Here is a 144179-nt window from a genome sequence, read left to right on the forward strand (position 1 = left end):
TCCACTTCCAGTTTTCTGCCCTGTGTTGCCCCTCCATGTAGGGCTGGAAAAATTAACGCAAAATATAGTTCATTTTATTTTCGTTCAGTACGCCTATTCCGGATTATTTTGCACATATAAAGGAAAAATAGACATTTGCTTGCGGTATACATACATATCGCCTTTGAAAATGTTAGGTCTAAACTAAAGCGCACGCTGATGACGCCGGCTAAATAGACTGTCTACCGCTTGAAACATCTATTTAGAATGTGGTAAGCATGAGAAAATTGTTGGTCATATAGGCGGAAATGAGTATACTTGTATCCAGCAATGAACTATATGTGTTTCGAAAAAGTTCACTAATGCTCCTCGTGTCGCGAAAAATGTGATGTGAGCTTCGCTCGGCGAAAAAAAATGATTCCGAACCGCAACCACGCAGGCCTTCCGCATGACGCAGATGCGTTACTGAACGAATTGAATTCCTCAAGGCAAAGTGTGTAAGAAAAGTCGTAAAGTATGACCTAAACGCCACCTACAAACGCGATAGCGTCGGAGTTTAATTTCAATATACCAGAAAACATAATTCTATTACGCAGAAACTCAAACACAAGCCCCCTTTCGGAGTGGCTCGGCCCACTCGGTTCCTTGCAACACCACCGCTCTCACTTCTGCGCATCCGCAAGAAAGCTGCGCTTGCCGGGAAGCGTAACAAGTTGTCAGGAATCATTGAAATCTATCGCGTTCCACTCCTAAAGGCGAAGCTCAGGGGTCTTCCAATTTTTAAAATTTCGGCTTTGAAAGAAGTGCAAGAATGACTTCTTGAAATAGTGCAACTTATCCGTATACCGCGACTTAATCTAAAAGCCACGCAGGGAAAGTATTTGTTTGCTTGTATACATTATTGCGGGAAATTGTGTTTTATGCGCTTCTTCAAGATTTTGTGTGTGTGTGTGTGTGTGAGAGAGAGAGAGAGAGAGGAATTTCTTTCTGGTTGCCAGCTAGCTCATGTCGAAAAGCGGCGCCGCCTGTCGCAAAGAGAGTCACGCTGAACGGCCTCCGATATTGCCATTGCATCCAGGCATCAGGGTTGTTGGTACCCGTGCAGACTTTTAACAAGGGGCCGCGTAGATAAACGAATTCTGTTTAAGAAGCCAAAACTACCGGACCCTTCTTTTCAATAAAGTCTTATCTACTTCTTCTTTAAAAAAAATTCTACTCGCTTTCTATAGAAACTCCGCACGTTTAAACATTTCGAATGGTAAGCTTTCTGGTGCACTACAAAATAGAAGGATATCGAAAAACGATAGACAGTCCCTTTAAGGAACAACTTAGTACAATAAAGGTGAGCGAAGTCGCAGCTTTTAAAATGAGCTTTTTCAAGAGAATCAATATCTCTTTGTAAGTTACCCTTCGCTTACAAATTGTTCCCCAGATTACGAACAATGTCTAAGCGCGTTCATGTTCTGATGCACAGACTTGTGTAGAGAAGAAGCGTGCCTTCTGGTCAAGTTAGACAGCTTTGCTTGCTCTGATAAATCAGCAATTAGTATTTTATTTCAAGCATGATGCCACACCACAGGCTTTTATTTTAGTAAAGAAAATTTTCATTGCTTAGGCTTCGTGCTAGGCTGATGATTTCGCGGAGTTGTAGATGAGCAAAATTTTTTATATTTCATACAATGTCTTAGAAAAATGTTCACAGTGCCTCTAACGTCAAAGGTCATATTTTACTAAGAAATTACTCTCTCGCATCAAATTTTGGCATTTATTAAGCCTACTGTAGTGCGGTATAATGAACTAGAATAAAGTATATCTGATATGTGTGTAGATAATTGCCCTTGAAAGGGAGAAAACACAGTTTACATTTTCGCAAGGCTGATCCGAGATGATAAGCGACAGTAGTAATGGAAAGAGTAGCGGTTTGCCCATATATCATGTTTGCACCCTGTATATGTTAGTCATATCTGCCTAGAATTCTCCGCAACGTTATCTCGATTGAGTTCAGTTTTAGTCAGGTTGACCCGCCACGGTAGTTTAGCGGCTATGGCATTGCTTTGCATAGCGCGAGGTTGCGGGTTCGATCCTTTCCGACGTTGGCCGCGTTCCTATGGCGCCGTAATGAATGAAACGCTCGTGTGCCTTTCAAATCCTTCCGCATGTGGCCAGTAAACTATTTCTGCAGCCGCTTTTATCGTCCTGAACTGTTCCATTGGGCTGTAAGTGCGACAAAAGTATTTTAATTTACGAGCTCATAGGCCATGCATGCTATGAAAAGCCAGGCGACACTTCACAACGTTATGGAGCAGAACAAATGTGAACTCATCGGGTTTCGGTGTTGCCACCTTGTGAAAATTTAGAGCTCATCTGTATCGCAATATTGCGCGTCCGAAAACATAGCATTAATCTGAGCAAAAAAACACACATAATAAATTGATACATCCGTACATTCATCAATAAACTCCTACGTGTCCATTTCAAACAGCGAAGGCTGCAAATTATTTTCTAACTTTTTAATGGCGCAAGCTACCGAAGCATATTTCTTTTTACAATAGTTACAGGAGAGCATAGGGTGATCTTCACAAATGCAAGTGAATTGTTACTTTTTGAATAAAATATGTTTTTTCAAACCTGACATCATTAGCTAAATAAGCACAGTGAATTTTTCTTCCACACAATAAAATGCTTTCGTTTTTTTTTTTTCAGTTACTATATTCGTAGGCAATGACGATACAACTTTAAAGAAAGACAGCAGTTGGCAACTAAGGCGCACTGACCGCGCAGGGTTGTTACTCCGCCAGCCAATCAGGGAAGCAAAAAAAAAAAAAGATCGTCATCATGCAACCATTTCAAAATGGCACCGCACTTGATACCTCCGGAGCGTTTGCTATTCTTGAAGAGCCTTTTCCTAGGTGGAAGCGATGAGGTGTGCAACAGGTATGGAAAAAGTGTATGGAGTCTGAACGTTTGACTTTGCTGACTCCGTTGTACTCGTGAAACTTCCGTGCCAACTAAAGGGAAACTAGACAATAAATAGTTGCAGCAAAGCAAGCGCTTTATTTCAGTTTATTAAAGAATTTGGCTTTCACCGTTGCCTTATAACAGACGAGTGAAAAAGAACAAAATTACGCGCTCATCATTTTATTTTTGTGGTTGCCGCCTCATTCACGTGATAAGGAAAGTTTGAAGTACGAACTATTTGCAGCCTCTCGGAGGAACAGTGGCTGCCGGTTATGAGGGCGTGGGCGGGGATTCATTGCAGAGTTGAGTTATATCCGACTGTCGGGTTTTATGATATAGCCATGCTGAAGTGTACAGTTGGTCGTTCATTCCGCAGTGAATATTGGTGCCGGTTTGTGTGCTACACCATTTGGTAAGCGAAGTGGTCACATTTAGTCATACTCCCAGAGATTTGTGTGCGTTCCGAAGGGACAATATATATATATATATATATATATATATATATATATATATATATATATATATATATATATATATATATATGTATATATATTTTAGTAGGTAAACTATATGAGCTACATACTTGCCGTCTTCAGTAGACTGTTCTTTAAGATTACTTTTGCGTTGTTTGTCAATATCGGTGCTTCCAAGCTTTACATATTTGGCGTTTGTAACTATAATTTCTTCCAGCCTAGACTTTTATGATTTCATACTGTACCTCTCTACCTGATAGCCTTCCTAAGAAACTTTCTATCCTTTGTCGAAAATTCGTCGTCAGTCACCACTACCTCAATCGCTCAAGCCATTCCGCCGGAAATGAAGCACTGGACGCACCCTGCTCTATTAGAACCAATACATCAGCCGGTTTTTTATCTTTAAAGTGTCTCTCCTCACCAACGTTTTAGTGGTTCCTGTGCCCCTTTCTAAACAGCGCATCCAAATTAAGATAATGTTGTAGTGCTTATCCTATGTGCTTGTTTCACCGTGCAAATGGAGTAGACAGTCATTAGCTGGCTTGTTTGTTTATTATGCTACCTACAATTGAAATAAGGCGGCCGAGACGCCTTATACCTAGCCGGGTTCTCGGCGTGCTAACCGGGTTCTCGACCAAACGCCTGCTGACGCAGACGCCCCTGCGGGGTCCTATATTGAGTCACCCATCACGATCAGGTAAAGGCATCTATCTCGGACAAATCAAGGAAATTTTTAGGCACGTAAGATTCACGAAATAGACAGCAGAAACTCCTGAAAAGCGCCGCCGATGCGTGTCAACTGAGATGCATGCGCCCCTTTTGTGGTGAAAGCGAGCGCATAGTGGATGTTATTGCTGTTGTTATCATTTTTAAATGAGAGTAGCGCGTCATGAGCTCAGTGCCGTAGAAAAATTCGGGTTCGCAGTCTTCTGATTCACCCGTCAGCGAAAGTTTTCGTGTAAGTGCATATACGCGTGTGTCCGTACAACTGAGCAGCTTATCCATTCTCCTGGGCTCGGCCTTCAAAGGAGCGCAAGATGGAAGTGCCCCGTGTCTAGCCGCCTTTCCCGTGAGAGAAGCGACCAGTTTTCCACCGTTATCTTACCCCTCCATGTTCTAAGCGCTGTCAAAGGCGGCCGAGACGCCTTATACCTAGCCGGGTTCTTGGCCTGCTACGCACGTGCGATTCCGGAACTACGAGAGGCCCGAACCGTTCAGAAATCGTTCTATATTGAGTTGATGATGATGAAGATGATGATGATGATGATGATGATGATGATGATGATGATGATGATGGTGGTGGTGGTGGTGGTGGTGGTGGTGGTGGTGGTGGTGGTGGTGGTGGTGGTGGTGGTGGTCGTGGTAATGGTGGTGGTGGTGGTGTTTTATGGCGCAAGGGCCAGGTTTTGCCAAAGAGCGCCATGGCAAGTGGTTATGTTAATGATTTATTATGGATGACATGCACAATGAATTCCTCATGGTAGTTGTGATATGGCTGTAAAGGGCCTAAAACTGTCGCTGTAAGTGGCGTAGAATATGTAGCTGCTAAAATAATGAGGCTGATTGGGTAGTGATGTGGGCTATGACAATGGGCTTTCGTTAAAAACGTGATGCAACAAAACATAACAATGACACCAGAGTTGCAAGAGAGCCCTTGAATGCAGGCCTCTTAGTCATGTGCTGAAAGCTGCCTGGCTAAATGATTTTCAGGGTGTCGTTTTCGGCTCAGAAATCTAAAACTATTTGCAGATTAAAAACCGGTTCATTGCTAAGAAAAAAAAGCAGGATGAAGAGGTAAATTTGCGCGATATGCAGAAGGGAAATATTTTTCCTCTCAGTTTCTATTACAGGGCACTGAATAGGACATGGAGCACAGCGACACTATTGCCGCACTTAATACAAGTTGGAGGATCGCCCCCAGTCAAGATATAAGAGTGAGTACCGTATGTGTGGCCTATCCTTATTCGGCAAAGAAGTACTTCCTTATACCGTGCTGTTTTACCATTTATCTAGTTCCCCAGTTTTGTCTTTATTATGTGAACCTTATTCATTGCTTGTGTATCCCAATCGCCTTGCCAATGATTCCCCAATTTACGGCGTATAAAAGGCTTTAGGTCTGTGGCAGGGATGGGGACATTTCCATCTGCGTCGCTAAAAGTTACTGACCTAGTGATTTCCTCAGCAGCTTAGTTGCCTTTTATACCTTTGTGACAAGGAACCCAGCATATGATAATCACTTGATTGCACATATATAGGGAGCACAACAGACTGTACAGCTCACTAAAAACTGAGTTCTGATATTTTCTGGGACTAAGTAGGGCTCTGACTACACCTAATGAATCTGTGAACACAATAGCCCTAGCAAGGTTTTTGAGCCTTATGTCTTGAATAGCGGATAGTATAGCGTAGGCTTCCGCTGTAAAGATACTTGTGTGCGGATTTAGTGCTCCGAATACTGAACATAAAGGTCCCAGAGCTGCGTAGGAAACTTCTTAGAGGATTTCGAAGCTTCTGTATAGTATTCTGTACAGCAGTACTTCTCCTGAGGTTCACGAAAATGGAATTGTATATGGGCTTCTGGCGCCCTCTTAGATATTTCTACGAAAGAGATGTCGCATTCAATGATCTCCCGTTCCCACGGCGGGGGCAGGAGAGTGGGTGCCATTAGGACGTTCTCTGGGACTAAGACACCTGTTTCTTCTGCCAGTGTTATCAAACGAAGGTTCAACGAAGCTCTGATAGCTAGGCGGTTACGAAATAGCCTGGCAGTAGACACTTCACGAATAGATGTGTGACGTGGATGCTGCACATCTGATTTAACCTTGAGAGCATAGGAAAAAAGTTAAATATGTCCTTTGGAGATGTCACGACCATTCATTACACTCCACATACAAGCTTTCTACGGGACTTGCCCTAAAAGCGCCTGTAGCCAGGCGTATACCCAAGTGGTGAATGGGGTCTAGCATCTTCAAAGCACTAGGCGCAGCAGAGATATACACTATAGCTCCATAGTCAAGACGGGACCTTATAAGGCTTTTGTAGAGGCTCAAAAGGCATCTCCTGTCAATTTCCCAAGATGTTCGGGACAAGAGCTTCAGTAAATTCATTGTCTTCAGACATCTCGCTCTCAGATACTTAAGGTGAGGGACAAATGTTAGTTTCGAGTCTAAGATGTTTCCTCAAAATTTATGTTCGTGGCTTACAGATAGTGGCTGGTCATTAAAATGGACAGCAGGGTCAGTTAATATACCTTTCTTCTTAGAGAATAGAACTCACGTGCTTTTGGGGGGCTTAACCCTAAATCCATTCTCGCCAGCCCACTTAGATATTTTGTTTAGGCGAAGGTGTACATGTCGCTCACAAATAGAAATATCCCATGATTTAAATCCTTTCTGTACGTCATCCACATACACTGAATACAACATTGTTCGTGGTATGACCGTACAGAGACAGACAGACAGACAATGAACTTTTATTCAGGTCCTGAGGGACTAGCCGGTGGAGACCCGTTGGAGAAACCATTTTTACGATGAATAGGGTGCAGCTCAGCACACCACCTTGTGGCACACCTGTTTCGTGCGTAAATGGACGAGATAGCACATTACCAACCCTCACACGGAACGTACGATTAGAGGCAATCTCTTGAACCTGATTCAAAGCTACCTCTCTAACACCCATACCAGCCACATCACGAAGAATTCCAAACTGCCAAGTTGTGTCGCATGCCTTCTTCATATCTAAAAATACCGCTAATAAAAACTGCTTGTGGACGAAGGCATCTCGGATATTCGCCTCCATGCGGACAAGGTGATCTGTCGTAGGTCTGCCCTCCCTAAAACCACACTGCAAGGGGTCTAGTATTTTGCTGCTTTCAAGATAATGAATTAGGCGCCTGTTTACCATTTTCTCGAAGAGTTTGCACAGGCAGCTTGCCAGGGTTATAGGCCTGTAGCTGCTGGCCGAAGTCGGATCCTTGCCCGCTTTGAGAATAGCGATTACGACTGCTTGCTTCCAGGCAGATGGAATATAACTGGCAGAGAATATGGCATTACAAAGTGATAGTAGTGTTTGGTGTGTTTCGGCGTGTAGGTATTCGATCGTCTCCAGGAGCCGAGTTATTGCAACAGTTAATGGTCGGTTGTGAGGCTCATTTTCATTTCCTTTCTGATCCAGAGGCTCTCGATCCGCTTGTCGCTGATATCTTAGGAATGTATCAAAGTAATGGGATGAACTGGAAATGTACAGAAAATGTGCCCCTAGAGAATCAGTTTGGTCCTCGATAGGGTCAGCTTGTGTGTACTAAAGATAGAGCATGGGTTTCGCGGCCTTTAATTTTGTTCACCCGATTCCAGGCTTTCCGTTCGTCTTTATATGAATTGATGCTGCTGATGTATTTTCTCCAACTTTCCCGCTTAGCACGGCGGCGTGTTCTTTTACCTAGTGACTTTATTTTCTTGAAATTGATCAGGTTCTCGGCTGTTGGAGATTCGCGAAGGTGACTCCAAGCCTTATTTTGGTTTCTACGAGCTTCCTTACACTCCGGATTCCACCAGGCAACACGTCGTTTGGAGGGCGGTCCATTTGATTCAGAGATTCATATTGACGCGGCATGAAGAATAAATGCTGTCAGATATGCCACTGCATCATCAATAGGAAGAGTAGAGATGTCTTCCCAGGTCTTGCGGGTGAGTTGTTTATAACGTTTCCAGTCGGCTGACTCGACTTTCCAGTGCGGTACGCATGAAGCACATTCATCAGATTTTGTTGATCTTATGATAATCGGAAAATGACCGCTCCCTTATCGATATTTAATCACGTTGCACTCTAGATGCCGTACGGGTGTACCAGATGCAATGCCTAAATCAATCGATGAAAATGTTTTGTTTGCACCGCTATAGAATGTAGGTTCTTTATTATCAAGTAAGCATGCACCTGTAGTGAAGGGGAAGCTTTCTGCTAAGCGTTCCCTGGCATCACAACGACAACCTCCCCAAAGGGTTTTGTGTGCATTAATATCTCCCACGACAGTATAAGGTTCCGGCAGTTCTTTAAGAAAGCTTTGAAAATCTGTTTTTGAAAGTTGGTAGTTCGGGGGGATGCACAGTGAGGAAATTGTTACTAGCTTATTAAACAGCATCGCACGGACTGCAGCTGTCTCTAGGGGGGTTTTCAACTGTAATTGCCGGCAAGCAACACCCTCATCTACAGTTATTGTCACACCACCAGACGAGGCAAGGGCGTCGTTGCGGTCTTTTCGATACATGGCATACTGCCGGAGAATGTTCGTGCGTGAAGGATTAAGATGCGTTTCTTGGACACACAGCACGTTTGGATTGTACATGATTAAGAATTCCTTAATGTCGTCTGGGATGTGGAGTAAACCCCTGATATTCCATTTTATTATCTGTGTATCCATAATGTATGTGTTTTGTGCTGTGTGTCTAAGAGATATAGATTAGATTAACTCACGATACCTTTCCAGGCCCGGTGATACGGGATTTTTCTCCCTTCGCGGCGCGCTCGAGGGAGCTGCGCCGTTCATTCGGTGTCTGAGACGCCGGAGTTGTGCTCGTATCCATTACCTCGTCTGAGGCGGTGGATACTGCGCGCGCAGCGGGCACTTTCCGGGAGTGTTGGGCCGATCTGCACGGGCGGTGGTCCAGGGTCCAACATGCCCGAGGGTCTGCTGGCTCTCCTTTGCGGGGGCCAGAACAGCGCTGGCTGTTCCAACCGGGGGCTGTTGGCGTGACCACCGTCACACTGCGCGTGACTTGGGTGACTGCCGAATGATGTAGCGCTGCCCCCGGCGCGCCACATAGGTCTAGGAAGGACTGGACTGATTGGGTAGATAGAAGCGCTTACCTGCCTCTGGTAAACAAAGATTTAGTTTTACCTTAAGCTCTATAATTTGTTTTTCTTTTTGCCACGAGGGGCAGTACCGCGAGTAAGCAGGGTGGTCTCCTTCACAGTTGGCACAGTGGTATGCTGAACTGCAAAGGTCAGAAGAGCGTGCAATAGAGCTACACTTAGCACAAGCAGCACGCCCTCTGAAGGTCTGTGACCCATGCCCAAAACACTGGCGCTTAAAACATCGACGCGGGCTTAGAATGTATAGTCTGACACGTAGCTTCAAGTAACCGGTGTCAATTGACTGAGGAAGAACGCTGGTTCCAAAAGTAATGATTATATTGCCTGCTTGGTATTTCTTTGTTATGTCGTCTTATTTTAATCCTTTGAACCTTGACAACGCTCTGTACTTGTAATCCTTCTACTAATTCACTTTCACTAAGTTCGAGAAGGCCATCTTCCGAGTTGATCCCGCGCATTGTATTCCTCGTCCTGTGTGGGCCTACTGAGACGGAAATGTCTCCAAATGTTACAAGTTTCTAGAGTCAGTCGTATTGTGGCTTGTCGCGAACTTCGCGAAGCAGATCACCGCTTACCATCATTGTTAGTTTATAACCTGGGCCTATTGCTTCAGTGAGAGATCTGGCTAAAATAAATGGTGATATCATTCAGAATGTCTTAGTTTCGTGTTGACTGTGAACAACGCGGTATTTCGGAAAAGATTCTTTCAGTTGTATAAAAACGCTCAATGTTTCATCGGTGCGCCCGCTCTTCAGGGAACGATCAGGCAATGGGGGAAAAGCGCCTGCCATACAAAGTTTGAAAATTCGGCGGCGATGGTGGCCACCCACCACAGAGCCCAACAAGGGGACGCTACAATGTCGAGAGAATAGCTGCAGACGACAGCCATACGTCGCCGCTATAACCTATTATAATATAAACAAGGTTGAATAATCACGCGTACACCAGGTTAACCCTTGCCGTCCAGAATACGGAAGTGAGAAGTGATAAGGAGACAGGAAAGAATAAACAGCGAGAGAGAAAGGAAAAAATTGAAGAGGGGGACAGGAAAAGGGGACTGCCGATTTCCTCAAGGTGGGTTATTCTCGAGGTGCCTTCTATGTGATGCAGAGGCCAAAGAGGTATGTTGTCTCCGCCGGGGGGCCTTAAAGGTCCAAACACCCGGCATTGGCTCAATCCCCAGGATCCCCTTTCCCCAGACACAGCTATGCCGGGCATGATAACACGCGGGTGGGTCCGACCCCCGTGTGCTCACCGCACGGGGGATTAGCTGACTGAGCTATGTCGAATGCTGGGTTTCCATAGTCGGAAGCTTGAATCCGGTTATAAGAGGAGGGTTTTTTACGATGGTGAGCTTGAAATTCACTTCCTCCAGTGCATAACATCTGCAGGCTTGGAGTGATGCCTGCCACCTGCAAAAGGTGCCGAGAGAGAGTGGGGTTATACTAATCCAGGTACAACAAAACTAGGAAGGCCCACTAAGCTTTAACAAGACACTCCCTCACCAGAACAGAAATTGGCCTCCCTGGTGCAGCATTCGGCCAGCCCCTTCCACATGGCTCACTCAATTAACCAATGGCCCTCAGTACCCAGCAGCTGCAGAGCATCTGACCATGGCGGCGGTCAGACATGTAACGCAGCAGAGGGTGCTAAGGATCCCTGGGTCCGGACAGGCAGCTAATGGAAACTGACCCTAGCAACGTTTAACACCCGAAAACCTCTCGAGTGAGGCTAGCTTAGCCGGACTCTGAGGAACTATCAGACGTTGTTTGGGATATCATCGGCCTTAGTGAGATTAGAAGAACTGGTGAGGCTTATACATTGCTGAATAACCGACATGTCCTCTGCTATAGTGATCTCCTAGATAAGACGCAACACGGGGTAGGATTCCTAATCCATAAGGACATAGCGGGCAACATTGACGAATTCTCCAGCATTAATGAGAGGGTAGCTGTAGTCGTAATCAACCTTAATAAGAGGTATACATTAAAGGTAGTAGAAGCCTACGCTCCAACATCCAGTCACGGCGATGAGGAAGTAGATCAGGTTTATGAAGATATTGAATTAGCGATGAGACAAGTGCAAACTCAGTATACTACAGTAATGGGCGACTTCAATGCAAAAGTGTGGAAAATGCAGTCTTGGGAAGAAGCAATTGGCAACTACGGCATCGATTCTAGGAACGCTAGAGGAGAGATGCTGGTAGAATTCGCAGAAAGGAATAACCTTCGAATATTGAACACCTTTTTCAAGAAGCCTAGCAACAGAAAGTGGACCTGGAAGACCGCTAATGGTGAAACAAGAAATGAAATTGGCTTCATACTTTCTGCTGATCCCAGCATAGTGCAGGATGTAGAAGTGATAGGTAGGGTAAAGTGCAGTGATCATAGGTTAGTGAGGGCTAGGTCTCACCTGAATTTGAACCGAGAAAGAGTAAAATTGGTCAAGAAGAAACAGGTCAACGTAGAGCAAGTAACGGTAAAAGCGGACAAATTCAGGCTGGTACTTGCAAACAAGTATCCAGCTTTAGAACAGAGAGATGATGATGGTGACATAGAGGTAATGAATGAAACCGTAATGAGGCTGGCTTCACAGGCAGCAATTGTAGTGGGAGGGAAGGCACCAAGGCAACCTGTAGCCAAGTTCTCCCAAGTAACAAAGCGGCTAATGAAGAAACGACAAAGAATGAAAGTGTCCAACTCAAGAGATAAGATAGAATTCGCGGAATTGTCAAAACTGATCAAAAAGGCGAAAATAAGTGATATTCGAAGTTATAATGTGAGAAAGACTGAAGAAGCCATAAGAAATGGACGCAACCTGAAATCAGTGAGAAAGAAACTTTGCATAGGACAAACCAACATCTATGCTCTAAAAGATAAGCAGGGTAATATCATCAGCAATCTCGAATATGTAGTAAAAGCAGCGGAAGAATTCTATACTGACCTGTACAGTACCCAGAGGAGTAAGAATACCTCAATTACAAATTGTAATGAACAGGTTGCAGAAACTCCTCCTATAGCTAGAGATGAGGTAAGAATGGCCCTGCAAGACATGAAACAAGGAAGAGCGGCAGGAGAAGATGGAATAACAGTCGATTTGATCAAAGATGGAGGAGACATATTGCTTGGAAAACTGGCCGCTCTTTATACGAAGTGTCTATCGACGGCAAGGGTCCCAGAAAACTGCAAGAATGCAGACATTGTAGCTATCCACAAAACAGGAGAGGTTAAAGAATTGAAAAATTATAGGCCCATCAGCTTACTCCCAGTAATGTATAAAATATTTACCAAAATAATCTCGAATAGAATAAGGGCAACAGTGTGCTTTAGTCAACCAAGCAAACACGCTGGTTTCAGGAAGGGATACTCTACAATGGATCACGTCCCCGCCATCCATAAGGTTATCGAGAAATGCACAGAGTACAATGAGCCTCTCTATGTGGCTTCCATAGATTACGAAAACGTATTTGATTCAGTAGAGATACCAGCAATCATGGAGGCATTGCATAATCAAGGAGTACAGAACGCTTACGAGAATACCTTGGAAAATATCTACAGAGGTTCTACAGCTACCTTATTTCTACATAAGCAGGAAGATATCTGTAAAGGTAGGGGTCAGACAAGGAGACTCAATCTCTCCAATACTATTCCCTGCGTCCTTGGAAGAAGTATTCAAGCATTTAAACTGGGAAGGCATATGAGTAAGGATCGACGGCGAATATATCACTAACCTTCGGTTTGCCGATGACATTGTTCTATTCAGCGATACTGCAGACAAGTTACAACAAATGTTTGAGAACCTTAACAGAGAGTGCAAGAGTGGGATTGAAGATTGATATGCAGAACACAAAGATATTGATGAAAAGCCGGGCGTGGGATCACGAGTTCAGGATCGCCGGTCATCCTCTAGAGTGCGTGAAGGGGTACGCTTACCTAGATCAAATAATCGCAGGGAACCCTGATCAGGAGAAGAAAATTCATAGAAGAATAAAAAGGGGTTGGATCGCATACGGCAGTCATTGTTAGCTCCCGACTGGAAGCTTACCACAATCATTGAAAAGGAAGGTGTACAATCAGTCCATTTTATCAATGCTGACGTGTGAGGCAGAGACTTGGAGACCGACAGAGAAGCTTGAGAACAAGTTAAGGACCGCGCAAGGAGCGATGGAACGAAGATTGCTAGGCATAGCGTTAAGAGACACAAAGAGAGCGGGATGAGAGAGCGAACGGGTATAGACGATATCCTAATTGACATCAAGAGGAAAAAATGGAGTTAGGCAGGTCATGTAATACGCCGGTTAATTAACCGTTGGACCATTAGGGTTACAGAATGGGTACCAAGAGAAGGAAAGCGCAATCGAGGGCGACGAAAGACTAGGTGCAGCGATGAAATAAGGAAATTCGCGGGCTATAGTTGGAATCGATTGGCGCAGAACAGGGGTAATTGGAGATCGCAGGGAGAGGCCTCGCCTGCAGTTGACACAAAACAGGCTGATGATGATGATGATGATAAATGCAATATATTGCATAAAACTAATCAAAATGTTGCTTTGTTAAAAATTAAAGGCGAAGAGGCCGGTATTGACGCAACGTCGTAAACTGCAACTCCATTTTTATTTGAAATCGAGGCTACTAAATAGTATACGTTTAAGTTGCTGTTTTTATTTTTCATACTTATCCTTTTTTTCTATTCATTCTTTGTCTTACTATACTCACAGATATTCATTTCTTTTTTTCTCTCTATATCTCTCTGTCGTTATGCCTGCTCTGTGCCGATCCCGTAGTGGGCAAGTGTCATTGATTCGAAAGAAGAACAAGGAGTGCGTCCCTCACGGAAGCAACCATGCAATTGATTCGCAAATACTTTTTCTCAGCTAGCAGCGTTCAAGAACCGTAAGTTATGCCACATGTCTGCTATTGTCTTGTTTGTTCAGACCAAAGGTGTCAAACGCGTTACCTGCGAACCAGGTCACCGCCGTTATCCAACATGCCATGACGTCTCCATCATTCGGCGACCAGCAGCTGTTTTGATAACAAAGACAATTACTGCGCGGTTCCTGTCCGAATTCGTGATTATATTGTAGTGCGTAAATTCATAAAGAGAAGAACCAGTGAAATGAAAGAGCAGGCAGAAAAACAGGCGTTACTTTTGTTTTTCAGCGTTAACAAATAGACGCGAAGTGCAGGAGGCGCCATCAATGGCAAGAACTCATCAATCGCGTTTCGGCATCATATAAAGAAATTGAGATTTGGCTGACACATTCTTGACCATTCTTGCGAATGTGAAAAGCTTCTAACAATTCCCGGGCGGTTTTATCTTTGCTTTTGCCCAGGATCTTCACTTCATTTAATCACTGTGCTCTGCTTTTTCCCTTCCCTGGATTTTCCTTTTCTGAATGTTCGCACTACAAAATTATGTCTTGCAGCAAACACCAAGTCACCCAGAAAGAATTTATGTCGCAGTACTTTATTTCTTGGTCGTTGCTTTCAATGGTTCCCGATGTAACGGTGTTCAAGTTCATTTTGCCAATCTTTTCAATGAAGAGACGCTCAACCAATAGCTTGCAGATCCCATCTCTCTAGTTTGCAGCTGCGTGGGTGCTGCCGTTCATTGTTTAAAGGTTTTACCCGCACCTAAGTTACAGCTTTATTACGAAGCGGCAATGCCAGAGGCCGAAATGCGCTCAGATTCAAAGAAGAAGGCCTGAACCGCAGCCTACTGAGTTTTTGCAATGCCTATGCATTCGCTTAGCAATGCACCAGAGTCAGTGGTCCACTCCAGCAGCACCTCATTTTCAGCCATTCCCTGTATGTTTTTGCTGTAGCATGGACAAAGTTTGCTGCGCGCTCCTGCAACTCAGAGACTGCTGCTCCGGATTCACATAACGTATGATGAAATAGAGTTCATGTGACCATAACCATGGCCCATACACAGTGGTTTACTACCCCCGGTTTCGATGTCACTGAGACAGCGCAGGAAAAAAAACACGGGTGGCTGTCTATGCCTGAGCGCCCACCTTCAACCACTTGTACCAGTGTGACAGGCGTGCGTGAGCGGTTTGCGATGCCACGTGAAACCCACCTCCACCTTCTATCAAGCGTCCAGTAATCCACATCAAGGCCGAAGCATTGGTGCTGCACTCACTGCACGTTTTTAGCCTGTCGTAATAAAATGTGACAGGCGTCAAAGACTAAAACAATTACCCAACTTTCGAAAACGGGTAGCGTCTACACAAAACAGTGCATTTCATTGTCTACACTGATGAACGGTGCTTAGATTGTAGCAACGCAAACGAGCATCTGGAACATACGTAGCACTGAATTCCACACAGGCTTTGAACCGAGGAGACAATGGATATCTCAATTGTTTAGCTTTGTTCAACTTAGACGCGCACGTAAGAAGAAGAACATAGGCAGATTTAACAAACAAGCGCTGAATTCAAAACTTAGTTTCCTTTTGTAGGCTAGATACGCAGGGTGTTTCAGCTAACTTCAGCCAGAGTTGAAATATTTGCCGATGCGCTCTAACACACGCGACCAAATGCATGGTGCTCACTTTTGTATTTAGTGCATCACACTATTTTGTATTCTGCCTAATTAGACAATCAGTCAAGATTAATTAACCAACTTCCGATGCAACGAAGTTATGCGAAATATTGCAATTAGAATGTTGTAGAGAACTTTCCAATCTTTATATCTATTAGGTATTAGTGTTTTTCAGCTTACTGCGGATGCCCGCGAAATACAAAAAGAAAAATGCCACTTGACATACCCGCTTGCGCGCCGTGATTGCTGTGCTCCCAAACTGTCCGCGTACACACGAACATAGCATCTATCAGGGCGTGCTGCCGCTTGAAAGACGGCATGGCAGTGACGAAGGTGTTGGCTGTGCGATTTTCGCCAGCGATGTGCTTCCACCAAGGCGGTTCATGAGAGCGATAAGCAGACGCAGCGGCCACATACCCGGCTAAAGGCTTTGTTCATTTGTGCGCGGAACGCTTTGGAGCAGTGCAATCACGACATGCTCGCGGGTATGTCACGCGGTGCTTTTTTTGTATTCTGGGGCATCAGCAGTAAGCTGAAAAACACTGATATCTAATCGATGGAAACTCAGAAAGTGTTTCTTCGGACGTTTTGGAAACCGCTCTGCAACTTCCTAATTGCAATTCTTACCTTAACTATGTTGCTTCAGAAGTTGGTTAATTATTCTTGACTAATTCTCTAATTAAGCAAAATACAAAAAATAGCTTGACACAACGTACGAAAGTGAGCAGCGTACATTTGGTCGCGTCGTCTTAGAGGGCATCAGCATATTTTAACTTTGGCTAAATTTAGCTTAAACACCGTGAATACATCAGCCGAATAAAAGGAGTATGTGCAGATCAATGATTTATCTTTCTATGAAAGTTAAAAAAGCAGCAATCAATAAATGTTACCAGGCGACGTAGCGTGTAAGAAACCAAATTCTTTTAGATGTGTGAAACAAAAGCTCACCAATTTTCGTGCTTTCTGATAACGAAAGCTTAAATTGTTTTGCCTGTTATATTATTTCTGCGTAAAGACTGAACTTCTCTATCAGAAAAAAAAATCAGATTTACAATGATAGCCTATACGACGGTTAAGCAATTGTGAATGTTAGCCTTTGCCAAGTTAAGAAGATATTCTATTATGCCTGTGTAACCTTTGCTGCAAGTTAAACAGGAAGCGTGCACGTATGTGCATGCACGTTAGAGATGCTCCTGCCAGCAGCAAGTGCCAGAATGCTGTTCTTCATCTCGCAATTCCGGCTTGATGGAGCGTGTTGGCGCACCCATTCTGCCTTGTCATATTTGTAATCAAATGCACACCACCACTCTGGAGGCCTTCCGACCCTCCACGCGCGGTCCGCGCATGCGTTGTCGTTGCCAAGACAGAACTACGGCAGCGGGGTCGCGAATGCGCCTCCTTTGCTTTTATAATTCAAATAGTAATAATACAAACGGTACAAAGAGCGGGGGTTTATGAATACTACTGGCACCTTGACAATAACGCGAACGAAATTAACTTCACTCGGCGCGGTAGTGTAAGTCAATTTCTGAAATTGTCGATTCACTTGCTTTTCCTTGCCCTCCTGGCACAGGGCCTCAGCCAGCAAGAGCCGTTCGGAGGGAACAACGTACGAGGAAACGAACGATTCCACCGAGAGGCTGGATGCGTACCGCACCAAGATTCTTCATCTCACGCTGCCGAGGCTACTCGCACTGATGGCCGCTGCCTTGCTTCTGGCCACAGCGGCGGCCGCTTTCGCTTTCTTCAAGCTCAAGCGCCTAGAGACGAATGAACAAGGGGTCGTGAGTTGTTTATCACTGTGTGTTTTTATATTAGTGCATATGTTCGTCAGCCTATCATCCTTATGTTCTTCAGTACGTTTGTCATTCTAGGATGTTTCTGTAATAGCAACCTCAGTTGTCCAGCAGCCGGCAACCTGGAGAACGTCGAGGAAAGCAAAACTTCCATCCACCCACTGTCGATTATTTGCCCTGTATAAATTTGAACACCGCGTTGGCGATTATTTTGTCCTTGCGCTGCCCTCTGCTTGCCACCTGGTTAGCTCAATTGTTAGAGCGACCACGCCACTAAGGCATTTATCCTAGGCTTGATCCCAGAAGAAGCCGATTAAGGAGTTAGCGGTAAGAGGGAAAATAGAGAAATTTGGAATCGAGCTGCAGAACAGGTATTCGGCTTTAACTCAGGAAGAGGACCTTATTGTTGAAGCAATGAACGAAAATCTTATGGGCATCATTAAAGTTTGCAATAGAAGTCGGTGGTAACTCCGTTAGACAAGATACCAGCATGCTATAGCAGGAGACGAAAGATCTTATCTAGATACACCAACGTATGAAAGCCTCTAACCCTACAGCTACAACAGAACTGACAGAACTTTCCAAGTTAATCAACAAGCGTAAGACAGCTGACATTAGGAAGTATAATATGGATGCAATTGAAGATGTTATTAGGAACGGAGGGAGCCTAAAAGAATCAGATGTGTGCGTTAAGAGACAAAGCCGGCAATGTCATTCCTAATATGGATGAGATAGTTCAAGTCGCTGAGGAGTTCCATAGAGATTTATACAGCACCAGTGGCACGCACGAAGATAATGCAAGAGAGAATAGCCTAGAGGAATTGGAAATCCCACAAGTAACGCCGGAAAAAGTAAAGAAAACCTTGGAAGCTATGCGAAGTGGAAAGGCACCTGGGGAGGATCAGGTAACAGCAGATTTGTGTAAGAGTGGTGGGCAGATTGTTCAAGAAAAATTGGACACCTTGTATACGCAATGGCTCATCACCTCGAGCGTACCGAAATATTGGAAGAACGCTAACATAATCCTAATCCGTAAGAATGGGGCCGCCAAAGACTTGAAAAATTATAGACCGATCAGCTTACTGCCCGTTACCTACAAAGTATTTACTAAGGTAATCGCAAATAGAATCACTAACACCTTAGACTTCTGTCAACCAAAGGACCAGGCAGGATTCCGCAAAGGCTACTCAACAATGGACCATATTCACAATCTCAATCAGGTGATAGAGAAATGTGCGGAATATAACCAACCCTTATATATAGCTTTTAGTGATTACGAGAAAGCGTTTGATTCAGTCGAAACCTCAGCAGTCATGCAGTGATTACGGAATCAGCGTGTAGACGCGCCGTGTGTAAAAATACTGAAAGATATCTATAGCAGCTCCACAGTCACCGTAGTCCTCCACAAAGAAAGCAACAAAATTCCAATGAAGGAAGTCGTCAGGCAGGGAGATACGATCTCTCCAATGCTATTCACAGCGTTTTTACAGGAGTTATTCAGAGACCTGGTTTGGGAAGAATTGGGGATAAGAGTTAATGGAGAATACCTTAGTAACTTGCGATTCGCTGATGATATTGCCTTGTTTAGTAACTCAAAGGACCAATTGCAATGCATGTTGACTGACCTGGAGAGGCAAAGCAGTAGGAGGTGTCTAAAAATTAATCTGCAGAAACCTAAATTAATGTTTAACAGTCTCGGAAGAGAAGAGCACATTACGATACGTAGCGAGATAGTGGAAGTGGTAAAGGAACACGTCTACTTAGGGCAGGTAGTGACCGCGGATCCGTTTAATCAGGCTGAAATAATTAGATTAATAAGAATGGACTGGGGGCGTTTGGAAGGCATTCTCAGATCATGAACAGCAGGTTGCCATTATCCCTCAAGAGAAAAGTGTATAACAGCTGTGTCTTACCAGTACTCACCTACGGGGCCGAAACCTGGAGGCTTACGAAAAGGATTCTACTCAAATTGAGGACGACGCAACGACCTATGGAAGAAGATTGATGGGTGTAACGTTAAGGGATAACAGCAGATTGGGTGAGGGAACAAACGCGAGTTAATGACATCTTAGTTGAAATTAAGAAAAAGAAATGGACATGGGCAGGACATGTAATGAGGAGGGAAGAGAGAGAGAGAGAGAAAGGCAAAGGAAAGACAGGGAGGTTAACCAGAGATTATCTCCGGTTGGCTACGCTGAAATGGGGGAGGGGAAAGGGGATGCAATAGGTGAGAAAGTAAGAAGGTAAAAAAGGAAAAAAAGAAACCTAAGCACACATACGCACGTATACACGAACTGTTTCTGTGGGCACTGTCACGCAGCCCGCAAAGGCGTTCCTAGTCTTACGCAGTGCACCGTGCAGTCCTACGTCACACAGTGTACAGTCATAATTTGTCAGAAAGTCCCGTGTCTTTCAAGTATCGCAGCAGCGCCTTCATAGCGGATCGCGCTGATGTTCGCGTAGGCCAGGTTCCAAGGATCTTGTTTTCTGTCATTGGGCGCTTGTCCAGTTTGTCTAAGGTGGCTGAGAGGACTCCTCTTTGTGGGTTAAAACTAGAACATTGACAAAGAAGATGCTCGATCGTTTCGTTGTACCCGCAGAAGTCACACAGTGGGCTGTTGGCCATTCCGATAAGGAAATAGTAGGCATAATAACCGATGATCCCCCCCCCCCCCATTAAGGGTTAAGTACTGGATTCTACGGGAACGGAAGCGTAGCAGGGGGCAGCAGAAAGTTAGGTCGGCGGATGAGATTAATTAATTTGCAGGGACAACATGGCCACAATTAGTACATCACCGGGGTAGTTGGAGAAATATGGGAGGGGCCTTTGCCTTTCAGTGAGCGTAACCAGGCAGATGATGATCCCAGGACGATTTTTTTAACTGCGAAGCTTTCTTTCTGTGGAAACCGTCTGTGTTTCGCCTGTTCAGCTTTGCGCTACAGTCAGTCGGATGACAATTTTTCCTTTCATCTAAGTTTTTCTAGAACCTCCTTTTCTATCTATCTATCTATCTATCTATCTATCTATCTATCTATCTATCTATCTATCTATCTATCTATCTATCTATCTATCTATCTATCTATCTATCTATCTGTCTGTCTGTCTGTCTGTCTGTCTGTCTGTCTGTCTGTCTGTCTGTCTGTCTGTCTGTCTGTCTGTCTGTCTGTATGTCTGTCTGTCGCTCTGTCTGTCTGTCTAGCTGCCTTATATCAATATATCTGTCTACTTGACTGATGTGTTGGTAAGTTTGGCAGTGCTTAATAATTTAATGACATTATGGAAGCCACAGGCCCATATATTTACTTGTATTCTTATTTGTATTTATCGGGTGACCACGTTTATCCGTTTAACAAATGTTATCGCTCAGTGCAGCGCCCACCTGCATGTATCGGAAGTTTCTCGAATGCTATCAACGGTTCTATCCACTGCTGTCCCCATCGAACTTTGTATAATCTGATTGCATGTATGCGCGACACGAATTGTGTGGTACTTTCCGGAAGGCACGCGGGCACCACCAATTATTTTGAAACGTTCGATGAGACGTATAAAACCGACGCGCTTTCCCCGCACATCAGATTTCGACGATCGCTGACTGAGTTCGCCACTATCGTTGTGCATTCGGTGTAACTTACTTTTGTGGACACAGGTTCACGCAATAAAGTTAGCTTCATCATTCGCAGTTTTGCGATTCTTCTTCCTGACCGTCACTACCACGTGACATGTGGTGGAGGTGCTACTGCTTTCATGTACAGAAGGGCCCCAAGAGCCGCCATCTAAGCCCGAAATCCGAGGACAACAGCAACGTCGCCAAGGGACAGCCAGCTAGCCGTAGGCAGCAAGGAGTGCTACTGGAGTGTGGACCTCACCCCGAGAGTACCATAGGGAGCAAGGCCAAGTCAATGACCTCAATGGCAGCCCCAGCGTCCCCCACCCTGCTGAAACAACATCGGGAGCCACCAAACTTCCGCAGATCACCCACTGAAGACCCATAAAGCTGGCTGGAGACCTATGAAAGAATTGCGACTTTCAACAATTTCAACTCCGAAGATAAGCTGCAGCGTGTATGTATACTTCGCTTTGAAAGACGCCGCCAGAACGTGGTTTGAGAACAGGGAGCCGATCCTGACAACACGGGACCTGTTCCACAACGGCTTCCTCCAAACCGTTACGAGCGTCCTGCCTAAGGAAAGGGCCGGAGCTGTGCTAGAAGCCCGAGTGCAGCTATCCAACGAGACCATCGCGATTTTCGTGGAAGAGAAGGCTCGCCTGTTCAGACACGGCGACCCTGACGGGCCAGAAGAGAAAAACGTACGCTTCTTGATGAGGGGTGTCAAGCAAGAGCTCCCCATCACATTTATATGTCCCCCCACCCAAGACCGTTGCTTACTTCCTTTCCGAGGCTACAACCATTGACAAGGCGATGAAAATGCGGACAAGGCAATATAACCACCGATCGCTGACCACAAACTGCACCCATGTTCAAGCACTCGGCAGCGACAACAGTCGACACAGTTATGGTTTCTTCGTCCGGCCAATTGCATACAATTTTGTAAACCCTGGGTAGCGGATAAAAGGAATACAAAAGGTCACCACTGGACTGTAAACTGTCTGATTTTAAGATATGCGTTCACCAGATAGTTGAGCTCATAGTTTAGCGCGTTCATTTCCTGCCTTGACTTATTTGGCTCTTGTCCGAAGTACAGCTCTTCGGGTAACTTCAGGTAAGGAAGATGTCGATTGGAGACCCCCTGTCACTGAGACACGAGACAAAGCTGACAGCCAAATTAAGCACCATTTTTGTTAGCCAAATGGCAAGCTCTGTCATGGCTATAATGCTACTTTGTCTTTTCGTGCGACTATCGTGACAGACGAAAAGCTGACACCTATTACCTTTTAGTCCGTTGTTGCCGTTGCCGTTTCCCATCTTCTCTTCTGTGTATATGATTAAGTGTCTGAGATTTTAAGATGTCGAATGTACGTCGTGTAGGCAAGAGAACGAATTAGCACTCTAACGTAACACCTATGTCCTAGTGTGAATTTCAGTCAGCTGCTGGTGTAGAAAGCTGTTACATGTGCTGCACTTCAATCAAATGCAGCCTGTTAACTGCTTTTTCTTGCAAGCCGTTTCACATTTTGCTGTATAGCGTCTCCGATTAGCACGCTCACCTGTTTGGGGGATTTCGTGCTGAAGATATTGAACTATTAGGAAAACAAATACGGCAAGAAGACACGCAGCACAGTCGTAGCCATGTCAGTCAACAATGTAGAATTTTGCTGAGGTTCGCCTTTGACTTCTTCAATGCGAATGACCTTCAAATCAGAAGACCTGCGAACCTCTCTCTCTCTCACTGTCTCTGCAGCTGCCGGTTGTCGAAGAAGGCGGGTCGCATCTGCCTGATCTTTCCCTGCACCCTCCAAAGGTCTCGGCGGATGCGCGGGGCAGGCTCAAGAAGGAGACGATGAACTTCGCGGCCCCCATGGTTCAGCGTCTACGGTCTAGCATCGATAGCATGCTAGCAGAACTGGATGCGCAAGGCATAGCGGAGTATTTTCGGTAAAAAGAATGCAGCCTCCCTTCCCTGCGTGCATGCAGTGATTCCCCCAAAGCAGGCTGTAAATATGAATATTTGCGCATGGTGAGGCTTAGTTGCAGGGATACTAATCTGCAACGCTACGTACGTTTACGTTAATCTAGTACTTTTTCAATGCTTTTCTTTAATTCGTTGAAAGAGGATGATTGCTGCTGTAGGAAATGCATAGTCAAACATTGCGGTTCTTGAATTTCGCCCAGAAAGTTTGGATGCAGTACGCCAATGTGCCGCTGCCGAATTTGAGGTATTAGTTCCCATATTTTTTATTCATACCGTTCTTTTTTTGTATATGTGGCGCATCGGAATGCGATAGCAGTGGCCGGCAATCAAACCCGTCACCTCGTTCTCAGCAGCAGAACGCCATGGCCCCCGCGTCCCCCACGGCGGGAATCCACGAAAACTCATTTCAGTTTGAAGGAAAATACAACTCTTCTAAAATAATCATCTAAGACATGGAGTGATGCCAGCAGAAATGTGGATCCAAGAGGATGCAAATAAAAGCACAGCGCTAAGTTTCAGCATCTGTGTATTTGTATCTCGTTTGCCCGCGTTTCTGCTTGCGCTACTAGAAGAAGATGTCATAACGGACCCACATTGCAACCGTCATCTATTTAAGAAAGAGGTAACCATCAAATATTTCGTCGGAAGTGAAGTTCTGAATGTGTTTGGGCACCCATTTCTAAAATTACGACTGATCCATGAAACAAATGTGCGTAGTAATACCCGACTCCCTGGCGTCAAGGCCGAACACATTTGGTCTCACTCACTTGAATCTGCGTAAGCGTAAAATGTTATCGTGATGAAAGGACAGCCCTGTCGTGACGATGGCAATCTTTGTCTTCACGTCAGTTGATTAGCTTACGATACATTTTTGTCGCACACTGGGCCATCTTTTACAGTCCCTTTTGAGCAGTTGAATTAGCGCGAAAAGATGCACTCTTACAAAAGATCCAAGCTCTTCCTCTTGCATGTATTACCTGCCTTGCACTGTTTTCTTTGATATGTTCGTTCTGTTTGCATCTTACTTGTCTACATTATAGTAATTACCGCATTTCATTGCTTTCTCCTGTTTTGGCCCATAATGGCTTGTTTTGTTTTGCTTGTGACCCACTCCTGTATGAGTCTGTAAAGGCTTACGGTATTGGTAAGTAATAAATAAATAAATGAACACTACGCCCAGCTATTTCTTGTTCTAGTTACTCGCAAGCATATCCCCTCATTTATCCGCCTAATATTTTTCTTCAGCTAGCTTAAAGCTGTTGTTGTCATTTTGTGTCATATTACTAATAGTAGTGTATTTATTTCAGGGGTCATATTTTAGGATTACTATACCTCCCCTAAACATTGCTTTTCGTCAAGTAGGACATTTCTGGTGACAGCTACAATGAGCCTATTGGGGCATCCACTCAAACGCTAATAGAACAGCAGGTGGTTGACTCAGCCGTATCAGCTTTGATTGCCTTGTAGTTTCAACTGTGAATACGCCACACAATTTTTTCCTTCGTTACGGAGCAATTCTCCATACCACCCTTCTTATAAAACTGCAGGTATATTTGAAATTTTCCATGACCAGCGCTGAGATTACGCGGCAGATATGAGGGCACTCAAAGCGTTTTTACTCGAGCTTCATCGAAGCACATGGTCATCCCTAATGTGAAGTTAGGTACGCTCTCTGGCGCATGTTTTCACGTTGTTGAAGTGCAAAAACTATATTGCATATTTACAGTCAGCGGCCGCCTCAGGCCCATTCGCCTCGAACTCCAAATTCGCAACATGCAGACAGATACCAAGACATGTAACTTACTACACAAATTCTGCTTATGTGCAAATGGCACATTAGATCTTTTCGCTGCATTTGCCAAGCCGAACTTATCGTGTCTTTGCCTCCCAACGTGTCCGTACTTTTCAAAAACTCTTAACGCCTACCGTTGCCCCTCTGCATTCGCAGGTCCCTGACAGCGGAGACTCATCTGTCGGGTGAGATTGGCGGCCAGCATGCGGCAGAGTACGTGGCCGCGGAGCTACGACGCAGTGGACTCCACCAGGTCATCGAGGTGCCCCACCGCATCACGCACGCGTGAGTCCGCACCTGTGCCTGCTTATTGGAGACTGTTTACGCGGGGAACTGTTCAAGACGCCCCTCACGCGAGTGGCCCTGTGAGCTTGCAGACGAATTCTCCAGTGCTACGAGAAACATTCCGGTAGTACAAGGCAGTCATACTTTTCTTACGCCCGGAAAAGCCTGCACTCGTTTTTATACGTCAACACAGGACAAATATTTTCATCAAATGCCCGTTTTTACCTTAAATACAAAACATCGCATGGTACGATTTGGCTGACCAATCGAAAGTACCTCAATTTTCCGTGTACTTCTACAGGAGGCTGCCGAAAAAAGAAAGCTGTTGCAGCTTAATGAGTTGAGTTGGGTTGAGTTGAGTGGTTGTAGGCTACTGGTGGGATTAGCCTTGCAGTTGCTGCAGGCAGCAGCTTAATGAGGCAGAGCCCAAGTGTTGGAATTGAACATGAAATTATTGAAGGGAACCCCATCCTGACGCGGGAAACATCGATGGAATGAGAGATACACATGACGTCATGTGAGACTAAATACACATAAGTTTAACAGAAAAGAGCCGTAATTATTTCCACTATTGAGCGTCAATAAAGGTTCCATTTCATCCTCCTTAGATAACCTCATGTATACTACAGCCAAGCTTTCTAAAGCCTTACTTGCTTCTGCAAGTTTAAAATCGCCAGACCATCTCGTGAAAATGGCCCTGCAATACTTTTGATCAAAACCTAGAAATGCATTTCACATTAAAATGCGTTATATAATACATCATTTGAACCAAAAAGTACGACATTTCGCTCTGCAGAAGCGGAGTTATTCATAAAAAAAGTGTCATTGAGCCCTTTCGCGAAGATACTGCTCCCTCTTCAATGCCTTTAACTGCGAAGGCTACAGCAGAGCTTTGCCTACTGAACGTCACCATGGCGCGCATTTGCATTTTGATTTTGGATGTTTACGCAGACGCCACTACTTCCGATTTCGGCGCCTACGACGGGCAACACTCCAGGCTAACCCTTAATTTCCAGTTGAGTTCATGATGTCTCATGCAGTAGCTGCGCTACAATGCATTAGACAGCTACGCGCGGTTCTGTTTTGTCTCCACGACTGGCATGAGTAGCACATTTGCTTTCGCGCTTACTCGATAGCACTAACACTGTTTAGGAGTATCGAACAAAACATCGTCTTTTTGTTCACTCGGGCGAGTGCGTCTGCTGTGCGCTCGTAGGGTAAGCCGTAGCTGTCACTCTCTGGACTTGCGTTGAAATGATTCTTCACGTAATGAGCTTCGACCATAATCGCGACACACCTGGGAGGTGCGCAAATCGCGAAGCCACAGACGGCCAGTTCCAGCCAGGTGTTGGTGGTCGGACCGGCCCGCCTCACGCCTGGACCCACGTCACCCAGAGAAACTAATCAGAGCACGCTGCTGTCCCCAGCGGGCTGCAGTGAGGTCAGCGAGCACGCTCGTCGCGGCATTCGGTTGCGAACGCTGCATGTGCGTTACACAGCAGATGTAGCTACGTGCAACTGCAGTGGCTAACTCTAGTATAACTGTGATAAAGAGCAGCCTTTGCTATGTACACAACAGGGTTGGAGTGCGCGCTTGCGCTCATGTGCTCCAGTCTGGCCATGCTAGGTTGGGTTGACCGGCTTTGTCTTGCACCACCTTCGCAGACGTATAATAGCCACGTCCCAATTGCATATTTTAAGGGCTGTTAACAACTCACTACCTAGCGACATCTGCCAAGGCGCCTAGCCAGGAGATGTGAGGCCCGACGGTTACGACATTGATAAACGTTGTGGCCCCGTTTCATTCCTACATAGTCGGGCGCGGCGGAGTCGGCTTATTCGGGAAGTTCTTATTCATTAGAGAAATTTGAAACACTCATTTTTTTTGTTGCTTTAGCCTGTTTAGTAATTTTGCCTCAATAAATACACACAGTAACAGCTAGGAAATACCGCAGTGATCCAAACACCCTTCTTGATTGACGACACTTATCGCCTAATAGCAGCCTCCTATGGGAACCTTGCATATAACGACGTATTCAGAGCGCCGGCCGCTTTCAATCGGGTGAGAAGGCCAAGGGTCACTTCACGCTCCACTGATTTGTGGTTTCTGAACCACTTAAACATTAGAGGTACTTGCAGCAGAATATATGATTATGATAATTTTTTCCTGGGATGGAGGACGCAAAATCAATGTCCTTCAAGCTGTCCGAGGCTGTTTCTCCAAGTAAGGACTGACCCACTCCAATACCGCCTAACGCTCCTTACAATGTGCCTCCCGGATCCGCGCGGCATGAAATATATATATATATATATATATATAGCAGCCGTAGCAGCTCTTGCAGCCGTAGGCTGCAATGCGCCAGTCGTCCCGAAGGATCTTTAAGGTTGGTCAACCAACACAGTGAATGATGGTCGCTGATAACTGGGAAGTGGCGGCCACACAAATATGGGCGAAGTTTCATAACCGCCCATACTACGGCGAGGCATTCTTTCTCAGTTGTGGAGTAATTAGCCTCTGTGCGTGAGAGTGTTCTATTTGGATAGGCAAGTACTCTTTCTGTGCCCTCTTGCCGCTGCACAAGAACAGCTCCCAAGCCAACGTTGCTGGCGTCAGTGTGGAGCAGTGTAGGAGCGGTCTCATCAAAGTAAGCAAGCACGGGAGGCGTCTGGGGACGTGTCCGCAAGTCGCTGAATGCACCTCGCTTCTTACAAAAGCAACCTCGTCTCTCCTCAGGCGAGTTAACGTCGACGCAATGCGAGCAAACCCCGCAATAAACCGTCGGTAATAGGCACAGAAGACCAGGAAGCGGCTGACAGCCTTTTTATCGGATGGTACGGGAAACTGTGCTACGGTGGCAATTTTCTCAGGATCTGGGCGAACACATGCATGGCTGAAGACCTGACTGAGAAAGTGTAGTTCCGCGAAGCCAAAGTGGCACTTCTCCGGCTTCAGGGTGAGGCCGGCGGACCGTATTGGCTGCAGAACCGCTTCAAGCCGCTCGAGGTGTTCTTCAAACGTTGCGGAGAGCACGATGACGTCGCCCAGGTATACTAAACAGGTTTTCCATTTCAGACACGAAAGCACAGTATCTATGAGGCATTGGAACGTAGCAGGGGCAGAGCACAAGCCGAAAGGCAAGACTTTAAATTTGTATAGGCCGTCTGGCGTCACAAAAGCAGTTTTTTCACGGTCTCTCGGGTCTACCTCGATTAGCCAATACCTGCTTTTTAAGTCCATGCAAGAGAAGTAACACGCGTGACGAAACCTGTCGAGTGAATCAACTATATGGGACAGCGGGTACACGTCTTTCTTTGTCACCTGATTCAGTTTTCGGTAGTCCACGCAGAAACGCAAGCTGCCGTCTTTTTTCTTGACTAGAACTACAGGAGATGCCCGGGGACTCGCTGATGGTTGGATCACGTCGTCTTCCAGCATTTTTGTCACTTGTATGGCTTCACGTTCTCTGGGAGCCACATGATAAGATGATACGAATTTTGGTGAATTGGTCTTGTCGTATCCTGTATAATTATCCGATGCTTCGTTAGAGGCGTCCGTTCAGCGCTGGACGTTGACGCAAAGCAGTCATTGAACTTCAACAATAGCGTGAGAAGCCGCTGTCTTTCGTGCTACGACAAAGCAGTGTTGACGTCAAGTGCAGTAGCTGGGTCTTGTGCAGGCGCTTATTCGAGTAGATAACAGCAGTCGCGAACATCCGCAACACCATCAAAATAAGCCACAGTGGTGCCCTCTGGATGGTACCGTCGCTCTGTGCTAAAATTGGTTAGTAACAGGTTCGGGCGCCTATTGGTGACATTTACGATTCCTCGTGCGACCGAGATACCCTCAGTAAGCAACAACATGGTTATTTGGTCGACAACTCCCTGGCAATGAAACGGTGCGTCACATGCTACCGAAACAAGGGTAATGATCGAGGTGGGATGAAGACGTCGTCTTCTGCTAGACGAAAGGAGTTGCGTAGCAGCGATAAGCAATGGACTAAACCAGCGTTTTTTTTTAAAACGTCACCATGCGGTCCGGGATGTTAATTACGGCGCCATATTCTTTCAGGGAATCCATTCCAATAATCAAATATTTACAAGGCACGGGAACAACCATGAAAGCGGCCACGAAAGTAGAATCCCGGATGCTAATTCTTGCAGTACATCTTCCAGTAGGCATCAGTAATTGCCCGCCTGCCGTCCTTATGTGAGGTCCCGTCCATGGCGTCTTTATTTTCTTCAGGGAGTGGACGAGTTCCTGACTCATTATAGAGAAGTGGGCACCAGTGTCGACTAACGCTCTCACCGGCTGTCCATCCACCAAAACATCAATGTCGGCGCTCACAATTTCTTCAGTGTCGGGGTTTATTGTGCGGCGAGAGTTTTGGGGGCTTTTTATTGTCTTGCGGTGGGCCTGCAACCTTACCCCCAGAGGTCATCTCCTTCAGTTGCGCCGGCGTGGGCGGGACGACCTTCATCGTCGGAGGTCATCAAAAGTACGTCCAGAAGGGGAAAGCATCTGACGTGGAGGGGTTGGAGAGCGCGACCAACGGCCGAAATCGGACTGAACATACGGCACGGATTCGTCATTCGGGTGTGCTATTGGAGGTCCCTGACAAGCAGTTTCGTCACGGCGTAGCATGGAGTCGTCGTTTGCACGTCGGCCATAGGACCACGGACCAAAAGGTCGAAATGATGTGTCGCGATGCCAGCAATGACGCGAAATGAGGCCGGCACCTCCGCAGTGAAAACAGAGTGGGCGCCTATCGACGCTGCGCCATGCGTCGGTTCTCCGAAATAGCGGCCGTCCCGTGGTGTCATGTTGTGGCGTTGACGAAGGCGCTGTGAACGGCGGCTAGTGGTGTGACTGCAGCTGCGTAACGGGTTGCGCACCTCAAGGCTCCTCTAGCGGCGGCGACCAAGTTGCGACTGTCGGAGGCTGGTGGTATGGTGGCGTGGTTGTAACGGGCGGTGGACATGGGATAGCGGCTGCGTGAGTCATGGGACGCAGGTGCCCTTGAAGATCGGCTACCGGTAATGTCTGCCTGATTTCGTCACACACCACTCCGGCGATTGGCGCTACGGGTCTATCCACTGTCGGTGTCAGAATCTTTTGCATTTCCTCTCTGACGAGTTCTCTGATCAGTTTTCGCAAAGTGTTCTGTCACTCGTAAGTCACTGCGGTGGCATTGATTGTGGTGCTGGTGGACACTCGATCGTACTGCCTGCGACTCTGATGAAGGGCCCGCTCAATAGCTGTAGCCTCTTTGATAAAGCCAACTACGGTAACTGGTGAATTCCACACAATGCCCGCGGAATACTGCTCTTTTACACCTCGCATGAGGTAGCGCAACTTTCTTCAGTCATGTTCGGGTCGGCTCTACGAAAGAGGCGGGCCATGTCCTCGGCGACTATTGTGACCGACTCATTAGGTTCTTGTACCCATAGCTCCATCATCTGCTGGGCGCGGTCGCGTCGATCGGCACTCGCAAAATTATCCGTAATTTTCTGACGAAAGTCATTCCATGTCGTTAGGTTAGCTTCGCGGTTCTCGTACCAAGTACGGCCACTGTCGTCAAGGGCGAAATAGACATGCGAGAGCTTTTGCTGCTTAGTCCGCTGATTAATCTGTGCGACGCGTTCGTACTTGTCAAGCCAGTCTTCAATGTCTTCGAAGACTGCACCGCGATAGCGATCGGGAATCAGAGAATGCAGAATGGTTACTTGCTGTGGACTCGGTTGGTTTGGGGCGCTTGCCGTGGGCTGGTTTCAGCCATTGCGAGGTGTGGATCTCATATATATATATATATATTATGGTAGCAGACATGCTTAATGTAACATGGAATATGGTCAAATAATTGCCGCAACTATTTAGCAGTATGTTGCATGCATTTGGCAGTGACCACCTGGACCATTGTCCAGCTCTCATCACCAAAAGTATGTAACCTGTTCTGGCTCTGTATTCTAAGTCTCATTTGCTTTCAATATGTTTGCGTAGCTTCAGCAATACAATAATGAAGACTTCGCATTGTGCCACAATTCATTCCGTTAGTACGACAGCTTGAATGAAACACTTTTTTCTTATATTGACACATGTACTTATCTTTATCGGCCGACCACATTTCGCCACCTAACAAATGTAATCGCACAGCGCGGGACGCGCCTGCATGTATCCGAAGTTTCTGGAAAGGTATAGATACTTCTACCCGGCTATCTGTTGTCGCCGAACGTTGTGTTATCTGATTTCATCGTGTGGCGCGAATGGTGTAGAACTTTGTGGAAGGTACGCGGGTCCGAACGATTAGTCTGCAACATTCGACGACTGCTGTATAAAAGCCGACGCGCTTGACTCGCTGATCAGATTTTACGACGATCGCCGACTGTGTTCGCCGCTCTCGTTGTGCTTTAAGTGTAGCTTGTTTTGTGGGCACAGGTTCACCCAATAAAAGCTAGTTTTTGCCTTTCACAGTTTGCTACTGTGTTCTTTGACGTCACGACCACGTGACATCTGGTGGAGGTGCTTTGCGTTCATGTACCGGACGCCCCCACAAAGCCGTGACCCAAGCCGGCACTCGGAAGACACCAACGCCGCCAAGAACCAGCGAGGTGGCCGCAGGCTGCAAGGACTGCCCCCGGAGCACGGACTTTTGCCTGATACGACTAGGAAGATGGCCACCAAGTCCACCCCAATGGCAGCCCCAGCGTCACCCGTCGTGCTGCAGCAGCCCAGGGAGCCTCCGACGTTCCGCGGTTCAACTTTCGAGGACCCGGAAAGCTGGCTTGAGACGTACGAGAGAGTCGCTACCTTTAACAACTGGAACAGCGACGACAAACTGCGATATGTCTTCTTCGCTTTGGATGACGCGGCCAGGACGTGGTTTGAGAACCGAGAAGCCACCTTAACGACCTGGGAACTTTTCCGAAGTGGCTTCCTGCAGACATTCGCAAGCGTCGTACGCCGAGAACGAGCCCAAGCGCTATTAGAAACCCGGGTGCAGCTACCTAATGAGACGACCGCGATCTACACGGAAGAAATGAGCCGTCTCTTCCGCCACGCCGACCCTGAAATGCCCGAGGAGAAGAAAGTCCGCCTACTGATGCGTGGTGTGAAGGAGGAACTTTTTGCCGGAATGGTACGAAGCCCACCGAAGACCGTCGACGAGTTTCTTCGCGAGGCCACCAGCATCGAGAAGACACTCGAGATGCGAAACCGGCAATTTGACCGCCGCACAAACTCGACAAACTACGCCGGAGTTCAATCACTGGCCACCGACGACCTGCGCGAGACTATCCGAGCGGTCGTGCGGGAGGAGCTACAAAAGTTGTTCCCACCATCACAGCCTCAAGTGGCTTCGATTGCCGACGCCGTGCGTGAGGAGCTCCAACAACAACTTGGAGTAGCCCCTGTATCGCCCCAGCCTGAGCCGCAAGCGATGACCTACGCCGCCGTCGCACGCCGTCAAGGTCCCCCTCCGCGACCGCGCCAGGGCCCTGTCACGCCGCAGTTCCGTCGTCCGCCGCCGCCAGCGCCAGCACGACCACCCGTCGCCCAGCGCACCTACGCGAGGAAGACGGACATTTGGCGCGCTCCTGACCACCGCCCGCTCTGCTTCCACTGCGGAGAAGCGGGGCACATCTACCGCCGATGCCCATACCGCGACTTGGGACTGAGAGGGTTCGCCGTCAACGCGCCGCGTCCACAGCTTGGAGAGCGCCCACGTGACATCGCCGACTACCTCGCCGCTACTCAGTGGAGCCCTCGACGGCCGTCCCGTTCGCCATCACCAGGCCGCTACCTGTCGCCGCAGCGCCGACCATACACTGGCCCAGTCCGGGGCCGGTCAGCGAGCCCATATCCGGAAAACTAAAAGCAGCAACCGATGGACGTGCGGTTGCTGTTCGTCGAACTGACGAAGATCCTCCGCCGCCGACGAAGACACCGACGAAACTACCTCGACTACATAACGACACGCCGCCGTCCCGACGAAATCAGGAAGCCAAGACTACACCGACGAAAGAAGACTTAACGTCGCGACGTACCAGCTTCAGTTCAACACGACGCAGCCGTGATCCGACGCCAAGACCCAACTGCAACGCAAGAAAAAGAACCACCGACCTCGACGTGCTCCTAGACGGCCACGCAGTCACCGCCTTAGTCGACACAGGCGCCGATTACTCAGTCATGAGTGGACACATCGCCGTCCAGTTGAAGAAGGTTAAGACTGCATGGGAAGGCCCTCAAATTCGGACCGCTGGAGCACACCTGATTACGCCGACAGGAATGTGCACGGCAAGAATTACCATCCACGACCGGACTTACCCTGTCACCTTCGTTACCCTCCAACAGTGTTCACGAGACGTCATTCTCGGCATGGACTTCCTCAACCAACACGGCGCAGTCATCGACCTGAAGTCGAAGTCAATAACGCTGTCGGAAGATCATGCGATACCGCCGGAGAGCCCTCGTAGTCACCACGCCTTGAGTGTGCTCGAACATCACGTGAGCATCCCGCCTCGCTCCAGCATTTTTATTTCGGTCGGCACCGAAACACCCGCTGACGTAGAAGGCGTCATCGAAGGCGACCAACGTCTACTACTAGACCGTGAAATTTGCGTCGCAAGAGGGATCGCTCGACTGCACGGAGGACACACGAAAGTGTTCCTGAGAAACTTCAGCCAGGAGTTCAAGCACATCAACAAGGGCACGACGATCGCATACATCGAGGAAATTCTGGAAAACCGCAATGCGCTTGTCCTCTCTGATTCTGCCGCATCTACCCCGACGAGCGTAGTTCCCGAGCCAAACTTCGACATAAATCCAAGTCTCCCCACGGTTAAGCAACAACAGCTCAGAAGTCTACTTCAACAATACAAAGAGTGCTTTTCGACGTCATCAAGGATTCCACGAACCCCAGTCGCAAAGCATCGCATAATAACCGAAGAGGGCGCTCGACCTCTCCGCCAGAGCCCATACCGAGTTTCGACGCGAGAACGTGAAGCTATAAGGCACCAAGTCGACGAAATGCTGCGCGACGACATCATCCAGCCGTCCAAAAGCCCGTGGGCATCTCCTGTAGTCTTGGTGAAAAAAAAGGACGGAACCCTGCGTTTCTGCGTCGATTATCGTCGTCTGAACAAGATCACGAAGAAGGACGTCTACCCCCTCCCACGGATAGACGACGCACTGGATCGGCTCTGCAACGCTAAATACTTCTCGTCAATGGACCTCAAGTCTGGCTATTGGCAAATAGAAGTCGACGAAAGAGATCGCGAAAAGACGGCCTTCGTCACCCCAGACGGCCTCTACGAGTTCAAGGTTATGCCATTCGGACTGTGCTCGGCACCTGCAACGTTCCAGCGCGTGATGGACACAGTTTTAGCAGGATTGAAGTGGCAGACCTGTCTCGTTTACTTGGATGACGTCGTCGTCTTCGCCGGAAATTTCGACGATCACCTGAGGCGGCTTGCGACAGTACTAGAGGCCATCAAGTCATCAGGGCTCACTCTGAAGCCGGAAAAGTGTCGATTCGCTAACGATGAGCTTTTGTTCCTAGGCCAAGTCATCAGCAAATCAGCAGTACGCCCCGACCCACAGAAGACAGCTGCCATCGCAAAATTCCCGCAGCCAACCGACAAGAAGGCAGTGCGCAGATTCCTTGGCATGTGTGCCTACTATAGGCGCTTTGTCAAGGACTTTTCACGCATCGCGGAGCCGCTAACACATCTAACCAAATGTGATGTCGAGTTCAAGTGGGAAACGCCGCAGGCCAAGGCATTTCAAGAACTCAAACGACGGATGCAGTCGCCGCCGGTACTTGCACACTTCGACGAGGACGCCGATACCGAAATTCACACTGACGCCAGTAGCCTAGGCCTCGGTGCCGTTTTAGTCCAGAGGAAAGAAGGACTTGAACGGGTTATATCGTATGCTAGCCGGTCGCTGTCAAAAGCGGAAAGCAATTATTCTACGACTGAAAAGGAATGCCTCGCCATCATTTGGGCTACAGCTAAATTCCGCCTTTACCTCTATGGCAGGCCATTCAAAGTCGTCAGCGACCACCATGCGTTGTGTTGGCTAGCTAACTTAAAGGACCCTTCAGGACGGCTGGCGCGGTGGAGCCTCAGACTACAAGAATATGACGTCACGGTAATATACAAGTCCGGAAGAAAACACTCCGACGCCGACTGCTTATCACGCGCCCCCATCGATCCCCCGCCGCAAGACGACGAGGACGACGACGCCTTCCTTGGGATAATAAGCGCGGAAGACTTCACTAAACAGCAACGAGCAGACCCGGAGCTAAAAGGCCTCGTCGATTATTTGGAAGGGAACACCGACGTTGTCCCTAGGGCATTTAAGCGCGGGTTGTCTTCGTTCACGCTACAAAACAACCTGCTCGTGAAGAAGAACTTCTCACCAGTCCGCGCCAGCTACCTTCTTGTTGTACCGTCAGCGCTGCGTCCAGAAATACTGCACGCCCTACACGACGATCCAACCGCTGGGCACCTCGGGTTCTCCCGGACGCTGTCGCGAATACAGGAAAGGTATTACTGGCCGCGTCTGACCGCCGACGTCGCCCGTTACGTCAAGACATGCCGAGACTGTCAACGACGCAAGGCACCACCGAGAAGGCCAGCAGGATTACTACAGCCGATCGAACCTCCTCGCCGACCATTCCAGCAGATTGGGATGGATTTGTTGGGGCCGTTTCCGATGTCAACATCCGGGAATAAGTGGATCGTCGTGGCGACGGACTATCTCACCCGCTTTGCTGAAACTAAAGCTCTACCAAAAGGCAGCGCAGCCGAAGTGGCGAAATTTTTCGTCGAGAACATCCTGCTGCGACATGGTGCTCCTGAAGTCCTCATCACCGACAGAGGAACGGCTTTTACAGCAGAGCTCACCCAGGCCATTCTGCAGTACAGCCAGACAAGCCACAGGAGGACAACTGCCTACCATCCGCAGACGAATGGTCTCACGGAGCGCCTGAACAAGACCCTCGCCGACATGCTAGCAATGTATGTCGACGTCGAGCACAAGACTTGGGACGCGGTCCTGCCGTATGTAACCTTCGCTTACAACACGGCGGTGCAAGAAACAACACAGATCACGCCGTTTAAGCTGGTTTACGGCAGGAATCCGACGACGACGCTCGACGCCATGCTGCCCCACGTCACTGACGAAGAGAATGTTGACGTCGCTAGCTATCTCCAGCGCGCCGAAGAAGCCCGACAGCTCGCCCGCCTGCGGATCAAGAACCAACAGAGGACCGACAGCCGACACTACAACCTCCGACGACGCTTCGTCGAGTACCAGCCCGGCGACCGAGTTTGGGTTTGGACACCGATACGCCGACGAGGACTGAGTGAGAAACTATTGCGCCGCTATTTCGGACCCTACAAGGTCATTCGACCGACGTATTGGCGCACTGGACTATGAGGTCGTGCCAGACGGAATTTCGCATTCACAGCGGCGCCGCGCACGATCTGAAGTGGTCCACGTGGTGCGTCTGAAACCCTTTTACGGACGCTGACTAACTTCCTTATTTTGTTGTTTTCTTTGCTACGGGTGTTTTTCTTATTTCGTTTGTATGCAGCATCGGGTCGATGCTTTTTTAAGAGGGGGGGGGGGGGTATTGACACGTGTACTTATCTTTATCGGCCGACCACATTTCGCCACCTAACAAATGTAATCGCACAGCGCGGGACGCGCCTGCATGTATCCGAAGTTTCTGGAAAGTTATAGATACTTCTACCCGGCTATCTGTTGTCGCCGAACGTTGTGTTATCTGATTTCATCGTGTGGCGCGAATGGTGTAGAACTTTGTGGAAGGTACGCGGGTCCGAACGATTAGTCTGGAACATTCGACGACTGCTGTATAAAAGCCGACGCGCTTGACTCGCTGATCAGATTTTACGACGATCGCCGACTGTGTTCGCCGCTCTCGTTGTGCTTTAAGTGTAGCCTGTTTTGTGGGCACAGGTTCGCCCAATAAAAGCTAGTTTTTGCCTTTCACAGTTTTGCTACTGTGTTCTTTGACGTCACGACCACGTGACAATATCATATAATTATTATAATTATCATCATATATTATTCAGTATCATATAATTATTCAGCTAGAATATTGAGCAGAACGTGATTAAGGGGAAGCTTTAGCTCGGGCCCAACTTTGACGCGGCCTATTCAAATATATGTAAAACGCAAAAACGTTTTTCTGAGATAACTCCTTAACCAATTTTAATGAAAGTTGTTGCATTTGAGAGAGAAAGGTAAATTCTAGTGACTGTAGGAAGCGGAATTTCGATTTAGGGCTTGCGTTTCGTTAAAAAGATTTTCAAATGTTTGAGAGACTGAGAAAAATAGAAGCACGAAGTTCACAAATTCATAGCTCTGCATCAAGAAAAGTTATCTCGCTTCTGTAAACAGCATCCATTAGACCATTCAAAGCGGACAAATTTGGTATATCATTTTACATCTTTTGTGAATTTGTTGCGCTGGTTACACGGGTTCTGCAAAAGCTATATTTCCGTATTATTAAATTTTTTGATATTCATGTGTAATATATCAATTTTGTCCGCTGTAGATGTACTATTCTATGCGACTTACAGAATTGCATTATCATATTTCGTTGCCGAGTTGCCGAGTTGTAAACTTGATAGTTTCGTTTTTTGAAAATGTTCGATTTTTGCCAATTATTTATAAAAAATTGACGACCTCACTCGAAAATTCGAAACGGACAGTCACTAGACTTTAAGTTTTTCTTTTAAATTCAACAAATCTCGTCAAGTTTGGTGCAGCGGTTGCCGAGAAAAGCGAATTCTCCTTTTACATGTATTTAGATAGGAGCACCCGAGCTAAAGCTTCCTCTTATGGGTGAACTTGTGCAAGAATTGAGTTTGAAAAACACACGAAGCAATAAACCATGCAACGTTCATTCAGGTCAATAAGAAAGCATCCCATGCTAAGCAAGTCCAGAAAAGTAACTCTAATAATTCAGAAACAGCCCTAGGAAAGTTGGGTGTTTCACCTGAAAAAGGTATAAATTTACAGCGGGTGTGCAAGGATTATGAGCTCTCTGCATGCATCAAATTTTCGCGCGCTTTTTGAAAAAAAAAAGAAACTGTAACGTGGGAAACAAGGTGGTAAACTGGCCCTGATTATTTCTTGAAACATCCTATTGCACCAAGCTGTTGTGGTGATAACTTTCGGCTCAGTGCTAATTGTCATTTCCTACTCGGCATCTAAATGAATGCACCCACCCTCCCCTAGTTGAAATCTTTGTGTAGCAAGACTACAAGAATAAATGCAGAATAAATGATGCCCAACTGACGCTTCCCTGGATACCTTTACCAAAGAAGCACACCAGGGCACACTAGATGGTAGAAGATCTGTGAGGCACCTTGCATAGGTCTAGTAGGCGTGCCCGAAAAGAAACCGTTTGCTCCACATGAGGCACCGAGCTAAATCAAGCAAGCATTAGTGAGATCACCAGAAATCAAGTGGTTCAATGAGCTTTAAAAGCTGAAATCCATCAGGAAAGGAAAGACCATATGAAGCAGTTTTGTAGCGAAGTAATAAAAAATGGTGATATAACGCGATGTTTCAATCTAAATGACGGGAAGCCTATTTGAGTCGGCCAAGTAGTAGCAGTGAAGTGCATGAAAAGTCTACAGCCCCGTCGCTTGCAGCTGTTAGATATCTGTTTCATAAGCAAGTATATTGCATGACCAGGCAAGAATATTGGTGTGAGATGTATGCGCAGAAAAGTACGACAGATACCTGAATACATGTAGGTCTTCTATACCCATTGTGCATGCTTTCTAGGACATTGTACATGTCCATTCTAGGAAATTGATCACGAATGGAAACAGGCCCAGTAGTACATGCCGAGTGGCTCAAATGGTCTACTCAGCAGGACAACAGTAGCTACGCAAGGTGAAAACAAGAGACGCAGAAAGTTTCGCGTTATTAATACCACGTGTCTAACACTTTAGGAAGGACAAAACAACGAGAAAGGCAAGGGCAGAAACAAAGAAAGAAAATGAGAAATAACTGTGGACACACGAAAACTGTTTTACCATTCCTTATGTCTGATTAGCAAGGATAGGCTCCAGCATGTCCTGGTCTTACACTTGTACGATACTCCTCCGGAGCTTGAATGATCGAGCGACGGAACGTTTCAAGATTTATAAGTGTGGGATACTAAACAAACGCAGTCGTTTACACCAAATAAGAATAACTTTCCGTTTTTCTTCCAGACTTTCTTTCTTTTTCAATTCTCTTTATAGCTTACCTCAATTGTGTTTTAACTGCTTAATTTCTACTTTGCGTTGTAAATGTTCCTCGCATATACTTCACTTTATTCTTATTTTTCATGGATGCCCTACGCATTGTTTAGCAAATGCAAAAACAAGCAAGACGGGTTTTACGTGATAATATCACCGTGGCATAAAGTTATAGGTGGAGAAGGCAGTCATTTTTTTTAACAGAAATAGCACCACAACCTCCAGATTTTGTAGGAAGCAGAAAGAAAAATAACGTAGAGGGCCGTAAATCTCGATAGGCAAAAATAGATATATCTAGCGCAAATGAAGTATACTTATGTTTTATTGTTTTGTTCTCTCTATCATCAGGTACCCAGACACAAGCAACGCTAACAAAGTGAGTACTCATTGGATTCTTCCACAACTTTTGTGATCCTTTCATTCGCATATTTTTCGCTTCGCACGAGCCTCTCTTGACGTAGCGCGTGCTTCAGTGTGCCTGTAAAATAGCAACCCTCTGGTGCTGTGCGAAACTACTTGACCAATATGTTGTGACACGAGTACCATCGAGTGACAACGCTATTTTCTTACGATGGTTAAGAGGAAGCTTTAGCTCAGGCCCAACGCCGATGCCGCCTATTAAAATGCATCTAAACTGCAGAGACTTATTTCTGGAATAACCACTAGGGTGATTTTATATAAATTTGTTGCATTTGAGAGAAAAAGTTAAATTCTAGTGACCATTTCAAGCGGGAGTTTCATTTCAGGCCCGAATTTTTAGCAGAAGCTTTTACAATTTGGTGAGTTCGAAAAAATAGAAGAAAGAAGTTTACAAATTCGTAGTTCTGCACTAAGAACAGATATCGCAGTTCTGTAAACTGCATCCGTTAGAGCATTCTAAGTGGGCCATTTTGCTATACTAATTGCTGTCCTACGTGTATTTGTCGTATGGTTCACAAAGGTTTTGCAAAAAGTCCTACTCACATATTACTATGTATTTGAGAGTCATGTATAATACGCCAATACGGTCCGCTTTAGATGTACTTTTAGATTCAATTCATAGAATTGGGATATCAGTTTTTGTTGCTCGGTTACAACGTTCTAAACTTCGTAGTCTTCTGAAAATTTGTGATATTCAGCAACATTTCTCAGAAAATTGCCGACCTAAATCGAGAATTCGCTGCCAAGAATCACTAGATCTTAATTTTTCCATTAAATGCAACACACCTAATGAAATTTGGTGCACTGGTTGCTAAAGAAACCATTTCTCCTTTCCCATGTATTTGTACATCAGCCGTCTAGATGAAGTTTTCTCATAAAGAAAGCACACTTACTCCACCACAAAATCTGAACGATTCCGTGTCCTGGGTCCGTATGTTCCAGATACTTCGTACCATGGATATTGAATTCTTCAGTTTAATAATGTTTCTCACAGAATGCTGGTGAATTACCGGTACTTGTTCAAGTGCATAGCTCGGGCACTTACGCTTATCAGTGGGGCCAAGTGAAGGGATGGACCCCCACACTCGGAAGAGCATCGCTGTAAGCAATGAGAGCTAAAGCATTCATTTGTAGTAGTTGTTTTAGAGAGCGAAAATCAATGAAAAAGCCCAAAAATGCCACCAGTACCAATCCTATAAACGGCTTTGTGCAGTTTTTAGTAATTACGTGTGCTCAAGGATGCGAGTTACTTCGTTCTAATACTTGCCAATACAGCTTTCTATATAAGAAATGAACCACTATCCCCAACAACTACTTAAGGCAGAGAAGGGTAGGTGCTCCAGCTAGAATCCACTGCAGTACATTGCGACACGGCTCTAGCCGTTTCCATCTCTTCCAGATCTCTCTCATCTAGTGCAGCAATTTTGCACTCGGGAACGCCTATAGCTTGCACTTTAGAGCCTAAATATGCGACTTCACGCCTTGGTCACTCCGCACCAGACGTCCCAGACACTGCTCTCGAACCTCTCCGATTATATTATAAAAAAAATTCTCGTTAACTGTTTTGGTGCACTATTTGACATCATGAACTATTTTTGACAGAATTCTTTTTATTTCTGTCTCTTACAGCGATGTGAATGCTCCCGTGGTGGGCGAAGCCTAAGTTGCGAAAACACAGCCGCAAAAATTCAGTACTGCACAGAATGCCATAAAATGTTGCTGGTTGCAAGAAATAATTCCGCTTTAATATTATGTGCTATTGGTGGCCACTGCGTTGTCTCATGATCTGCTTTGTGGTGAAGCAATTCTGCGATTCTGCGCCCATTTTGACTATCTTTACAAAATCCTATAATACTCACAGACACAACACAACTGCATCGTGGGGCTGGAGAGTTGGCAATGAGTGCGTGAAAAAAAAAAGAACATTGAAGTCAATGGCCGAGCATTTTCGAAGTGGACGAGGCCCAAACTCACACAAAGAAAGACATGCGAAATGCATAATGTTGAGGCGCATGCAGACATGCCATGCCGTCATGTAAAAAAAGGCATGCCTAAATTATTTGGAAGAGAGTATAAAAAATGTATTTTCCCAAAAGTTTGATGAGAGTCATTTAGGGAATATATATTTTTTTTATGTTGAACGGCCATCGCGTCCCCGCGTGCCGGCCCTGTCGCGCCTGTCGCTTCTCATGCAGCGGAGAGATGCGGCGTTGTGTTTTCCCGTTTTTGGCAACCTTGAAATAGTGTGTCTGGCTGGCACAAAGTTTCGCAAGGGCATAAAAGGCCCTCAATGAGTACTGGGAGTGGGTATTTCACCGCAATGTTTTTGCATTGGTGCAGGTACCACCGACGCAGTAGAATGTAGATTCTGTGCATGGTTTTGGTGTATTCGGGAGGTTCCGGTCTTTACTGCAATCGCTGACGGAGGGTTCTTGACATTTGAAACACCTGTGGGCTGTCGGGTCTTTCTTTATTACCACGCTTTCTTTTCATATGACTCACCCCTAGGGTGCCCAGCGTCTCCCACTTACGCCATCAACCTCAATTTTCGGCTCCCTCCGATCTGAACGAGATCCACTTTCCTGCAGGACACCTTCGGAGCTTGTAGCTTTGGGCGTACTGTAGCGCATGCGCCATAACGTCTAGCACAACCTCTCCCCAGGAATGAGTGTCAGCCTAGGTTGGCGGCAAGCCGAAGTGTTGGTAGTAATGCATGTCCCACGCACATTTTTCACGCGCCCCTCAAATAGTGCAGCAGCATGATTGATCACAATTTTCAGAATAAAATGGGAGAGGGTCGATGGCAATGTCTGGGACGGTAGTCGTGGAATGGCACCTTACCTCGATCATTATAACGTTCCATTGGGCTAACTGTTTAGTCACAGGTGCTGAGTAAAAATTATTTGCAGTTTAGATTTAAATTAACAGATAAGGCAGAATTAGTCGCCGAACGCGCATTTGTTGCTCCAGTTATTCTGGTATTGCTTTATCTTGCTCCAGCTGCAACTGTTGGAAGCCAACGGCACCGTTCTCCACGAGGCCACATTCATCGAGAAGAAAGAGACTGGCAAGATGAGTGTGGTGACCGGCTACCTGGCCTTCTCGCCGAACGGCTCAGTCGAGGTTCGTCTGATAAGAAAGATTTTGCGCTTCCTCTAGTAAGGTGTGGTCCCGTCGCTGTTTTGTATAGGAAACGTGCACCAGGTTTACAGCGTAGTGGCATTCATTTTTTCTCTGATACCGGAAAATAGTCCCTTGGCAGGTGCAGGACGGCATATGAGCGCATTCACGATTCGGAGTTAACGGAGAAAATTAATAGCAGATTTCGAAGCCTTCAATGTTTTGGTGCGCAGCAAATATGTATTGCTTTATGGCCGTAGGCCACCGCAGCAACCAAAGTTGGACAAGTAAAGCTGGCGCTCGACTGTGTTCTTTCCTTTCTTTTCGTTTTCATGAAATGTATTTCGCTTCACAATCAAGTATAGCTAGGGAATCTAAGCACCAAGTTGCACGAGGAGTCCTTTTGAAGCAAAATCACTCAACTTCCAGTTGGTTTTTAATGGCCGTCTGATTAGAAGTAACTGACTATATACATTCAGAAAATATGTTGAGAGCTGTTAGGAAACTTGACCCGTGCTTAGGTTATGATGTTTCTCAGACCTTCTCTGTCAAGCTGTTTCTCAAAGATGTGACTGGTCGAATTAGCAACGACATGCGGCGCTCGTTTTAGCTGTGCACGGTTATGAGTGTTCTGCAGGCTCGGCCACTGCAAGCAGGAACAGGGGAGCCTGTGGCATGGTTCCGTGTGCCGCCACGTACGGTGTCTCGAGAAGACTTGCTGCGCAGGCCCTACCCAAGTGAAAATCAGGCGCGTCGTGTGCTACGGTTCCTCTTAAATGTTGTGTGATAACTCGGAAGCGTGAGTGCGCGTGGTCTTGATACCAACACGTGGCGAAGAAGGGGAGGAACGATAGACCATAGCGGAGGGCGCGCCGGGCTCTTCGCCAATCAATGTGATCGCGACTTCGTTGCTAGACAAGCACCGGTGGTGGCGCTCTGCGGAGCAAAGTGAAGTAAGCACAGATTGGAAGATTGCCGGAAGTAGGGAAACGACAAACAACAGAGGCGTTCAAAAAGCAATTTCACTGTAGGGGTTAAGAAAGTTTGTTTATGGAAATTTATCGCGAGTTTCTTCTCCCATCCTTTCTTTTTAGCTTTTTGAACATAGGTAGGACATTAGGCAATATAAAAGCCAGACCGTGGTGACGCCACCCACGGCACCGTTCTAAAGGGGCCGCTCATAGCATCCATCCATCCATTAATCCATCCATCGATCCACGGGTTGTCTAGTTCCTGCTTACCGTGGCTGCGCCGGCACACCCTGCTCCTAACAATTTAGCCACAGAATGAATATTCTAAGTTCTGCAGCCCCCATGCGATTGCCTACGGTGCAGGAATGGTGTGCTCAGAAGTGAGTGTACTCTGTCGGACGCAAACCACTGCTTGCTTTGAGACAACTTCCTTTCAGCTCTGCACCTTGGATGCACTTCCATGGTTCGCTCGGCGCCCAATGCTTATGTTCTTCGCACTGCGACTAGTGAAGACCTTGCAGCCAACGAAAGCTTATTTAGAAGGACATCATGATCACCTAGTCATCTTTCTCTAGAGCACACCATTCCAGCCACCGAACCAAAAATTCATAATGCATTGGCTTCGTTTACTTACGCGTGCTTAGAACCATTTTCTGGCACACACTCAATCGCGCAGGCCGACTTGGTGTTCGTCAACTATGGCCGGCGCGAAGATATGGACCAGCTTGAAGGGAATGGCGTCGTGGTCAAGGGGCGCATCTGCCTGGCCCGCTTTGGAGGCTCTCATCCCGTCGACAAGGTGACGCTTGTTTCTGAAGCTCAAAGACGTTGGTATGTTGCGTCCGTCCTTTCCATGACTCCACCGTAAGCCCGCATCCACATTGTCAACTTCACCACCGCCATAGTGCCAGAAAAAAATAAAATCTCAACAACCACCGCGACTCAGACTCGAATTGTTGCCCTTGCGGCAAGCTGCATTTCAAAGCCGGGCACATGGCGCCCTGCAGTTTAGGCACCGGAGCCATGTTGTCCTGAATGAAAGAACGATAGCCAGTTGTCTCGCGGCGACGTCCTCTGGCTGCCTGGCGGACAGCAAATGTAATAAAATAAGCCTGTAATAGTGTAGGGTGAAAGACTTTTGAGCAGCCGATACAATGTCGAGCTTTTTCACGGCCGTTTACCTCGTGGTTACGTGTACGTATTAACGTTAAAGCAAATCGCCGAACCGTCATCAATTTCAGTTGTTGAATTTGTGATACCCCTTTTTCGAAAACAGCTGCAGCTCGCATTCCAAGCCTCATCTTCGTTTCACAGTTTAAGAGGCCCAGAAATATTACAATTGTCATAAATGAAAAATAGCTTTTGAACCAACGGAAAACGCGTTGATGTGCAGACAGTGACCTACTGCGACTGGGTCACTGGCGGTAACCGCGCCCAAGTCGCATGGTGAAACAAGCGAGGCCTTCCTAGCTGACAGGCTGGCTGCGCGAGTGCGCGTGTGTTTGCGTGTTTCTTGGTGCGACGTCCGTTTACCACCGTAGACGCTAACACCACGTCCTCAGAGGATCGCGCTTGAATCTTGGCGTACAAGGTTTCAGCAGGCGTGACTTTCTTTAACAACATCTTCCGTTCTTATGTATGCACGTGTTTAGTTAATAATCATAAAAGAAATGTGTTCGGACAAGGGCGTGTAGAACCAAATTTCATATTTCAGAGATAAGAAACGCGCTTTTCTTGAAAGTCGTTCTTTTTTACCGTAATGCTTCCGCTACACCAGATATTAGAAATCTGACACCTTGAAAGACACCCACTGAATTCGGCATGCAGGGACTGTTGGCGCGTGAGGCCGGGAATCGCCACGGCTTGTTTTTAACATCGAAGGAGAAAAAAGAAATAGATAGCATCGTGCATAAATTATTTTACACATTAAGCCCAGCATGCTGCTATAATAAGGCATTTGTAAATGTGGGCTGAGCCCAGAGTCAGTCTATTACGTGGTCGTGGGGGCGACGGGATGGGGTTTTCCGTTTCCTGCTGACTTGCCGGGCAGGCAAATAAGCTACAAAACGCGGTACACAAGACGAACGAACACTCGTACAGCATTTCATTAAACGCTTCAAAAAAAGAAGGCTTTGCTTTGGAGAGACTCCAATTTGTGCCCTGTAATTATATAATTTTTTTTTCCACACATAAGCGAGTGATTGACAGCTCTGTAAGAAATAACGTGCGCTGCCCATTCAAACTCGGCCACGTGCTTCTCCTCTGTGACAGGGTCGCAGCTGCCACGAGCGCGGCGGGGTAGGCCTGCTCGTGTTCGCCGACCCGGAGGACGTGGCACCGCTGGGCCCGGAAAAGGTTTACCCGAAAACCGCTTTCGTGGACGGCTCGGCGCTGCAGAGGGGCTCGCTCTACCACTACGGCGACCCTGAGACACCCGGATACCCGTCCGTCGGTCGGTTCACTTGACACCCTGCAGTTAAAAAAAAATCTGAGATTCAGCTCCGGGACGACTTCGATTTGTCCGCTCATCGTAACAGCGCGAACAGACAACACCTAAAGATGGAGAAGGCCGCGGGTCAAGCTAACAATGTCAACTATTTTTTATGAATACATGATAACGTATTACACGCGCGATACGAAAGCAACATGCAGAAGTATTAGCCAGCCTTATCTAAGGCATTCACAGAAAGAAATGGGGTACATTGGTAGCTCTATTGTGGAGGGGGGGGTGGTACACGTGGGCATGCGTGTGTTGCCTGCTTATCTTGTTTAGTTTACGTGTATGCGTATATTTATTAGCTTTTTATGTATATGAACAAAACTAAGCGCTTGCTCCGTGGCCTTCTTCGTCTGTAGAGGTTTGTCTGTTTGCGCTGTCACTCCAAACATGCAGTTTTGCTAACATGCTTAATTTTTCATTATATTCCCATGAGCCCTATTGAAAGACATGTGAAATGCAGAAATACTTTCATTGGACCACCGGCGAACCAGTTAAAATCAAGCTGTTTCTTTAGAAACAAATCTTACTTTCACGGCTTTAGGAAGCGAAATTGTGACTCAGCAACTATATTGTTTTGTGGTAGTCACCCAAGATTGTCAACATTAAGCGAAACTGAGGCACAAGGTTCACAAAGACTTAACTTGATATCTAAAACAGATATCGCACTTCTGTAAACTACATCGTTTAGAGCATCCGTAGCGGCCACATGCGACATGTGCTTTCGTGAGATGGTAAAGTGTTTACGATGGTTCTGCAAAAGCCATACTGGCAGATGAGATATACATCATAAGAATGCTGGGTCACCTGTCAATTATTTTCCGTTTTATGTGTCACATTCACATTAGTACTTTGTTCTATAAAATTCTTAGTTTAAACATGAATGAAAGCATAGATATACTAAAGCATATATATATATATATATATATATATATATATATATATACACATATATGGCAATTCATGTACATTACTGCGCTTACCTGTCGTAACCGCAAGACAGCCTTGTTGCGTTCGTAAATGTTTTTCTATTTCTTTATTAACTTTTTTTGGAACTCATAGAAAAATTAACCGGGACTGTTGTGCCAGTTTTCTTATTGCGAAGACTGCATGGAAAAACGCGTGCAACTGTGACTATTGCGCGCATTCTGTTATTGCAAAGACTGCTGATTGTTGTTGTGTTTTTTGTTTTTGTTTGTGCTGTTCCATGCTTGCACTGTACGCTGCTGAAAACATGTCATATTGCATTTCATGTTGGAGGAGGGGGGGGGGGGGCAGGAGCAAGTCAAGCTGTTCGTACAGCTTTCTTTTCTAGCCTCCCTAATCTGAAAGGATGGAAAAATAAAGGAATTATTATTACTATTATTATTATTATTGCATATTCTCAATAAAGCTGGTGCAACCGCGCCTATGTAGACAAAAAAAGCGACATTTTATGACCTACCGTAGACATTCATAACGGTTTCAAAGTTTATTTTTTTAACCTTGAATTCGCCCCAAATGCGTTCACACCTGTATCTTATGCTGACTTCTCGCTGATGCTTTTCTATCTTTTTCTTTCCGACAAACTTGGTGGGTGCATTCATTATTAGCCACTCATTGATAGATTCGTCTGAATTACAGAGATACCTTTTAGTTATGTCCTACAAACCAAGGTATTTCAACGACGCATTCTGTTTCATTTTATACCTGCCGTGGTTGCTCAGTGGCTATGATGTTAGGCTGCTGAGCACGAGGTCGCGGGATCGAATCCCGCTCACGGCGGCCGCATTTCAATGGGGGCGAAAACACCCGTGTACTTAGATGTAGGTGCACGTTAAAGAACCCCAGGTGGTCAAAATTTCCGGAGTCCTCCACTACGGCGTGCCTCATAATCAGAAAGTGGTTTTGGCACGTAAAACCCCATAATTTAATTTTGTTTGCTTCATTTCATTAAGTGTCGCTGTATTTTTAGCACTGTTCATGAAACCAAGCTGCGCTTGAATAGTAATTTCCACCTTTCATTGATTTTTGTTCCTATGCCACAACGTTTGAAACTGCAGACAAAGCTGTCCGAGAGGAAGACACCAGCAACCTTTCGCCGATTCCTGCGCTTGTGATTGGCTACGATGACGCTGCCGTTTTCCTCGAGTAAGCACATGCTGGATCTACATAGATTAGGACACTCGCAGATCAATTCCTTGCGCACTCCTTATTCATTCGCCTGCCTTTGCGGGCAAGTTTAATAAAGGGCCGGGTCGAACTAGTGACGCACATTGGCGAAGTTTCATATCTCGCGATCAAGGTTCACAATGAATAGATGTCGTGTCATGTAAAACACTAGCACCATCACTACTTGCTAGTGACACTTCCTTTATACTCTGCCGACAGGGACGCGCAAACGATCGCCTCGCTCAAAGCGCCGGTTGAGGGGTTGGTAGTTCATTCTTTAGAGCATTTGGCCGCAATTTGCTACGTTGAAGATTTTTGCATCTTTAGCCTTTCTGGAACCAGTTAGGACCGTCTAGAATTGCTGCTTTGAGTTCTGCATTACAATAACCGTAATACTTTGGTTGAATATTGCTACACACGTGTGATATTTGCTTGTTTGAACGAGGGGCGTGTGCACCATCACTCGAGAAAAGAGGAGGAAGAACAATCTGTGCTCGCGCTGGGAATCTAACCGGTCAGCGCTGCAATCGTCGTTGTAAATATAACCTGTAAATAGTTGCTCGTCTTACTGACTCCTCCATCGCCTAACATTGTGGTGGAGGTGGAATGTTCCCCGTCCTCGCCACGGAGCTCCGAAACGGCCGCACCGTCGTCTTCTCAGCCATGGTTTCCGATGGAACCACCCCGTCGCCACCTACACCTGCGGCGCCTACCACAACGTCCGTTACGGTTCCTAGTCTCCGTGATCCTGGGACATTCTCCGCCCAAAATGGCGTCGACGTCGACGACTGGCTGAGCATATATGAGCGTGTTAGCCAGAGCCACCACTGGGACCTTACCATCATGCTTGCCAATGTGATCTTTTATCTGGACGGGACACCATGTGTCTGATTTCACACCCATGAGGTCGAGCTCTCCAGCTGGGACATCTTCAAATAGAGGCTTTGCAACCTACTTGGCAACCCGTCAGGTCGCCAACAGGCTGCGCGAAAAGAGCTTGCCACCCGTGTCCTGTCTTCAACCGAATTGTATGTCTCCTACACACAGGAAGTGCTCGCGCTTTGCCAGAAAGTCGACGAGCACATGACCGAGGTTTACAAGGTGGGCCATATCCTAAAAGGCATCGCGGATGATGCCTTCAATTTGCTCGTCTACAACGACGTTTCTACCATCGAAGCCATCGTCAAAGAATTCCGGCGCTTCGAGGTAGCCAAAAGCCGCCGCGTCGTCCCGCACTTTTCCCGGCTCCCAAACACCCCTGTCACATCCTCTTGCTCCGCTCTTACCGCCACACGACAATTTCAAGAGAACGTCACCCGTGTCGTTCGCCGTGAGATTGAAGCGGCGAGTCCAGCCCCCCTTCGACCACAACCCCCCTGAAGGTACCTTTGACCAAGCGGCCCCCACTATTTCCGTTATCGAAGCAGTTGTGCGGCAAGAAATTGCAAACCTTGGCATCCCTACCACCTGCTCTGTCTGCCGACCTGATTCGGCACTCATTCCCATGTCCACAACCTGTAATAACCAGCACGTCACTCATAGGCCACGCAGTCCTGTCGAATGGCGAACTCTAGACGACAAACCGATCTGCTTCCGCTGCCACCGCGTTGGTCATGTATCCCGCGACTGCCGCACCACCTGGATACTGCCGTACCGGAGCTCATTTTCTGCTCCTCGCCCATACGCCGATTCTCGCCGTTATAAATCTTGCCGTCTGTATCCTACTTCTGTGCCCCTGACAGCCGCTCCTCCGTGCGATCGCCGTCGCCTCAACGCCATCGATTCCCGTCGCCCCAGCCTCCCCACTTTTCCTCGCCACACGGACGGACGAAAAACGAGGCCATGCAACTCTTTCAGCTCGCGCAATATGTCTCTTCAGACCACACTGACTCGGATATCGCTCTACTGTTTGTCACATTTGCTTATAATTCCTCGCGCCACGACACAGCCGGTTATCCCCCATTTTTCCTTCTATTCGGCCGAGAACCAGAGCTGCCCCTCGCCGCAACCCTCCCTGTTCACGCGGCACCGACGAGTGAATGTGCATTTGAGGCCATCGCCCGCTGTGCCCACGCAAGGGAAATTGCCCGTGATCGTCTTCTGAAATCCCAAGACATTCAAAGGCGTTTGTACGAAGAGCGACACCGAGACGCGCACTTGCCGTCTGGTTCTTTGGTGCTTCTACGGTCTCCGTCGCGTCAGGTCGGCCTGTCAGAAAAACTGCTGTCTCGTTACACAGGCCCATACCGAATGTTTCATGCCGTGACTCCCGTCATCTACGAGATCGCACCTGACGCCCCATCTGCTTCCCAGTGCAGTGATACTGGGCACCTTACACGACTGAAGCAGCATCACCCTCCCAGTGATGACATTTAGACGCTCCGGGACGTCGCTTCTGCCGCTGGGGGATTATGCTAGACGGGTGTGATATTTGCTTGTTTGAACGAGGCGGAACAAACGGGAGGAACAAACTGGGTTCGCGCTATGAATCTAACCGGTCAGCTCTTCAACCGCTGTTGTAAATATAACATGTAAATAGTTGCTTGTCTTACTGACTCGTCCTTCGCCTAGCAATATTAATTACTATTAGTTTTATAACAACTTGTATAACCAATGATTATCGTGATGATGATGATGATGATAATCAATGATTCGAGTCATCTCAAAATTTGAGCCTTTTTTTGTGAGAGCACTTCTAAGAAAATCACTTGTTCGATTATTACACCTATTTAAGAAAAAAACTTCGAGGGGATATTCAGAAGCGCCCTGGTTAATGGAAACCCGCTGAGCAAACAAGACCTGACAGCTTAGGGAGAATTCCAACATTTCAATATCTTCATACTTTTGTCATCGCAAACACATCAACGCAAGCCTCTGTTAAGCTTGCGGAGTGCGATAAACTCCTATTTGCATATTAAAGCTAGATGGCCAGGCACCTCTAAAATGCAGTGCCTGACGCACTCAAAAATCTTGGCTATTCCTGAATAGTCCATGCCGGTTTCAACGTGCCGAACACATTAAAACGCTGCTGACGTGAAAACAATGAAAGACAAATAATCTCAACTGATCAGCATCAAGTTGGGAACAGAGACGTCTCCCGAAAACATGGTTCCCGCGGTATTTTAGATTTTGCAGCATATCAAATAACCCGGTCGTAATCTCCATGAAAAACTTTGAAGGTGGAAGGCGAGAATGTGTACTTCAGCACACTAACTTTTGTCAGTGATTGCACCATCAGTTTTCGCTGCAGAACAGTGTTAAGTTCGGACGGCGAGTGTATGTATATTGAGCATAGGAAAAAAAAACGGAACACCGTAAAGCAGAATAATAGCAGACAGCACAAAAGAGCGCTCACTAACAATCAGAATGGGTATTAGCGATCGAAACCTGCATGTATGCCTTCATTCCCGTGCTCGAAAGATAAAAAAAAACATTAAGATGTCTACAGATTGCACAATATAATCTAACTATCTAACTCGTAGTAAACTGTTGTTTCCTAAACTATATATGCAACGAGTGGGAAAAAAAGAAATTGCCGTTGCCGACACTCTATCTATAATAAATAATCGAGCGGGAAAACAACGGAAGACACCGAGTTAGAAGGACACAGGACTAGCGCTGTCTAAATGAAATTCATTGAACAGAACACTTGATAAAGAAAACACGCAAAAAAAAACTACCTGCGTCTGCACGAAATCTAAACCGCGTGGAAATATTTATTGAGCAAGTGCGTTTCAGAAGCCAGCAAAAAGTCAAACGGCTCAGATATACAAACATGACGCCGTCGTTCAATATCAAGTTCAAGTTCAAGTTTATTCATCATCAACGATGTCAGTTTTACAAGAATTGTATGCAAAATTAGCACTAAACAGGGAGTCCCAAAGTTACAAACTGTCAGGAGGACTCCCGTGCATGAGCAAAATGACAAAAAGCGATACAAATCAAGCATTGGTTACGGTTATGGTTACGGTTATGCTTACGGTTATGGAAGACTTTTGCAAGTTCACGAGCCATTCTGTCTTTGTGCCTGGTGATGAGGTCAGTTTTATTGAAGGAAGGTTTGCACCCACAAGATCTGCAGTGCGATGAGAGGTGAAAGGTCGACCTTCCTTTTAAGGTGTTGTTATGCTCGCGCAGGCATTCGTTCATGCACCTGCCCGTCTGCCCAATGCAGGCTTTTCTGCAAGGGAGAGGAATTCGATAAATTGCACCTACGGCGCAGTAAACGAAGGGTTTGCGATGATTCACAGAGCGAAAAAATGACATGTATGCAATGGACAGTGAAGGAAATATGGAGGAATTAGGGCTACGGCAACCGATTCAGGCACAACTGCTTATTCTTTGGGAATGACGATATAGAAAAAGAAGCGGAACAATATTTGCAAGAGGCAGAATACAGCGCGTAACATTTTATGCCAAAGCTGATGCTAAATAAAAAAAACGTAAATGCTTTCATCCCCACGCTCATGCTTCAAAGTGCGATGTGATCAACCGTACTACACTTTCCCACTAGTTGTGCGGCAATATACAGCGAAGGCCTAGGTGAACACTGCCGTACCCACCACTAGCCCCCATTTCATGCTACCTTAGAATCTCATATGATCATTGCGATGTACAGTTATGGAACTTATCGCAATAAACGTGGATCGAATGTAAATATAAATGCGCTTGTTCATTAACTTTCACAAATACCACAATGCGCGACCACTAGAAGCTTTCTTCATTACACAGAAATGGATGATCCGTATCAATAATGCTCATGTGCAATCACATTGTGGCACGGAACGCGCCATTTTGATTGCTTAATTGGGCTTTACTATAAGTGGTGTGGATTTTTCAGTCCCCAATTTCGGCATCCTTGCTTCGCAATCTGAGCTAACTTGGACTCTGCCTAACGTCGTCTTATTGCGCAGAGTGCTAAACAGTTCACGTACAGCGTATGCAACGTAGCCATTTTTAATCAGATTTTGATGTGATGTAACTGTTTCTTAACGTAAAACTTTCGCAGTAAACCCCTCAGGTGCCAGGAAAACATATACAAGGCTGTGACCACGCGGGTTAGTCACCTAATTTAGTGTGAATATAACAGTAAAATAATGCACTGTGAGTAAAATTCTGTTTTCTTTCTCACGTCCTTCTCACCAATGTTGCCACATACTGGGGCATTCGCGTAGGCTTAACGTATGGATCTAAGAACTATTTATATCATAAAGCCTAAAGTTAATTTGTTCGACATAATTGTGCAATGAACCACGGCAGAACATTCAACTCGTTTGAACATGAACAAATAGGGAATAAAGATAACAGAAACCAGTAGCAATTTGCACTATCCCTTAGCACAAAAATATTTCGTTTATGAATATCGCAGATTTTACTTGATACCGCTTTAAAATCACTGCTTTCATAGCTTGCTTAAAATCTTATTTTTTTTCTTTCAGAATGATCACCCATAAGACCAGTGCCAAGAAGCATATCAATGACTACTGCCGAAAATTACACATCTTTATGGGGCAAAAAATATTTTAAACGACTCTGCCTTTAAGAGCGCCTTCTGCTCTGGAAAAATGTGACTAGCTGTACTAAAACTAATGGCAATAATTCCTATTGTGGATGCAATACGAAATATGCTTTCCACAACTGAAAACAATCTAGTAGTAATTTTGGTTTCGGCGAGCATACCACCACTCAAATAGCTTCCACTCTCATCAATGTCATTGCAATACAAATATCCTTCTAACTAATGGTCATTTTCATACGACTATATGATGTCTTGAGAAAAGACGGGGAATGCGGGAGATGCTAATTCAAGACGATGAGCAAAACGTGAAAAAGGTGAATGCAGGAGCCAACGTTTCGACAAGTGGACTTGTCTTCTTCAAGGCGACATATGCTTTCCTCGCCACAGTATATATAGGTGGGGTTCTTATAAAGGGGAGAGGGTCTGAGGCGGGAGGACGCGGAAACGGCGGAAAATCTGTTAGCGTGTCGAATTGAGAGTAAAGGAACGCTGTGTACAAGGTCAAAGCCAGGGCACACCTCCCCCCCTCCCCCCAGCACTCCGGTCTGTCAACACACGCGCGTTAGCCCGCGTGTCAAGGGCGTCTGACATGCCGGATTGCCAAAAAAAAAGAAAAGGAAAGGAAAAAGAAAAAAGGGGGAAAAGGAAAAAAAAGGGGGAGGATACGCCAAGAAATCAAACTAAGTGTTGTTGCCTATAGCTTGAAGTTTAGCATAGCGAATAGATTCTAAAGCTCCCTTTGAAACGTTTATGCCTATTGGTTACAATGTCCGACGTGTCAGGCGTGTCAGACGCCCTTGACACACCGGCTAACGCGCGTGTGTTGACAGACCGGGGGGCGGGGGGGGGGAGTGCCCTGGCTTTGAACTTGTACACAACGTTCCTTTACTCTCAATTCGTCACGCTAACAGATTTCCCCCGTTTCCGCGTCCTCCCGCCTCACACTCTCTCCCCTTTAGAAGAACCCCACCTATATATACTGTGGCGAGAAAAGCACATGTCGCCTTGAAGAAGACAAGTCCACTTGTCGAAACGATCTCTCCTGCATTCACCTTGTTCACGTTTTGCTCATCATATGATGTCTTGCCACTCTTGAAATTCGTCCTTCGCTGTCACTCCCAACCCCCCTAATGCGCTTGAACTTGCTTACAGCCTGGGCAGCTGTTAAATTCAAAGCGCTACCTCTATTCGAACTTCAAGCCGTCCATCTCTCGCCTAACCGCGATCCCCTGTACGAATCTTAGGTCTTAATAACCTCAGAATAATGTTGAGAAGAGTTTTTTTATTCGTAAATGAGTTACAAGTAGAATCCCTCGAAGTGGAGGATTGTTCATGAAAGCAAACATTAATCTATTCAAACGTAGCACTAAGCTGGAAAATGAACACACATCGGTCTCTCTGAAAAAAAGCCGGACATGTGCGCGATTCAGCAATTGTTCACTCAGCCCGAGTTCGGCCCCTTGCCTAGGCCGGACCCGCAGTTTAGGCACATTCCGGGCACGTGCAGTGCTCTAGGCTAAGGTCCTGAACAAAATAGGTGCTTACGTGCTCCCACCATAACACCTCAGTGATTGTTGGAGGCTTTCCGTATTAGTAGGCATGAACTGCCTTAGCGTTACGTCTATTCTTCAAAAATCTCTTCGGAGATGAGTTCCATAGGTTCCACACAATGCTGCGACAATTTCACTGTGGCTGCTCAATGTATGCGCAGGGGTAGTAATCCTGCTAGTTCACTAGAGGAATAAAAAAAATTAATTCTAGCGCTCACTCTGTTCGTTCGTCTCCCTCCTTCTGAATCTTTAGTTCTACGCTGCGCTAATATGTATCCCCTAAATTTTACTCGGTTTGTGTATCGCCATTCAGGTCCCTTGGAGGCAAGGACCTTGGTTGGAAGGGAGGCCTGAATGCCACCTACAAGGCGGGTCCACTGTTCCCCGAGGGAAGGTGGGTAATCTTTTTCAGCTGATACAGTGCAATAACGTCAAAGAGGACATTGTGAATCAGCTTCTCTGCAGCGCCTTGCCAAGGCCGGCGGTTGCTGCCTGGTTTACAGCTCTCATTTTCGCGCTTTGTTCCCTGTTGTCGCCGGTTTTATTAGAACAATCACGTAAACTTATTAGCCAGCAAAAGATCACCCAACGAGCCATTTAATTAGAAGCCTAGCGTTAAGAGGGCCCGGAAATCCTTTCTTTTTTCTTTACACAGGGCACACTGCCGTGAACGCGACACCTTTAAGCGGATGTATGCCTTTCAATGAATTTTCCTGAAGGGGTCCTGAACCAGCACTCGGGCTTGGTGTCAAAACACAGACCGCGGTTAGCATAGGCTATTATGAACATTTCAAACGTGTGCAGTCGCCCGGCGCGCGTGGAGCGCGCAAGTGCAGCGCAAAGTGTTTTTTTTTTCTCAAGCGCTGCCTTTTCAACAGAATTCGGCTCCTCACTTTTTTCCTGGAGCTTTATTTCGTTATATAGCAGATTCCCATACGCAGCCGCTATTGTCGAATAGTTGACATCATTCGAGAAGGGTGTTGGGATCAGTGCTCGTTAATCTCGTTAATAAATATGCGCTTCTGGAAGGAGTCGACTATTGTCTGCTCACACTGGGCTGCGGCTGCCCGTGCCGGAATTAAACATTGTCTGCCCTGCTCACCGATATCGTAGCCGTCGGGTTCCGCTAATTTCGACTAGTTTTGAACACTCAACTTGCCTCGAACCACGCGAAACTTAAGATTAGTCCACACACATGCTTGCGAGCGCGCACCCACTCCAGTCCGGTCCTGGTTAGACGCCTTGGAAGACTTTGCTTCATGTTGAGCTATTGATAGTGCATCAAAATGCGAAAGCTGCACGTGGCTGCTTTCCGTTGGTCAAGCTAGTGCAGAACAAAGCCGGTCCCCACCAAGTAGCACAGCCATACGCGTCGTATGCGCGCGAGCACTCACTTGAGCTCTGTTGCGCACAAAGCAAACGCTGCGTACACGCATGTAGTTGCCGTCTCCTATGTAGCGTAGATTCCGCGGCCGAACGGGGTACCGCGACGAGGCCGCTGGCTGCGCGCACTGTGTGTCGCGCAGGATAACCGCGTATGGCGCGTCGTAGGCGCCGAAACCGCAAGTAGTGGCGTCTACGTGAACATCCAATATCAAGTTTCAATTGCGCACCATGGTAACGTTGAGTAAGCGGCGCGTTGAGGGCACGGCCGCTCCGTCGTCGCATTCGCAGTGCAAGTCATTCAAAAGAGCGGAAGCACTCAGAAGGGGATCAATGACAATTTTTGATTATGAATAGCTCCGCTTCGGCGCAACGCATTGAAGTACGCTTTGCAGCCAAGCGTTTCTGAAATAGTCTATTTTACCTTCAAATGCATTTCTCGACTTCCTTAAAGAGTGATTCAGGGCCCCTTTAAGCGAAAAAGATTGTTTTAAAATCTTCTTGGGGAAAATGCACTGTGTATGTGCGAACGTTAAGTGCACTTCGACTCCAGTTTAACTTATATGAAACATCATGATGCAAAGATATTTATTTCATCATACCTAGAAGCTAGGCGTCATATCGAGATTCCTCAAAAGAAGGTTTCGTATAATAGCTTTGTCCTTATCCAACGTTTTCTTTATGCGCAAAAAGCTGCAGATTTGTTCTCCTATTTGGAACTGTAGGAATGAGACAGTGCGAACAAATATGAATGCATTGCGCTTTGTACATATTCTGCTCGATCAGTCTCTCGGGCGCATTGTTTACTATGACTATAGGCGTGTGCGGCGTACGCTTTCGAAAGGAGACGGAAATTCTGTGACTATTATTTGTGTATAAACTTGTTCATAACTTTTCCTATCGAGCGCTAATGCATACTCGTGTGTTTTATGTTGATCGACGAAACTTGCGTAATTATTTCAATTTTTTACGGACTTCTCGCTCAAAGCAGTAAATAAAGAGATGTAATTAATAAATTAGATGGAATTAACAAAAGTTGCTGGCGGTCCCAGTGTTCGACGGTGAATATTATGCACTTCGTTATCTTCGCGTAGAACGGCCCGTGTTTTTTTAAGAAGTACTGCCTGATAGATGGGACACCATGTAAAAATGTTGAGGCAAAGTCGCTGTACGGCACACTTCGGGAAACGGAGCGACTTTGTTTATACTGAGCACGGCTCGTGCTATGCAATGTTGTCTGGAAAGTGGGTTCAGCGGCGGTAACACGAAGTCAGAATTAGTAGCAGAGTGGGTAGAATTGACGCTGCGGGTATAACTTGCGTCCATATGGTCGAAAATTACCCACATTAAATTGCATCTCTTTAGCAGGTGCGCTGCCATAGATATAGCGATGTTGAGGCAAAACCGCTCTATGGCGTACTTTCGAAAACTGAGCGACTTCACCTATACTGAGCAGGGACCGCGCTAGGCAGTGTTGCCTGGAAAGTGGTTTCATCAGTGTCCACGAAAAGCGAAAATTAGTAGCAGAGTAGGTACAGCTAACGGTAAGGCTATAACTGGCGTCCCTATGGTCGTAAATTGCCTACCTCACACTGCATTTCTGTAAAGGCTGGACTGTCGTAGATATGGCGATGTTCAGGCAAACCCGCCGTACGGCACACTTTCGGAAATGGAGCAACAGCGCTTACAGTGAGCAGGGCTCGTGCAACGCAGTGTTGTCTGAGAAGTGGCTTCACTGGCAGCCATACAAAGCGTGAATTAGTAGCAGAGTAGGAATAACTAATGGGGACAGGTGTAACTAGCGTCCATATGGTAGAAAATTACCTACATGACACTACATCTCTGTAAAGCTTGCACCGACGTAGATAGGACGATGTTGAGGCAAAGCCACTGTATAGCATACTTTGGGCAATGGAGCCACATAACTTATACTGAGCAGGGCACGCGATAGGCAATGTTGTCTAGAAAGTGGCTTCACTGGCGCCCATACAAAGTGAGAATTAGTAGCAGAGCAGGTAGAATTATTCGTACGGGTGCAACTAGGGTCCTTATGGTCGGAAATTACCCACCTGCCACTACATCTCTGTAAAGCGTGCACCGCCGTAGATAAGACGATGCTGAGGCAAAGCCACCGGCCACATCGCTTATAATCAGCAGCGCTCACACTACGCAATGTTGTCTGGAAAGTGGCTTCAACGGTGACCACACAAAGCGAGAACTAGTAGCAGGGTAGGTAGAAATAACGGTAGGGGTATAACTAGCCTCCATATGGTGGTGAATTATCCACCTCACACTGCATCTCTGTAAAGCGTGCACCGCCGTAGATAAGATCATGTTGAGGCAAAGCCACCGTATTACACAGTTTGGGAAATGGAGTCACATCCTTATAATGAGCAGGGCTCGCGCAAGGCAATGTTGCTTGGAAAGAGACTTCAACGGTGCCCACAAAAAGCGAGAATAAGCAGCAGAGCAGGTAGAAATAACGGTACGGGTATAACTAGCATCAATATTGTCGAAATTCCCTACCTCACATTGCATCTCCGTAAAGGGTGCACTACCGTAGATAAAGTGATGTTGAGGCAAAGCCGCCATATGGCGCGCTTTTGGAAACGGAGCGACTTCGCTTATAGTGAGTAGCGCTCGTGCAACGCAATGTTGGTTGGATAGTGGCTTCATTGGCACTCACAGAAAGCAACAATAAGTAGCAGAATTGGTAGAATTATTGGGACGGGTGTAACTAGTGTCCATATGGTCGAAAATTAGGCACCTGACACTAGAGCTCTGTAAAGCGTGCACCGCCGTTTATAGAGCGATGTTGCGGCAAAGCCGCCATACTGCACACTTTTGGAAATGGAGTGACTTCGCTTATAGTAAGCAGGCACCCACACAAAGTGAGAATTTGTAGCAGAGAAGGTAGAAATTATGGGACGGCTATACTAACGTCCATATTGTCGCAAATTATTCACCTGACACTACATCTCTGTAAAGAGTGCACCGCCGTAGATACGACGATGTTGAGGCAAAGCCGCCATACAGCAAATTTCGGAAATGGAGCGACTCGCCTGTAGTAAGCAGGGCTTGTCCGACCCAATGTTGTCCGAAAAGTGGCTTTACTGGCACCCAGACAAAGTGAGAATTAGCAGAAGAGTGGGTAGAAATTATGGGATGGCTATACTAGCGTCCATATGGTCGAAAATTACCCACCTGACGCTACATCTCTGTAAAGAATGCACCGCCGTAGATTGGGCGACGTTGAGGCAAAGCCGTCGTACGGCTCACTTTCGGAAACGGATCGACTTCGCTTATAGTTCGCAGGGCTCGTGCAGCGCAATGTTGTTTGGAAAGTTGCTTTACCGGCGCCCCTACAATGCGAGAATTAGTAGTAGAGTAGATATAATTAATGGTACGGTTATAACTAGCGTCCATATGGTCAAAAATTACCCACATCACACCAACTCTGAAACGGATGCGGAGCCGTAGATATGCCGACGTTGAGGCAAAGCTTCCGTACGGCTCACTATAGGAAATGGAGCGAATTCAATTGAACTCAGCAGGGCTCATGCAAGCCAAGTGTTTCTGGAAGGTGGTTTCGCCAGCACCCACAGGAAACGATAGTTCGTCACAAAGTAGAAAAAAGAGAACAGCTCGGGCGTAATGTGAGACAATATAGTCGAAAATTAGGCACATTTCAATATATCCCTGTAAATGATGCACAGCCGAAGGTAGCGATGCTGAGGCAAAGCCACTATACGGCACAGTTTGGGAAATAGCTGCGCTCGCGAGAAGCAAAGGTGCCTGTAAAGGGGTTTCTCCGGTGCTCGCAAGAAGCCAGAACTAGTCGCAGAGTAGATAAAATTAGAGGTATTACTTGAGGAGAGGTGCCGGTAGGATTCGTGGAAAGGAATAGATTCCGTATCATAAATACCTTCCTCAGGAAGCGCAGTAGCAGGAAGTGGACTTGGAAAAGCCCTAAAGGTAAAAGACGAGGTAAAATGGATTTCATACATTCTGCTGATCACAGCATAGCGCAGGATATCGAAGTGTTAGGTAGGTTTAGGACAGTCACCATAGGTTAGTGACGTGTACGATTTCTCTCAAGTTTAGGAGACAAAGAGCGATATTATTAAAGAAAATACAGGTTAAATTAGGCGCATAAGGATAAAAGCAAGCGAATAACCCTGGTTGTGGCAAACAGATATGCAGCTTTAGAACAGCAAGATGAAGATAACATAAAATTGATGACTGAAACCGTAACTACGCTGAGTTATGAAGAAGCAATTGAAATAGGAACTAAGACACCCAGACAACCAGTAGGTAATCTTTCCCAAGCAACAAAGGGCATAATATGGAAACGAGAAAAGCATAAAAGTGTGTAACCGAAGAAATCAGATAGAACTAACTGACATGTCAAAACTGATCTATGAGAAAATAGTATGGTATATTCACAATGTTAACGTGCGAAGATAATAGCAGTGCGGTAGAGGAAACTCTTCCACTGATTCCATTGGTAATTGTTCAGAAAGAAGTGGCTGAGACTATGTTCTATCATCAATATATCGTCCCATGGTAGTACCAGTGAAGAACGAAAGAGTATTGAACCTGTGGATTACAAAAATTATCTTTTTATTGAGCGAACTTGTGGCCACAAAATATGTAACGCTCAAGCTCAACGATAGCGTCGAGCAGAGTCAGCGATCGTCGGAAATCTGACCTGCAGGACAAGCACATCGGCCTTTATACATTCATACATACTCGTCGAAGGTTCCAATGTAATCGCTGGTGCCCGCGCGCCTTCCAGAAAGTACTAAGCCACTCATGTCGCAGGCGCAAGCACATTACAAAAATAACAAAACATAACAATCGAAGCAAGCGGGAACTATACTAAACCACGCAAACAAGACAAGCGCGAGCGAGAGCAGACGCCATCAGATGATACTACAAAGATAATGGTTGGGCGGGTCCGCTTGACACCACTTTCTCGCATGTGCGACACAGAGGAGTCACTCTCATTGGTCTCTACCGTTCGCAGCTTGCGAGTTTCACGTCCCGCTTCGCGTTCGCTCTTTCATCTTTCGCTGTGCTCGTTCTCTCGGCCACGCCGCCAATGCCGGTGACGCTCGCTGCAGAAACGGGCGCCTAAAAGCTGTGCTCTAAAACCGCAGCACTATGAAATCGGTGGGCTGAAAACTTGGCATAGGACAAGGCAAGGTGTATCCAGTGAAAGTTATGCAGGGCAATTTCATAAGCAATTTAGATGTTACTGTAAAAGCAGTGGAAGAATTCTGTATTGACCTGTACAGTACCCACAGAGCCACGCTACGTTCATTCGAAGTAATGAAGAACAGGATGCAGTGGTTTCTTCTATAAGTAGCGATGAAGTTAAAATCACCTTGCAAAACATGTGCGGGAGCAAAGTGGCAGGAGAACAATGAAAAACAGTCGATTTAATCAAAGCTGGCACAGATAAAATGCTTAAAATGCTTGCGACCCGATCATATTCAATGCCTCACGACTTCATGTGGACTAGAGGGTTGGAAGAATGGTAACGTTATACTAATCCATAGGAAGGGAAAAGCTAAAGAATTGAAGAATTAAAGGCCTCTTAGCTTGCTTTCCGTATTCTATAAAATATTCACCAGGATAATTTTCAATGCAATCAGGCCAACACATGATTAAACCTCTCAAATGGTATTCATGAATTATGAAAAGTATTTGATTCAGCAGAGATACCAGCCGTCATGGAAGCATTGTGTAATCAAGGCGTACTAGAAGCATATGTGAATATCTTGGGAAATATCTACAAAGACTCCACAGCTATCATGGTTCTCCACAAGAGAAGTAAAAATATTTATCAAGAAATGGATCAGGCAAGGAGACAATCTCTTCAATACTATTCACTGCATGCTTAAAAGAAGTATTCATGCTACTAGGCTGGGAAGGCTTAGGAGTGAAGGTCAACGGTGGATATCAGACCAACCTTCGATTTGTAGATGACATTCTGATATTCAGCAACACTACAGATGAACTGCAACAAATGATTGCGGACCTTGCAAGAGAGGCGTTGAAGAATTATGCGCAGAAGACAAAGACAATTCACAATAGGCTCGAAAGACAACAAGAATTCATGAAGGCCAGTCAGCCTGTAGAGTCTGTACAAGAGTAACTACACCTAGGTCAACTACTCACAGGCGACCCTGACCATGAGAAGGAAATATGCAAAAGAGCAAAAAAATGCTGGCTCTCCCGTAATGGAGAGTAAGAGCATGAAACGGCTACAGGCAAAGAAGATGCATTGGAGAAGATACTGGCCACAACCTTAATATGGGTGTAGTGCATGTTTGAAACGGCAAAGCCCGCCACATCACACCGCCCCAGCCGTGCTGCGTACTGGTCTATATGGACGCAATAGTTTCCTGTCACCGACAGAGCATCCTTGCAAGTATCATCTCGGTCAAACGGCCATTCGCGGCCCACCGGACGCGCCGAGGAACGTGGCATTGAAAAGAGCACTCAGCGCCAAAAGATGACAATCAAGTCTACAGTGCCCTGTGTCTGCGTTTTGAGCGTGGATATTGAAAATGACAACTAAAACTTCAGCGTACTTAAAGTTAAAGTAACTAGCGTGTGTAATGCTTGTCCGGATGATCTCGATCTGTTCGCGCAAATTTCCCGGATGTTCTCGTTTGAGTGCTGGGATAACGGCTCTGGCTTTTGGCTTAAGGTCATATGAAGGTGGCCGACGACGGGAGCTTAAAGCATTTCATGCTTAAAATTGATTGGAGTGCACACCTAAGGCAATACCAAGTCTTTACTGAGAGTTGAAAAGAAACTGAGAGTTGAAAGGAAAAGCGCACAATCTTTGCATTGTACCAGTGCTAACATATGGAGCAAAAGAAATTGAAGGTTAGCGAAGGTGCCCTAGAACAAGTTAATAACCGCGCAAAGAGCAATGGAACGAAAAATGTTACGCGTCACGTTAAGGGCCACAAAGACAGCAGTCTAGGTCCAACTGCAAACGTAGATAGCCGATATTCTAGTTGATTATACGGTAAAAAAATTGAACTGAGCAGGCCACGTAATGCGTAAGTCAGGTAACCAATGGACCATTAGAGGTGCAGAATGGACGCCAAATGAAGGGTAACGCATCTGATGATGGTAGAGAATTAGGTGGGGTCATGAAATTAGCAAATATGGAGGCACAAGTTGGAATCAGCGCATCACAGCAGTAATTGGAGATCGTTGGGAGAGGCCTTCGTCTTGCAGTGGACATAAAGATACGATAATTATGATTAGGAGGTACAAATAATGGTACGGGCATAATCGTCAATACGGTCGAAAATTACCCACAGTTCACTGTATCTCTGTAAATGGTGCACCGCCGTGGATAAAGCCATGTTGAGGCAAAGCCCCGTATGGCACAATTTGGGAAATTCAGTCAGTTCATTTGAGCTAAGCAGGGCTCGCGCGAGACAATCTTGTCGGCAAGGGGGCTCCTCAGGTGCCCACGAGAAGCTTAAATTAGTCGCGAAGTGGGTAGAGATTACCCTACGGACACTAATTGGCGTCAAGATGGTAAAAAATTACCCATATTGCACAATATCCCTGTAAAGGGTGCACTGCCGTAGAAAGAGAATTATTGAGGGGAAGTAGTCATGCGGCAAATTTTGGGAAATGGAGCCACTTAACAAAGCACGGCTCATGCAAAACAATCGCTTCTGCAGTGTGGCTTCGCCTGTGCCAACAGGAAGTGAGAATTAGTCGCAGATTAGGTCAAATTAGCGGTACACGCCTAATTAGTGAGGATTTAGTCGAAAATTAGCCACATTGCTCCATAGGCTGCACTCTTTGTGGAATCTGCGCACTTGGCCTTTTCGTGTAAGAAAGAAACGTTCAACGAAGTATAGACACTACAGAAGGCAATGACGACGTATTTGCGCGTTCACAATTTGCAATTGTTTAACAATATTTGTACTACTAATCATGATCATTGTTTTTCCGAACAGGAAGAATAATTAATGGTCATAAGAATACCTTATGTAGGTTTTTAAATTACATTTATATTCTTACACTGCGAGAAGGTTTGTGTCCGTTCCTTCATGCCATGCTAATGTTCACTCCGGTGCAGTGTCACTGTGCTTGTGCTGATGATGTGTGGGCTGCGCTGAACCGGTACAGTTTTCAGGGTCAGTGAACGATGTGCAGCTGCAGAACGGGAGAGAGCTTTGTCCTACTTGGTTTGATCTAAGTAGACGGAGTGTGAAAGCAGTTCTTTTTTTCTTTTTTGAAAAACTGAGCAGAAGACGGTCAGATTGCAGAAGCCCAAACAGAAGCGCCACTCACGATCTGTGATCCTGGCAGAACGTTTCCATCGCTAGTGCCTTCTGAACAGGGCAGAAGTACCGTGCCCTTCATTCATTTGAAATATCTAAACGCGGAGGTTGACAATGCCTATATGGGATGCCCACTTTTTGCCGCTTTAAGACTTCTGTTATCAGCAACTGAGTTGACGGAATTCGAATATCAGAAAACGTGAATTACCGTTCAACATCAAGTGTAATCAACTTCATGTCTTCAGTCATCCAACTATTGTAGTTCTGCTGGTGTATTGTCCGTTTCTCTTCGTTTTTTTCTGCAGGAAAGTTTCAATGTCAGTGAGCAGTAAGAGGGTGACACGGCTTGTGAAGAGCGTGCTTGGAGTCGTCAAAGGAAGTGGGGAAACCGGTGAGTAAATTTCGAGGCTACCCATGTTGCAGGGTCGCTAACGCGATAGAGTGAGCACACGACACGCACTCATTTTTCATAGTTTCATATTTTCGTAGTTTGCCATTGCCAACCCACCGTAAATCGCAAAAGACATGCCGAGGGGCATTGTTGTAGCTAGATTTCTTAAAATAAGCTAGAAGTGTATGTTCACGCTGTATTAGCGTATGTGTGTGTGCAGGCTGAATATATAAGTGCATGCGCGCGCGCGTGTGTGTTCGTGTGTTTGTGTGTGTGTGTTTGTGTTTGGGTACATGTGTGTGCGGGTGTGCGTATTCGTGTGTTTGTGGGTAGAGAGGGTGGAGGGCATGTTAAATGCACAATTGCACTGTCTCACGCGCAAGCGGTATCACGTTTGTCAGCTGAAATATATACGTGTATCTGCACGCACTATGTAAAAAATGTAGAAGCGGTAGCTGATACTATTCTTTAAGTAAGTCATGGTGTGTTTTAGGGCCTGTGTCTAACGTATTTAGACAATCTGTTGTGCTAATGGAATCAAATGAAGCTCTCCACAGCTTCTTCTTTAAGCTTTTCTTCAGAGAGCTATATTTCAGTGCCTGTCGAAGTGCTCTCGGTCGAAGTCCTAACAACAGGTCCTTTGATTTCTTTGCAAGAGTCATTTTTGCAGCGCTTGTTTATGCGAAGCCCAGCAAAATTACTATTCCCGACTTCACATTTAAGTAACTAAATATTCCAGGACAACTTATAGAGAAAAGAAGGATCACTGAGCAAACGCTGCCGTGTTGCAGAAAGGAAAAAAAAATTGTGCTAAAGGTCAACGTACGCGCAGTGCCTGCCTTTCCTCTGTCAGTTTTCTTGAAAGGACGAGAAAGAGAAACACTGCAGCAGCTTACGCGTGTGAAATATGCTATTAAAACAGTATTTTGTTAATTTTACAGTAAGCAGTTAATTACTGCAAGAAAAAATGGACGCCGAAATTCACTTTTAGTAGTTTTCGAAACAACTCGCTACGGTCAGTATGTAGACGTTTTAGAACACAGTGTAGCTCTTTTTATCGATAACCAAATAACCTCGACATACCAGGCACCGTCAAAATCCGTGACGTCATAGTAAGCTGGTGCGGGGATTTCTCGTAGGCGTCGCCACCTGTCTTAGTCTTTCGCGTCTTTTCCGGATCACCAATCCTCTTATCGCTTTAAAGGCGGGTTCTTCGGTATTGAATAATTATAATTTACTAACGCCCAACAACTTCCATCTCTATTCAGCGCTCCTTTTAAATGTGTATTTGCGTAAGGTCTGCAAGGGTAGCGGTACGTTTAAGTACGACCTCGTGTATACCATATTCTAGGCACTCTTAAGTCACGCCCTCATCAGCAGGTGCGAAAGACGGAAAATCCCGTCTGGAACGAGACGAGTTATACGGCCTCTCCAAATGCGCCTCTTCAGCCACGACACGTTGTCGTGCTGAAATGGGCAGGAGTATGAGGAAGGTGCAGCAGAAAAAAAACGAGCAGCAGGAGGTTGTGAGCTATGGGATGAGGTAGGATGGGAGGTCCCGTGCAGGTACTTTTCCTGAACATAAGGCTGCATTAAAGAAGGAGGATACTACGCTAAGCTGCAATAAACTCCAACTACTACTCTAACTACTACTACTACTACTACTACTACTACTACTACCACTACTACTACTACTACTACTCCATCATGTAGCTTTATGCAACTAAAAAAACAACTCATAAAAAATGACGCCGCCACAATGCTGTTTTTGCGCCAGCTCATTGACTGACTGAATAAACTTTATTGAAACCAGCAAGAGATAGTGGGTGGGCCTAGGCCTCCCACGTGGGGACGTCGAGGTGTTGCCTCTTCGCCTCCTCGCAGGCCTGCTGGGTCGCCCAGAGTTGGTCGTCAAGGTTGGGGCTACGCCGGGCAGCGTGCCATCTCGACGAGAGGGTCGTGGGGTTAGTGTCGGGGTATTGGTGTGTACAGTCCCAAAGCATGTGTGGAAGTGTGGCTGGCTGTGTCTTGCAGATATGGCACGTGGGATTGGGGTAAATGTCTGGGTAGATCTTGTTATAAAGTTGTAACGAGGGGTAAGTGTTGGTTTGTAGCAAGCGGAAAGTTGTAGCCTGCACTCGGGATAGTTTGTTGTGTGGGCCGGGGAAGGTTCTACGCTCTAAGTAGAAGGACTTCACAAGATCATTGTAGCGTGTCAGGCGATCCCTACCGGTGGGGGCAGCCTCCCCTTCTCCCGCGCGGTTTACTAGGCCTCGCGCTAGGGAGTGGGTAACCTCGTTGAGGTTGGGGAGGTGCGGGAGGACGGTGCCTACATGAGCCGGGAACCAGACGAGTGTAACCTGATGGTCGGTTGAGCGGGGCGCTTGTTGCAAGATGCGCAAGGCTTGGTGTGAAATACGGCCGTTGATATAGTTGATAACGGCGGAGCGGGAGTCAGAGACGATGGTATGGCATGTTGGGTCTAGTGTAGCTAGCGCGATGGCCACTTCTTCAGCCTCCTCAGCGTGTGGGGCTACTAGGCTGATAGCATGGTGGAGAGAGCCTTCACGCGTGGTGACGGCTGCAAAGCGGGTACCGTGGGGATATTCGGCGGCGTCGACGAAACTCACACCGTCGTGGCGAGTAAGAGATTTGGTGAGAACCGTGGCACGTGCTGTGCGACGTGCGTGGTTGTATTCGGGGTGCATGTTTCTGGGGATAGGATCGGCGTGAATCCAAGCTCGTATGGTGGAGGGGATCTGGTGCTTATGGCCGTGTTGATGGTGGTAGGTGATACCGTGCGAGGTGAGGATATGGCGCCCCGTCGTTGTGAGAGTGAGTCTCTCCAGCTGAGAGCGACGTTGGGCCTCGATGAGCTCGTCCAGTGTGTTGTGGACGCCTAGTTGAAGGAGGAGGTCAGTGCTGGTGCAGCCGGGGAGGCCGAGGGCTTGTTTATAGACACCACGTATAAGTATGTTGATCTTGGTTTGTTCAGCCTTGTACCAGTTTAGATACGCAGCAACGTAGGTGATGTGGCAAATTACAAATGACTGGATTAATCGGAACAGATTCTCCTCTTTCATACCCCCACGGCGGTTGGAGACCCGCTTCAAAAGTCTCATGGTGTTGGCTGTATTCATCTTGATTTTGGCGAGGGCCATGCCATTCGCTCCGTTCGCCTCTATGAGCAAGCCGAGCACACGGATATTGGTGACGAGGGGTATGGGGCTGCCATCCATGAGATGAAGCGCAATGTCTTCGTAATGGCGTTTAGCGGTGGAGTATTTTGGACGGCGGCCACGGAGAGTAGGCCTGTACAGAAGGAGTTCGGACTTCGCAGGGGAGCAGCGAAGCCCCGTGCCTTGGATATAGGTCTCAACTGTTTCAATGGCGGATTGTAGTGCCGTTTCTATTTCGCCGTCACTGCCTTTGTGGGCCCAGATGGTTATATCGTCAGCGTATATGGTGTGGGTGACACCGTCCACTTGCTGCAACTCCTTGGCAAGATCGATCATGACAAGATTAAAAAGCATTGGGGAGATAACGGAGCCCTGGGGAGTTCCCGCGCTGCCCAAAGTCTGGGCGTCGGAGCGGAGATCCCCCACCGAAAGGAAGGCCGTGCGATTAGACAGAAAGTCTCTGACGTAATTATAAGCGCGCGCACCGATATTAAGGCGTGAGATGCGGTCAAGAATGGTGGAATGGGCTATGCTGTCAAATGCTTTTTCGAGGTCGAGGCCGAGTATAGCTTTATTAGTACGTGTTCTATGTTCAAGTATATGGTGTTTAAGTTGTAGCATGACGTCTTGGGTCGACAGGTGGGCCCGGAAGCCAATGACAGAGTGAGGATAGCTGCAGTGTCTTCCAGATGGGTGTTAATTCGCGTGAGGAAGGCATGCTCCATAACCTTTCCCACACATGAGGTTAGTGAGATGGGGCGAAGATGATCGAGGCTAGAAGGTTTGCCAGGTTTCGGAATAAGGATGACCTTTGCTGTTTTCCAGGCCGGCGGAATGGCACCATTACGCCAGCAGTCATTGACATAGTCTGTCAGGTGGGTGACGGAGGCATCATCCAGATTACGGAGGGCTTTGTTAGTGACCCCATCGGGCCCAGGGGCAGAACGGCTGTTTAACTTATGCAGGGCGGCTTGGATCTCAGCGACACTAAAGTCTTCGTCCAGTGGGGGGTTGGGGGCTCCGGTGTAGGAGCCGTGAGATTGCACTGGGCCCACGGGGAGATACTTGTTCGTGAGGTAGTCTAATACTTGGGCGCGGCCCTGTTTCTTCCTTTCTGTATAGAGAAGTTTAGTAAGGCGATCTTGTTGGGAAGAGCGGGTGGCTTGACTATCGAGGAGGTGTTTGAGAAGCTTCCAAGAAGAGGGACAATGGATCTGTCCGTCAGCAGTATTGCACAGTTCAGTCCACTGCTGACGGCTCAGAGTGAGGCAATGGGCTGCGATTTCCTTATTAAGGAGGGCTATTTTAGCGCGGAGGCGCCTGTTGAGACGTTGCCCTTTCCAGCGGGATAGGATGGATGTTTTAGCCGCGAGGAGGTGGGCCAGTCTACTGTCCATGCGCTCGACGGGGGCATCGGTGGTAACGGTGTGCGTGGCTGCATTGGTGTCGGAGTGGAGATTTCGGGTCCATGCATCAATGTCCGCTATGCGTTCCGCGTGCTGGTCAGCGGATCGATGCTTGCGAAATGCATCCCAGTCAACCCAAGTGAACTCACGGGGTTTGGCAGTAACTGCAGCTATCCGAGGGATAAGTATGGCAATGATGCAATGGTCACTACCGAGATCATGTTGTGTGTTGCTCCATTGGGCGTTGGTGACGTTCTTGGTAAATGTTAGGTCGGGGGTCGTGTCGCGGGAAGTGGAGCTACCGAGGCGTGTGGGGAACGTGGGGTCTGTAATGAAAGTGAGACCGAGGTCTTGGGAGTCTTTCCAGAGGTTTTGAGCCGTCGTCGTCGAGTAGCCATATCCCCATACCGTGTGGGGGACATTGAAGTCTCCACCGATAACGAGGGGGTTGGTGCCAGCTACGTTAAGGGCCTTCTTGAAGAGGGTGAGAAAACGGCTTCGAACTTTGGCAGAGGGATGGCTGTACACGTTAAGGAGAAAAATACTTTCCTTACGTCTCCTGGTGGGGATAAGTTCAACGAGAAGGTGTTCGATGTTTCGGTCGTGGAGATTGTGTTCGATGGCGGTGATTCTCTTGTGGATGAAAGTGCAGAGGCGGCGAGAAGCATGTGGCGGGATGAAAGGTTCGTAACCTGCGAGGTTGACCGAATCGATATGGGTTTCCTGAATCATGATGACGTCCGGTTGCCGGGTGATGGTACGAAGGTGTTGACGGATGACTGGCTGTTTTCGGAGATAGCCTCGGCAGTTCCACTGCCAGATAAGTGTATCTCTGTTATTGTGGGCCACGATGGGGATTGGGGGATGCCGTCAGGGGCAGTGCTGGGGTTTGGAGGGTAGGAGGAGCGGGCATGGGGAGAGCTTGTAGGTGGGTTTCAATGTTTGTGACGCGCTGTGCCAGTGCGAGAACGGCGTGTTGCATGGATTCGACTGCGTTCTGGAGTGTGGTCATCGTGCTTTGAAGTGCGACTAGCATGTCCTTAACCTCTGAGCGCACTTGGCCCGTGGCTTCCTCTTGGAGGGCCCGCTTTTTGGGGGCTGGTGTCAGTGGAGCGTCGTCGCTAGAGGAGTGGGACGCTTCGGCGGGTGGTGTAGGAGCGGGTGTCTTGGATCGTTTAAGATCGCGAACCTCTTGCGAGAGCTTGTGAATTAGGTCGCGCATAATGGCATTTTCTTTTTTGAGGTGAGCTATTTCTGCGTTATCATTGGTGTTCGTGGACTGTGGAGAAGGTGTGTTGCGACCCTCTCGCGAGGCGCCCTTAAGGGCTTCTGCGAAGCTCACCTTGTTAGTAGGAGACTTGGCGGGTGGGGCAGAAGTAGATCTGGATCGGGAACAGCGCTGTCTCGAACGTGAAGGGGTCCGGGAACAATGTTGCCTCGAGCGTGATGGAGTCCGGGATCTGGAGCGGGTGCCTGGAGTTCAAGGGCGGGAAGTCGCTTTCTTGAAGGGTGGCTTGCATTGCAGCTCGGCGTTCCCCAATGTGCTTGCGAATAACGTATGGTGTCTTGTAACGAGCCGTACATGATTTGTCCGCTGTAAGATGAGGGCCGCACTACAGCCATTGTGAAGAATTTTTATCCAAGCGGCGCATAACGGGGTCCTCGACCACATTTCTTTGAAGCCTAAAAACGCGTTTGAACCAGTATGGTGCCTCCCAGTAATATATTGCAGAAACAATTTTTCGAAAAGACCTAGTACGAGCGTACATACTTCGAGCGCGATATATACCTGTCCCATTCGCTCTCAACGTCCTCCGCTCCCAAGGAACGGTGGAGCTCCTGGGCCGGTAGAACGGCGACAGCCTGCTTTGGGCGGTTACGGCGAGAGGGCTCGTCGCACCAACCTGCGGCGACCGAGGTACTTACGCTGGGCAACAGACGCAGCTACGCGCAACTGTGTGAGCACGGCAGGGCTGTAGTGCGCAATCGCGTGCAGGGCAGCCTAGTAGTGCCTAGCTGCTAAGCTGCTAAGGGGTGCGGACTGGCTTTGTCCGGCATTGATATTGGCGAATCGAGATAGCGCACTTTGTAGGGCTCAATACGAAGCTCAATACGAAGGTCAATACGAAGCTCAATACGTATCACCTTTAGCCAGGACCGGCCTGGAGTGAATCCGCACTGGCGCATGTCCCTTGTAAATGCTCACCGCCGTTCCTCGCGAGGCGCGGCAGGACCACACTCGGGTGTTTTCTTTGTTGGACTTTCTGGTAGTTCGAGGTTAGGTGAGTATTCCCGCCTATTGAACATTAGCGAGACACAAATGCTCGGACAAGCGATAAGCAGTGTCGCCAAAGTTTCATTCCCCGTGGACAGGCGCGGCCTGGAGTCTCGGCAGCACCCGATAGTGAGCACACGACAACGAGCTCACGCTCGTCGACTGCTCTCAGCTGTAGGCCAAAAGCATACGCGTACGAAAATGTACTATATGACGAAACATGGCAGCTGCCCCAAAATGAGCAGAGAGAAGGCTTCTGTAGAAGAGAAAAGGTTTGAAAAATGGATGAATTCGCACTCCGCTTGCGAACCCTACGCGCCGCGCACGAGCGCAGCATTTTGCAGATTGTGGATTGTGTCTTTTTCACCAAGCTCCTGGGGTGGTTTCGGACTCCTTTAACGCACAGAATAGCTCTTATAGGCGATGAAAAACAACTTAGTGGAGAATTCTGGATTACCTAGTTTACACAACCTTTTTGAGTTTGTTACGTGAAACACAAAACGTCATTTCTGAATTCTTTCGCATTCCGCTCTCATTAGGCCGCAGCCACCGCGCCCAGGAATCTGACACGTGACTTCATACCTTGAAGGAGAAAACTTTAGCTACTTAGACTACGAGAAAGTTCAAGAATTTTCATGGCACCTACTCCGAACCAAATTAATCAAATACTCAAGCTAGAAAATTTCAGTACATTTTGCTGCTTAATTAGGACATATACGTGAAGAGATACTGTGATGACTATGAGCCATACTCCCGTATCTGCGCTAGAAGTCACACCCACAAATTCAAAGGCAAGTTTACACTTGATAGGCTTGCTTATAATAAGCTTCTTTCCTTAAAGTGAGTATAAACAATGGTTTTATCCAAAGCGGTACAGACCTCGTATTGTTTTTTCTTCTCGGTTTAGGCACTGCTACCGGTCACTGTGAAGTGTTCTGCAATCTACTAGCCCTTGAAGTGCCTTTTTGGAACATTCTAGCAGTTTCTCACGAACTTTTCCACGCGCAGATCGCTTCGTCATCACGGGGGCACACCACGACTCGTGGGGTTACGGAGCCGTCGAACCGTCATCGGCCACAGCCGCGCTTCTGGAGCTCGGTCGCGCCCTGGGCAACCTGATAAAGCGTGGCTGGTCTCCTCGCCGGACAATCGTGTTGGCATCGTGGGCTGCCGGGCAGATGGCATTCGCCGGATCCAGCGAGTGGGTCGAGGTGGGCGCAATGAAGGGTGCGGGCGAGGGGGGTTGGCTTAGTTTATTCTTGAGGGACTGCGAATAAAAGGCATGCCCACTGAGCTGCACGTCTTCTGTAGTTCCCCATAACGTTGTCAGCCTGTTAAGCGTCAACAGAAGGACAAGTGCCAGGCACTCTCCAAGAGATGCTTAATTACGTCGGTTCCGGAACAAGGGAGTCCGCCCTACACCTGCAGAATTAGGTGTTATCACTCCATCTAACCCTCTGTTGTCTTTGACTACCGTCTCCTTCCCTTAACGTATCGCGCAATCGATATAAGTCAGTCGTGGGACATCATTTTTACGACCAAATATCGGCATTGTGAACGCCGCTTCTGTTAATAAAGACAATAACATGGTGCGAAAAAAAACTCAGCATGCTAAGCGAATTTGATAACTATAATGGGTAGCCGCATACTCATGCGTAGCCGCCTAGTAGTGCATGCTGCTCTTTTAATGATCACTCATACAATCTATTTTTACATACTTCAGCCACGCCCTAGAATCAAGCTAAAGAACAGTAAATAACGAACATTATTTACCTTTGATGCTCACATTTTACCTTATTTGTGTGTTGGTATGAGCAGGCCCATTTTTATATGTACTGTTTGCCTAATAGACAGAGTAGCGGGCATCGCCCATGATGCCAGTCACTCCTACAAACGCATTAAAGAAAATGAAAGCAGTGTAACTATTTCAGCAATCACTTGTCTTTACTCACTGCCATACCACGGTTATGATCATCAGCTAAGCCATTGTTGTACGCCATTGTGACTGGCTTATGTGATGGCACTGTGCGAAGTATAAAAAGTAGACAAGTCAAACGTGTGTTCCTGCTGACCATTAACAGCTACATCTCGCGTGATGCGATGTGCTACATTTTCCTTCTAGTCTAGCACTCTCTCATGACTCACACATATATTCTCGTTTGATGAATCGTATCATGTTAAAAATACCGGCAAAGTCCGCTCATTTCTCAACGAGTCTCAATATTTGGACGCAGTGCCTTCGCAGGAGATATGGAAACAATCTCCCGTGTATTTGTAGCAGCGGTAGTTCTGCAGGAATGTATATATAAAAATGCAACCTGCATCTGTGTTTCCTTTGAATAGACACTGTTGCCTTGTGTCAATTCTCATGTCTCGTTCACTTTTGTTTCAGTATGTTGCATTATCAGCTATGCGATGCAATAGTGCTACAACACAATGGAAACTTGCCCGTCAGCTTGTTATTTTTCTTTTATTTATTTATTTATTTATTTATTTATTTATTTATTTATTTATTTATTTATTGCTTTCAAGGTGCCAATTATTTCGAGGAGTAAAGTAGCGTAACCTGGGCAGTGCTTAATACGAGTCGGTTCGCCCAGCATGGTCCAAGCCAAATTGATAGAGACAACAAAAAGTTCCAACGTTGATCCTTTCCGTACTTCTCGCCCAGCACCTCCAACAATTGTAAAAAATGGTTTGCTTACATAAATGCAAGGAAACAGACAAAGAACCGGACAATATAGACATGCGAACCCTGCAAGCGTCAGGATCCGGTGTCGCACTAAGCCCTGGCGATGCACCTAGCCCACTGACACTTCCTTAAGCTACCGTACATGTACCTGTTTTCTTTTGGTCTGTGGCCGAAAAATATCTACGTCAACGGCATGAAAAGTACTTTCTTCGGATCAGAGCACATAGCCCTGTTAACTTCTTATAGCATTCGATGCAGGTCGTGTTTCCTGCAGTTAATTATTGTTGTAAAAGTGAGTATCAGGTAAACTGATTCAGTTATTTAATTATTTTTTTATTTATTTGCTTCCTAACTCATTTATTTATTTATTTATTTATTTATTTAATAACCCTTGGTAGCTTCTGCTGATGAAACAAATATGAAAGAAAAAGACTATTCATTGATGCAAGGAAATCCACAATTAAAACTATAAATTGCAAAAGAACGCTTATTTTCTCGCTGTAGGATGTTAGCTAAGGCATTCAAGAATGCATGACTTTCTAGTTGCAACTGATGCATGGAAGGGGGGGGAGGGCGTGTGGTCCTCGTTTGCCGTGCGGTACAGCTGAGAATTAGGACATGAAATAGAGAAAGAGAGAAAGACAGGACAAACAACCTTTCTTTTTTTTCATAAGTGATACTATGCTCTTTATTTACTTAAGCAGCTAATCCTTCCCCTGCATTAACTTTCAAGTAGACAAAATCAAAGTTATAAAGTCGATCCACATGGTCGGGCGATCTCATGTCGGGTAGTTCGCGCTGCCTTGTGCAGTGTGTTACTGTATTCATTCTTCAGTCCCATTGCTTTGGCGTTAGCACCCACTCTGTGTAGGACATTGCTGTGCAATCGTAGGACATTGCCTTGTTGACTCCGTAGCCAATATCTCTCGATAAAAATGCAAAATTTAGTACTCCGAACCGTAAGTACCTACTCGGTATCAAAATTCTTCACACTAAGTCGGTAAATTAACTTCGGTGGCTGTAATATTTAACATACATACTTCGTAGGTCCCTTTCATATCAAGGTACGAAATAAGATATGGTTCGCCTGTAGTGTCACCCTATGAACAATGCAGATCATCCTCTTCCCTGCCAGCAAAGGCATCGTTTGATAGGACACTTCACGAATGCCCTGAGTGGACGCCTTTGTCTATCGGCATGCCTTAGGCCAGATTACGTAATAACTTGAATCCTCACTAGTTTCTTTTCACTCTCTTCTTCAGGAAAACATTGTCCTGCTTGATTCCGGCGCCGTCGGCTACGTGAGTGTGGACAGCTGTGTGTCTGGTACGTGTGTACATCACCAAAATATTCTTGCTTGCTCCCGGCATCTTTCTTTATTAAAATATAAAATTTTGAGAAACTTGCGCTACGCCAAAGCAATGTCGGTTTCAAATAGCCTGCAGACGAACCAAATAAAATTTACTCCTATCTTTGTTCATGTTGGTGTTGGTGCTGTTACCTCGGAATGCGAAGTTAGCACACTGAAGGTCAAATTTCGTGATGAGTGTATAAAAACAAAAACGATTTGCACGTGCCGAGTTATGTGCAGCCATCCTCGATTGCGATTGCTTTCGCGTGTATAAGCCTATGCCATACACGCTAAAATCGAAAATGAACAAAATTTCGTTACTGCGTACATGCAGGCTCTACATGTAAGCGAAAATATTCTCCTCAAAAGTAAATAGGCTAGCTGTGCAGGCAGCATTCGTGTAGCTAGCATTACCTTTTTTTAAGTGTTGATAAGTTTACTCCGATGACCTTGTTTTTAATAACATATAAACGCGTGTAAAAGGTGTTTGCACCTTTAAATTCAAGTTATTTGCTCATTCTAAGAGTGTTCTACGTTCTCTTCCGTCCGTACTGCAATTAGCCTCACTGTGTTCGTGCATCCACGGTTAGCTTAGCGATTGGTTTTGTTTGTTTCTGTGAGTGTTTGTGGCTTTCTCGCAGGACCCCGATTCGCAGTTCATGCATCACCCACATTGCGAGACGTTGTATACAAGGCAGCCAAGCAGGTGATTACTTTTAGTGTTAGCACGCGAGGGTGCGTAGCTGTTTATGCGCACCGGTCGGGACACTGAATACAGGGCTAAACTTTCACAGTCCAATGCATGAATTTCACGGAAATTTGAAAACCGAGGTGGCGATGGGTTAAGGTGGGCTTTCGATTGTTACGCCACCAAAGTACGAAATGCAAACTGAACAGTGTTTTAGGTGGAAAATTTTGCGGACCCGTGGACCTGGCCGCTCTCAACAAACCCGGGGCAGTACGAACATTCATAATATCCAGCATCAGTATCGACACCTAAGAGAGGCTAAACAGCCAAACAGCATTAGTGAAAATTATTGCAGCGGTTCAGTTTTCAGTTTAAAGCTTCCTCAAAGACTGGAAGCGGTGTTTTTCTTGTTTTTTTGTGGGTGTGGTTAACTAGTGGCTAGTTAGTGTCCTAATTTAGGCAAGCTTCCTTCCAAAAATATCTGGGTTACATAACGCAGTCCTACAACCAGCATCATAGAAATGTTCTGACCACAGGATAACCTTATATTTTGAGCCACCAGTTGTTTACAAAACAATGTGTTGTTACAGCGCACTATAACTCAGCTACAAAAAGAAAATGCCTGCGCGGCTCCCTAAAATGATCGAGCCCGGTGACACTTATCAATCAATCAATCAATCAATCAATCAATCAATCAATCAATCAATCAATCAATCAATCAATCAATCAATCAATCAATCAATCAATCAATCAATCAATCACTCAATCAATCAATCAATCAATCAATCAATCAATCAATCAATCAATCAATCAATCAGCTTCATTTACATAGGAAGGCAGGAATACGGGACTAAAAGCTTGAGCAGCTTGACGAGGTCCGGACCCCGTGACAGTTGGCAAAACAGCAGGATGATGGTCAGTCATGCATGAAGAGTTTTCACCGAATCGTTTTCACCGTTCATAGTTTGTTACGATGGCACCAGCTGTCAGCACAAGCTGGCAAGACGTTCTCTTATATGTAGAAACCATTTTCAGACGGTCAGTCGCAAAACCGTTATAATCGAAGATTTTTTGTCGTTGTCGGTGCTTTTAATCACTACATGAGCACACGATACCCAGCGACAGTCAAATACAAAGGTTAACTGTACAGGTGCAAGCTGAACTTAAGCGCAAATAGGGCAATTTGAATTTTAGACACTTGTCAGGGTCCAATTTCAATAAAAAAGACGACAAAGGTACGCAAGATTGAGGATCTATGTGATGAAAAGTGGCCCAACAAGTACTATCGTAGTACTTCAAGGCCGCCCGAAGTAAATACCTCTCCTAATTTAATTTTAAAATAGAACAAAAAATAAATTATGAGGTTTTACGTGCCAAAACCACTTTCTGATTATGACGCACACCGTAGTGGAGGACTCCGGAAATTTCGACCGCCTGGGGTTTTTTAACGTGCACCTAAATCTAAGTAAACGGGTGTTTTCGCATTTCGCCCCCATCGAAATGCGGCCGCCGCGTCCCGGGATTCGATCCCGCGACCTCGTGCTCAGCAGCCTAACACCATAGCCACTGAGCAACCACGGAGGGCAGAACAAAACACTTTACATCATTTCTTGGTAGAATTTTCCTCGTGAACCTAACGACCGGCCTTTTGGTAAGCCACATGAGCGTCATGGCATGTAGCAGGAAAATAAACAGTGAAAAGTAATCGTGCATGACACAAGATGACGGAAGAGGCATTTGATGAGTGACGTTCTATTGTTTTGCAGCTAAAGTTTCCATTAGCTGTGCAGTTCATTCTCGTGATTTTTCATTCTTCTATGTAAATGAAAAATAATCCAGAAAAACGGTAATTCTATGTGCAGGTCCCCAAAGGTAGCATCAAGCTCATGAACGCATGGGAAAAGGCAGAAGGGACAAAAAGGCCCCGGTAAGTCTTATTCATGCAATACGTACGAATTCCTTGCGTGAATTTCGCATCAGCTAAGACGGCTTAATTTGTATAACTCTTTGAAAGCAGTGCTTTAGGCGAGCAATGTACGAGCACTAAATATGCAAATTGTGTGTTTCGTTTAGTGTTCGTCATTCGCGCTCTCAAAGTACGGAACTAAAGCTTTGCATCGTTCACTTGATAAAACTGTATTAAGGAGGTAGGAAATTGGCCGTAGTGTTAGCCTAACCACAGGCAATAATTCTTTTACCGGAACCATATTGTACTGTCAATGCATGCATATACAACCGTATTATTTAATTAGCCGTACCAGAAACATGCTAAAGGCACCTACCTGTAGTGGAGCATTGGTTGCTTCAAGACAGCTTATTCCATGAGATCAGCCCGTGTATAAAGTGTTCTTGACCGAAAGCAGCGTCGCCTGAAAAGGAGAAAGAAGAAGCACGAACCATGAAGGCTCATTTGCAACTAGTGGTTTTTTGAATAATCCATTCTGCACCCACATTCCGGTAAAGGCTAAAAAAATGGCAATATGTGTTCACGCTAAGCAAAACAAACTAAAACGACAAGGCGCCCGAATAAACGTGTTCCGCGTAGTGCATATCCTCCTGGTAGTTGCTAAAATTTCTATGGAATTTTCATTTCGTTCAGCAGACTTTCAGTTGAAATGCAGTTGAATGATTTCATGCATGAGGTCTGGCAGGAATGAATGTAAACGCACAATTTTCTGATGTGAGATTGCCTTTTGATGAACGTGAGCCAGAGCTTTTCCAAACTTTGCCTTTGTTAGCGCTCACAGCGATTCGTGAACCTTGCCTATGTGCAAATCTCCGGCGTGTGAGGCGAGGTCAAACGTTCCGTTAAGGTCGGAGCGTCCCGCGCTCTCATCCATGGTCTCCAATCATTCACCCGCAGCATCCCGCTTATCCACGGCGTCGGCGACCACGCGGCCTTCAGCTTCTACGCGGGCATACCCTCGGTGGAGTTCACGTTTCGACCCAAGGAGGTGAGCGAGCCGCCAAACTCTGTGCGCTTCCTGCTAAGCTTGCCTCTGCGAACAGTTCCACGGATCTCGAAGAGCACTCATGCGCGGTGCGAAGCATGATCTCCTACCTTCCACTTTGTATCTGCATGTCACTACTTCGCCTTGCGGTAACCTTACGGCACATGCTCATGAGTTGAAGTGTCACGACGTTCCATAGTTACTCGCTTAGGCGTCACGCCCGGCATGGGTGACCTCAAAGATAAGTATTAAGCTGGATAGGCAGACCACCGTTCCTGGAATATCCACTAGTTAGGCGTCACGGTATCGGTGAACCACGAAGGACGCAAAACTGAACGACAGGTAACGACGCTGCATAAGAATTCCCCGCGCATCATCTCCCGGACACGATAGATTTCGAATGCGCACTTCACTCAGCAATAGTGAAACCTTTATCAGGAAAAAAAAGAGATTGCAATGCATATTAAAATACGAAAAACTCTCATCCGCTCAACGTTTGCAATAATTAGGCTCCACAAAGCAGCTGAAATACTAAAAGTACATTGAAGGCTGTGACAGCAATAAAATTGTATCCATCGATCACCCTCATCTAGCTGATGAGCCAATTTACACCAAAATATTTAAAGAATGATGTTCAGCCATCCCTATTCCTATTATGAATTACCTTTTTCCCCCATGGGAAGACGGCCTCGAGAGGATGTTGTGTTTATCCGTCGTGTTTCGTAAGAAAATTAGTTGAACTTAGTAGCTTTAATCTGTTGAAGTATTGGGAATATAATAATAACGCTGGTGCCACGCGAAGTTACGTATCTGAAACTGTTTTCTGTGGCCAAGTCTGACACAGCTTCGCGAGAAGCTAGCATGGACATTTCAAGTCTATAATCACTTAAATAGTTTACTCACCTAAGGAGTTTACATCACTTAAGTCTTTGTTTAAGGTCATATTGGGGTTTCTGGCCTTCCACAAGTGTAATTTAAACCATTCCTGCATTTTAAGTTTTGCATGCACGTCTACATTTCCCCGTGCAGCGAAGCGCAACGCCACAGCCGCTGAACTGCGACGACGGGGGTAAATGACAAATGGTGTACACCCTGTGAAGGGTCCCCGTCATCTGTTTGACGTCAGGTCACGGCAGTATTCGGCCACATACCGACCCCTCAGTTGTTACGACCACTCAAAAGCAGAGCTTTCAGCGGCTGACCCCCCCCCCCCCCCCCCAGCGTACCCCTTAGTCACTATATCTCAACGTGAGTGTCACGTGATTATAGCGCTAAAAGATGCACCAGGATAAGCATGTTCCAATAGATAAAGCTGTGCACCGAGCACTGGGCGTCTGGTTATGCAGCCAAACAATATGACGTTCTTCCCACGAAACTACTAGCAGTTCGCATGCGTTAGAGACTTTTGTTGATCATGGCGAATTTTGTAAATAAACGATGCCGCATTTCTTAACTTTCTTTGTCGTGTTTAGAAAATAACTTACTTTTCTTATTTCGCTGACCCCAGTTGTTCCACATGAATTAGGGTAGCTGTTAAGTGATTTTTTTTTTCATTCTGACTGTCACAGATTGAAGGCCGGTTGCCTACAGCATGCGTTCGAAAAATCGGGCCGCATTCTCAATTCATGCGTAAGAACTTAAAAGTATTTGGTTTCACTGGAAACCATTTCTTATGCGCAACATTTTTTTTCAACCCATCCGCCACTGGTGTTCCCTAACTTCCGGCATTTAACTCTAGGAACAGTTGAGCTTCTTGGGATGCGAGTACTAATTGATGAAGGAAAAGATGCTTCATAGCTTTTGAGGCGTGGTTAAGCGTTCGCAACTGGTAGATGACTCGCCTAAAAGAACTGTTCTTGGACATTAGCCTTGCAGTAGTTATTGTGACCTGAAAGTTTTCTTCCTTTTTTTATTGTCGAATATGAATAAAGGGAAAATAATTTAATTTGATGATAATTTCATGAAATTAATTTAATTGAAATATAATTTGATGAGACAAATTCAGCCTCCAAGAGCATGCCAGTACAGTTGTAATAGAAACTGCATTTAACTTGCACTAAATATCTGCGCAATCTACTGTGCCCAGTGAACTGACACAATGCTATATGAGGCTCAAAAAACAATGCCAACGCCAGAAGAAACGCATTGTATAGCGACGCGAACCGTTACAAAAAAAGTTAGCGAGAAATCGCACATGCGGTAAATGAGCAGTGCACTGCTGAACTGAGAGAAAATTATCAAAGGATGTGGCGTGCAAAAATTATAAAAATGTTCGTGCAAATTTGTCTGCAAGTATTACGAGAACTACTCTGCTAGCCTCGCAAAGAATGGCGTGTTTCGTAGGTTGGCGAAGTCTTTTCTTCCGGTGTTGTGCAGCCATTGTTTTCGCCGAACAATGTCCCGTTTTCCTTTGGGGATTGTAAACAACGCCAGTCCATTTTCTGGCTTGCTGCTGCATTAAAATGCGCGGCAGCCGCGCAATCTTTCGGCAACCGAAGCTCACTTAACTTGCAAAATTCACGTCCGCCGTGGCAGCACAATCAACACGTGGCTTGGAAATGGCGGCTGGAAAAAACTAAAACAAAAACAGCTAAAACGAATTTCACAACGCCTCCTTGACCGTGAGGGTTAGCTGATATGGCGATCTTGCATGCGAGAAGCGCCAGCGCGGCGATAGCGAGAAGCAAAGAGAGGAGGACGGCAGCGTTGGTGAGTCCACGGCGGCAAATGTCTAAGAGCGTCGCTACTGTCGAGAATGAAGGGGTTTTAGTGGTACGCCGCCGAAAGCACCACCTCATTTCTTCGGAGCAAAGTATTTCGCGAAGGGGTCTGCGGATGAAGTCACGTCTAGCCTTGCATACACGCTCACGGAGGCCCGCGCACTATCACAGCAGTGACACACGTTCACTCACACCACACCTACTATGACAGGAAGCAGCGTTACTAGATTTGTCAGTGTGTAACGAGCCGTACTTGGTGATGTTCCAGGATTGAAGGGCTTTCTTTGGAGATTATTGATACAACGTTGACGGATGAGTCCTTTTTTTTAATTTTTATTCTCTATAAGACCCCCGTATCGCAAAGGCCTGGCAGCACAAGCAGTCCTTCTGTAGCAGCGATTCGGGAACGGTCTTCGCATTTCATTACGTCCCTCAGTAGGCCAATCACTCTTTTTGCAGCCAACTATATAATGCACCTATTTTCCCTATGCCATTTCACATATTGCAGCATGTACGAAGGCACTCCGTTAGCAATCACCCAGTGGTTTTTTCGGCAGCTTATCGCACAGCAGCGGAGCAGAAGCGGTTTTGGTTTCGTATTCGTACGTTTTCACTGAGGCAACGTCAGGCGCGCAGCCGGCAGCGCCATCTCGTTCCTCTAAATGAAACTGCTCCGCGATAAGAATCCACACGGAGGCCAGAATGGGTAAGATTTGAAAGCGCTGCGGGGGGGGGGGGGGGGGGGGGGCTTGCCTCCGGAACGCTCTCCTGGCGCGGTCCGCCGGTGTTGTCGGCGGAGTGGTGGTGCCGTCTGCAAAAGCAGCCACTCGAACCTTATTGCGCGCGGTTACTTTTTATCTATTATCATGAGTAAAAAATTCCCGAAAACATTATAGATGAATGCTAACTCAGTCCTGAAAGACCGAGATCATTCACCAAAATTATAGGGAGAGGAAATTGGGGGTATGCAAGCGTTGATAGGCAGGCAAATTTTGAAATACGTGTGGATATACAGGTCCGAATTTCGTTGCCCTCCAAAGAAACGAAAGAAAGAAGCAATTTTATATTTGCAGCGAACGGGAGTCATATTGTGAGGAGTGAACCAAAAGTTTAAAGCTGCAGGGTAAGTGCTGTATCTGCAGCAAATTACACATTTAAGCGTTCCAGAGCTCTACAAGCGTACATAGCGAGCCCCGCAGGAAGTTTGCCTAATGTCCTTCAGGAAGTGAACGTGTCACAAATTGTAAATTTTAGGCAATGCGGAGCATCTTATGCGTGATGTGCGGGTGAAGGGCTGAGACTGCAATTTAATTACACCGTTTGTAGAAACACATAAGCAAGCGCACGCAGCCAGAGGTCATGCGTCCGTTATCAGAGTGCTTCCCAGCAAAACACAAAGTCATAAACTTATAAAAAATCCAGAAAAGAGCAGCAAGGCTTGTCTTACGCTCGCACTCGAAAACCGATAGCTGTACCAATATGAAAAACGAAATAGTATGGGAAATTCCTTCCCCTCGTCGAAAAAAACTGCTATTGAAAATTCTTTATAAAATATCTCATGGCAAAACCGTTATTCGAAAGGAAATGTATTTACACAGGCGTCATTATGTATCTGCAACTATTCATCATTGTTTCAGCATGTTAGAATACCGCACTAGAAGTAATATGTACGTATGCTAATTCATTTTTTGTTCGTTCCATTACCGAATGGAATCGCAATCAAGTCAGCAAGTGTACTGTCTGAATCATTATGTGTGTTTTCGACATTGTAACCCCCCGGCTCCAGCACCTTTGGGCTAAGTGGTGTAATCGCAGAATCAAAAAAAATAAAGAGAAGTACTAAAATAGGTGTACATGGCAGCGACTTCTAATTCAGTGGAAGTAGGGCGCATGTTAAATGAATTTAGCGCAACACTTTCTCTGGCCTAATTGAAAGAAAACGCACAAAAATGACTGACTGCACTGTCGCTCACGTTAGCATAGGGCCACGACACCACGAGCCCAGCGTCAAGTTCTCCCCTAGCGGGCTGCGGAAACACGGCGCGCATTTTAGTTTCCCTAACTAGCCACCCCAATGAAGGCACCACACTAGAACTCTACCGTATTTTTTTCTCATTATCCTGAACATCGCGCACAAATATGCCAGTATACAGCTCGAGGGTCATCTATGAGCTTCCGCTTCTCGAAATCTGTCCTTCCGCACTACTATGCACTATGGAGGAGGAGGCGCTCAGCTTCGCAGATCCCTAACCGAGCTGCTCTGCGTCTCAGCGGATAAATACTGCGGGATTAGTTCCCTCTCCTTGCGTGTATTCTATAGAGTCGCATTAATAAATTGCGCTTATGATAGCTAGGCAATTAGTTAAAATTGTGTTCCTAATGTTTTTTTTTAATATTTATGCAATTATATTGCATAAGTTTCCCCGGTTGACTTCTACAGTACGTTCTTTTTTTCCTATGCTTCATCGCCTCGCCTGACTTTGACACGAAGGGGAGCGAAGCGAGCCGATGCGAAACGCGGACAAGAGGGTCGGGAGTGAAAGGGGCGGTATAAGGAAAACTTGTTACTGCGAGTTCGTTTAAATGTGAAATTACCATTTGCAGCTTTTACTGAAGTTCATGTTCGTGGCTTGGCGTTGCATGCGCAGCGTGGGCCCGTGTGGCACCTTGTGTTAAGATCGCCTCCCGTCGCCGGCACACTGCAAAGCGGTAAAGCTTATTTCACGTGCAACCAGTGACATAGACTAACCACCGACGACCAACGACCGCTTCGTCATTGTCACACTGATCTCGAGGCCGTGCGGATGTAGGGAGAGATGGAGTCAGCAGACGCAGGCGAGCAGAGCAAACAGATTTTACTAAGAGCAAACTCAAAATAAAACACGCTCAAAATGTCACTCAAAGCTCAACTGACAAAGACAAAACTCCACACTTGTGTAGCCTAAATATGTCCTTATTCTCTCCTGCTTTGGTCCTTTGCGCGTTCCGCTTACAAAAAAAAACGTTCTTACAAAGTTCAGTCGTGGTGCGCACCTACAAGTCCGATGTCCGTGGGCTCTTGGTCACCGTCAGTGCTCCCGCCGATTCCGCAAGTTTTGCTTCCTTGGTATCGGCCGGCCAGCTCCTCCTTATCGATTGCCGGTGTCCCGAACTATGTTGGTGACTGAACACACAGGCCTGCCTGGCTAGGTTTAACACCGAGCTCCACCGCTACCTCTCCGTGGGCCGACGAGAAGCCCCGGGGACTATCGTCCGTGCCGGTCTGCCGAAAAAGGGGGATCTAATTCCTGGAGCGCCCGGCACTGCCGTGCGAGGCTGCAGCAGGTCCAGGGAGCCTCGCTCGAACGTCGCCGAGTCGACAGCCACACCCTGGGTCGCCAGCGTCACGGGCCTGTCCGAACCTCCACGGGTCCCGTCGCCAGTGCGAAGCCGGCGCTCCAACCATCTTGGCCCAGAGCCATGTCGATAATTCCACCTTTGCGCCGCTTCTCCTCCGATCACACCTCGTGTCACGCGCCTCGAGGACTCGTGCCGTTCGGACCGGTCGGCGCACATCATCCTCTTCTTTTCTTTTTGTGTACCATGCCTCTTACATATGACAGTCATGACGTACTCTATCGGTCGCTATGAACCCGTTTCCACGGAAATTTAAGCGGCGGTTAAACGGAGAAAACTGCGTAGCCCTCTGTACTCTCCAGTCAAAGGTACATTACACGAAAGAAACCCCAGAAAAGGAACCGCAGATCTTCCTCTGGTCACTAGAAAGAATATCTCGTCTGTGCATCTCTGGACAGCTAAACCTTGACATGCGCGTAGCAGGTGTGCCAATACCATGACAGCGCGATGGTGGCGGCGCCCGTAGTGACGGTGCAAACGTGCCGCGAGGGACCGTATAAATTCTATAGCAATCAAACAAGCAAGATACCTATGCGTTTCCGTCGGCGGTGAACTCATTACGACTACAGCAGCATTCTCTCACAGCGAAGACAACGATCGCGTTTTTGCTTCCTTTTTCCCAGTGCATTTTTCCCCTGAACTATTTGCGCTCGCTCAAAACGGGGAATGGCCGAGTGGCCAGATATATTGGTCCAGAAAGGTATGCATCCGCGAGCAGAAAGTAGCGGGTCACGTATGAAAGACGTATATTAGGCACGTGTCACGTTATTCAATGTAAAATTAGGTTTAATACTTCTACGCCGCAAAACATGGTATATTTATTAAACGAAAAGTGTCGGTGATCTGAACTTATTGACCTCTAAGCGAGTGGAGTACATCCTCTCTGCTATGAACAGCCAAGGCACGACTAAAACACATTACGTCGCCAACTAGAAGCACAAATGGACACAACTAATTTTGTAAAGGATACGAAAGGGGCGGGCAAGAAGAGAGAAAAAAAACTAAGAGAACGCTGAGTTTGAGAGGCCGGGCTGCGTCAGCTAATTGGTGGCCAGTGCCTGCCGGGCACGGTCCTGCCACGACATGGCCCGCTCGGTAAGACACTGCAGTGCCTCTCCTTCAGGCAGCCGCACGGGCAGCTTTTGCAGTGACACCAAAAGCGACAGAATGGTCTCGAGCTGAGGTCGCCGTGACCGCAGGCACGCAGGGCACAGGAACTTGCTCTCTTTGGCCGGGACAGCAGAGGCCACGGACGCCCCTGGAGAGGAAGAGCCACCACCACCGGGGCTGCTTCCTCCCGCAGAGTTGGCAGCCTTACCCCACCTCTCTGCTTCGGTGTCGGCACACAACTGACATGGAACCAGTCCTTGCAGCGCTCACATTGAAGCATCCGGCCTCCGAATAAATTGCGGCAGGTGCAGTAGCGCACCTGGCCTGTGTCCTCGAGGCGCTTCCGCAAATTGTGTGAACGTAATTGCTTCATGCACTCTAGTTCCTGTGCACCGGACTCTTTGAAAGCAGCCACAATGCTGGTCGAATCCTTGGCCTCTTCCACTTTGATCTCTGGTGGCTCTTCCTTCTCTGGCAATGGTGGTCCATCACGCATACGTTTCTTTTTGCCTCGTGTAGTGGCCTGATAGATGCGAATGTCTCGGCGAGGTGGCAACACCTCAAGCATGGAGTAGGCAGCGTTCTTCTTGAGGAAAGTGCCTGCCGTGCGCTCCTTCCAGGCCTTGGCTGCGGCCACCTGAGACTCCAGCAGGGGCAGCTGCTCCAGGCGCACAGGTAGTGGCCGGCCTTTCTGCAACAGGTTCTCCAGGCTCTCTAGGTAAGGGTATTTGGACTCTGAGCCCTGAAGGGCTTCAGCACGGGCACCCCACTCGTTCGCCCTGCGGATTGCATCCTTCACGCGGCGAGGCTCGGCAGGTGGACAAGAATAGCGACTCCTTCGTCGGCCAGTGCCTCGCAAGCAGTCAGTGTTTGGCGTGGCTCTGCCTGCAGACAAGTTTCCGTGCACTCCTCCCGCCGTTCGGACCCTGTCAGGAGACCTTGCAGCTCAGCCAAGGCACGTCCAGAGACTGGGTGAGGAGGTATGGCAACCCCAGCTGCGAGCAGGCGGCGCAGCTCATCCAGTGTCGGTAGATCCCTCTCCCCTTGTGGCTGCGCCTCCGACTGCATCTCCGACTGTGGCTATGGCTTTGGCAGCAGGGTGGCCTGAACTTCCTCTAGCCATTGAGCCTGCTGCACTTTCTGCTTCAGTTGGGGCACCTCTGGCAGATCCTTGTCCAAGTTGAGGCCTGCTTCGAGAAGCTTCTCTAGGCGCCACGACTCGTCCATCTCATCCAGGGTAAGCAGGTCACGGGCAATGCTTTGGAAGTCGACAACTCTGTCCACAAGATCCAAAATCATTGCCGACTCCTTGGTCACACAGGGCAACATGCAGAGCTGCTCGTAGAATACCTGCAGTTCGTCGAGGGTGAGCCGAGACGTGCACTTGGCATCTTGCGACTGACGGTTGCGGGTGCGTACCTTCTTGCTCAGCAGCTGCTGGGCAACAGTGGACGTCTTCTCGGACTCCTGCACAGCCTTTGTCAGTGACTGAAGCAGTTCCGTTGGCGGAAAGCGCTTCTCCTCTTGAACCAATTCCTTCAGCTCAGAAAGCTCCAGCTTGTCGTCATCTTCGGTGGCCTCCAGTGCAGCCTTCACTTTGATCGCACAGTTATCGAATGATTCTGCCCGGACCTTCAGGCGCTGGAGCATGACTGGTAACTTATCTAGCGTGTAGCGGTACCTGAGGCAATGGTTGCTAGGCGTGCAACCACAAAGATGGTCCCGATGAGGTACGCAGACCAATCTGGGGCCCTTGAATGAGCATGTGACAGCTGAAAGGAAACGCATCGTCTTGCAGTAGTCACACTGCCACCCATCATCTGGCAGAAGCTCGAATGCCTCGCGCTCCGCATCTCTGATGCCACACTCCAGCAGGCACGGCCGTTACTCTCTCTCTCTGTCTCCACCATTTTCAACATGTCCTGGTATGTGGAGGCCGCTAGACTGATGTCTAGATGCTCCGGATTGGCCGCCATCTTGCACACAAGCTCGGCATGCGAGAAGACGCAGAATTGCCACAGCATGCTTTAGTGCTGCACGCATACTCGCCCTATGAGGAGCCAGTCAGGATGTGCAAAATTGACAGCTTCAGCAAAGTTATAGCCCTGATTGAAGCCAGCATGGCTTCAATCAGGGCTATCTGCGGAATGTGACTATCTGCGGAATGTGGGCTATCTGCGGAATCGGCGGAATGTGATTACAAATTCCCCTGCGTTTTGATCTGTTTGATATATAGGCACTCATATAGCCTGGAGGATATTAGGGTTCATTATTGTAACCAGCTAATGAAGTAGGTCTGGTTGTGCTTGGAAAAGCTCAGGCGCAGCACAGCTGATGGCATCTTCGAAGACCTCCGCCTTACTACCGGGCACTCCATACCAAGTCTTGGGTTACCAGGAACTCCATCAAGGCTCCATCAACTAGCCAGTGAAGGCAGTTGATGGAGTAGCTCTAGTGGTCTTCGTTATGCCAGCCGAAAGTACCAAAGCACATTCCGACATACATCCATGGAATCTTCATGCCAGAGATGTCCGCGTTGATGTGTCGCAGCACAGAACCATCAACAACAGGCAGGTTGTTCAGGTTTAAGCCACAGTTCATGTATTCCTCGTCACCAGGCAGGAGGTCACTGTTCTTTGTGGGAAGGCCAGAGCCCTGTTCCACTGAGTGCAGGTCCGCACCGTATTCCACTGTGACATCTGCATCAACAGCAGCTACAATCCTCCAGAGCTGTTTTTGGAAGTAGTTAGACTTGAACCGGTCCACCATCTCACCGAAGTCCTGGAGGGTGTATTCACGGCTTGCCTGCTAAAAGCCGAACGCTTCCTGGCATTTCCGCACTTGGGCGGCAACGGAGCGTGGGCAACGCCAATCTCCCCGAGGTATCTCGGGCAACGGAGGCAGCAGGCAGAAGGTGTAGTAGCTGTCGTCACATCCGTCGCAAAGCAGTATGCTTCCTCGTCAGTGCCCCGGCCACACGTGCGGCACACTATCTGCTCAATAACCGGCATCCTAGATGTTGGTTTTCGCTCATCTTTCAGTTCACAGCACTCGTCTTTCATGTCATCGGTGCATGTGCTTCCACACCCGTTAGGATAGTAGCGTGGCATCTTCGGTCCTTCTCCGTAAAACTGCAATTTTCTTAGTTCATTGTTACTCGTATAGTCAACATCATCACCTGCGACAATGTGCACACACTATGGCGGTTCCTTGCCATGGCGTTTGGAACGACGGGCCGATCGATCATGGGGAGGTTTGATGGCCTGCCGCGACGGTATGCCGTGGGGCACATAGTCCCGATCTTTCTTGTCACAGTCTTCAGAGTTCTCACTCAAGTTAACGTCACCAAGGTTGCCCCACTCTGGAAGACATCATATGGGTAGAGGACGGGCTCATAATGTTGCCATAGCAGCGAGCCCGAAGTACGCGTGGGTGCAGAGCCCTTGCGTGATGCAACCTTGGTCCAATTTCGTTCTCGGTACACCTGCTCCATACTGCCTTCATCGTGGACAAATCTATAAAGGTTATAGAGGTCAACGGCCTTCTTTTCTAGGTTGGGTATCTTGACTCCTGTAATCTTGACCCCTGCAGATCCCAAAATTTCGCTATTTGGTCTATAAAGTTGAGCTTTATTCTCGTAGTGGCTTCTAGTTCATTTAGACGCTGCACCCTCGGGGTGAACTTGAAGTTCTCCACATCCACTGCAAATGATGGCTGCCAGTTGGGGGGTGGCCTGATTTTGTAAATCCCAGTCTGTTCCGCGATGGGTCGAATTTTCGCTATGTATACCATGGGGTGCTTAAACACTTCGGGCGCCGGCTCAAACGCCGGTGCCTCCAGTGGAGGAACGAATTCACCGTCAGGGTTCGTCATTTTCCGGGCACGTTGTCCTTCGGAGAAAAAGAATGCGCGATTATTTGCTTCCCTACGAGACATGTCCACGTTTACTTGTGTAATGTAAACTTGTGTCCACAATGGTTAATTGCAGTATGTTAATTAGTTATTTCATAGGTATCGTTGCAGATCAAGAACTACCATGCATTGAAGCGCGCGGAGTAAGACTTGTACGGTCGCGCTATTTGCGTAGCTTCCACAACGTGTCCTGAAAGAGCCTCCATAAAAATTGTCAATTGAACTAAAAGTAAAATCCTGCAAACAACCTGCTATCTCGTGAAACCTCCGTGCTTCCATTGGTGAATTCACGGAGTGTTGTCTGTGTATCTGAATTAGCAATATAGGTAACCGAAACGTGACGACCCGCCGAAGAGACTGTGCATGCTTCCTTTGTATTAGGCCTAACGCCTTTATGAAAGGCAAATACATACCTAAAACTTCACGTGCTATAGAAACGTGTCCTACTAATGGATACCGTTAATTAATTAATTATGGGGTTTTTACGTGCCAAAACCACTTTCTGATTATGAGGCACGCCGTAGTGGAGGACTCCGGAAATTTCGACCACCTGGGGGTCTTTAACGTGCACCTAAATCTAAGTACACGGGTGTTTTCGCATTTCGCCGCCATCGAAATGCGGCCGCTGTGGCTGGGATTCGATCCCGCGACCTCGTGCTCAGCAGCCTAACACCATAGCCACTGAGCAACCACGGCGGGTACTAATGGATACCGTAATAAATGTTGTGATCACTGCTTTGGGGCTGAAACATAACTATAGACCGCGTATAAAGCCTACTTTAACCCCCGTACTCATAACGGTACCTTAACATTGAAGCCCATTCTTTACTCGGTAGAGATTACGCCTGCCCAATACGTACAGAAGAAAGTGTAATGAGCATTATGAGCGCCTTCGCACCAATAGGTAATGTGACCAAGTGAAACATGGGCTTCAAGTTAACGCTGTAATGACGAGACACATAATATAACAGCCCGAAAAGAATGTTTTCTTTTTCCTATGTTCTTTTTATAAGTATGGTAAACATATCAAGGATTACCTTATAATCAAAAAGAAAAAAATACATTTTGAGGAGCTTTTTCAGCAGTAGCTGGACGTGTACTTCCCCTCAATCCACCTGCGGCTTCATTTGAAAATTTTTTCAGAGTGCTCTGTACATTAGACGTTTTAAATAACAACAATAGCATGACTGGAAGTTCACAAAAATAACTGCTTTTGATACTGAAATTGAGAAAGAAGCCTCGCCGTTAGCGCTTGCCTGAAGTGACACATGGTCTCAAGCTGCCGGCTTTTCGGCAAAACTTCCCACGTGGTGCAAGGAAAGAGTGAGGAAGGAGCATCGAACAACGCGCGTGGGGCCAAGAGTATCGTGCCAACACGTGATAAAAACGTCAGAGCACGGTGGATACGCCAGGGTGCACGGTAGAATTTAGTACTCCCAGTTGATCTTTTTTTGGCACCCAATCCGCTGGAGGAAGGAAAATATTCCTCCACGTCCGCAAATCTCGATTCTTGCTCCGTAAGCTCGACGCAAGAGGTCACCTGTTGGGCCGACAATGAGCAAAAGAGACTGGCATGGAGGCGCTGCACTGCTGGGTCGTGGCGCTGCCCTCTCCGCTCATAAAACACCTGACGTCCTACAGTGGCAGCAGGTGCTCCCTTTCGCCCGGTTAGAAGAGCGCGCCGCCGTACCAAAAGTCGCAGCTGGCAAAAATCACCCCTATAGTAAATCCTTATGCAGACGAAAGAAAAGCATGGAATGGAGTCAGCGAATTAAAATGCCCGCAATCTGCCCCTCTTCCTTGAGTAAATACCCATGGAGCCACACTCAAAGACCAAGCCAATACTTACAGGTCCACAGTTCAAATATTTTCCCAGTTGTTCTCACTACTCTGACACTTTCCTAACGGTACCTTGGAGTGGTCGCTTCCATCCCCCGAAGCAGAGTTGGGCAGATCTGGCAGCGCGCAAGCCGAACATGTGATTGGCGTTGTGATTGGCGAACATGTGAACGGCGTCGTTGCCTTCAACGAGCCGAAGGCAACGCCGTTCGCGAGAGCGGTCTAGAGCGCTTCGAAACAGCCAGTAGATGGTGTCAAAGAATACCAGCGACAAGCAGGGCAACTGCTCCTTGATTGGAAAAGCACGCGAATCAACCACACAATCGTCCATTAAGCATATGGCTAATTGTCATGCTGAGCTGAACTACTGAAATAAATAGGCTCCCGGAACCAACCGAATGGTTTATGGCGTGATAACACTTCAGTCCTAAAACCAACATACCGAGGACACCTAAGCACTTATGAGTTGTGAATGCGAAATCACTGTTGCTCAACTGAATGCCGCTGAATCGTCCGAGTTGTGAACTCGCGGGCAAACGAGCGCGTTGAGACGCTTTGGCAAGTTTAGCCCTGTGGGAAAGACAATCAGCTTCCGAGCATGCGGTCACAAGTTCTAAACTCACTACCACCAACTTTCCACAGCAAAGCTGTTCACCTACACCCTCCAATGAATTTGTGGTGTCCGTGACCTAAATTTCAACCAATCAGAGCTGGAGGCATGCACCAGTGGCGTTGCCAGGTTCCTTGCAACACCACCAGATGGTGCTTACCTCCATGAATACGCGGCAGCGGCGGCGCCGGCCGTATGGTGGAAATAAGGAACCAGAAATCTCGCCATCGTGCATAGTTTTCGCCGGAAGCGCTTCCTGGTAAATTTTACGGCTGCATAAGCTGCAGCCGCTGAGAAGCGGCAAATGCAGCGCTACATCTTTTACATGCCTTACATCCTTACAGGCTTTACATCTCTAAGTTTCTAGGTGGCCTTGTAAAGTACAGAAAATATTACATGACCCAAGGAAGGTCAGAAGCGAACCAAAACATGTTCCTCTGTGCATAAGAGATGATTAATCATTGATTAGTGGTTATATTAAGGTGGACCAAGGAGAATTAGGCGGATTGGTGAGGATTAAGGTCTCTTAAGGTGCACTGAGGAGAATTAAGGTGTATTATAGTGGATAAACGAGGAATAAGGTGGATTAGCACAGATTAGTGTAGATTAAGGTGGAATAAGCTAACTTAACCAAGATTAAGGTGGATTAAGCCGAATTACAATAGGTTGTACAAGGCATTCTCCTTCGCGTCCTTTAGGCGAAAGCTGAAGACAACTGGGAATGTTTCCCGCTCAATGAGCCATTTAACGCTTTCGCATCAAGAAATAAACAATTACAAGCTCTTAGGCTTTGCCAAGATTGCCTTAGAGATATATGCTTATCATTCACAACAAGTTAGGCAAAATGGAAATTTCTCTGCTGTAGGTTTTCAAGCGATTCCTTTTCGTGCAGTCTCGACCGTCGGGCTGGTTTCCGGCCTACCACACGGCGTACGACAACCGCGAGCTTTTCGAACACGCGGTGGACGCGAAGTTCCAGCTGACGCTGCGTTGCAGCCAGATGAACGCGGCGCTTACCCTGCGGCTTGCCGAGGATGCTGTGCTGCCCTACAACGTGTCCGAAATGGCAAACGAGCTGCGAGCGGCCGTCGATGGGCTGGAGCCGCGCATCGTCCAAGAGATGAGCAAGCACAACATATCGTTCGGTGGGTCGACATGCAACGCTACCTTTTCTTTTAAATACGTATTGAAAAGCTCTTAGGCTTCCAAGAAGTGTTCAGTTTCTAACTGGAGCACCGTATCTTGTGTGACAGATCCTCGGAAGTTTTATTTGCGCCTCGAAATGTGCAAGGGAGAGAGTGGCACGGAGATAAGTGAGGCTGTGTGGCCAATAATAATAATATTTGGGGTTTTACGTGCCAAAACCACTTTCTGCTGATTATGAGGCACGCCGTAGTGGAGGACTCCGGATATTTTGACCACCTGGGGTTCTTTAACGTGCACCTAAATCTAAGCACACGGGTGTTTTCGCATTTCGCCCCCATCGAAATGCGGCCGCCGTGGCCGGGATTCGATCCCGCGACCTCGTGCTCAGCAGCCCAACACCATAGCCACTGAGCAACCACGGCGGGTGCTGTGTGGCCAAGGACCCCGGCTTTAGTCTGGAGCACTGTCAGCACGCAGCCACTTTTCGCCGACGGCAGCACTGCGTTGGGCGCAAATTCCAAGAAGCGGCTATTGTTGCGCCGATAAAATGAACAGGCGTAGCTTGGCTGTTCTAATCACTTGTGTCGTTTGACAGCAGAAGCGAGGTGTCGAATGTAATGGTCAGTGTAATGAAATCAAATCAAATCAAAATTAACTAATCTTCATTTGGTACATAGGTTTTCATAGGTTCAACCTCAGCACAGCGTGCTTGCTGGTTGTTCAGGCAGAACGGTGAATCACAGAATGTGTACCACAAGACAATGATGTATGGTATACTTCTACATACTAGGCATATTGTACAAAATTATAGAGACATAATAAGCATTTATGAGTACAACTCGAGAAAAATTAAACTAAGTAAATAAATAAATAAATCACGTCATAATAGCTTGACATGAGCCATATTACAACTCACAGAACATCTAAGGCGCAAACCCAGAAAAACAAGCTTCTGCACGCAAGAGGTCATCAGTGATTTATCTGCAAAGATGAGCACGATTTCTTTATTGATTTAGTCATTTTCCGTTTAGTTTTGAAATTCCCAAACTCTTATCCAAGATCATTAAATAACCGTGGCACGTAATATCACCGTATCTTTTTCCCATAATGTGTAAGGTATCGCGGCTTAATGTATATTTCTGTCTTTCTTAGGGCGACGTCGCTTTTTTTTCCGACAGGTACCTTGAAATCCTTTGCATAGTAATGACGTGTGAGCAGAGTGTAATAAAATAGGTCACGCATTTCCAGTATTCCAAGCATGTTGTATTGTTCCTTCTTGTCAGCCTGTTGCAGCATATTTCCGTAGGTTACACTGTTTACTATTCTTTTAATTATGCGGTTTGTGGCTCCCATTTTGTGATCAGAACAAGTTCCATGCAATGTAATACCGTAGGGTATACCAGGTTCAGCCAGTGCCATGTATATAGTGCGTCTCAAGTACATCGAAGCTTTACCTCTTAGGTTGTACATCATTGCAGACACAGTTCTAAGCCTGTTACATATATACTGCACATGATCATTCCATGTTATATGCTAATCAAATACTATTCCGAGATACTTGATCGCATGTTCAATCAGTATTGCATTACATGTGCATGATATGCAATACATGCACATGTAATGATCTACATCTGATGATATTGCCTTGCTTAGTAACTCAGGGGACCAACTGCAATGCATGCTCACTGATCTGGAGAGGCTGAGCAGAAGGGTGGGACTAAAAACTAATCTGCAGAAAACTAAAGTAATGTTTAACTGTCTCGGAAGGCAACAGCAGTTTACGATAGGTAGCGAGGCACTGGAAGTGGTAAGGGAATACATCTACTTAGGACAGGTAGTGACTGCTGATCCGGATCATGAGAGTGAAATAATCAGAAGAATAAGAATGGGCTGGGGTGCGTTTGGCAGGCATTCGCAGATCATGAACAGCAGGTTGCCTTTATCTCTTAAGAGAAAAGTGTCTAACAGCTGTGTCTTACCAGTACTCACGTACGGGGCAGAAACCTGGAGGCTTACGAAAAGGGTTCTACTTAAATTGAGGACGACGCAGCGAGCTATGGAAAGAAGAATGATAGGTGTAACGTTAAGGGATAAGAAAAGAGCAGACTGGGTGAGGGAACAAACGCGCGTTAATGACATCTTAGTTGAAATCAAGAAAAAGAAATGATGATACATGTGCACGGATCGCAATGCGAGTTATATTAAAAGAGAGACTCACTTAGGAGCATTCGTTTGTGTGGGTTTCTAAAACTGGTAAGCTTTGTTTTTTGCCGATTTAACTATATTGAATTTTGCGTCCGCCAGTCTATTACCCTGCATACGTCCTGTTGAAACATTTTGCACCCAAAGTCAAAATCAGTGATTTCTAGTGCAAATGCAGTGTCATCTGCATATTGGAAGACTCTTGATCTCAATTTTAAAGAAAACACATCAGAGGCGTAGATATTAAATAGTAATGGGGCCAGAGTACTTCCTTGCGCAACACCGAATTTTATTGTTTTAGATTCACAGTATTTGTTTTCAATTCTAACACACTGTGATCTATCTCTAAAATATCCCTCAAGGAATTGATGAAATCGGCCCCTGAAACCTAAGTTGTCCAACCTTTGCAGGAAGAAGGAGTGATCAATAGTATTAGATGCCTTTTATAGGTCTAAAAACAATGCTAGCATAAGGTGATTGTTTTCAATTGCGCTGTTAACGTAATCCGAGAATTCTTCTAAGAGTGTAGTTGTGTTCCGGTCCTTTGTGAACCCATATTGTGCCGGGTTGTTTAATGAATATTTGTCGCAGAAAGACTGCATAACGGATGCCACGTGTTCTGCCAAATTATGAGCCAGGGCAGATATAATAAAAATCGGTCTGTCGTTTGAGCACTCGCTTTTCTTTCCACTTTTGTACACAAGTCTCACTACCAAAATTTTCAATTCCTTGGGCATTATTGCGGTTTCTTATATTCCGTTGAGTATTTTGAGAACCACACCTTTTTGTTGTAGTACAGGTCTCGTACGCCGATCTTATCAAAACGTGGTGGTTTGAACATCATTATACCTAACACATTCCATAGGTCAGCTTCTGTTATCTCGGGAAGGAACGATGTCTGTGCGTATGAATGTATTGACTTATATGGAGATGATTCGTACCATGAGCCATGTGCGGCTTATCTGATGCGTGAATGATTGTCTCGTTAAACAGTTCACGCAATGACTGTGTTTCTTCCTTCGGAAAGTTTTTGTCGCTGGCCTCCTCAATCATAGCCTGTTTGATGCGGCCCATTAAACTGTTTGCCAATTTTCATGTTTTTCTTCCATCATGCCTGTTTAGCGCAAACTGCTAGTATAGGCATCTTCTTTTTGCCTGTCGTGTTTTGGATGTTACAAGATTTCGCAATATGCGAAATTCCTGCCCAAGTGTGGAATATTCAGGAACCCCTCTACAGTTCTGTCAAGCTTTATCCTTTAAGTAACAGAACTACATGATATCCTGCGTTATCCAATTGTTTGGTTTTCTTTGCTTTATTTTCACAGCTTTGGATGACGTCGCGTATATGAGGTGGAACTTTTCGAGAAATTTATTATATAGCCTCATGTGATCCAAAGCTAATATAGCATTCCAGATTGTGTTCTGAATAGCTTTGTCTATATTCCTGTTTTCTAAAAGGTTCCTGATTCTAGGTCTTATGTTCGCATTGTCCATGTGGCTGCAAGTTTCTTTCATGGTTCCTAGTGCCACAAAGTAGTGATCTGCTAGTTTCAATTTAATTACTCCTGATGAACAGTGTTTCTTTCCTATATGAACAATTATATGGTCGATGCATGATGTAGTTATTATGGAACCTAAAAATTCCTCTCTTGTACAGTTATTATTAAGGTTAACTAAGCCAAATTCAGCCTGTAGGTCTAAGTAGTCTCTAACTACGACCCTCTTTGAGTTTAGCATTATATCTATGTTTAGATCTGCCGCTAAAATAAACTGCTTCTCGTTAATATATTTTTTAGGAGTGAGGTTAGTTCTTCGAGGAATAATGTTCTTGCTGGGTGGTCTGTATATTGCACATACAATGTAAGCTGTATCCATCTTGCTAAGAGAGACCACCAAAATTTCTGCATTTTCTATGGATACCTGAATTTCATATGATAACCAGGTATCGCTCACAAACATCACCACCCCTCCTCCTTTTCTGATTTCTCGACACCAAGCGTAACGAGAGTACCCAGCAAGGCTGTAAATGCTTTGTCAAGTTGAATCGAGATTAACCTCTGTCAAGACGATTACTTCTCCTCTTCTCTGCCGAGTGTTTACGTAAGCACATAACTGGTCTTAGTTTTTGTTTTTGCTTCGTATGTTTATATGTAATAAACTTAGCTATTGCTTGAATCGTTCTTTCTTAATGAACTGATTTACGTGAAAATCCCACTCAGAAAAAGACATGAACTCAAACAGTAGTTTATTTTTCCAAATCGTTTTCTGTTGCAATGATCATAGCAGGACTTCCTTTGTCGCGCCTAGAGAAAATTATGCCATTGCGCATTCATACAAATTTATAGCCCTGTTGTTTGTCCCTCTGTCTGCTCAGGTAAAACAACTTCTTTTGCGCTCGTGTCAAGTTTTCGTTAATGTATATGCCATCAGATTGAAGTGCGTATTTCTTCGTAATGCACAGGTCACGATCAGCCAATTCCTTAAATCGGACAATGATTTGGGGCATCCTATCTTTCTTCTCTTGTAGCCTGTGAATGACCTTAAATGAGTGAAGGCTATTCAAAGGCTATGATCTCTCTCTTAGTATCATTTAAAGTAGGCGTGAAATCGCGATAGTGACAAGGGCCTGTTTTCCCTGGGAACGTTCGCATGATAAAATGAACAGCTACAGTGGATGTGTATGCGGTCATTTCTCTACCATACTATATTGTCGCAGCCTAGTAGAAGACGGGAAAGCCGGTGTAGAGGACGTATGGAAGCACGTTATCAGAGCAGTCAACGCGACGTCGTTGTCGTCTCTGTTTTTCCACTCGAACGCTACTTCAGCGTCGTTCTCATCGCCTGGCACATACCCGCGTCGACCATACAGGATGTGGCATTTGCCCCCTCCTTTGAAAAAAGAGGCATCGTCCCGATGCATCAACGTCCGAAGGCTGTGCACAAACGGTGCCAAGTTGAGGTCATGAGGAAATGTATGGCTTCATACGAAGCACATGCACAACCCCGGGCAGATGCCGTCGGCGTTTGGAGCACTTTTGGCTGTCGGGGACAACTTCATAATTAACATCGCCGATGCGGCGCAGAACTGTGTACGGGACGAAGTATCTTCGCAGGAGCTTTTCAGACAGCCCCCGCCGACGAATCGGAGTCCAGACCCACACCTGGTCACCGACGTTGTACGTGGCGGGTCTGTGCCGAAGATTGTAGTGTCGGGCATCGTATTCCTGTTGTTCTTTGATTCGCAAACGCGCAAGCTACCTGGCTTCCTCTGCACGTTGCGTAAACTCCTCGGCACCAGTCTCGGCGTCACCGCACTCGTGCGGCAGCATTGCGTCCGACATTGTTGTCACTTCGCGTCCGTAAACGAGGTTGAAAGGCGTCACGCGTGTTGTCTTTTGGCGAGCCGTGTTATACGCAACTGTAACATATGGTAAAATCTCGTCCCAGTTCTTGTGGTCGACGTCGATGTACATACTCATCATGTCGGCCAGAGTCTTATTCATACGTTCTGTCAGCCCATTGGTTTGGGGATGATAAGCCATGGTCTTTCGGTGAGTGGTACCACTTAGTCGCAACACGGTATCCAGAAGCGCAGCCGTGAACGCAGATCCTCTGTCTGTTATGACCACTGCGGGAGCGCCATGCCTGAGGACGACGGCTTCGACAAAAAATCGCGCTGCTTCGGCTGCTGTTCCACGTTAGATAGCACCTGTTTCGGCGTATCGCGTAAGATAATCCGTGACGACGATTATCCATCTATTTCCGGCAGTAGACAGTGGAAACGGACCTAAAAGGTCCATGACAATTTGTTCGAACGGCGCTTGCGGTATCTGAACAGGATGCAGCAGTCCAGCTGGCTTGCCGGGTAGGGCTTTGCGGCGCTGGCAATCCAGGCATGTCTGTGTGTAACGTTTCGCGATCGACGCCAGTCTCGGCCAATAATACTTTAGCCTTCTTGCCAATGTTCGAGTATAGCCCAAGTGACCAGCGGTCGGCTCGTTGTGACAGGCGTGTAGGACTTCGTCGCGAAGAGATGCGGGAATGAAGAGTAGGTAGCTGCTGCCGCTAGGTGAAAAGTTCTTTTTATACAGAACGTCGTGGCGTAAGCAGAATGAAGGCAGCCCTCTGGCGAATAACCGCGGCACGCTGCCTGTTCTTCCCTCTAAGTAATCAAAAAAAGGAACCAGTTCTGCGTCCTCGCGTTGGTGGCGTGAAACGGCGACAGTATCTAGCACGCCTAGAAAAGCCGTGTCATCATCGTCGTGCACTGCAGTCTGAACAGGAGACCGAGAAAGGCAGTCGGCGTCGGTGTGTCGTTTCCCTGATTTGTAGACAACCGTGAAGTCGAACTCTTGGAGACGAAGACTCCAGCGCGCTAGCTGACGAGCTGGATCTTTTAAATTAGTCAGCCAGCAAAGTGCATGATGATCACTGACAACGGTGAAACACCGACCATACAAATATGGCCGAAACTTCAGGACGGCCCACACCAGTGCGAGACATTCTTTTTCTGTAGTGGAGTAGTTTGCCTCCGTCCTTGATAGCGTCCTGCTGGCGTAAGCAATCACTCTTTCGGCGCCGTCCTGCCGCTGTACAAGCACTGCGCCGAGGCCGACATTACTAGCGTCGGTATGAAGAATCGTAGGAGCGTCGTCATCAAAGTGTGCGAGCACGGGAGGCGTCTGCAGCCGTTGCCGTAGGTCGTGAAACGCCCGTTGCTGGGCGTCACCCCATACGAAGGGGACATCTTCTCTGGTTAGATGCGTTAATGGCCATGCGATGCGCGAAAAGTCCGCAATAAAGCGTCTGTAGTAGGCGCAAAGGCCCAGAAAACGTCGCACGGCCTTTTTATCTGATGGCGTTGGGAAAGTAGCAACGGCAGAGATTTTATCAGGGTCAGGTCGGACACCTTCACGACTGACAATGTGACCGAGAAATTGAAGTTGTTCAAAGCCAAAATGGCACTTTTCAGGTTTCAAAGTTAGACCAGCTGAGCGTATTGCTTCAAAGACCGTCTTTAGTCTCCGTAAGTGTTCCTCGAACGTGACGGAGAAAACAATCACGTCGTCGAGGTACACCACACAGGTTTGCCATTTGAGGCCTGAGAGTACCGTGTCCATTAGTCGCTGAAACGCTGCTGGCGCAGAACACAAACCGAAGGGGAGCACCTGAAATTCATAAAGTCCGTCGGGCGTCTCAAAAGCGGTCTTCTCACGGTCTCTCTCATCAACTTCTATTTGCCAGTAGCCGCTTTTCAAGTCCATCGACGAAAAGTAACGTGCGTTTCGTAGCCTGTCCAGTGGATCGTCGATACGCGGCAGCGGATAAACGTCTTTCTTTGTGATCTGCTTGAGTTTTCGATAGTCGACGCAGAAGCGCAGGCTACCGTCCTTCCTTTTCCCCAACACGACAGGCGATGCCCAAGGACTCTGAGATGGCCGAATAACCCCGTCCTCAAGCATCGTCTTCACTTGCGTTTGTATCGCCTCGCGCTCTTTTGGTGCCACACGATAAGGATGCTGCCGAATTGGTCTGGCGTCGGCTTCGGTAACAATACGGTGCTTAGTGAGCGGCGTCTGGCTGACTCGTGACGCAGATGAAAAGAAGCTCTTAAACTCATCGATGAGCTCAAGAAGGCTGTTACGTTCGACGGGTGACAAGGTGGGACTGATATCAACCACAGGGGCAGGCATGGCCACGGTGGCCGTCGCGTGCTCCACTGAGAGGCCGTCTTGTATTGAGGTAAATTCGTCGAGGTAAGCAACAGCCGTGCCTCTAACAATGTGTCGACGTTCCCTGGTAAAATTCGTCAGCAGGAGTTCAGCATGTCCGTCGTGTACGTTAATTACGGCCCTGGCGATGGAAACGCCTTGACTCAGTACCAGTGCGTCGATGTGTTCAGCGACACCAGTCCCGGTGCTCAAGTTGTCACAGATAACAGGTACGAGGGAACAGCTTCGCGGCGGAAGTGTGACGTCGTCGTCGGCGATACGTAAGCGGGGTCGCTGGTGCTCCGCGGGGTCGACGTCGTCTGAGCTCGTAGAAAATGTGACGATGAGGTCACGGACATTAATCACTGCACCGTACTCTCACAAGAAATCCATACCCAATATAAGTTCCTTGCAGCACTCAAAGAGAATGACGAGGGTGGCGACGAAGGTTTCGCCGGCGATTACTATCCTGGCTGTGCATTTTCCGATCGGCGTCATCAACTGGCCGCCGGCAGTTCTGATGTTGGGCCCGGTCCACGGCGTCTTCACTTTTCTCAACCTGTCGGCCAGCTTTTGACTTATTATCGAAAAATGCGAACCAGTATCGACGAGAGCGGCCACTTGGTGGCCGTCAATGAAAACGACAAGATCGGCGCTGACGGCATCGGTTACAAGGGGTGCGATTGGAGACGTCAGAGTTTTAGAGTCGTCGGTCGTCGGTGATGGGGGCTCTTTGAAAGCTAGACGGTTTGCAACCTCACCCCCGGAGGTCGCTGCTTCTAGTTTCCTCGGCGCGGGCAAGGGGACCTGCCCCTAGAGGCGTCAGAAAAATCGCGACGGGTCAGTGGGGTATAACGAGCCGGAGAAGGGAAACGCGATCGAGGCGCCGCTGAACCTTCCGGCCGAAAGTTTGTAGAATTTTCGTCGCAGGTAGGGGCAGCATCAAACACAGGGTAATTGCAGTTGGGAAACCTTGGATACCCGGCTGCGCGGTAGTGGCACGCGCGATAAACATGTCCTGCTTCGCCGCAATGAAAGCACAGCGGCCGGCGGTCAGCGGTGCGCCACAAATCGGTCTTTCGAAGCGGGTAGCCGGCAGGGGATTCGCCGTAAGACCGAAGCGCAGCGATCGGCTGGCGGCGATACGGCATAACTGGCGGCGGCTGTGACTGGCGAAAATATGGCGTCGGGGGCGGTGGTGCTGGCTGCGTCGTAGTGGTCGACGGTGTCGGCAGCATCGAAGTCGCGGGAGGTGGACGACAGACAGCTTCCGCGTAGGTTAGTTGTCGCGGCACCGCCTGCCGGTCGGGGGACGAAAAGGCCTGTCGAACTTCCTCCCGAACGATATCGGCGACAGAAGCCACCGCTGGTGCCATAGGAGAAATCCCGAGCTGCCGGATCTCCTCTCGCACAATCTCCCTGATGACTTCACGCAGAGACGTGCCGTAGCTCTCAGATAGGACTGAAGCATTCACGGGCGAGTTCGCGCGATCATATTGGCGGTACCGTTGCTTTAGTGCCCGTTCTATAGCGGTAGCCTCCTTGGTGAATTCGACCACTGTCGTCGGAGGATTCCTCACGAGTCCGGCAAACAGTTCCTCTTTCACTCCGCGCAAGAGATAGCGTAACTTCTTTTCTTCGGCCATCTCAGGGTCTGCTCTGCGGAAAAGGCGGGTCATGTCTTCTGCATACATGGCTACGCGCTCGTTTGGTTTTTGAATACGGGATTCGAGTAGGCGCTGCGCAGTGTCTCTTCTGTCGGTACTAGTGAACGTGTCTAGCAGCTGGGTGCGGAAGGCATCCCACGTGGTCAAACTTCTCTCCCGGTTCACAAACCACGTCCGCGCACTGCCTTGAAGCGCGAAATAGACATTAGACAGCTTTTGCTGGGAGCCCCAGTCATTATAACAGGCGACACGCTCAAATTGGTCCAGCCAATCTTGGACATCTTCAAAAGCGTCGCCATGGAAACTTTCTGGTAGCTTGGGATTCTGCAGCGTCACCTGCGATGGAGTTGCAGTAGCCATGGTGGAAGTAGGTAGACGCGTTCCAGCAGGTTCCTGCAAAGGGTTGAACTCGGGCGTCAGGCCTAGCAGGCGGCGACTGTACCGGTGAACAGGAGTTTCGACGAACGAAGGTGATTCCGTTTTCGAGGTATGGCTCCGCGAAGGGGTGCCGAGCATGAGGCAATCCTACCCCGCACCTCCTCCAGTGTCGCAGCCTAGTAGAAGACGGGAAAGCCGGCGTAGAGGACGTATGGAAGCACTTTATCAGAGCAGTCAACGCGACGTCGTTGTCGTCTCTGTTTTTCCACTCGCGCGCTACTTCAGCGTCGTTCTCATCGCCAGGGGGTTCCTGGACTGGACTGAACTACACTCATAGAGGCACTAATGGGACATTGGAAACTAGTTAGTATTTCATGTTGAAGATCAAGCCAAAAACACAACAAATTCTAAAATAATGGTGACAATGGCAAGAAGGAGTGTGGTGGGTGACTATATAAAATAACTGATTCTAGTTACAATATATATCTTCTTGCCGAGCAGTAAAACAGACTGCCTGCTAACAGGAGAGGAAGATTTTGGGTTCTCTATATCTGTTTTTTGTTCGTCCTATTCCTTTTCATTGATTTTGTCATTTTTGCGTGATTATTGTTATCTTTTTGGCGTTGTTTAGGATTGCCTTCAGTTTTACGGCGTAATAGATATAGTCAGTGATGCTGCTGGTCGGCCGTGGCTTTTACCCCAGTCAATGCCTGGTAACTCGCTACCCCATGGCATCTTTGGCTGGTCCTTTCGGAGTGCTCCAGGCCACTCTCGCAACTCTCGTGCGCCCTCAAGGCTGGTGGAAAGCCAGAGCGCGCCTTTCGGTAGGCTGGTTCTTTTCGACCGCTCCCTTCCAGCGTCGAGCGCTCTCAGGAGCTCCGAGCCTCGTCGTCGGAACAGTCGTCGACACAGAGAGTGTTCCCGCCACGTCAGCACAACACAATGTCACCGTTCCTGGTGACGAGACACTGCATGCCAGCGTCTGAACGAAAATCTTGTCCCACGGGCCCGCGGCTGGGAGTTTTGGCTTAGCGAAATCCGCCGGTTCCTGCAGTCACGTGGTTTCGCCTCTGAGATTTCCTCCTGCGAGAGCGACTCACACGTTCGAAGTGCTCGCTTGTCCTCTGCCCCCGAGTTTGAGGAACATCGGTTCTGCCCAAATCCGAGTCTGCCGATGAAGGCAACCAGTCGAATATACCATTACTTTCTCTCTCCTTTTCGCGTTTTCGTTTTTCTGACGTCAAAATTGGCTGTCTTCCTTGCTTGCCGTTTTTCTCTTAACTGTTTTTGCTTTGTTCGAATGAACCACAACTTCATAGTCAGCGCTCTTGTTGTTTTATGGCCTGTCATCGGCGTCGTTTCTTTATATATATATATATATATATATATATATATATATATATATATATATATATATATATATATAGAGAGAGAGAGAGAGAGAGAGAAACGACGCCAATGACAGGCCATAAAACAACAAGAGCGCTATCAAGTTGTGGTTCACATATATATATATATATATATATATATATATATATACGGATCGTTACAAAATACGGCCACAAACGTTGCAGTTATGCATCTTTCAGCGTGGTATAGTCGCTTTCTTCTTTGCCCTCCAGAATGGCTGACCAGCGAGACGAAGAAATTCCAGCAACGGGCCCAGAATTTCCGCTCCTGGTTGGACAATCGCAAGCTCGAGTGAGTTGACAATTTGGCGTGTAATAACCACCCGTGAACACTCATTCGCTAGATGTGACTGCTAATAAAATCTCTTGGAGGGAGTTTATTCTGGCACATTTGTGTAACGCCGCCATGTATAGTTCTATCTCTAGTTGTACAACACGCTAAACCTTTTGATGTATTCATGGCTGCATAAAGGGTGTTTGATTGACTTATGACAGACGCGCCTATGCTGAAGGGGTGATATCAAATTGTTTCTTGGGGCCAACGAAGTATTCAGGGTTGCAAGAATGAAAATAGCTGTGGCACACAACTTGAAATGTCTATTAAAATAAACTTTCGTAGCCATCGCCGGCTGAATCTCGGGTCAGGAATTTTTGGGTATCTCGGGTAGCCAGAATTAATTCACTCTTTAATTGCGTCTTTTGTAAACACACGTACAGTTACACCTCGCCATTGTGTGCAACAGAAAAATATGCATATAGGGCTAAAGACGAAAGGGTTATCCATGGGACAAGCAAACAACTCGCATCTGTGCGGCAAAAAGCAGCCATAGATTCGCACCGGGGATCTTCGCCAATATTCGCCTACGTTATCTCGCAGCCTCAGCTACAAGAAAATAAGTAAGCTAAGCGAAGGCAGCTTCGTATATTACGATCTGTTGTTCTCTTGCTATTTGACAGCCAATTACGCCATTACCGAGCCTGCATCCATCAAGAGCAGATACGCCTGAGAGAAAATACCTGTGTTGGAAAACGAATTCACTTGCATGGTTTTTCTTGAATTGTAGCGTAGAATATTCTGTTTTGCCACGTAAAATTGAAGCAAATTTTGAGCCATACGGGGCAGCGAGGTTCGGTTGTTGTATCGAGTCGCGACGCCTCGTATAACACCTAACGTGGCATTGCCTATTCAGGTGGCAGGTGCCCGCAAGCTCCCCTTCCCCCCCCCCCCTACAATGCATATTGCGCCTCATAAGCACGTTTTGTTAGTAGGTACAGATGAAGCCGGAACTCGGAGTATAGTTAAGAAACTTCAAGGAAGGCTAAGGAAGTTGATGGCCATACCTGGCCAGGTGTAAAAAATAAAGTCATCTTCCTGGTCGAGTTGTTAGTAAGAGTGGCGTATATGGACCGTATAATTTCATCTGATCGGCACGCAGAGTTTCAAAAGACAGCGTTTTCATCTTCGACCAGAGGCGCAACGTTGCAATCACGGTGTCTCAAAACGCAAGCTGTCACGAAGTGTACTCCGAACATGAATCAAAATAAATGTTTACCTGTTTTACTTTGGCCCGAGGGAATAATGCAAGAACGCTCCCCTTAACACAGACACAACCACATGACGATACCACGACAGTGGTTCACGGTGCTACCACCTGTACCAGATGGTGACAAGGCATGGTTGTAACGCTGGTATCGCTTGGTGGTACTACCGTTAACATGGGAACACTGGTAGCAGATTTATGTTCAGGCCCAGCGCACACGTTTTAGACTGTGCTATCTCCGGGAACGGCTCACGAAATAGGGTCATACCCAATACGATAAAATAGCGTAACCCTCTAACAAATAAAGTGTCTTTAAAAAGTGGATGAGGGACAGTTGGTGCGATGCGCAGACTACTCGCACTCCATAGTAGGGCCATAGGTCGTGAAACTTGGAAAGGAAAGCGTCGTGAATCTTGCAGCCAACACCTATTGCCGGAGAAATCATGCAGAGCAGAATGATCTAAGCACGACTAGGTGGAGTGGGGGAGGGGCAAACACTGAAAGAAGAAAACATATGTGAAAAATAAAAAAAAAATGTTCGAGACTGTTTCAACAGAATATTGCCAAGTAAGCTAACAATATCAGATGAATATGGTATACTAATGTAGGAAATGTTTAATTTTTTTTCTGTGTTTTAGTTCATTTTGGGGCCCCCTAACCCCTAGTGCTTCTGATGCGCGATATAGCCGGCCTTTGCAAGCCTCAGTACAGCTGTTATGTTGTGCGGGATGGCGTTGATAACTGGACCCTGGTGGTATCGTCCAGTTCGTTATTCTTTATTTATTTGCACGTTAATTCAACGCTTGGCATGCGCTTCACTTCCAATTTCGCCTGAGCTAGCACACGACATTGATAGGCAAAAGGTGCCAGGGCCAGACTGTTCGTTATCGAGCATGTTCACGCTGCTGCATCCGACGTACTGTATCGCGTCGGGACGACGAATGCAGAGCGCTACGCGAAGAAGCGTGGGACAGGGTTTGACAAGCTCAGAGCACACTTCCGACACCAAAATTGATAGGTTGAAATGTGTGTTTTTATTTTATTGACAATATGGTGCAACACTGTCTTGTCTGATAACTGTTAAATGTGATTATATGGGGCCGGCACAGAATTGTGAGTGCTTGAATGATTCTGTGAAAAGGTTGCGCATGTATTGTAATATTGCGACTGTGCGTTGGCTTTGCGTACTGTATTCATTCTTTGAAGCATACTATTTTTTGTTTAGACACGTATATGGGATGTATAACAATACGAAGTGCAAATGAGAGTGAGGCGGCTCTAGAAATATCTGTGGTATACCGTCATTCATTCCCATCCTACACTCTGGCGTTCTTAAGGAACGTACCGAAAAAAATATTGCCATAATCAGCAGCGTACTTAAGTTCACCTGAAGACAAAGGTCACGCCTGTAGTTTGTTGACGCACTGGCGCATCACCTGAGGCAAGTTGCAAGCTCAGCGAAGAACCATAACTGCTGGCGTGGCGCTCGAAATTCCGGACCCTAAATAAATTCAGACGTTCGCGCTGAGCAGCAGATCTCGACGTCCATGTGTGACGTCATACGTCCTTCTTGACAGAAATTGTCCCCATGACGGATTGTTAAAGTTGCAACAGGCCAAATTATTCTAGACATGACAGCTTTATAGAAACTTCGCTGCCCGTTTGCCTATATTAACCTGGCTGCGCAACGTCCTATGCCATTTTGGCCTCTCTCCTCGTCTTTTCTCGCACTGTGAGCTTGATTCGTCTGATCAACTATCCAAGCGAAATGTGCTACATGTATTCTGTGTTCTAACAAACAACACGGGTACCAAGGGAAGGAAAATGCTGTCGAACGCAGTATTGGTGGTGCTTTCATGGCGATAATACGCTCGTACAACATTCTGTACCGCCGAGAAGGCGGGACTTCTGAGCATGTGTTACGGTTAGGCAAGTATTCCGGCAGTGTTTGAGAGCACTTTTGTGTCTTGAAACAAATGCTTAATCTTACTGGCTTCATGCGCGGCGTTTTCCCATTTGCCCGAACGTAGAAAAAAAATAAAGACTTAATTTTGTTTATTAACGCTCAGTGGTCTATTTTGTCTTATTTTGCTGTTATAATTAAGATCTTTTTCCTTGCGTTGATGCTCTCCAAGCATGCTAACGCGGGTGAGAGTGCGCGACTTCTTTTTAGGGGGCTCCTTTACATGTACATGTCTTTCCGCCGTAGCTTTCCTTTTATGACCATAAAAAGTTGCCCGAGCGTGTAGCAATCTTCTTGTCGCTTACAATACAAGATAAAGCCGTTTAATGCATGCATTTGTCTATTACAATTTGTTGTTGTCAAAGGGCTTCGTCCTGCAGTAGACCTAAATACGTCGATGATGATAGTCATCGCGTCATGCGTAATGAGACCTGTTTTAGGCGCCGAGGCTCCTGCGACCCTTCGTGAATTCCCTCTCTTTGTTATTCCGTGCAGCAAACCCACTTTGCGGATGGTCAACGAAAGACTCGTGCTTATTGAAAGAGCGTTCATCAAGCGGGACGGATTGCTAGGAAAGCCGAACGTCAGGTAAGTGCGCATGATCGCTGAATGAAAACAAACCCTGTTGATCCAGCCTGTGTTCGTCACCCTAGCAAGTAACACGTGATAAATTGACGCGTAACTTTCCAGGTTGTCTTTTTGGGAAGAAACCTGGAATGAATTAAAGAGGAAATAATATTTCACGCTAACTTGGTGTCAAACTTCAGTGCAGCGAAACTGGCTATGATATCAAACAAAAAAATACGCGGTGTGGTGTTTGGCACCTTTGGCTAAGTTATCTGGTTTTGCACCCACCGTGGTTGCTCAGTGGCTATGTTGTTAGGCTGCTGAGCACAAGGTCAGGATCGAATCCCGGCCACGGCGGCCGCATTTCAGTGGGGGCGAAATGCGAAAACATCCGGGTACTTAGATTTAGGTGCACGTTAAAGAACCCCAGGTGGTCAAAATTTTCGGAGTCCTACACTAGGGCGTGCCTCATAATCAGAAAGTGGTTTTCGCACGTAAAACGCCATAATTTAATTTTAATTCTAATGCGGTTTAGCGGATAACAACGCTGTGCAGCTGTTTGACTCGTTTCAGCAACTCGCTCGAGACGCGGCACGGTACGACATAGGCGTGTTGCAATTTTCTTTTCTTCAGTGACAATATACTCACGAAAAGGATGCGAGTGACTACTTACAACGGACAGAGACATGTAGTTCTCGAACAAGCACTTAAGAGAATACAGATTTCACAAAGACATAGTCAAGTACACCTTTCTTCCACATGCAATCCGTGAATGGAACATGTTGCCTGATTACGTTGTCACCTGCACATCACTCGAAACTTTTATCGTAAAGTTATGAAACAATGCTCTGTAGCTCTGATCTCCACATGGGTGAGCTGCGTCGTACAATGACATTCTGATTCACTTCCCAGTGTCTTGTATTCTGCCCCGATATAAATACCTGCTGTATGTTGTCTCTTGCACTTGCACATCCAGTATATTTACATTTTCTTTCCTTGTTTTTCTGTGTGCTAAACGTTCCATCATCGTGCTTACTATTTTTCCTCGCTCCTTTTTTTTAGAATTTGTACAATGAATATAGAGTGCTTATGTACTGCCTTATTCACCCAAACATGTCCATGTGCACGCCTACTTGAACTGTGTTCTCTTGAATATGTATCCTGTGCCTTTCCTGCAACAGCCTCAAATGTGAGGCTAGCAGTACGTTCAAATAAAGAGATAAATAGAACACGCATATTCGCGATGAAGCCTGCATTCGCTTGTTGGAGGGCAAGAGTACCGGAGATCTTTCAATCTGCAAATGTCACGGTCGGCATGAGAAGGCGTGGTTGCACTCGAACACACGAACGCATGCGCGTTCTCACGCTAGAGCTGAAGGTGATGATTGATGGGCGCAGCTAGAGGCGCAATGCCCAGGACATAGTGATGAAGCAAGGGCGCGTTGCTTCGAGTGCCTTGTCATTTTCTAGGCAGCCCTAGCGGTGGTGCTGTTCACGTTTCAGTACGTGATGAACGAAACCGCCGTAGCGTCACGTGCCCACTGCAAGGTGCCCATGAGCCCACCGCGGTGGCTTAGTTGGTATGTGTAAGCTTAGTTGCTACGTGAAAGACCCCAGGTGCTCAAAATTTATCCGAGATCCCCCGCAATGGCATGGCGAAATGAACGAACTTCCCTATTATTTCCGCGTAAAAATGTTCTACTATACCGTAGAAGTTCTACCCCGATAAGAAATTATTGGGCATGACCCAATTTCCAGAAGTTGCTTTTCGAAGATTGTTGTTAAAGACGGCCAATCGCAAATGAGAAAAGGGTCAGCACAGTTGATCGCTCTTCTTTTTTCCCTATAATATAGTGGCTTCTTTATAAACATACAGCTTATGTATTCGCACTCTAAGCCTCCACAACACATGATGCACTAAGGCACGGCTGCCAGAAAATAAACAAACACGTTCACTACAACCCTTCTTTCGTAAATGAGTTCCGGAGGAAGTGAGAGTGCCAGAGCCATTACGCGGCCTCCCGCTTTTGACGCACGCAGGAACATGGCTTTCGGCGCGGATCCGGAGGACGCATTCGCCGGAAAGGCGCTCGCCTTCCTTCACGAACACGCGTACCGCGCCCGAAGACAGCGAGACCCGAGTCTAACCGCGAGGGCCTGGCGGCAGGCCCACATCGACCTGTCGCATCTCGTGCTCGCCGTGCGCATGTGCAACCGGCTGCTGGACCTGGACAGACCCATCTAGAGGCGCTCTAGCTTTTCTGCGGAGGGGCGCGTCGTTTTGCGCGCTCGCTGGAATAAACGGCCTCGTCGCCTCCCGTCTCACCGTTCACAGGATGCGCCGCCGTCCCTGTGCATCGTTCTGGCGTTTCATCTGTTGCTTCAACTATTCGGCTGCGAACCCGTGCATAACGCCGGGTGATAACGCCTGACCGTCCTGCCTTCGTATGCTTCTTTATTACAATTTTTTTAGAAATGTGTTATTGTGGGTTTGTAAGATACATTGCGCAATTTCGTACGGTGTGTGGTGTTTTATCTTACTATGGTAGCGCATTTTCTGGCATAAGAGGATCAAAGGAATGCACAAGCTCAAAATATGCACAGCCGAGACTTCCCATTCGGTGGGTAACTTTTCCCTCTAGTACGGTGAAGCTTGCAGTGAATTCTAAAGTACCCACCGTGGTGGCCCACAGTTGCTTTCGCGTTGCGCTGCTAAGCGCGAGTGTGCGGGATCAAATCGCAGCCGTTGCCAGCCGTACACTTGGTGAGAGCAAAATGCAAAAACACCCGTGCAGCGTGTAATGGGTGCGTGTTAAGAAACCTCGGAGGGTCGAAATTAATCCGGAGTTCGCCACTACGGCGGATTCAAAATCATATGGCACGTAAATCCCCAGAATTTTTTTTTCCAAAGTGCGCAACCACGTATTCGGCCACAGCACTTCAATGCTGAGTGAAGCCAGCCGGCTCTGCGGTACATGCGGATTCGGCTACCGCGTGCGCTAACTTGTTTTTACCGTGGAAGACGTTTTTCTCGAAGTCTCACACATAGTTACGTCTCAGGCAAACTACTTCATAGTTTCGCACGCCTCCATCACAGGACGGCACACTTATATATAATCGGAGTGTGTACAGCCATCTTTATTACCCTTGCAGATGGGCTCGTTGTTGACTCTCTTGTACGTGGAAAACGCAAAGAAATGACAAATGCTACCTAAATATCTTTACAGCAACACATGTTCGGCTTTAATCGCATCGTTGTGTCCTTAACCCAAATTCACATTTTCAGCTTTATCTGCCGTTTTAATGGTAATAGGTTTCTTAGGTTTATCGCCTGTCCTCGCACTCAACGGGATGAGACGCCACCAGACGGAGGTGTGACGCGCTGGTGTGAAGGTTTAAATGATGCTGTGTCTTATGGTGGCGCTGTATCACGTTTCTCCGCCGCGACATGTTTTCTTGCCTTCCTGTCCGTGCTCTGACAACGCACCGTTATTTCATGTGTAATGCATATTTCAGTCTTGTACACCCGCAAAGTGTTTGTCGTTACTTTCATTGTGCCTGCGACCACTGGGCGGCCGCAGGCCCGGTGGTAGCAAACTTTGGTACAGAAATCAAATATTCGTAAAATTTCGCCCGCTTTAACTTTTCTTTTTCGCATAATTTGCATAATTTCTATGAAAAGACCAGTCAATTTCACTTATGTCTGGTTTTATAGGGTCCTAACTAACAAGGAACGAGCCCTTAGTTTGCCCGTATTTTTCACGCTCACACTTTGCGGTCAGAACGAGAAATTAGTGTTTACTTGCGGCTTTTCAAAATTTTAGCCTAATATAAGCTCCCGAAACAGGAAGAACAAAATGGAATGAAGGATGAACGCAACTGCACCAATGCTGAACTACAAATTTCGAATTACAGACGGAACATTGTACTCAGAAACGACGCAGTCATCCAAGTTCCAATTAACATTAGCCCGGTCAGAATTAACGAGTAAATCCAATAATTTTTTTATTCCAGTGCATTCAGAAGTGTCATGCGCTGTTGTTTCTGAGATGTCTTGAGCAAAGATGCGTGGAACATTGCTATGCTACCAACCTATAATCAATATCAGTAGCTTGGGTATGTTGTAGCAGCGCGCAGAAAGAAGCCGAGCCTGCGGGCCCCGTCTCCATGGTTTTAGGTTCCCATTAGTGGTTCGCAAAGTTTGGTGCTGCGAATGTGTTCTGCTTTATGAATGGAGGTAGTACATTAGGCAAAATAAGAACACGTGCGTGACGACGCAACCCACCACCCCATTTCACATAGGACGCTCATAGCATCCATCCGTCCAACCATCCTTCCTTCCGTCCGTCCGTCCGTCCGTCCGTCCGTCCGTCCATCCATCCATCCATCCATCCATTCATCCATCCACCCATCCATCCACCCATCGATCCGTCCATCGATCCGTCCGTCCGTCCGTCCGTCCGTCCGTCCATACATACATACATACATACATACATATACATGCATACATACGTACGTAGTACATACATACATACATACATACATACATACATACATACATACATACATACATACATACATACATACATACATACATACATACATACATACATACATACATACATACATACATACATACATACATACATACGAGTGTCGTTCAAGTCAATCCGGGACTGTTTTTAAGAACAAATAGAAAAACAAATTTCAAGGAGTGGAAAGCGGATTTCTTTTCCCACATAACCTCCAGCAACAGTTATACACTTATCGCAGCATTTATCTAACGCCTGGAATGCTTCGGCATAGAAAGATTGATTATTACGACGCAAGCATTCTGCACTGCATCATCAGTGCTGAAATGTTTTCCTCGAAGAAGTTCCTCCAGGGGCCCAAACAGGTGGAAATCGCTTGGTGCTCAGTCAGGAATATAGGGGGGGGGGGGGGGGCTAATATCTCCCAGTCAATTTCCTGGATTGTTTTTAATGAGTGGTGAGCGGTGCGCGACCGCACATTGTCTTGCAAAAAGACCGCACCCTTTCTGATCCAACCCAGACGTTTCTTCCGTAAACTCTTGTGCGCATCACGCAGAACACGGCAGTAATCCTTACTGTTGATAGTGACACCATGGGGTAAACAATCAACGTGAATAATTCCCTGTTTATGCCAGAATACACTTGCCATCACAGCAGACGCCACTGTTGGCAATGTCTTGGGAGGTGGTGATTCCGTATGCTTCCACTATATCGATGCTCTTTTGGATTCTGGGGTGAAATGGTGAACCCATGTTTCGTCACATGTCATGATGCGATACAGAAAATCCTGGCCTTCCCTTTCATGGCGTTCCTTCAGTTCTCTACAGACTTCAACTCTTCTGTGTCTGTCAAAAGCGGACAGTTGCTTTGGGACCCAGCTTTTACTCACTTTCCGGAACAACAAATGATCATGAATTGATGCTTTCAGTGTTCCTAACGGCAGCTTCCACACCCTTGCAATTTCACGACAGGTTATGCGACGATTCCCCATGATCAGCTGCTCCACGCGCTTATTGTTCTCAGGAATGACTACCGTGGGCTGTGATCCACCACGACTGAGATCATCAGTCATAGAGACACGGCCATCTTTGAAGCGCTTACACCATTCAAATGTATTTCTACGACTGATTGTATAATCACTGTGCTGAGCCTGAAGTCTTCTATAAATTTCGGCCGGCTTTAGGCCCTCGTTCACTAAAAACTTCAGCACAGTACGGTGTTCCATGTAGACGTTCACACTATTCTCCGCCATCTTGAATAACAGTCTAACCAAAAGCGCGGGAAATGAGCGCCGTCTACCAGTAACAGCACACAGGTGCCAGTTTCAGCTACATACAAAACCTCCAACCTAGGCATACATTTAAACCTGGAAAGAAAAAAAAGTCCCGGATTGAATTGTACGACCCTCGTACATACATACACACATATATGGGTCTGTTGCTTCATTGTACTTGTTCACAGATGAAGGCCACTGTCAAGCTCCGATGTTTTTGGATTGCGAATGCCTCTCTCCCTGAAGACCCTGTCCACGTAGTTAAAGAAATGCGCCACTGGAAGCCTAAATACTCAGTTGTGCGTTCATAAGGCATATAATACATTATTCCAACGCTATCAAGCATAAGGACGACGTGCTAATATGCCCGTAACGCCGCACGTATTATTCAAGTACTGATGTCCGACTATTTCGAATAGCATTCTGCATGTCGCACGTAGAAGCTTAACTATTGCACTGGTTGATACAACAGACAGGTCACGCATGTAGACCCGTCCCCACATTGCACTGCCTACATTTCAGCACAGCATTTAGCGTTCTCAAACATGAACTGCTTCTTTACTCAAACGTGATTTCGTCGAATCGGCCACAGCACAGCAGTGTAAAAATGGTACGACAAAGACATAGCGCAGGCTTGCCAGACTAATTGCAAATGCAAGTAATATTGACGCTACATTGAGTTTGGAAATACAACTGGTGCTAGACACAGGATTTCTAGTAAATGTGAGCGGCACTAGGCTCGCTTCCATCACCTTGTACTGAAAATATTATAAAGGCGAATAAACAATTTTGGATGATGAAGGCGCATATTGGTGTTCACAACAAAGTTTCGAATGACCCCATTAGTACAAAATCTGTTGCTAAAGAAGGTAGTCATCATATCGACAGTACTGCTTTATAGAACTCGTGAAAATTATTACATTATTTTTTCACTATCTCTGGTCATGAACTTTATTATGTTTAAAATCCTAAAAATAATAAATAAAATAAAATGATTGGGCCTAATATTATGCACGTCTCTTGATTTCTCTTTCATTGCACCACACACACCAATAATACAATAAATACTAATTATAGAAAATTGCCAATAATATCCCGAATATACTAAGCGAAACAAACTTATGATTGCTTGGATCTCTAACGAAACAGTAATAATAGGCTTACACACGAGAAAGCTATCACACAGAAGAGAAAATCAAAACGTACTCAAGAAGCGGACTCCACACAAGCTTCGCCTAATAAAGTGGGCCTTTTTTTAATGTCACGAGCATCGAGTGGAACTCTTGTTTTTTTGCGCAGCACTTCCGGTTCATCTCTTCAGACGACCGGGGACAAAATTCAAATTAAATGAGAAAAAATAGTAATGTACAAAATTCATGGGTTTTATTATACATACGATACCTGAGCATAAGTTTACTTACAAGTTGAGTTACTGAAGTGTATCTAATAATTAGAATTAATTAGAAATAACTGAGAACCTCACATCAAAGCAGATAATCGTAGACTGTAGAGACCTGCCACGTGAGGACGACTTTCACAAAATTTCTGGTACCTTGATGTAGAAAGCGCAAGTAATTACGTCACTAATGACGTCACACACAATAAGGTGGCATGACATTTGATCGGCCAATTAAGTGAAACCAGTTGCCTCGGAGTTCGTTTCGTGCGTTGCTTTCGCCTAAAGCTAACCTAAAGAACACCGACGTCGAGGTGCGTGTGCCACTAATAGACACCTAAGCCAAAGATACGGGTGTTTTCCTTCGTTTTTATCAAAGTCATTTGGCATTCAACGTCATCAAGCCACATTTCTGGCTGACTCACACCTGCTTCACTAGGCTGCCAGTCTCTCAATGCTACTGCTTTCAATACTAGCTACGCACGAAATCGTATTATATAACCACTGATTTTTCAAGAAACGTCCAAAGACCGCCTAAACGTTTTGTAGCATTACCATCAGTGAACCAGTATAATGGCTCGCGTTCAATAAAAGAAAGCTACCTACATGCTGACCTTGCTGAGCCACATAAGTGAACTATATCAAACGTCCAGCTGTAGATCATACATCATACAATAGGCCAACAAGCCCAAGCTGCTATTCTAGCGAAATACAATATGCAGTTGCGCTTAAATGCGTATATTTTTCTGCACGTGTAATTGATTACTGTAGATACTCTAGAAGTTCTGCAATTTGGAGGCGATGTGTAATACACACATGCGCATTTAATCTAGGTTATTTCGGGAATCTAGAAGAATGTACCACGCAACTAGTTACCACCACCACCTGTGAGGATATGCAGGTGATAAATGGATAGCCCTTACTACACCGGAGGGAGCAATAGAGCAATAACAGCAACTGCCCCGTCAATGTGCATGTCTATATTTTATTTTATTTTGTGTATATTGTGCCCAAAGTGATGTTGGCTCTTAATTATACTTGAACGTGTCGAACTAGTTTATATTAATGCGTTATTTATTCCTGGGTACATTTTACTGCATAGGCAAAGCTATACCAATTATTGCCAACGTGAACTGTCTTGCGTGCATCCTGGACATATGTAGACCGGTTAGATGTAGAGTTCGAAAAATTTAAGAATCGTTACCTCATCGCCTCAGGGCTCTGTACGTTATGGTCACATTACGCTCACATACTCAGGATTGGCGCAGCCAGTTCATACAGTCGGATCTTTTGGCATGCCCGCCTAGCTCCTGGTTTATTGGTGCTGCGGAGTCCGTCCCTCTCTCGACGGATATATTTGTGGATATATATACACAAAGGTTACATGTGCGCCGAATGAAAGTACCACTGAACTCGCTTGTACAGCATTTGTATGGGGCTGACTAGGTAAGCACACCTCTGTGTTACGCGCAACAAAAAAATAACTTCGTGCCTAAAACCTGAACATACACTCACGTCTCATGAGCGCGTATAAATCGCATCGATCTCTTCAGAGAATTGTCAGTTATCAGTATAATCAGCAGCTGTCTATTTTTGATGTCCACATGCAGAACGAAGGCCTCTCCCAGCAGTCCCCAATTATCCTTTTCTTGATCTAGCTGATCGCAGCTTGCGCCTGCAAGTTTCCTAATTTCAACCCCCCGCGCCATTATCTGCCGTTCTCAACTGAACTTCCATTCCCTTGGCACCCATTCCGTAACTCTAACGGTATGTCCGATATCTACCCTATTCATTGCATTGGGCGCCCACTCTGTTTTTTTTCGCTGAATGTCTACTACAATATCGGCTATTCCCGTTGGCTCTCTCATCGACACCACTCACTTCTGTGTCTCCTACGTTAGGCTAGAATTTTTTCGTTGCAGCGCACATTGCGCGGTCCTTAACACAAGCCGGAACGGTATTTTTGGTGTGTGCGTCTTTGCAGTGAAGAAAACACCGAGTGTGTTTCCTTTACAAGCACTATATCTCTGGCCAGCCCATGAAGATGAAGATCTTTATACAAATTTACTGCCTTGCTCTTGACGCGAACGGCACTACTTTTCGCAGAATTAACATTTTTACTAATGGACTGCCTCACCTTCAGCAAAGCATCGAACACTCAACCACAATACCGCCCTCCTTATCAGACTGAAGAAGTCGGAGATCATTGTCTCTAAAGCGCATCACAACATGACCTGTCGGTCACCCGCACTGGCGGAAGTTCATTTTGTGCACTGTCCTAGACCTAGCGTATTGTTCCTGAGGCGCGCTGTTCGGGGCTCGTCTTTATTACGCAAACAGTTCTTGAAGAGAGATCACAGGTTCGTGGCTAAACTTCGGACCCTTTTTGAGTAGACGCTCAACGGCTTCCAGGATTTTCACATACTCCCCTAGAGGCAAAACCTGCGAGACCCCTCTTTCCTTTTTCTCTTTTCTGTAGGGCTGCTTAAGAACGCGACGCAAGTTGGAAGCCCATCAGAACCCGATCTTCCGTGCACTGAGGGTCCTTAAAAGGCCTCTCACCAGGCCCCTTAGCTAATTTTTGTTATACGCTATAAATTTTTCAAATCGGCACATTAATAGCCGAGGAGGAGGAGAAAAGAACTTTATTGTGTGCCCTGCTAGTTGGTGGGGAGGGCCAAAGGCCCCGCCTAGGTGACGGCCAGGAGTTCGTGGGTCCTGGCGGCATCCTCGGCCCGCTGGACGGCCCATAGTTGATCCTCGAGGGCGGGGCTGAGCAGCGCGGCTTCCTAGCGCGTGCGAAGGCTACTGCTAGAGGCCGCGTTTTCTTTATTGTTATTTATCGCTCGGCATTCCCATAATATATGCTCCAGAGTGGCTCTGGATTGACATGTTTTGCATTTGTCCGTAGGATATACATCCGGATATATGATGTGCGAGAGCGCAGGATTCGGATACGTCCTAGCTTGTAACTGCCGCCATTCGACAGACTGCTTTTTTGTCAATTTTTCCTGAGGTCGCGGGAATATGCGCCTCTGTAACTTATAATCTTTCTTTCACCTGTAACCTATAATCACTCATTTACCGCACCGTCACGTCCGGAGGGTGTCGCGGCACTTGCGACTGCGGCTCGGTCCGTAAGCCCTCGAGCCGCGTCGTGTGCCGCCTCGTTGTTGCCGTCCTCCGCGAGGGTGTGAGCGGGTGTCCAGGTGATGTATATCTTTCTTTTGTAATTTTAGCCTCCTGCAAGAAGAATGCGTAGTACCTCCGGGGAGATTCGGCCGTTGGCAAAGTTTCTTATTGCCGTCTGAGAGTCGCTGACTATCATGGTTGCGTTAGTCTGAGCTACTGCGAGCGCTTTGGCTACTTCTTCAGCTATCTCGTTACTTGTGGTGCGTATCGTCGCGCACGTCTTGCACAGTTTCTCCGTATCGATTACGGTTGCCGTAAACCCCCGTCTGCGACTGTATCGAGCCGCGTCTACGAACACTGCACCCTTGTCGCTGCCGAATTTCTTCTGTATTTGTTTCGCTCTGTTCTCTCTTCTGTCCTTATTGTGTTCTGGGTGCATGTTCTTTGGTATGGGGGGTATCGTCTCCCTCGGGATATCCACCTTGAAACATATGTCTAATTTCTCTAGGATATGTCTGCCTTCTCTAGTCCTAGCGAGGCGTTCATATTGTGCAGTACATTGCGCTTCAATGAGCTCGTCTATCGTGTTGTGTAGGCCTAATTGCAGCAACTTGTCCATGCTGGTGCTGATCGGTAGTCCTATGGCTAGTTTGTATATTTTCCGAATGAGGCATTCTAGTTTGATCTTTTCCGCGACCTGCCATTTTAAGCAAGGCGCTACGTATACTATTCTACTTATTACGGAGGCCTGTATTAACCTGATCGTGTTTTCCTCTTTCATCCCGCTATGTTTATTTTCTATGCTTCTGATTAGCCTCATGATTTGCGCTACAGTTCCCTCCAGTCTTCTGAGGGTTTCTCCATTGTTGCCCTTGGCTTCAATGAGGAGCCCCAATACACTGATCCTATCGACCTTGGGTATGGGTTTCCCACCGGCCGTCTTTAATTGTATTTCCTCTCTATGGGTGAGCTCTTCCCTGTAGCTGCCTGGTTTGCGACCTCTGCGAGTCGGTCTGTACAGCAACAGCTCTGATTTCTCTGCCGAGCATGTTAACCCTGTCCCCTCTAGATATTGTTCGATTGTTTCGACTGCTGTTTGAAGCGTTTGTTCTATCGGCCCGTCACTTCCGTTTCCCACCCATAGGGTGATATCGTCAGCGTATAAGGTATGATTTAGACCCTCGATTTCTTGTAGCTTGGTTGGCAGCCCGATTAGCGCCAGATTGAACAGCATCGGTGATAAGACCGAGCCCTGTGGCGTACCTGCGCTGCCTATCTCGATCTCCTCCGAAACTAGGTCCGCTATCGTGATCTTTGCCTTTCTGCCCGTTAGGAAATTGCGTACGTAATCGTATGTGCGTTCTCCCAGTCCTAGTTCGTCTACTCTATCTAGTATCGTTGCACGTGTTACGTTATCGAAGGCCTTTTTTAGCTCCAACTCGAGAATTGCCTTTGTCGATTTGCCCGAATCGTCTATGATGTGATGTTTTAGTTGTAACAGAGCGCCCTGCGCTGAGAGGTTTCTCCTAAATCCTATCATCGTGGGCGGGAGCGCGTCGCAGTCTTCGACGTAGGTGGTTATCCTCGCTAGGACCACGTGCTCCATGAGTTTCCCGACGCAAGAAGTGAGAGATATGGGTCTCAAGTTCTCAATTTGCAGTCGCTTGCCCGGTTTAGGTATTAACACGATTTGTGCCGTCTTCCATTGCTGCGGAATCTGCCCTGCCTCCCAGCATTCGTTAATATATTCGGTTAACTAAGCTATAGACTCATCGTCCAACTTCCTTAGCGTTTTATTCGTTACACAGTCTAGTCCGGGTGCCGACTTCGTATTGAGTTTCTGTAGGGCTGCCCTGACCTCTGACTCGCCAATTTTGCTAATTCGTCATTTACCTGCCCTGTGTAGTCAGGGTGTATGACGGGCAGCGCTTGCGAAATGTATCTTTTCTCGATTTCCTTGAGGAAGTCCTGCTCTGTCCCTCGGTACGTTTGTATTAGCCGATTTATATTTTGCCTCTGTGCTGACTTTGTCCCGTCCGGGTCTAACAAATATCGAAGGATGTTCCACGTTTTTGCCATTCCTATCTGACTGTCCATGTTGTTGCATTTTTCCTCCCACTATTGTTTGCATAGCTGCTGGGCGTACTGTTCTATGTCCCTGTTCAATTTCGCTATCTTTCTACGAAGCGTCCGGTTGTGTTTTTGTTTTTTCCATCTCCGTTGCAACCCTACCTTAGCTTCCCACATGTGTAGAAGTTTACTGTCTACGTTCTCTAAATGCGCCTCCGGCGGGACCGTTTTCGTGGCTGCCGCCACATCTCCCTTTAGTTTTTCGGTCCATTCCTCAATACCTTGTGTCGTGTCGCCGGCCTCCTCCCTTATTTTTCTGAATTTCTCCCAGTCGACAATCTTAAGTGGTCTACCCTTTGTCTTGCGCGGTCCTGCCCTTACCGTTATTTCTAGTATATTGTGATCGCTCCCGAAGTCGTGTTGCGTATTTGTCCACTGCGTGTCCCGTATGTTCTTGGTGAATGTCAAATCTGGCGTAGTGTCCTCGCAGACGCTGGTACCTATTCTCATGGGAACCGATGGGTCGGTCACGAGGGTCAGGCCTTCCTGTTGCGTGTCTTGCCATGCGTTCCTGCCTTTTTGAGTTTCGATTTTGTAACCCCATACCGCGTGTTGGGCGTTAAAATTGCCTCCGACCACTTCCGCTCGGTTGTCCATTATGGCTAGCGTTTTTTTAAAGAGTGATCGAAATTTATGGTGTCTGCACTTTGGACTGCTATAAATATTTAATACAAAGAGACTATCCTTCGTTTTCCGCATGGGTATGAGTTCTAAAAGAATGTGATCGATTGACTTAACTTCCGCGTCATGTTGAACGACCGAGTGATTTCGCTTTACCAACGTCGTTAGCGCCTTCGTCTCCCCTTCGGCAGTACCAAAGGACTTGTAACCCGACAATTTTGCCAGCCCATTTGTTTCCTGCATCATTATAATATCCGGGTGTTCTTTGTCTTTAAAGTGTTGTTGCAAAATGTATCGTTTTAGATTGTATCCTCTACAATTTCATTGCCAAATCGTGTATCTAATTCCTCTGTCCATGGCGGCGTTACAGGTTCTCCAATCCCTCGGCGGGTACCGGGGGCCTAGTGTACGGCTTAATGGCCGTCTTAACCGGTCCCCCCCTACTTGTTTGCGGTCCCCATATTGCTAGTTTCGCTTCGAAGTCAGCCATCATTTGTTGCACTTGCTGTAGTATCGCCTTTCCTAGCGCCTCTATCTTTGCCTCTATCTTTGTCTCAAGCCTCACTTCCAGTTGTTCTAGTTTAGTTTCAAATTTTGTTGCGTTCTGTTTGATGCTGGTTTCGATTTTCTGTTCAAGTTCCTCTTGTCTTCCTTGGAGCGTCGTGGCTGGCATGGGTTTCCTTACTCCGGTTTCAATCGGAGCGTTCTCAGTTTTACGTTTAATGGCGGTGACTGCTACGTCTTCTTCTATTGCTGTGTCTTTTTCCTCCCTTATAATTCTCGAGGTTGCCTCGTTGCGTGGCACTTTCCCGCTCCTCAAATGGTCGTTCTCTTCCCTGAGTTTTTTAATTTCATCCATAAACGCAACATTGCTCTGCCTGATCTGCGCCAGTTCTTTCTCTAGCGTCTTAACTCTATTTTCAAAAGCAGCCTCTGCCTCCGCACGCGCCCCGGAAGCCGCGTTCGCCCAGCTCACGTGCAAGGGTCCCGCGGCGCCGTTGACGTTGCTCTTTCCTTTTGGGCTCTGGGATCCTCCTCCCCCCTGTGCTCTGGGAGATCCGGTATTACTGGTCTTTGGTCTGGATCTCGATCTGGACCGCGATCTCGATCTGGTTCTGTTGTTGGACGTCGACCGGCCCCTTTTTCTTGCCTGGAGCTTGGGGAAATCTAGTCCAGATCCATCCCTTGTACGATGTTCCGACCGCTGTCTCCAGTCTTCCCGTCCTGGCCTGTACAGTCTTTCAGCTTCCCTTTCGTGGTACATCGCTTCTTCTTCCTCTCGTCTGACTCGCTCCCAGCGGCGCCTCATTACCAAGTACGGTAACTTGTATCTGGCATTACATCGGCGATCCGCCGTAGGGTGGTCTTTGCCGCAGAGCTGGCACTTCGCTTCGCACTCGTGGTCCTGTGGTGGGTTCTCCATCCCGCAGCCTCTGCATATCCTGCTGTTCGGGTTCGGGCAGACATCGGCTCTGTGTCGGAGGCGTCCGCACTGGTAGCATATGTCTATTTGCTTCCGGTATAGCGAGCACTTGACCAGTGCCCTGCCGTATCTCACGTAGTTTGGGACGTGGTGCCCGTCGAAAAGGATGATGACGTTCGTGGTGTTTCCCATCCTTTTGGCCATGAGGACCGTCCGATTCCTTGGTGTTACAAGCATCTCCACTATTTCTCTAGGAGACACCTCGTGCGTTACTCCCCTTATCACTCCCTTAGATGTATCCTCCGGAGCCGACTCGTACGCGTTGGCTTCGAACTCCTTGTCTCCCATCCTCAGTCGAGAGATAGTCCTGTATTTTTCGGCGCGCTCCTCTAATGGCGTGCTGATCACTAGAATTAATAGCCGAGATAGAAATATTTCAGTGCTGCGAACCAATGATTTCAGCAGGTGGGCTCTACCGCCAAGCAAGACGCTCTCTCCACTAGCCCCGTCAAGCCTTCTCAAGCGGAATTCCTTCCCTGCGTTCTCCCATACCGGACTTCGAGGATCGCGTAACGCGTACGTCACAGGCCCCGCCTTCATTTTTTTTTCTCCTCGCTTTTTTTTTCCGGCGCTACCCATTTCTGCTGATGGCGTCGCGCGCTAGCTGTTGTCTCGTTCACGCAACGCACGATTTTGCGCACTGTGCACAAGGAAACATGAATAGCATTATAATTCAGTGCTACACGAATACTGAGGCAGAACAAGCAGATTAGAGGGCATGATCACGGCGCCGGAGCATGGTAGAAAATGGCATAGTTTCGGTACCTACGCTCGTTACCGCATGACCGTGGGAACAAGCAGGCGAAGCGGAAGTACATTTCTCCTGGTTAGGTGCGACGTAAAACAAAGACACGCAGATATTCCGTTCGTGTTTTATTATTTCTCGGAACTTCCTATTCGTGAATTCAGGCAACAGATTGCACAGATAACAGATGTTGTCTGGAATAATTCTCGAAGTCACGCGTCACCACAAGGGACGTGACACTGCGGACACGACTACGTAGGCGCAGGCCCATGAGTACGTCATCCTCCGGCTTGGAGCCCCGCGGCCGCGAGGAGAAGGAAAAACGGCGTTCGGTTTGAAATTTCAGATCTTTCCGCGGCGCGTAGCGATGTAATGATTTGCAGACACGACCGTTCTGGCTCAATGTATGGTCTGCGCTTGTCAGCTCAAAATGGTCAGACCTGGTGAGGGGCCCTTTAAAGAACGACGCTTCACTTCAGCTTTCCAGGGAGGGTCACTTGCATAGCACATATGACTCGCAAGTAATCCTGGAGAAGCCCGAGTTGCCTCCAAAGTTAAGCACGAAGTGTGCGGGACACCCCTTTTGCGTGCCCCAGAGACGGCCAAGCAAAACCAAACAGCCGCAATATTTCTGCAGCTACCAGTCCTTTCCGTAAGAAGAAAGCGTAATACCTTGCTCAGCAGGTAGGAGCGACAACTGAGCTCACCGAAGGGTTGAACGTCGACGACGAAGAGACATTGAAGAAAGAGCCGGATGCAGTATAGAAACGTGATTCAGTAGAACTTGTTATTGGGCGAGTTGGTTCATACTGCGAGTAAAAAAAGTGTGCTGCGCAGAATTCAAGACAAGGACGCAGTAAGGGACGCGGACGAGCGCTAACTTTCAACTACCTTGATTGTTCGTCGCTCGTCGATATGTGTGTTTAGTCGATTACATGTTTCGCGCATGTGCGACTAAAGAAATAAGGTTGCAACTCGATTTGACAAAGTGAAGACCACGCTCGAATTATTTCGTTTGATGGGAAGTTCAGAAAATCGAGAAAGACATTTTTCCACCCTTCGATATCTAATAATGTAACGTAGCGACACCCAAAAGGTAGCGCGGCATTGTATTGGCCTCTAACCCGCGCCTGCTCGTGTAGAAATGCCACGAGGGAGGCCGAACTACAGTCGCCACTAGCGCTATCTGGTACGTAAGAAGGCTAGCGACGGCCGAGGCCATTGTTCCCTGCATGGACGCGGCGGGCAGCCTCGTCAAAATAAACCTACGGCCGTGACTTGGGCGCCTAATGTTTTATCGCGATAGCGTTGGAGGGCACGGTCGATTAAAACCCGCCTGCGTCAGAATTTGGAAATCACAGCTTTTTTATTCATCTGTTTCTGGAAAAGCTTCCTTAAATCAGGTTTAATGCAAGCTAGTTTTGGTAATTTGGGTTGATGACAACATTGAACCTTATAGGTACTTGGCGGGGAATGTAAATTTCTATGTTAGATGGGGAACTTCATAAAATATGGTTTCGTTAGATCCGGCTTTAACTCTACATAAATTAATTTTAATTATGAGGTTTTACGTGCAAAAACCACCTTCTGATTACGAGGCACGCCGAAGTGGAAGACTCCGGAAATTTCGACCACCTGGGTTTCTTTAACGTGCGCCTAAATCTAAGTAGACGGTTGTTTTTGCATTTCTCCCCATCGAAATGCGGCCGCCGTGGCCGGGATTCAATCCCGCGACCTCGCGCTCAGCGGCCTAACACCATAGCCACTGAGCAACCACGACGGGTGTTAACTGTACATTGACGTGCGACGAAGAATAAATGTAGTTGAAAGTCGGCGCTCGTCAATGTCCCTTTCTACGCCCTTGTCTTGAATTCCCCGCAATCCACCTTCTTCCTCGCAGTATGAACCAACTCGCCCAACAACTAGTCCTACTGATGTAATAATTATTGTGAATTCTCTATTCGCTGCGAGAGAAAAACAAATGAAGTGGCCGTAAGTGGCGCCACACGCGATACCAAGTGCAATGCTTTTATCTCGAGGTCACTGCATTTGCTCAGTAGTCGATATATTGCTGAGTGTGTCCGTTGTCGGTGTGAAATGCTCCTCCTACTCACTTCGCGTTAAACCGGTACATAAACACGCAAGAAACTTTTCATGTAACGTCCTCGATAAACAGTTATTCGCACTGTGTATATATATATATATATATATATATATATATATATATATATATATATATATATATATATATATATATATATATATATATAGGGGTTTTCTTTAAAGTTCAGCACGCAGGACCCGACGTAACATACGCAGGAAAGAGACGACGAACTATTTGGAAATCTTCTTTACCTAACGTGTCCGGCTGTTGGACCAGCCTTCGTCGGAGTACAGCAACCCAATTGTACAATTTTACTCTGACGACGACTGGTCCACCAGCCGAACACGTTAAGAAGTCTTCCAAAACGTTCGTCATCTCTGTCCTGCGTGCGTATATATATATATATATATATATATATATATATATATATATATAATGCATGTTAGAATTGCGCAAACACGCCAGAAGGCACAGCATGGTCATAAGAAAAGACACCCACGCTGAGATACAGAAAGCGCCAGATGCACACACCAAACACACTACATCGAAAAACACCAAGGCGACCACAGCGGGTGCACCAAGCACACCAGATCAGGCTCACCGTAAGCACAACGAGGGGAACACCACACACACCGAACACACCATACCCTGTCTGAAATGGCTCTGGTGTATTCGATAAAAAACACTGGAAATGTGTCTGGTGGAATTATCGACTGGGTAAATATATATTGACATATAACGCAACTGTTTCTTATACTGAGGGCACAGCTTCTATACAAAGTTCATTTGCATCGAAAACGCGCAAAAAAACTTGTATAGGATAAAAATGTCCATGCAAAGTACTTCGCGAAGTACAAAATCACGTTAACAAGAAGCACTGAACGACAGAAAGCTGAGCTCGATGAACAATTCCTAGCGTAACAGTGGCCACTGGGGCTGAACGCCTAAAGAAGTCGGTTTCGACGGGGACGGACGTGCTCACAGAAAGCAGTATAGCAAAAACGGAGTAGCGGCTATACCGTACCTTCATTACGTATAGCACTGGCTTAAAAAAGTTGCAAGTAGATATGATGGTAATGTTCATTTCACTGCTGCCAGTAAGCTAGGTAAGATATGCACTGCCGTGCAGAGGAAAAAGGAGCAGGTAAAAGGCAGAAAAAGAATAGTCAATTGTCCAGTGAAGCACAATAAGGACAACAGTTCTACTGACTGTCGCATGGGTGTGGTTCACAAAGTTCCCTTTAGCTGTAGCCAATTCTACGTAGGTCAAACGGGGCGATGTATCAGACTACTGGAACATAAAAGGTCGTTAACCGGTGGATCGCCTTCTAATCTTTCCCTACATTGCCAAGATTGTAACTGCACGCCAGAGTTAGATGAATGCGGGGTATTGTACAGGCGCCAAGAATGAAGATACGCGTATTATGGTAGAGTCATAACATATCTATAATGGTGGAAGTGCGTGCGTGAGTCAACCTTCGATTACATTACATAAGGAAGAGATTAAGTGCCTTAACAGATTTCGCTCACGTAGACCGGCACATGTACCAGACTGACACGTGGTGTTACCATTCCAGAGCTTGCGCAGATGAGTTTTGTGCCTTCTTTCTTTTTTCGCCTCAGTGCTCCCTTCAGTTGATAGTCGGCGTTGGTGTTGTTCACTTCTCTTGTGTTCTTGTGTCCTGTTTGCAGGCCTCACCTTTTTTGCGTAAAGAAGCACTGGGCCGCGAAATTGTGATATATCTTCAATTTATTTCTTATTGTCGCCGTAAATGTGGAAATCAATGACTTCAGCAATTGGTCGTAGTGCATGCAAGACGTCCCAACAAATTCGGAACCGAGGAATGGAAACGCGCAGAAAACATGGCGTGAGCTACATTTCGATGTCGCCAGGGCCTGGAAGTCTCAAACAATTGCGATGGTATCATTAAACGTGGTTCCTCCGGGCGGCGTGCTGCAAGGCCACGTCGCGCGTCAGGACAGTCTCAATAAATGCGAAAGCAAGACTGACTGCGCGATAGCCCGTGACGCCCTGACGCAACACACTGACTGGAGCGCCGTCCAATGGATCCAGCACCGGACGCCCTAGGATGTCACGTTCCTGGAATTGTATGTCGGCACTCTAAGCTCTAGCGGCGTCAGGTTGGTCGTCGCTGCTGTCGAGGCAGTGGTCGAACCTGGGACGGGACAGATAAAAGGCACCCTGTAAGATCTGTCTGCACGGAACACGTGTGTCATATTCATGCGCAAGTGGATGGACGATTAACCTGAGTTCGAGAGTACATAACGCCACTCTCAGTAGAGGCTATATGTAGCTCTAATGGGCAGCTAATGGAGGCACGGGCAGAGATTTGGCCCAAACAGATCCGATGATCTAAAGGCGACTATTCCAAATTGCGATATGGTTAAACAGCAAATACTTCTTCAATTAATAATGAAGATCAAGCAAATAATTAAACATTTCATTCTGGGGTGACAAACATTGTGACAAATCACGAGCGGATTATGTTTGCTTTGTGTGTGATCACGTACGGGTGCAGCGTGGCGTCGCAGATGTCAAAATACGGAACAGACTAGAACACTCGCCGTGAAAAATAGCGCGACGTCAAGGTGATCACAGTATATAAGCAGGTGAAGTGTCGGCGCTGAATACCTACATGTGGCGGACAAGTGTAGTTCGTACACCCGAAGAGCAACATGCGCACGAGGAGCGCCGGAGAGAACAGCAAAGAGAATGTAAATGGCACCGGCGCGAAACGACCCCCAACGAAGTACGTTCCCGCAATGTTGAACGAAAATGACAACCATTCCATTCTGTGAACATGAAATGGCAGCCAAAGCACTTTGCTTTTCGTTTGAGAGCTTTGATTGGCGTTAGCTTTCGCGGCCATTCCATCTTCACAGAGTGAAATGGCTGTCTTCCTTTTTTCTCTTATTTTTCCTTGTTTTTTTTTGCGTTGTATGAAATGAGGTACCATTTTTTTGTTGCGATAGCAACAAAAAAATGGTACCTCATAGTGGCCGTGAGCCGTGTGCCGTGAGTGTGTGGGCGGGCCGGAGATGGTGGCTACATCTCGCGCTTGCCTGGGAGGAAAGCGAGAAGGAAGCGTGCCGTCTTCCATAGCGCGTAAGGCACGGGTGTTCTACTATTATCTAATGCATTCTACTATTATCAAAACCACGTCGTCATGCGGCCACCGTAGCAGTCCCATCACTGACAACAAGCTGCCATTTTCAGTGATGTCATTGTCATACAGCAGTCGCCCTCGCAATGAGTACCGTGGTGTTAACTGTTCTTTCTTCTTTTTTTTTGTAAGTATAGCGCAATAACCCCAAACGTTTCTATACATAATGGGCTTAACACTCAAAATTCAAAGCTGCACAAGCTACGCAAGAACAAAAGTAACAATATTTAATTGATTCTTCTGTTTCGTGACCGGCTATTTGGCACCTTGCCCGGTGAATCATGGAGTGAAAATTCTTTGTGCCTCAGGACATGAACTATCGCATGCGTACTACGTTCGCTTACCAAGCTTTGCTTCAAGATCGAATGATTTCAGGATTACGATGACAGAAGGGCAGTGAAATTCACAATAGAGAACGGCCACTTGTCTTTCTGTTTATATATATATATATATATATATATATATATATATATATATATATATATATATATATATATATATATATATATATTCGCGTGGACGACGGTACCCAGGAGATGGAGGAAACCCGAGGAGCCAGAGGAAACTAGACACGCGCGTCATTTCGATGGCACCGCCACCATGTGAGACGCGGGTCGCGCAGCTGCAGATCTTTGAAAAACCTTTGCTGTCTATCTGGGAGTCTACTGATCTTAAAAATGGTGCCTATTGATAACTACTGTAGTCAATGTGCATATCCGAGGAACGCCGACGATCCTGCTGTGGAATAAGACTACGACCAACGCGCGGGACCTGAGTACTTCTTGACGCAGAAGAATAATGCACGATACCCTATCCACAAACAGCTTCGCTGTAAAATTTCCAGCCTGCTATCGAATAATTAATCACGCAGTTTGAAGACGAAGATTCTAACGCCAGTTTCCTTTACAGCGTTCACTGAGGCACAGCTCCCAATGCGCTCGTGTTCATTTGCTGTGGTATGCTCTTCCTTCTTTATGCTTGCGTTCATTCTGACAGCGAAGACAGAGGCAGCAGCGAGCAGCATTAGCAGTGTGTAATCAGAACACCTTAACGAAGGACTCCGATGGAAGCGAGGCATAAGGAAGGCTTACTCGTGGAGAATACGAAGAGAGCGGCTGAGCTTATGGTTATGCATGTCAAGAATATCAGCAACGCGATGATGACAGAATCCACGCGCAAGGTCCCCGCACTGCGAGAGAAGAGGTGCCGCTATACCAAGCCGCCGTATAGGACCTTCAGGTAAACACATAATTATATTGTTTTCGCATCCAACAATAAACGCAAAGAAAGTGAAGATTTAGGCTAGGTTATTTTTTTTATTCACTCATAAAAGTTTATTAGAGGAGGATTATATTGCGTTGATATTCGCCAGTGAGCCTGAGTGAGCGAAACTTCGCACCATGCAGACCAGCTGACTTAACATGATGGCACACGGTGCTCGGCGCCCGCGTGCTGCTAGAAAAAGTGCACGCTAAACAGGTCGATGTGTTAAATGAGAGCGAAGATACAATGGAAAAGCCGGGGGCAGTGTGAGAGACATCGAATAACCGAGAAGCTTAAGCTGTTAAAAACCCTGATAAGAGTAGAAGCGTAAGAACAGACAGGACGACAAGAAACATTGGCAGAAGCATTGGCATTGACAAACATTGTCAGTATTTCTTGTAGGCATGTCTTCTTTTGCGCTCTTACTCTTCTTGTACTATGGAATACCAACTGGTCCAAACTGCCACCTTCTTATGCGGTCTTGCAATTTCTACACAGATTGTGGCTTGTAGTTTAGTGCCCGCTTCCTGCGCGAGAATCTTAAGATTACTTTTCATACATTGGTGCGCTAAACAAACGTTTCACGCCGTGCTGATTAGGTGTCATATAACTTTACTAACTGCTTTGGTCTAAGGACACTATATTTCTGTATACAATTCTACTGGTAAAAAATAAATCGGCGTCATAGAAAATAAAACTCTGTGCCGTGCCAAACCCACAAACACTGCACGAGGCAACCGATTCTGAACAATTTAAGAATTAGCGACTTTCGTTCACCTCCCTGCGTCTACACGTCTACCTTCAGGGGTTTTTATAAAGAGGCCTTTTGAGACCTAGATCTGGGAGTGTTATCCAGCTCCAATAAAGCCACAACGGCGTACGTGGAACGTTTAACCACAGACATCATGTAGTAGAAAATAACAGGGGCGAGCGACTGCCCTGGAAACTCAAGTATGCCATGTCAGGACATTCTGGCTACCGTAGTAAAGGTCCTCGCTATGCTCAAAACAAGAACAGGTTGTGTAGGAATCCACGCACCGAGAACGGTTGTCTCTGAGCAATAAAACCGGTCTCGAAGGGAATGCTTTTGCCGGCTGCAAGCGTCGGAAGTGATGGCAGAGCCGGAAACTTGTCATGGCCGCCATGTTCTAGACGTCACTTATCAGGAGAACCGAGAGTCTCGACCTTTATTGGCAACCATACGAAGCCAACAAGGAATGCTTTCGTTGCCTTCATTATTTTTTCTACTTCATATGGCTTTTATTAAAATTAGCCTCATTTACTCGAATTCAACAAGCTCTGTGTATTTCTAAAATGCACAGGCGATGTAGATTAGACTGCGGCTTTTTTGTATTTGTCAAATTTAGTATGAAGATGAAAACCGGTCTTTATGAATTCTAGTACACAGCATCTTGTAAACACAAATATGAGTACTTGAAGTCCTCAACTAATGAAATAAAAATGAGGGTGGAAATTAAGCAAGCATATTTACGGAATAATTTGTTTAAGTGGTCTTACTGCATACTAAACAATCAAGGTTTTTTTGTGTACATACCCTTCTGTTCTGCAAAATAAACGGGAAATTACCGAACGGCTAAAGTGAAATAAGGTCCGCCGTACTTGTAGGTTTCAGTAAATTCTACAGATAACATGCAGTAAAAGCACACCAAATTATAACAGCAGCTTCAGAATGGCTCATATTACGTGACTGTTTTTAAGAATAACTAACATCATTGTCAGCCTGTTCTCGAGGCACGTAGACACACACCCCTGAATGCGAACTGAAATCTCGCGTAATATATGAATGAATGAATGTTTATTTTGACAGAAATAAAATACAAAGAATCTCTGTCAAAGAGGCTGACAAAAAGGCACGAATGCCTGACTAAGTGTCAGTCCCCTTCCCCGACCCATTCCCAGTGCACAAAACACTCAAGCACACAGGGCAAGCATGGTACACAAAGTGGATACATATACAAAAAAAATGAAAAGTACATGAAATATGTAACAGAAATACTGAATTTGATTTGTGTACAAAAGAATGAGAAGTCATACCTGAAGCGACAGCAAATACATGTTCACTTTTTTTAAAAATGTTTAGGGACGGTGATTCATTTATTATAATGAGTAAGCCAGGGTGATGATTAAAAAAATCTGCAACTATGAATGCCTGCTTTTGCATGCCGTAATTGGTACGGATCTTGCCCTTGTTGTAAATTAATTGCCTTGTGTTATATTTATGTTCATTCGGGAAGTATGTTTTAAAAAAGGCGCTTTCATTGAGTCTTACCTCTTTAAATATTGCAATGGCTGTTTTTTTGTTAATAAGGTTTTCTAATGTTAAAATACAATTCTTCTTGAAAAGCGGAGCGGAGTGGCTTCTATAGGGCGCATTCTCAATTACCCGAATCATGCGTTTCTGTAAGGTTAGTAAACTATGGATGTTAGTTTTCGTTGTGGTACACCACACAGATAAACAATATTGGAGGCGCGAATGCACTAGGCTATAGTATAATTGTTTTTTTTTAATCTAGAAGGTAATAGACGTTTTAATTTATTAATAACACCGATGGATCTTGCAATGCTGGTTTTAATGTTGCCGACATGACTGGACCAGTTTAAGTTTTCTTCAAACGTAACACCAAGGAACCTCTGGCACGTAGAGCGTATAATGACTTCATCACGGAATTGTAACACTAAGCTATCATCAATACCTTTGTTACGAGGCCGAAAAATGATGTATTTTGTCTTTTTAGTGTTTAATTCCAATTTATTTCCTCTAAGCCAGTCTGAAAGATTACTGAGCCAAATATTTGCTTCTTCCTCGAGAGTAAGCAAGTTTCCACCAGAAAAGAAGATATTAGTGTCATCAGCATACATGATTAACATGAACAAAACGCCATGATATGGCGTTTGGTTGCTTCCCTTGCTATGCAGCACGCAAAAAACAAACATTACGTCATTTCTTACTAAGAGCATTTCTGATAATATTAAGTAGAAGTGACGGAAGACTGATTTCGAGAGTTTAATTTTTTCCCCTCAATAATCTGAGTTGGTTGACTTAACTAGAACAGCTTGAAATCTTATTGACCACGGGGATCTGGATTTACTCTGTTTGACATGCTGTTTGTTTCTCGCCATCTAAACGCCCTGCACGTATATCGCTCGTTCTTTTTCTCCCAGCACAAATAAGTGTTTCCAACAAGTACAATAATTTATTCTATAAAATAAAAATATTCCCGCAAATGGCGCGCAATGAAGAACTCAAGCTAAAAGGAATGCCGGCTTTTCATAACTATTTAAAAAAAAACTCAAATTTCACAGAGACCTTAATGCAAAACACTACTGCTCAAACTGAAATAGAACTCAACGAGTTTCATTTCACAATAGGTCTATTCAACGCAACCACTCCCCCTATGTAAAATAGCATTTGGAGCGCCGCTTAAGTATATTGACATTGGGATCGTAAAGCTTAAGGAACGCGGACAGAGAGGTTTGAAGACGACGCAAGTTCAAACTAAAATGCGGGTTTCAAATGATCATTGACAGTTGCCAAGCAAGGCATGATGCTGGAGCCAGCACTTTGAGAGGAGGACGAGTCTTCAGCCGGGGCAGCTTCGCAAACGTTGAAGCCTTAGTAAAGACTAGTTCTCTTGTCAAAACATTGGCTCCTGTGGCATTCCTTGTTTGGCCATCGTTCAACGTGGGCACAGATTGACCAAAAATGACGGGGCGCTATCGTTTGACATCCCTTCCTCCAAGTTTCTGCTTGAAAACTTCAAAGAAATGGCATTGTGACGGGCCGTTAAACATAGTGTCCTGGAGGACCGCTACCCGCTTCTCGAGAAATCTTCTGCAAGGTATCTTCATTTTATTTTTTATTTTTCCAGCTGTAGTTGGTTCGACTGGAGATTTCTCAGACCAACATTTTGTGCCTTCTGGAAGGACTGTTTTATGTTAACCATGAAGGCAAGTACGCTGTGCAGCCAGCATGCAATGCGAGTGCACTACAAAGCAAGAACAAGCAATATTTATGATTTCCGCATTCGTATATATACGCAAATGAGTAGGGTAACACTTGTGCGTGCCGCTGGCACATCGACTGCCACAACACACGCAGCACCGCCTTCCGTGTGCAGCTTCCGATTCACAGCCCTGCTTTGTCATCAGCGTCTCAGACTAAGCCTCGCGCCTTTCCCTCAACCAAATGCAGGTACTTAATGACACAATGAGAAGCAACTGACCCAAAACATGTCCCTAAGATGTTTAGGTACGCCTAATAAAATAGCCGGATATTCAACATCTTTCTGATCTCTTCAGAACTAAGCTTTAAGAATGTACTTATGTTTGCCAAATAACCTCTCTTGCTATAATGGACATTTTATTTGGTGCTCAGTATCTCCATCACTTCTTCGGTATCTACAGCAGGGTAAACCTGTTCTGCTATCCATGCGCAGGCGTGAGCAGATGTGTTGCTTTGAGCAGGTGGCCGCTTATCTACATAGCACAAGAACCCGAAGTCAGTTGTGAACACACTGTACGAGTTTAAAGGAACCACCGATTACAGAACAATTAGGTACCTTCGTTTTGCTTACTTTGGTGTCTTCGGTCCTGCATGCGTTAAAAGACAAGTATTTGTTACGTACAGTCCGATATGCGTGTTCCTTATGTATACCGAAACAACTGAAGCGCTTCTAAACGCATTATCAAAGTTTGCTCTCTACTAAGTAACTTTACCAGGTCATTTGACCACATTCGCCCACTATCACAAATAAGTGTTTGGAGCGCGTCAACAGCACATTAAAAGAAAAATATATCCAAAATATGCTATGTGCGTTGTCTTCAGGTCGACCTTGTATGCCTGAGGAGATAGCGGTTTTGAATGAAATATATTCTCGTTGGTGTAATATGTAAGGTGAGAGGAAGTAATGAATTATATTATGAATACAGATAAGAATCATGTTGTTTAATCCAAGTAAGCAACCATAAATGTGACATTGAAGTAAACTTCAAAGCAAACTACAAAGATGCACTTAAGAAAACAGTCAATTCAATGCTTCACTCCTACTGTTTGTACATTGAGCAGTCTCAGTGGGTTGCAGAATAAAGATATTGAACAAGTATCGCGGAGAAGCAGCAAATAGCATGCTTGAGAAATGTTGTTCTACAATTCAAGGCAAGGCGCGAGCTGGAAAAAAGTCACTTCCGTACAATCATTTATTTGTATTCTCAATTCCATTTTTTGCTGCTTTTGTTGTGCTCAGCTTTTACTTGCAGGGAGGTGAAAGAAATAAAGCGATGACAGCGAAAACTCTATCAAGATCATCGGACACCGTCACATAGTTCGTGAGGCCACAAAATCATTGCGCTGCGGCGCCTGCTATTCCACACCCACCAGTCACTAATTCTACTCCAAAGACATATTAAACCTGTTCATTTTTTATTATTTTCTCATTCTCTCTGAAACGAGACCAATAAACGCAATTTTGGCATTGTATTGATGTCTCTACATTGTACATAATTTGAAGGTTATTTCCAGTGTTTGTTCGAAAAACAACCGAAACAGATTAACACGCGATTTCCGCATTGCACTTTGTCCCCCCCAAGCCATGTGCAGGTTTGGTACAAATTTGTATGAAAAAATAAAAAACAAGCCAATGGAATGTTTAGCTCCTTTAAGCATCCTTGCATTAAGGCAGTAAGGTTCGCTCCACTGCTTTAATATTTTCTCATGACATTCAGATCCAATTCCTATGCTACCAGCATAAAATGGGCGCAGTTGTGGCATTTTATGCTGTTTGATTACCCAAGGGTAATAAGAAAGCTCAATACAGGCTATTCCTTAAAATAGAGAATTTTTAGAAATCATTTGTGGCAGATGGCCCAAGCCTGGCCACTGGGGCGCATTAGTGAAAGAGGCGGAAATTGCTTGCGCGAGAAACTAATATTCGTAATTCAATAAATAAAAACTAACTTACCCTTTTTATTTGAGTACTTTTCGCCACATATTGCAATTTGCAAGGTGCATTACTTTGGAATTATTTTCATGAGGATACCAGCTTCGCGACATTAATTCGCGAAGTGTGCGAGAAAATACCTGTACCCTTAAGTTACTTTTGTGTTTCAGTGCGTAGAACAGCTGTTTGTTTAAAAACAGGCAAGCGCGTCAATAGCGTATTTTCACCGTAAGTTTCACGGCACATCTGCCTAAACCTGTACTTAAGGTACATTTCTAGTGTATATATTTTCATAAATTACAATATGTGTCCTTAACTAAATATTTAAAAAGGTAATTTGCATTTCTTTGCATTTATTCGATTACTCGTTTTCATTTTAAAGTCAGTAATGTCGGCCGCTTCGCGTAATCTTGCTCAAGAACTACAATGAAGCTATCTGGCGCAGGTGTTATTTTTAAAATTGTTGCATTATATTTAAAAAAGCACCTACATTTGCGTTCAAATATAAACAGCCAAACAAAATTTCCTTTGTTTTCGACTAATTTCCGTCACATTTCAAGTACGCAGTTGCTGCCAACAGATTCTATAAAAATGGAAAATGAGTCTATTTACGTTGTCCTTGCACCACATCAAGAAAACATTCAAGAGCATATGCCTAGGCAAGTAGTAAGCTAAACGCAACCTAAAACGACCTAAATTTCAGCAAGATAGTAGAAATTTATGTAACGAAAGGGCGGGCGTTTTCCCTACCTGCGTTTTTTATACTATGAATATTTCAAGCAAATATTGGTAATAAGTTCATATTCTTCAATCCACACCCCCTTGTCCAGATCGCCATTTAAGTAATATACAAGTTATTGCTTATTCTACTCGAAAAGGTTTTTGTGTGACCTGCTACCCACCTAACTATCCATTGACGTTGTGCGGCCAATTTCAACCATGAGAATGCTAGAAAATGTAGTTTTCTGCATCCCCTGCGCATGACCGATCAACTGCCTAGATAATGTTTCCCACGAAAAATTATAATGATGTAGTTTTTGTATAATCATCTAACCAACTCTCATTCAATTTGTGTAAGGTTGAATATACAAGGTGTCCAAGGTAACTTGAGTCAAACATTGAAAATATGCAAATGCCACGTAGCTCAAGCGAACCAAGGTAATCTTGTTTGCCGTCGCTTGGAGATACTCAGATAATTTCTTTGCATTCCGCCTAATTATATAATTCGTCTTAATTACCTTCTCGATCATTATACTTAGATGAAAAGTGTCAATGATAAAGTTGTAGAGCTACATAAAAATGCTTTTCCAGCGTGAATGAAGCCAGCGAATGCACGCAATATTGCCGAGCGAGGCATTTTGCATGTATACGGGGGCTTGTTCAACTTTACGACACGTAACATTTGTGCTCTAGAAAGTACAAGTAACAAACATCGACATCTGCCTCTCATTCCTCAGGCTTTTACAGTTTATGCGCACACTTGGTGAATTCGACGAGAACGGCTTTAGAATTACTTAAAGCCTTTCTATTGATGTACAGGCGCTCCCAGAATAATTCGGAATGCAACACATGCGGCCGCTCGCCGGCGGAGCACGCACGTGGAAAAAGTAGTACCAAAGTCTGCGCGTGCGCGGTCTCCCTAGCGAGCAAGGTTGGCTCCCTAGTGCGTCTAGTTTGTGTTGCGTTGCTCCAGAACGGTAGCTCTAGGTGCCCCTTAACGTTTTGTCAAGGGTAGCTGGGCCGGTGGTGTCTGTGACAAGCTTTGTCTGCACATGCATTCGCGTTGGAGCATAAACGCTCGTGTCTGCATTTTCGGGTGCTTGGACGTCTTTTTCTTTTTCATTTTTCGTGTGGGCCGTTTTTATCATTTGCTCAATATATTTATGGTAGGTGACCGTGACTAGCGCTGGCAAAGGGCGGCGTTTTCGTCTGATGCAACCGTGATGATATCGGCGGCTCGATTGATAAAGGGATACGAACATATTTAAACAATGACAGTTGCGCTAATTCCGCCCTATTCCAATCGAGGCAACATGCCGAAAAGAGTGCCGATGAATGTGCGGAGAAATATAATTAAGCTTAGTTCACAAGGTATACCTCGACGTGAGATATGCCGCCTCACAGGAAAGTCTATAAGTGCGATCAACCGAATAATCCAAGCATACAGGGATGAAGATGGCCGACTCAAAGATGCAGTGCGATCGGGTCGACACCGATGCACGTCGGAAGAGTCCGACCTTCTCATTGTTGCTGCCGCTGTTGCTGATCCTTTTCAGAGCAACCGCCAGTGAGGAAACAATCAGAAGGCGCATACGAGAGTCTGCTCTTCGTGGATTTGTCGCGGCACAAAAGCCACACCTTACGGAGCGCCAAAAACGCCGGCGCCTTGAGTTTGGCAGGGCATATGAGCACTGGACGACTGAAGAATGGAAGGAAGTCATATTCTCAGATGAATCGACATTTTCATCTAGATGGGCGTCGTGTATTGCGACCATATAACTGCAGGTATTTTGATTTTCTTTCTGATCTTTTAAGCACAAATTCTTCGGAGACGCAAAAGGTATTTCATCTGAAAAGACCGTTATCTATTCCCTTCTTTTCGTGTTGATACGAGCCTGGGTATGTTTCCGAGATCTGCAGCAGCGGCCGCTGTACTGTCAACGTTTGGGGAGCAATTAGCAACGAGGGCCTCGGTCCGCTAATCCGACTGTCCCCATCGTTCCCAGCTGAAGCTTACTGCGAAATTCTGGACTACCACCTACTGTCATACGCTCTGGACGGGACATTTAAAGATGGCTGCTACTTGTTCCAACAAGACCTGAGCCCGATGCACACCGCCAGAGCTCTGGAAAAGCTTCTTCAAGAAAGTGGTGTTCGCGTTCTTGATTGGCCTCCGAAAGGTGCAAACTTCAATGTTATGGAGAACGCGTGGGGCATGATGAAGGAAAGTTTGTCCAAGCTGAATCTGGGTGGGGCCAGTGCCGACGAGCTCTGGCTCGCCATAACGGGAGAGTGCAAGCGCCTTGGTGAGAGGAGGGACTTCGTAGGTGCGCTCTACGAGTCAATTCTACGCCGCGTACAAGCTGTGCTTTGCGTGGACGGCGCATTCGCGAGATATTGATAGCGGAACATGCCAGCCGCTTTAGACGAAGCAGTTACGTTTCAATTCTTTTTGTTTACTGTGGAAAAAATAAACCCAGTGTTCTTCCTGCTATTTAGATTTACTATGCTCTCCTTACTATATTCTTTTTTGCATTCAGCTCACACAGTCTACCCTTTCTTATCATTGTATATTTTCTCTGAGCAAAAGAAAATGAGTATTAAAATGAGTATCTTCGCCAACAAACGCCGACCCGCGATCAATAGGCAAGGATACTCTCTACCAATGGTCCAGATTCCATGGTGCACAATGCATGCGAACCACGTAACGGGTGCGCCGCTAAATGACTAGAGTCGTGCAGAGGTCATTAGAGTGCCCTTTGCAAGAAGTGACTTCCTGCGCGTGAAATTGGCCTTGACGAACGTGCCGTGTTATTTCATTTCGTAAACTCCTTTATTGTCACTATCGCAGACACACCCGTTAAGAGGGGTCATGTAATAGTGGAAATTGTCCTCGTATTACAAAGCTAGTAGTAACAAGGACGGAGATCTTTTACTAAAAGCTAATACTTCGCAGGACAGGCTAACAGGGTGAAAAAATAAGCCAGCGATGCCGTTGTAGCCAAGTCGCCTCACTAGCACGTAATCATGCAAAGCATTGCTATTTCCCAGACAGGATGCAGACCATGGGGAGAATACGCTGAAAGTAATCCACAAGCCTTTATTTATAGATTACGGTGCATGCATGCTGTGCTACAGACATTAATTCGCCCAGCCTCCATTGCACAATGCTAAAGGGCACCTAGCGCTACCTTCTTGGAGCAAGGCAACGCCAATCTAGATGCACTAGGGAGCGAAACTTGCTCGCTAGGGAGACTGCGCATGTGCAAATCTTGCCTGTATTTATCCGCCGGCACATTCTGCCGACGAGCAGCTGCGTCTCCGGCGTTCCGAATTATTCTGGGAGCACCTGTACATCAAGTAATACAGCACAACAAAGTATCTGTATCAGGTGTTGAAATTTGGAGAGGTGTTGTTGAAGTACAAGATAAACAGCTGCGAATACTGCAACGAGCAGCATTATTAAGTGTCCATCCCATTTCGTGCTTGCTATCTATACCGCGGAAAGAGCAAATGGACGCGTTGCACATATTTTCAAGGCTTCCTGATGAAACGTTGTTTTACCTAGTCATACTGAGTGGCAGAGCGCGCCCGCTATCGTAGGATACAACTTAAAGAACAGCAGTTGGTAACTAAGTAACAGGGACCGCGCGAGATTGTTACTCCGCCAACCAAACACAGATGCAAAGAAAATCGTCGTCATGTGATCATTTCAATATGGCCTCGTACTGCTTTTCTTGAAGAGCCTTGTTCATCGGCGGAAGCGATAAGGCGTGCAAGAGACACGGACAAAGTGTATGACGTCTGAGCTTCTCACTCTTCAAAAGTCGATGGCACAGTTTATTTCACTGCTGTCCCCGTTTTACTCATGAAGGTTCACTGCCAACTGAAGCGAAACATTACGAAAAATAGTTGCACCGAAGAGTGCGTTTTATTTCAGTTCAATAAAGAATAAGGTTTTCACCATTTCACTACAATAGACGAGTGAAAACGTACAAGATTAAGCGATTATAATTTTATTTTTGTGGTTACCGCCTTATTTATGTGACAGGAAAAGTTTGAAGTACGAACTATTTGCAGCCTCGCGGAGGAACAGTGGCTGGCGGTTATGAGGGCGTGGGCGAGGCATCACTGCTGACTTGAGTGGTATCAGACTATAGATCCTTTGTGCAGTGGTTGTCATACGTCTTACTGGTAAATTCGAGTTCCTTTTATATATATATATATATATATATATATATATATATATATATATATATATATATATATATATATATATATATATATATAAGAAGCGGAGCGCCTATGACTAGTTGTGGCTCGCGGCATTTATTACGTTCCCGTGACCAAAAGAGCACTCTTTCATACACCTGTTGCTACCCTAGTGGTGAGACAGCAGGTCTGCGCTATGCACGTGAATATACGAACTAGTTTGGATGACCAATGAAGGTTGGCACTGTTCAACAGACAGTATTTTTCTGTATCTTCTTTGCATTTCTATAGAAGGTGAACGTTTTCGCTATTGCGTATTGCATAACACAGAAAATTGCGCAATTTTTGACGTTATTTCAAGGAGCAGGTATGCACGGAACTGAAACGCTGGTTCATTGACGGATTGAGCGCAATTTGGCGCAGTGATAGGGAAGAGGATGTAGGAAGTTCATATTCAAGTTGGGAAGACATTGTAAACAATGTAAAAGCGCCGTGAAGTGCTGTATGAATATAAGCGCAGTCATTCATACTATGGCATGCTTGAATACCACAGAATGCTAATTCAGCTCGATTTTGTGGTGTAAAACAGTTGTGTACCAAGCTTACTCACTCATCATTGCAGACATCGATCCCTCCCTGTCAACTGAATAAAACAGAAGAGCATTATAGCACCGAAAGTACATGCTTCAAAGTCAACACTCAAATAATTGTAAGCGAGGGATAAATTGCTTTAACCTGTAACTGTTCTATTACACATGGTATAGTTGTGCATGTGTTGGCGTGCGCATCTTTTAGCCCTTCCTTCTCA

General features: G+C 46.4%; 1 protein-coding gene and 1 pseudogene across 1 annotated transcript; one reads left to right on the forward strand and one right to left on the reverse strand.

Moving 5' to 3' along the window:
- Positions 1 to 21628: 21628 nt before the first annotated feature.
- On the forward strand, positions 21629 to 80549 carry LOC142558392 (N-acetylated-alpha-linked acidic dipeptidase 2-like). Its single transcript, XM_075670533.1, has 15 exons — positions 21629 to 21928; positions 22981 to 23174; positions 25160 to 25288; positions 39923 to 39950; positions 42995 to 43117; positions 44762 to 44884; positions 46357 to 46537; positions 48625 to 48712; positions 56115 to 56195; positions 65820 to 65905; positions 73774 to 73976; positions 76720 to 76783; positions 77450 to 77514; positions 79359 to 79423; positions 80360 to 80549. Exons 1-15 carry the CDS (start codon positions 21629 to 21631, stop codon positions 80547 to 80549), a joined length of 1920 nt encoding a protein of 639 aa, XP_075526648.1.
- A 5828-nt stretch (positions 80550 to 86377) lies between these two features.
- On the reverse strand, positions 86378 to 91546 carry LOC142558393 (lysine-specific demethylase 5A-like; annotated as a pseudogene).
- Between the last annotated feature and the right edge of the window lie 52633 nt (positions 91547 to 144179).

This window comes from Dermacentor variabilis, chromosome 9 (genome assembly GCF_050947875.1).
Source record: "Dermacentor variabilis isolate Ectoservices chromosome 9, ASM5094787v1, whole genome shotgun sequence".
NCBI lineage: Eukaryota > Metazoa > Arthropoda > Arachnida > Ixodida > Ixodidae > Dermacentor > Dermacentor variabilis.

Excerpts from the sequence above, each read along its gene's own strand:
- LOC142558392 (XM_075670533.1), top strand. The coding sequence starts at position 21,629 with ATGAAAGAATTGCGACTTTCAACAATTTCAACTCCGAAGATAAGCTGC. Across the intron at positions 25,289-39,922 it reads CCCCACCGCATCACGCACGC|GTACCCAGACACAAGCAACG; the intron begins GTGAGTCCGCAC and ends CTCTATCATCAG. Across the intron at positions 39,951-42,994 it reads ACACAAGCAACGCTAACAAA|CTGCAACTGTTGGAAGCCAA; the intron begins GTGAGTACTCAT and ends ATCTTGCTCCAG.